The sequence below is a fragment of the Rutidosis leptorrhynchoides genome, chromosome 2 (genome assembly GCF_046630445.1).
Source record: "Rutidosis leptorrhynchoides isolate AG116_Rl617_1_P2 chromosome 2, CSIRO_AGI_Rlap_v1, whole genome shotgun sequence".
NCBI classification, from domain to species: Eukaryota; Viridiplantae; Streptophyta; class Magnoliopsida; order Asterales; family Asteraceae; genus Rutidosis; species Rutidosis leptorrhynchoides.
Window position 1 is genome coordinate 341,502,084 of NC_092334.1, and position 144,179 is coordinate 341,646,262.

Here is a 144,179-nt window from a genome sequence, read left to right on the forward strand (position 1 = left end):
CAATTGTTGGCCCTATGACCAACTCCTTGGCAACGGTGACAAATTAGCTTGTTACATTCGCCGTAATGATGTTTGTGGCACTTGTTGCACAAAGGTAAGTTTCCGACATAACCCTTCTTGCCGTCGTTGTTGAAGGGCTTTTTGGTGAAGGTGTTGTTGTTGTAGTTAGTTGATGGAGTGGCTTCCCATTTTCTTTTGTTGCCACCCGACTTGTCCTCGGCCTTAGGAGCCGGTACTACGATTTCGTCAACCGTTTCAATTAGTTGGCGAGCCATGTTCATAGCGGCTTGATGAGTAGTGGGTTTGGATGACATCACCCCTTGTTTGATGCTTTTTGGAAGACCGAGCATGTAGAGCTCAATCCTTTGAGATTCGGGGTTAACAAGGTTCGGACACATCAAGGATAGTTAAGCGTTGATTATAAGCCTTAAGATCGTTTCCGACCGCTTTCAAAGCTCTTAGTTCTTCCTCGAGCTTTCGGGTTTCTTCGCGCGGAAAGTATTCGACAATCATCTTTTCCTTCAAATCGGCCCAAGAGAGGGCATGAGCTTCATCGGTACCCACCGATTGAACATAGGTGTTCCACCAAGTGAGAGCAACACCGGAGAATGTGTGGGTGGAGTATTTGACCTTGTCTTGATCCCGACAACCGCTTATGCTAAAGACGGCCTCGGTTTGTTCAAACCAACGAGTAAGCACAACCGGTCCACCGGTTCCATCATAAGTGTGAGGTTTGCACCCCATGAAAGCTTTGTAGGAGCATCCCTCGTTTGAGTTACCGGCCCCATTGTTGTTGTTGTTGTTGTTGTTGTGGTTGTTGTTATTGTTATTGTTGTTGGAAGAGTGACCGGCCATGGCCGCATCTACGGCGGTAGCTATCATCCGTTCGAGAGCTTGTTCGGGAGTTTCATTGCGGCGTACACGACGAGGGGCCATTGTTCCTTCAAAACAAAAGAATACCGTTGGTTAGTATTCTAAATGATACTAACCGTGATATGGGATAAAGATAGAGAGAAAATTATCCTTGACCCGCCTTAAATTCTTTATGTCATAATGTCGGTATGTTCATATGAGTCACCGTAATATAATTTCCGGGAATTATATTACCCTAATTCATATGTGCATTCGACATTACATCATATAGTCAAGGTGGCGTGTCAATTAAATTATACAACGCAAGATTTAGATAGGATAAGAGTAGATATGAGTAAGAGAGTTCGAGTATAAATGCACAAATAGTCAAGTAATTCCTACGTCAAGTCTATATGCCGGTTGTAGTCTAGACTCACCAATGTACCCTAAGACTCGGGGTTGACACCAATGAACTCTAAATCCCTACAACCAAAGCTCTGATACCACTTGTAGCGACCCCGACAAATCGTCAAGTGACGGCGTCGTCTACGTATGGTCCCATTACATGGTTATAAGTATATATGACAAAGTTTGACCGAAAATATGTCGCATACATTTCATAAAGGATGTTTCAATGTTTACAAAAGTAATTCCCAAGACAAGTACTTAACAAAAATTATTGTTCATACGAAACACGCGCGACATAGTTTAAAATAGCCAAAAAGACGCTCCACGTATGCAAGTATACTCGACATCCAATGCAAGTATCAAAAGTATGTGCGGAAGCATGTATCACCTAAGTTCAAGGACCTGAGAAAAACATAGAGAATCTGTCAACGAAAACGTTGGTGAAATCATAGGTTTAAATAAGTAAATGAGTAATAGTAAGTTGAACCACAAGATTTGCAACATCGATAAAGCCATAGTACATTCTAAAAGTTAATATTCACGAGCACCCAATTATCAAAGCTTAACGTTCCGTCCGTTGAATACCCCATCAATTAGTGCTAGAACAACACTGTTCCCGAAAATATATTTCATTCGTAAACGGTAGCGAACCGTTTGAATGAGGGTTTGTCAAACCCATATGGCCATATAACATAAGTTCTCGCTTACACCATCTGATGTAACTAATGATAATCGGATTGAGGATTTTCGTTCTAAACTCGTATGTAGAATGTTTGTTTTCCCGTTCTTGTGTTCACTTAGTTCAAAAGTATCGTTTATGTTTTCTCATCCCAAAAGTAAGTTTAAAAGAGTAAAAGTGGGACTATGATCTCACCTTGTATGCACGAACCAAAAAGTACTTCGACAAGTAACGTGTGCAAAGAACAATGCTAGTCTTGACCTAAACAAATAGGTTATATCAATTAACCGGTTACGACACAAGGTCGGGTGAAATGTGTTCAATTAGTCCTATGGCTCGTTACGACTCGAATAGTATAGCATGTGAATCACGTTGTCAAGTTTCATGCGAGAATCAAGTATAAAAGCATGTTAGAACGATTGTAATAAAGTTTGAGTTGACATTTCAAAACCTTACCATTAGAAAGGAAATCTTATTACGTTTCCAACGATATTTGATTCATCGAAAACGGAGTTACGGTCAAAAAGTTATGGCCAAAACAAGTTTGCTGAAGTTCGGATGAAACAGGCAATTGTCACGGCGCGACAAATTGCTCCGCGGCGCGACAAATGCCTATGTTGAAGGTCAGAAAGCTTGAAAAACATGTTCTAAAATCACCCTTTGGGCCACGGCGCGACAAATTGCTCCGCGGCGCGACAATGGCCGTGGCCTGGTCCCTGGCCTGTTTCACTTGTCCAAGGCTTGGTAAAATTTCAAACAAACGCAAAACTCAAACCGTAAACAATTAGGAAGCGTATCTTATACCGTTGGAAAGCTCTTTTGACAAGGAACACAACTAAACATGTTTCATCAAACAAAAACAACATTTTCCATAACCGATTTCTCGTCAAGTGATCGTTTAAAAGTCCATTTTCAAAGTTTCAAGTTCATCAATTGCATTTTAAGTTTCGGGAATCCAATTTACACATACGATATGCCGTTTCGAAGGTAATTAAGCATACATTACAACTAATCACTAACAATTAACATTCCATGGCATTCAAGCATCAAAAGTTCATGTCAAGAACTATCAAACCCTAGTCAAACATCAAAAAATCAATATTCATGTTTTTGAAGTTTTCTTAATCAACCTACGCATCAAAACGAAGCTAGTGATACTAGTAACACAATTAAAACATGCACTTTAACAATCTAACAACATTAACTCATCCAAAATCAAGGATTAAGCAAACCCATTTCAAGTTCATGCTAGTTACTCCAAAAACAACAAATCGAGCAAACCAAACATATATTCATGTTAGACTTGAGCCATAGACACTAACTAACACCATTTCAAATCAAAAACACGAATTTAGAGAAATCTAGAGTTTTAGAAATGTTACCCAAACGAGATGAAGTTGGTATCAAATTGTAGAGGATGAAGAGAGGATTCCAAATATGTAATTTGTTTTGTTGTAAGCCTCCTAAATCGAATTTAGATGATGAATGATTGAATTGGGTGTTGTGTGTGTGTTCTTGCTAGAGAGAAAGAGAGATGAGGGAGATGGATGGAAATGGATGGAGGAGGTGAAGTGGTTGACTAGTTGACCTAGTCACCACTTTGCCCACTTGTCAACTTAAGTCCCTCATGTTTGTAGTCGGGTGCGGGAATTAACCAAACGAATATTTTTAAAACGCTCGAGTAAACGGGTGATGTCAAAATTAAATAGCGGGAATATAATGAACGTTACTCACGGAAACTATTAATTTAAATACGAAAGATTATGTTTTAAAAAAAAAGAAGACGGTGTTAAAATTAAATTTAACGGAAAAACGCGGGATGTTACACACCTGGTAACTGACATTAACAAGATTCATATATAAGAATATCTCCATCATTCCGGGACACCCTTCGGATATGATATAAATGTCGAAGTACTAAAGCATCCGGTACTTTGGATGGGGTTTGTTAGGCCCAATAGATCTATCTTTAGGATTCGCGTCAATTAGGGTGTCTGTTCCCTAATTCTTAGATTACCAGACTTAATAAAAAGGGGCATATTCGATTTCGATAATTCAACCATAGAATGTAGTTTCACGTACTTGTGTCTATTTTGTAAATCATTTATAAAACCTGCATGTATTCTCATCCCAAAAATATTAGATTTTAATAGTGGGACTATAACTCACTTTCACAGATTTTTACTTCGTCGGGAAGTAAGACTTGGCCACTGGTTGATTCACGAACCTATAACAATATATACATATATATCAAAGTATGTTCAAAATATATTTACAACACTTTTAATATATTTTGATGTTTTAAGTTTATTAAGTCAGCTGTCCTCGTTAGTAACCTACAACTAGTTGTCCACAGTTAGATGTACAAAAATAAATCGATAAATATTATCTTGAATCAATCCACGACCCAGTGTATACGTATCTCAGTATTGATCACAACTCAAACTATATATATTTTGGAATCAACCTCAACCCTGTATAGCTAACTCCAACATTTACATATAGAGTGTCTATGGTTGTTCCGAAATATATATAGATGTGTCGACATGATAGGTCGAAACATTGTATACGTGTCTATGGTATCTCAAGATTACATAATATACAATACAAGTTGATTAAGTTATGGTTGGAATAGATTTGTTACCAATTTTCACGTAGCTAAAATGAGAAAAATTATCCAATCTTGTTTTACCCATAACTTCTTCATTTTAAATCCGTTTTGAGTGAAACAAATTGCTATGGTTTCATATTGAACTCTATTTTATGAATATAAACAGAAAAAGTATAGGTTTATAGTCGGAAAAAAAGTTACAAGTCGTTTTTGTAAAGGTAGTCATTTCAGTCGAAAGAACGACGTCTAGATGACCATTTTAGAAAACATACTTCCACTTTGAGTTTAACCATAATTTTTGGATATAGTTTCATGTTCATAATAAAAATCATTTTCTCAGAATAACAAGTTTTAAATCAAAGTTTATCATAGTTTTTAATTAACTAACCCAAAACAGCCCGCGGTGTTACTACGACGGCATAAATCCGGTTTTACGGTGTTTTTCGTGTTTCCAGGTTTTAAATCATTAAGTTAGCATATAATATAGATATAGAACATGTGTTTAGTTGATTTTAAAAGTCAAGTTAGAAGGATTAACTTTTATTTGCGAACAAGTTTAGAATTAACTAAACTATGTTCTAGTGATTACAAGTTTAAACCTTCGAATAAGATAGCTTTATATGTATGAATCGAATGATGTTATGAACATCATTACTACCTTAAGTTCCTTGGATAAACCTACTGGAAAATAGAAAAATGGATCTAGCTTCAACGGATCCTTGGATGGCTCGAAGTTCTTGAAGCAGAATCATGACACGAAAACAAGTTCAAGTAAGATCATCACTTGAAATAAGATTGTTATAGTTATAGAAATTGAACCAAAGTTTGAATATGATTATTAACTTGTATTAGAATGATAACCTACTATAATAAATAAAGATTTCTTGAGGTTGGATGATCACCTTACAAGATTGGAAGTGAGCTAGCAAACTTGAAAGTATTCTTGATTTTATGTAACTAGAACTTGTAGAATTTATGAAGAACACTTAGAACTTGAAGATAGAACTTGAGAGAGATCAATTAGATGAATAAAATTGAAGAATGAAAGTGTTTGTAGGTGTTTTTGGTCATTGGTGTATGGATTAGATATAAAGGATATGTAATTTTGTTTTCATTTAAATAAGTCATGAATGATTACTCATATTTTTGTAATTTTATGAGATATTTCATGCTAGTTGCCAAATGATGGTTCCCACATGTGTTAGGTGACTCACATGGACTACTAAGAGCTGCTCATTGGAGTGTATATACCAATAGTACACACATCTAAAAGCTGTGTATTGTACGAGTACGAATACGGGTGCATACGAGTAGAATTGTTGATGAAACTGAATGAGGATGTAATTGTAAGTATTTTTGTTAAGTAGAAGTATTTTGATAAGTGTATTGAAGTCTTTCAAAAGTGTATAAATACATATTAAAACACTACATGTATATACATTTTAACTGAGTCGTTAAGTCATCGTTAGTCGTTACATGTAAGTGTTGTTTTGAAACCTTTAGATTAACGATCTTGTTAAATGTTGTTAACCCAATGTTTATAATATCAAATGAGATTTTAAATTATTATATTATCATGATATTATCATGTATGAATATCTCTTAATATGATATATATACATTAAATGTCTTTACAACGATAATCGTTACATATATGTCTCGTTTAAAAATCATTAAGTTAGTAGTCTTGTTTTTACATATGTAGTTCATTGTTAATATATTTAATGATATGTTTACTTATCATAGTATCATGTTAACTATATTTATATCCATATATATGTCATCATATAGTTTTTACAAGTTTTAACGTTCGTGAATCACCGGTCAACTTGGGTGGTCAATTGTCTATATGAAACATATTTCAATTAATCAAGTCTTAACAAGTTTGATTGCTTAACATGTTGGAAACATTTAATCATGTAAATATCAATCTCAATTAATATATATAAACATGGAAAAGTTCGGGTCACTACACACTGTAGGATTTACTCTTGGAACAAAGAATGATTAGAGTAATAACCTTGTTTAGGTTAGGATTTTATCTGTCTAAGTGTTGATGATCATTTCTTGAAGGTTTAATGATTTTCAACTCAAGTTGAAAGTGATTGTTAGATCTAAGATTGACGAACGAGTCGAAATCCTAAGATTGTAAAATTTTGAAGTTTTGAAATTGCCTAAGTGGTCACTCGCACGTTTGATGTGTGAATCGTACGATTGACCACACGTTTGAGGTTAACCGTACGGATGACCCTGATCAACTTGTCCTAAGACAATTGGGTCATACGCACGTGTGATCTAGGTGAGACGCGCATTTGATGGTGGATCGTGTGATCAACCGCACGGCTGATCACGAGAGTATAAATAGGGATGATGAGCTCAACAGCTCACACTTGTGCACCCAATACTTTTTCTCTCTCTATTTTCGATCATCACCGATCAAGCATTCTTTTGCAACGAACGTTAAGCATCATTAGATGAACCCAGCGCTACCTATTAGGTACAATTTCATCAAGTTTTAGTTGCTTAATTTGTTGTTTGTGTGATTCGAAACCCTTAGGGTTATAAATCGAATTTTATGTAATTTGAGCTTGTTTTGAACTGAGTTTGCTATTGTTTTGTATTAGTCGGAACCTTATTATGCTATTGTGATGTAAATCGGTCCATAAAACGTTCGATTATGTGATTTTGATGATTTAGAAAGGTATTTAATATCGGGTTTCATCAGACATGCACGAGTGACATCACTCGCACGGGTGAGACATTACTCGCACGAGTCAGTGCAAGGTTGATGATCAACCATGTGGACCATTTGAGCTCACTCATTTGTCTTGATTTTGTTTATCACTCGTCTGCAAGAGCTGACACGTGTGATTAACCGCACGAGTCACCACACGGTTGATTCACTCGCTTAGAATTTTTGCATCAGCCGTGTACCCTGTCTGAAACCATATTACTGCTCAAACATGTCAACAGTGACACGAGTGACTATATCACTCGCACGGTTGATCTCTCAGCCGCACGTGTGACACTGTCACTCGCACGTTTTTATCCTGTTCAACATATTTATGACACTTTGATGTAAATGCTATGATGATGTATGCTGATTGATTTATATGTCTAACTGTTCTGTAAATGTTTCAGTTTCTGTTTAGATATCATCAGATGGCAGAACAACAAGTAAACGTTCCAGTTGATAACGTTGAAGGACAGGGGGAGCAACAAGTTAATCCACAAGCGAATCCTCAAGTGAATTCAGTCATCCCACCTGCTCAGCAAGAGATTCCTCTAGAGATGGGTGAACTGAACAATCAAGTCGCTCTCTATGACACTACTTTAGAGAGAGGTTCTCACTTTAAGGAGATTATCGAATTTCTTAAGAGATCAAGGATACATACTGCTATTTCTACTGAATGCACTGCATACTACAGTCATCAGAGAGAGTTCTGGAGAAATGTTGTGTTGGATGTTGATGAAGATAAGCTTGTTAGTAAGATTCAAGGTCATGATATTACTGTTTCTAAGAATGTGATTAGAAGGATTTTGGGGTTCATTGACGAGAACTGCTCCCATATGACTATCAGTAGAGAACGAATCCATGGCTGTTTCAGAAGATGTGCTTATTTTGGTTACCTTGTTGGCAAATCTGAGCTGGTGAAGACATGTCTGCCACCTCAGTTTAGATATCTTGCTCATGTAATCATGCATTGTTTGAGTGGACGCAAGTCTGGTTTTGACAAGCTGAATGAGAAAGTGCAAAGTATGTTTGTGGCACTTATTCTCAAGGCTCCATATGATTTTTCGGGTTTTGTTTTCTACTATTTCAAGGCAAACCACTTCAGTTCTTCCCAGAAGTATCTGATATACGCCCATTTTCTACAATTAATCATTAATGATGCTGTACCTGATCTACCTAAGCTTGAAGAGGATATTATCCACCTGAAGCCGATGAATCCGATTACTTTTCGCAGAATGGAAGAGACAAGGATTGCTAAGTTAAAGCCTGACTTTAATATAAAGCTCATTTATCATCTTATCAAGGAGAACTATCGATGTCCAGCAGGTAATGCTTGGAGGAATGAGGATTCAGACTCTAACTATGAAGTTATAGATGAGGAAGGTGAGGGTGATAATCAGAAAGCTGCTGGTAATGTCCAAGGAGGAGGTAATGTTGATGATGAGATTATCGAAGGTAATGATGAAGCGACAGAGGAGGATGCCAGTTTGATTCAAAGGAAGAGAAAAGGAAAGGATCCTATGACTGCAGAGCAACTAAAGAAGAAGGAGAAAAGAATGAAGTATTCTTATGAGTCACCTCAGAGATCATCACAAGGAGGTTCAAGGCAACAAGCTCAGAGAAAGCCATCCGGTTTCATGAAGGATGCAAGGGCTGCTGTTACCTCACCAAAACCTACCACAACAACACCTCAGGTCAAATCAGATGAATATAAGACTCAGCAAAATCTGTTGATGTCTTTGGTCACAAAAATAACCAATTTGGAGAATCAAGCTACTGAGGAGAAGAAGATCAGTAACGCTAAGATTGAATTGTTGGTGGAAGAGAACAAGAGGTTATCTGATAGACTGGACCGTCAGAAGGTAAGGATAGATAAGTTGAAGAAGAAGTTTTTGGCGATTAAGAATACGAACAGGGAGAAGATGAAGAAGTTAAATGAAAAGATTGAACAGCTTACCTCTGGTAAAACAAAGTTGATTAAGGAGAGAGAAGAAGCGTATTCTTCTGATTTGGGAGAAGGTGATGAAAAAGATGATGAAGAAGATGCTGGAACTGGAGGACACTCTTTTGATATACCGTTAGTGATACCTATTCGAAGTTTTAATGAATATGGTAAGGTCTTTACTGCTGAATATTATATGAATTATTCAAATGTTTTTAATGATGCAAGAAAGGGGGACGTTCCACCAAGTGAATTTCCAATGGAACAGCTTGCTGCTCTAGCATATGATAGGAAAAATGATACGGAGAATGCAGAGACAGCTGAAGCTGAAAACAAGGCTCCACAAGAAGAGTCATTGTCAAGTATCCCTCCCGAATCAATCCAAAATATCAACTTAAGTAATTTTGATCTGTTCGAAGATGAGAAGAGTGAAGATTCTGTTGGTAAAGAAAGTTTGAAAGAGGATGTGATTATTGAATCCGAAGACGAATTTGTAACAGAATCTGATGCTGAAGAAGAAGAAGAAAAAGAAGAAGTTGAAATTGTTATGCCTTCGCTTGAGCCGTACTCGCATCCGTCACTTAGCACCTTAAGTGACTTCTTCAATCTGAGCTGTGATGAGAAAAGAAAGAACTTAATTGAGTTAGAAAAGGCGAGGAAGGTATACAAACAACAAGTTAAAGAAGTGGATGTTATGATAGAAAGGAACAAGAAGATCCGACATGAGAAACTGCTCGTTGAGAAAGAAAGAAAAGAAACTGAATTGAAGGATAAGAAACTCCGAGCCGAACAAGCTAAAGCCGAGACATGGAATGAGATTAATGAATGGTTCAAACGTGATAGGGTTAAAGTGAATAGAAATGTTAAGGAAGACGAAGATCGTCAAAGTTGGTAGAGACAGAACGTTGTTAACCCTGATCAAGTAGATAAGCCAGTGCTCGAGCAGAAGTTTGTCTGTTTCTATGAGAAGGGTAAAAGAACCAAGAAGTACTCCAAGGGTAAGATTTTAAGTTGGGGCTATTTCAAGGAGATCAATTATTTTGTGATCAAGAGGGAAGGAGGAGTTGATTATATGGCACGTCCAAGTCACTTCAAAACTCTACCGTACTTCGAGATCATGCAGCTTACGAAGCTGAAGATGTTGAACGCTGAAGATTGTGACCTTTCCAGATTATTTCAGAGAAGACTCAGATATGAGTACAAGACAGGGAAATGGGACATCTTTAAGTCAACGGCCGCTAGGTTTTCCATACACCCAACAAAGAAAAATTCTAAGGGAGGACCTATCCGTGTTGTTAAGTTCCGTCCAGCTAAGTATATGAAACAATCTCCCTTGATGCCATTACCCAAGGATATCTGTAAGAATTTCAGATGGTGGTTCTATGATGAGTTGTCGGAAGAAGCAGTGATCTTGACTGCAATTGAGAAGGATGATGGAAGCATACAGTTCGACAATGTGAGGATTCTAGATCCTATGTGGCTAAGGAACTTGTCGAGATTTGATGTGGAGACTCTTCACTGCCATCACATTACATTCAGAGACGATCGAAAGGAGGAAGCTATGAGATATCAACGTGTGATCGATGTCCTCTATGCATACCTCAACAGAGAAAGTGATGCTCAAAGCTCAAACCAAGTTCAAGCCAGCTGATGTGTGTCGGATACTGTGATGCTAGTTAGTAATTTTTTGTTTGTTTGTTTTTGTTTTTGATGATGATGTATTTTAGAGAGAGAGAGAATCTGGAAACGTAATTGATATTAGACTGATGCTACTTTTGGACTTATATGTATTTCATGGACGTTTACTTTATTGTAATCGATGGTCTAGGTCCTAGGGGGAGTTGTTGATGCATTTTATGTAAGTCCCTAGACATCTAACCTACGTCCATTGCAGGTACTTCAGTTTATGGGATACCATGATCGCTCGTTATTATCCTATCTGTGTTTGTATGTGGTTACAGGTACTACAAGAACGCGATACGGATGTTTGACTATGTTAAACTTCGTCAGACGTACGAGTGAAGCATCACTCGTACGGCTGATAGGCTCATACGCACGGTTGATGCTGAGCTAAGTCATAATTATAACCTGAATGAGAAGACACGAGTGAGTGATCACACGTACGGCTGATGAAGCCAACTCGTACGAGTGATGGATGACTCGTACGGGTGAGTCAACAGCAGGGGTATATAAAGTCTTATGTTCTTCATTTTAGGTTAAGCCTCTCTCACACACAATCACTCAGATCTGGTTCACCTGATCCGATTCTCTCTCAACCCAAATCACTCCTGGTAGTGAATAATAGCTCTAGGCATTAATCTAATCACAATCCTTATTGTGGTTTGACTAATTTAATCCCAAAAAGCTACCCATATTCACTTTGATTGGTTTGATTCACTAATTCCGCCTTTGTATGAATTAAACCTGTTGATCTCGAAGTTCCTAGTCATGTTTCATCATCCTAGCCATGAAGGAAACCGACAACATGGAAAAACTTGCACAACTTTACATTAAAGAGATCGTAGCCCGTCACGGTGTGCCTTTATCGATTATATCTGACCGAGATGGCCGTTTTGTTTCTAGATTTTGACGTACCTTACAAGAAGCGTTGGGAACGCGTTTAGACATGAGCACCGTATATCATCCACAAACCGACGGAAAAAGCGAACGCACGATTCAAACCTTGTAAGACATGCTACGGGCTTGTGTTATCGACTTCGGAAAAGCTTGAGACAAGCACTTGCCTCTCGCCGAATTCTCTTACCACAATAGTTACCACGCGAGTATCAACGCCGCACCTTTCGAAGCTTTGTATGGCCAAAAATGTCGTTCTCCTCTTTGTTGGGCCGAAGTAGGCGACACACAAATCATCGGACCCGAACTCATTCATGAAACAACCGAAAAGATCGTTCATATCCGAGATAGGCTTAGGATGGCCCTTAATCGTCAAAAGAGCTATACCGACAAAAGACGCAATGACCTCGAATTCCAAGTCGGTGATCGTGTAATGTTAAAAGTCGCACCTTGGAAAGGTGTAACCCGTTTCGGGAAACGCGGGAAGCTAAATCCGTGGTATATTGGTCCTTTCGAAATTTTGGAGCGTGTTGGAACTGTTGCTTATCGTTTAGATCTTCCACCTCAACTGAGCTCCGTTCATCCTACTTTCCATGTATCAAATTTGAAGAAGTGTTTTGCCGAACCTGAACTCGTCATCCCTCTCGAGGAGCTTACTATTGATGACAAACTCCATTTTGTGGAAGAACCGGTTGAAATTGTGGACCACTCCGTCAAAACGCTAAAACAAAGTCGAATTCTGATTGTCAAAGTTCGTAGGAATGCCAAAAGAGGACCCGAGTTTACTTGGGAAAGACAAGATCAAATGCAAAGGAAATACCCTCATCTATTCACGAATTTAGAAACGCAAGATCTAGAGTAAGAAACAACGACTACTACGCCTACTTAAATTTCGGGATGAAATTTCTTTTAAGGAGTAGGTAATGTAACATCCCGCCTTTTTTCGTTTACCTTCCGTTACTATTTGAAAGTCTGTTATGTAATTTTAACATCTTTCGTTAATACGCGTTTTAAAATATCTCGTTTAGTAATTCACGCACTCGCTTTTAAACTTGAGGTACTAATGTTGTCAAGAGGGCAAAGTGGTGACTAGTGAACTAGTCAAACCCACCTCCCACCATTCATTCACCTCCCATCTCCATCTCAATACTTCTACTTTTCTCTCAAACCCCAACTACAAAGATTCATCATCCATTTTCAATCTAGCAATCAAACATCAAAACAAATTACATATTTGGAATCCTTGCATCTTCCTCTTCAATTCTATACCAATTTCATCAAGTTTGGGTAACTTTCTAAAATCACTAGATTCTTTGTTCTTGATGTTTTTAACTTATAAAAGTGTTAATTAGTGTCTATGGCTCAAGTCTAACATGAATATATGATTTGTATGCTTGTTCTTGTTATTTTGATGTAACTAGCTTAAACTTGAAATGGGTGTGTTTGATCTTGAGATTTGGTTGCTTAAATGTTGTTAGATGTTAAAAGTACATGTATTAAATGTGTTACTAGCATCACTAGCTTCAATTTGATGTGTATGTTGATTAAGAGCACTTCATTAAAATGATTATTGATTTTGTGACTTTGGGTTAGGGTTTGATAGAAGTAAAATGGAAATTTAAATGCATTGAATGCTTTGCAAGGTTAATTGTAAGTGTTTATTAGCATTGTATGCATGATTACCTACAAAACGGCGTATTATATGTGTGCATTTAATTCCCCAATCATCAAAGTGCATTTATGAACTTGAAAGCATTTATGGTGGGCATTTAATGAGCTTTCAACTTGGATTTGATTATTTTAAGTGATGATTTTGGTTGATGATATGTGTTTATTTGTGTTCCTAGTTAAATTTCCTTTCCAATGGTGTATGGCATGCATTTTGAATGTTTTCGATTCATGAGTTATGTTTGTTTGATGTTTGGTTCGAGACTTAACAAAATTTCAGCAAACTGCACCTTTTAGGTATTGCGCGCGCCGCGCAATTTGGAGGATGCAGATGCTTGACCCCTGGAATGATTTCTGAACTGGTTCCACGTTGTAGTGCGCGTCGCGCACCCTTGCGCGCGCCGCGCAGTCCCCATACCACTTCTTTGTGTTTTATTTTTTTTCATAATTTCTTTTCTCGCTTAACCGCAACTCCGATTAACATGAAGTTTGGATAACATGCTCATATATGATTTATCATCATGGAAAAATTGTCGGATACCCGAACCGACCCCGTTGACTTTAACTTTGACCAAGTTTGACTTTTAGTCAAACTTAACCAAATGTTTAGGCAATCGTTCTAACATGCTTTTATACTTGTATCTTGCATGAAACTTGAAAATTTGATTCACATGCTATATATTCGAGTCGTAACGAGCCATAGGACTAATTGAACAACTTTGACCAATCGTGTTCCCGTTATTGATACAACCTACTTGTTTAGGTCAAGACTAGCAATTGTCCTTGCACACGTTTACTTGTGAAGTACTTTATTACTCGTGCACTCAAGGTGAGATCATAGTCCCACCTTTTCAACAACTTTTACTTTTAAACTATGGGATGAGAAACATATACGTATCATACTTTTGTGCTTTTAACACAAGTACGAAAACAAACATTCCACAGCGAGTTAGAACAAAAAGCCTCAATTCAATTATCATTAGTTACACTTGCAGGGTGTAAACGTGAACTTATGTTATGTGATCACATTGGGCTTGACGAGCCCTCATTCGGACGGTTCGCTACCGTTAGCGGATGAAATATATTTTCGAGTATAGTGTATGTTCTAACACTACATAACAGGGTACAAAACAGTTAAGTTTGAAAATTGGGTGCTCGCGAACATACTTTTAGAATACAAACGATTTGGATAATCAACTATATTAAATCTTGTGGTTCAAAAACAACGTTATTATTACACCTATGATTTCACCAACGTTTTTCGTTGACAGTTTTCTATATGTTTTCTCAGGTCCTTGAACGCTAGGTGATACATGCTTCCGCACATTATTTTTGATACTTGTTTGGATGTCAAGTATACATGCATACGTGGAGCGTCTTTTGACTTAACTTAATTTGTGTCGCACAGGTTTCAATTGTACTTTAAATGTTGTAACATGTTTGGTCGTCGAACTACTTTTTAAACTTTGAAACGTCTTTATAATTGAAATGAATGCAACATATTTTGGTCAAATGTTGTTTTAAACACTTATGACCACGTAACGGGACTTAAGTAGACGGCGCCGTCAATGACGATTTTGTCGGGTCGCTACAGATGGTATCAGAGCATTGGTTGTAGGGATTTAGAGTTCATTGGTGTCAACCCCGAGTCGTAGGGTACATTAGTGAGTCTAGGCTACAACCGGCATATAGACTTGAAGTAGGAATTACTTGACTACTTGTGCATTTATACTCGAACTCTTCTATTCATATCTAACTTTTATTCCATCTTAATCTCACGTTGTTTAATTTGATTGACACGCCACCTTGACTTAGTGAAATAATGTCGAATGCACATATGAATTAGGGTAATATAATTTCCGGGATTATATTACGGTGACTCATATGAACGTTCCGACATTATGACATAAAGAATTTAAGGCGAGTCTAGGAAAAATTTTCTCTTTCCATATCACGGTTAGTATTATTGAGAATACTAATCAACGATATTCTTGTGTTTTGAAGGAACAATGCCTCCTCGCCATGTACCATGCTATGAAACACCCGAACAAGCTCTACAACGAATGATAGCCACCGCCGTGGATGCGGCCATGGCTGGTCACTCTTCCAACAACAACAACAATAACAACAACCACAAAAACAACAATAATGAAGCCGGTAATTCAAATGAGGGATGCTCCTATAAAGCTTTCATGGGATGCAAACCTCACACCTTCGATGGAACCGGGGGACCGGTTGTGCTCACCCGATGGTTTGAGCAAACGGAAGCCGTCTTTAGCATAAGCGGTTGTCGGGACCAAGACAAGGTCAAGTAATCCACTCACACTTTCGTCAGTGTCACTCTCACTTGGTGGAACACCTATGTGCAATCGGTGGGTACCGATGAAGCCCACGCCGTCTCTTGGGCCGATTTAAGGGAAAAGATGATCATCGAATATTTCCCTCGTAAAGAAATCCGAAAGCTCGAACAAGAGCTAAGAACTCTAAAAGCAGTCGGAAACAATCTCAAGGCTTATAATCAACGATTTTCTGAATTAGCCTTGATGTGCCCAAAAACAACTATCTTTATGGAACCAAGAGTACTATTTTCACCGATCACAAAAGCCTTCAACACATCTTCGATCAAAAACAACTAAACATGAGACAACGCCGGTGGATTGAAACTTTAAACGATTATGATTGTGAGCTTCGTTACAATCCCAGGAAGGCAAACGTAGTAGCCGATGCCTTAAGTCGAAAGGAAAGAGCGGTGACTCTTCGTGTCCGAGCTTTAAACATCACCATTCACACCAACCTCAATAGTCAAATTCGTGTAGCCCAAGACGAGGCTCTCAAGGATGAAAACATCTCTCTCGAACACTTGAACGTCCTCACCTCTCGATTCGAAGTTAAAGAAACCGGACTCTGATATTTCGCCGGAAGAATTTGGGTACCTAGTTATGGGGACCTACGAAGCCTTATATTAGACGAAGTCCATAAGTCAAGATATTCGATTCACCCCGGTGCCAATAAGATGTACCACGACCTCAAGGAACAATATTGGTGGTCGAACATTAAAAGGAACGTCGCTACTTATGTTGAAAAATGCCTAACTTGCTCCAAAGTCAAATCCGAACATCAAAGACCATCCGGACTACTTCAACAACCCGAAATCCCGCAATGGAAGTGGGAAAGGATAACGATGGATTTTATCACCGCACTACCAAAGGCGGTGGGCGGTTACGATACTATTTGGGTTATTGTTGAACATCTCACCAAATTCGCGCACTTCCTAGCCATGAAGGAAACCGACAGCATGGAAAAACTTGCACAAATTTACATTAAAGAGATCGTAGCCCGTCACGATGTACCTTTATCGATTATTTCCGACCGAGATGGCCGTTTTGTTTCTAGATTTTGGCGTACCTTACAAGAAACGTTGGGAACGCGTTTAGACATGAGCACCGCATATCATCCACAAACCGACGGACAAAGCGAATGCACGATTCAAACCTTGGAAGACTTGCTACGCAGACACCACTAGTATGCATCACTAGTCCCTTGGGTGGTATCGCATACCCGAACTTAAAACCCACCCGTCACGTGAAATGTGGTATCGCATACCCGAACTTTAAAACCCACACTTCACGCCCGCACACACACACGATAATGATGAGGTATCGCATACCCGAACTTTAAACCCTCATCCTATGCCAACACGATGTGGTATCGCATACCCCAACTTAAAACCCACATCGCATTTCACACAAGTAAATACATTACATACACACATGTATAATTATTCCACTCACCTCGAAATTCCCGCACAATTCATGTATGTAAATCGCCTCCAAACGCAACCGAGCAAACCTTTACCTATAATACGCATATAGGTATACAAACAATCAATGTTGTAAAAAACCCGATTAGTCGCCGATTAATCCCCGATTAATCGTTTTTAGGAGCAATCCATTTCGATTTCCAAAAATCCGTTTAATTAAATGGTTAACGTCAATTGATATATCAAAATCGAATTTGTAAAATCAAAGTCAGTCAAAGTAAAAAATGGTTAATATTTTGACATGAATTTAAACTAGAATTTTATATTTTAGAAGCAAAATAAACAATTTTATACAATTATGTTAAAAATTAGTTTTATATTTATAGTTTTTTTCTATAGTTACACATATAATTTTTAAAATTTAATATTTCATGTATACAGTAGAATCCGATTAATCTCTGATTAATCCTCGAATTGTCGATTAATCCTTCCAAACAATCAACATACATTCTCTACGAGAGAATTTAAATCCAATACCCTTAACCAAGGGTTTATACCGACCTCCTCAAACCGCTCATTTAGACACCTAAAGGGGACTTCACCAATTACCACTACGGGTGGTAATTTTGACCCATCAAACAGGTACAATTTAACCTAAATTATACTTGGCACCATTTAAACCAACCTAGGTCTTAACACGAAATTACTACTTAGGTAGTAATCATTTCAAACACCATTAAACACTTAACAAAAGTGCTTATCATCCAATTAATCCCAAATTAGTATCAATACCAAATTTGACCCAATTCAATTCACCCATTTGACATAAGTCCCGAAAACATCCTTAATCACTAACGGCTAGTGTTTAACTTTCCAAAACACCATTTAACGCATGAACCAAGCATTTACATACTTGATTCTTCAAATCTTGACTCAAAACTTAGTTTGACACCAAATCAAGGTTAACACCCATTTTGTCATACAAACATGTTCTTATGAACATCTAAACACTAACACACTTACAAGCTAGTGATTTAACACCCAAACTATGAACAAATTCGTCCTCAAACCCTAAACCCACAATAATCAGGTTTACTTACACAACACATATAGTAAAACCCCCAAATTCATGAGAAATGGGGTTTAGAACCCTAACAAGCTCAAACTCTAAACATGAACAAGAGTCTTAACAATTAAATTCGGAGTTAGAGCTTACCAACACTACCAAAACGTAGCCAAGAATTAGATGAACAACTTTAACACTCGAGCTTTATATCGATTCAAGCTTCTTCTTCTCCAAAATCCCAAATCTCTCTCTAGAACTCTCTCTCTCTCTCTCTAAGAATGGATGAGAGTGTTTAGTGGATGTGAAAATGATCCAAAACTAGATCCAATTATGGTGTTAAGGCTATAGATCCGACCCCAAGTGAAAAGACACAATTGCCCTTCATTTATCTCTAATTAACAGAAAACAGAAAACTGTCGCCAGGTGTAGTGCGCGGCGCGCACCCCTAGCCATGTGCGGCGTGCACGATGGTCCAAACAGTCTGTCAGCTTTTAAATTTCCTCCACGCTTCACACACTTAATGTGCATCATTTTTACTCTATGTACAAGAATTATTTGGGTCTTACAACTCTCCTCCACTTAGATTGGATCACGTCCTCGTGATCCGCACCAAATACTAGAAGTTAAGCACTTCTCCCTCGAACATTTTCGCCTCCAAAAGCGGAGTCACACATGTAGTAATCACGCATCCGACTTCTTGCTTCGTACACTAACGCATCATATGTTAGAATGAGGAAGGGCAATCACCCCTCGAGATAAAACAACCGCAACCGTTTGCTCCTACGCCGAGTATCCAACTCGTATAATACTTTTCACAATCAAACCAAAAGTAGATCAATTCACCGACAATCATCATCACTCCTCACGATCCTACGAAACATAATCAAGCCCGACATCCATAACATCCCCCGTAAATTCTAAGATCTCACTACATGCTAATAATCACTAGCGTGCACTACCGCAATATCGATATCTCATACACTCGAAGTCCAGAATTTCCGCTTAGGAAAATATGAAAAACACCACATATCACTTCAAGTCCTCTCGGCTAAAATTCACAACAAGCTACATCAATAATCGCACCACCCAACGCGATCTACTAAAATCCACTACGTTGTGAACCATGACTTGCATTAATCCAAATTAAGAAGGATTTATGCTTCCTTAAAACTCTGTACTCCATTGGTTAATAAACGTACTACTCAACCGATCATTCCTGAATATTCTCTAGACCAAGAACCAACTTCCTCCGGCTACATACCTGGGTCATTCTTCAACGAAGAAATTTTGATAACCCCAAAATAACACTTTAGAAGCACCACTTTTCCACCGATCGATCCGCACATGACTATCCGTCACTGGATTAATCCAGGACGACAATAATACACTACGAGTAAGGCAAAACATCAACGCATCGTCATAGTACTAGCATAAAGGCTATTCGTATAATAAAATCCCGTCAACGGCAAATCATCATCACAAAATTCCTGCAATTCATCACACGACTCACAAAAAAGTCACCAAATCCAGGTGAACCTTCCTACCTAGACCGTCCGTTAAGGATGGCCTCGACATTTCAATGCAACCTACGGGTCACATCACTATGGTACACATTCTCGTAACCAAAACAACACCTGCGTGTCTCTATGTGAGACAATCAGAACCGACACTCTCGCCTCACAATCGTCCATTAAGTGGAATAATCTACTTGACAATTTTCATGATCACGTTTTCCGACAGGGAAAATACAGTATCCACCACAATATCGACATTGTAGCTATTCGACAATACGATCCAAGTTTCATAGCAACCCAAATTTTACATTCGAGATCACCAGCAACAACAACTTTATTATCTCACCTCCGTGAACTCCAACTTTGCACTTGATCTCGTACCACACTTTGGTGCTACATGACCACCTTATGAAGCGACCCGTCCTAATTCATAAGGATGAATACAATAACATATGATTACATCGCGAGGTAATTGACCTCTATATGATACGTTTTACAAACATTGCATTCGTTTTTAAAAGACAAACTTTCATTTCATCGAAAGTTGACGGCATGCATAACATTTCATAATATATCCAACGATAATTGATTTAATAATAATCTTGATGAACTCAATGACTCGAATGCAACGTCTTTTGAAATATGTCATGAATGACTCCAAGTAATATCTCTAAAATGAGCAAATGCACAGTGGAAGATTTCTTTCATACCTGAGAATAAGCATGCTTTAAAGTGTCAACCAAAAGGTTGGTGAGTTCATTAGTTTATCATAAACAATCATTTTCAATAATATAATAGACCACAAGATACTCATAAATATGCGTCCCATGCATAGAGACAAAAATCATTCATATGGATTGAACACCTGGTAACCGACCTTTACAAGATGCATATAGAATATCCCCTATCATTCCGGGACTCCCTTCGGACATGATAAATTCGAAGTACTAAAGCATCCGGTACTTTGGATGGGGCTCGTTGGGCCCAATAGATCTATCTTTAGGATTCACGTCAATTAGGGTGTCTGTTCCCTAATTCTTAGATTACCAGACTAAAAAGGGGCATATTCGGTTTAATAATTCAACCATAGAATGTAGTTTCGATTACTTGTGTCTATTTCGTAAAACATTTATAAAGCAGCGCATGTATTCTCAGTCCCAAAAATATATATTGCAAAAGCATTTAAAAAGGGAGCAAATGAAACTCACGATACTGTATTTTGTAGTAAAAATACATATGGCATCATTGAACAAAAGTAGGGTTGGCCTCCGATTCACGAACCTATATCATTTGTGTATTCATTAATATATAATCGTAATCGAATAAAAATATATATATTGTTATTAGTGACATAATTTTTAGATTATTAACTTATATATTTTCCATTATTTAATTAAATGTATTCATTTTGTATATAAAAGTATTTATATAGTTAGGTTATGTATGTTAAATATATTTTTATACATATCATTTGTTTGTTGAAACTAGTAATAGTAATAATGCTAAAATAATATATATAATGGTAAAAATGATAATATTGATAATACTTCATATTACTAATAAAAATAATAATGTTAATATTCTTAGTGATAAATATAATTATATAACTATAAAAATATTAATTTTACTGTTAGTGATAGCTTTAATAATAAATCTTATAATAATGATAATAATAATAGTTTTTAATCAAATGAAAAACTTAGTAATGATGGTAATGAAAATAATTATTTTGATAATAATACCTAATACTTGTTAATGATAATAATAGTTTTATTTATTTTCCATAATAATAATCTTAGTAATCCTAACCATAATAATTCTTATATCAATATAAATAATTCTAATAATAATAATAATATTAATAATGATAATACTAATATTAATAATAATAGCTATAATAATAGTTTTAATAAAAATGGTAGATTTAAAGTAATGATACCTTTAGTAATTATAATAATCTCTAATAATAACAGTACTTATAATAATAATAATAATGATAATAATAATATTAACAATTGTAATTATAATGATAATACTAATATTTAATTATAATAATAATAAATTGTAATATGTTAGTAATAATAACAATTAACTTAACAATAATAATACAAATAATAATTTAAAAAATAATAATAATAATAATTAAAACTACCTTAAAAGCTTTGCTAAAATAAATGCCAAAAACAGAAATTGAACCCGCAACCTCACGTTAATCCCACAACCACCCAAACCATCACACTGTCTGAATTTATTTGCTACAATCATGATTTTAATCTGTTTTATCATGTATCAAACTTGTTACTAAACCTCTCGGCCCAACTGCAGAATTATGTGGCCCAACAAGTTAAATTGTTTAGATTCATAGGGTTCGGTTTTAAAAAAAAATATATATAACAGGGAAAAATGTAAGCTGCAGTAATTAGGTGCAACTACAATATGTCGGCCACTTGTTATTAAATTTAATCGATCTTTTTCCTTATTCAATCATTATCGCTGTAACTTCCTCCCATTTCATCGCTATCATCACAGCTCAATCATTAAAATTGTGTATACGTCCCAAGAAAGGAATAGAGCATGGTGGTTTGTGTCAAACTATAAAGTGATGATGGTGATTTAGTGATCAAGTAATAGGGTAGCAAACGATCATCGTGTAGCCGAAGGAAAATAAAAGTAGCTTGTGTGCGTGGTTAGAAGGTAGTTGGTGATCGGAGATGGTGGTTGTGGTGGGTCTGCAGCGGTAGTAGGAACCGTTTAGCAGTAGCATACAACACGAGGAATAGCAGCAGTATGCACCCATTAAACTTTATTCTATAGTTGTTATTGAGCTTGGTGGAATCAGAAAAACAAGAGGATCAATTGGTAGGGTTTACAGCGAAAACAGTAGCAGTTATATGGGAGTGGTGGTTTCAAATGGGTTTTTAGGGTTATTGGTTCAATCGAGACAGGAGCAAAGAAAGGAACACAAGATGTGGTGATTTTCCAACGATGACTCACGGTGGTGTTGTTTGATGGGTCTCACGATGAGAGGTGTGGTGGATTGGTTATGGTCATTGTGGTGTTCAAGTGATGATCTCTGGTGGTTGTGTGATGGTCTGAGATCATACAACAGCAACACAACAAGATCATAATGCGAAATAGATTGACAGATAATTTAACAACCGTACTCAGCTGAAACTGAAAATCGACTAGATGATAATGAAACTTACCTTGTATTCTCGAGTTATAACATATCCGATGGTTTGTGAAAACGTAACCAGGATAGCAGTAATTTAGTCGTGGTTGTGGGTATTTTTGGCGGACAGAAAACAATAGAGATGGTAGCTAGTGGGTTTTGGGTGGTTTATACAATGAATACAAGAAGAAAGCTGGAACGAGTATAATACTTAAAACAGTCTAAGTGGGTATTGCAGGTCAACGAGTATTAATTAGTAGTAATGGATAATGGATAATGGCGTTTGATGGTGATGATCAAGTTGATGGATTAAGTGGGTTTTTGATGGTTTCGTTGAAGCCAGGAAACATTAGCAATAGCTCGAATAGTGATCATGTGATGATATTGGTTTCGGACAAAATTAATTACAGCAGAAGAGTTTGGGTCATGCATAGAAGAAAGAAAGGAGGAAGAGAGAAAAAGAAATGGAGATGAAGTGATGATTGATCAAGTGATGGGTTGAGTCGAGTGATACAAGAGATAAAAATGAAAAGTTATATTGTGAATACCAAAAGTATGGTTAATATAATAGAAGGAAACTAACACAGTAACAATATTAACAATTTATATTTTAAGTGGGTAATAGTTTGGGTTGCGGATCAAGAAGATCAAGAACAAAATTTTGTTGTTGTGGTTTGTAGTGAATGTAAATAGACAGGTGCATTGTATTATTTTTTGACCAAAAGATAAACATAATTAAATCATAGTGTATGTGTTTGTTTTATTATTTACGTGAAAAAGAAATAAAGCAAAGGAAGAGAATTGCTAATTTTGGTTGTGAGTGTACAGTTGGACAAAAGAAAAGAAAAGTTAGTTGTTGATTGATATGCATATGAATGCATGTATGTATTGATTAATAAATTAAAGCAAACAAACTCCGTGAAATACTCAATCATTCAATATTAGAGAAAAGATATTTCAGATGCTGGGATATGTAAAGTTACATAAATTATTTAAACGATTAAAAAAATTGAAGTTGACACCCATGTTCATGCTAGGCGCCCGTGAATTTTTAGTTGCCATGTACTGCCGAAAATTTTAACTTGTTTAGTGTATCTCTCACAAAATAATTAATATTCACAGGGCCAATTTGATTTAAAAGTCCAATAAGATAATAACATCAGAGTTCATACGTTCAAAAATGCATTTACCTCATAGTATTATTATTATAATTAGTTATATATTTATTTTTAGTTTAACACCTTGTAAAACTAATAAGTTTGAAATATAAAATTTTACGTGTAATTATATTCGAATTACATTATATATATAATTACATTTTAATAACAATTTTATTATATCGCATATTATATTACGTAACAATTAAATCATATAATAGTTCATTAACATATTCCAAGTTATAATATACATATATTTATATATACATAACTATTTGCATAATTGTTCGTGAATCGTCGGAACTAGTCGAAGGTCAATTGAATATATGAAACAGTTCAAAATTTCTGAGACTCATCATTACAGACTTTGCTTATCGTGTCGAAATCAAATAAAGATCAAGTTTAAATTTGGTCGAAATTTCCGGGTCGTCACACCTTACATAAGAAGTCTTACACTTCACTAGATCTAACACCACCGGGGCTTCCTCATACGACAGTAAAAACTCCCCCACTTAGGATTCAGCTCCATATTCCCACTGCCAAGATGATAACATCCCGCGGAATTGTCATTCCACGACACACATGACCATCCTCATCGTTGGTCATATACACCAAATCACCGTAAATTCACCTTAGGCTCTCTGAGCCATCATACACAATCACTAGAGATGTCGTACACGCGATGACATCGCACCTTCGTACCACGATTAACAATTAACAGCCCTTCGTCGTTTGCAAAGCGAACTCCACCAAAATCCTATGTACGCCTCTAAGCCTAGGCATACGCCACTCCGCTTAATCAGTCGTTCATCTCAGTCGAGATCACTCGACCTTCCCCACAATGAACCTTTATTAACAATTGCTCACTCTCATGGAGAAGAGTGACCAACCCGACAAAATAATTGCATCGACCGCAATATCAACACTTCATCCTAACCTTCGGCCTAACCGACCATTAAGTCCATCATTGACTCACCGGTCATATTTACCCGCCTATCACTTAAGAGCAACAAGATTCGCTCACCCGTCACTTCATAAGAAGTATTTACCGCCATGCTCTTAAACTTCAACTTGTACAACAGTCGAATTCCTATCACCTGTCGATCCCTATTATAACCTTCGATGCTTCCAAGGGTATCTCACGGGCACCCTAAGCACAAAATGATCACACCATCACCGGAGTTGAACATTACACTAGCAGGTATAAGAAGGCACCTGACGCCGTGTCATGCACACTTCCACCGCAACCTATCGAGATTTTGAAACTCGATCTTTGGGTTCCATACACCCGACGTCACCTACCTCTCCAGAATAATGACCTGAAATCATACCTTCCCGAAAGCCTTACGGTTTATTGTCTTATCGAAAGTTTCTACCGATCACACGCTACCCGCAATTTCCACAAGGCTAAACGATATAGCCTAACGAAAACTTCCGTCTAACGCTAAGAGGTGCTTGGAACACCAAGTCTTACACCCTTCCGAATGTCGACACAACCACTACAACAAGGGATATTCCAACAGGAATGTTACCCTATAGTCCAAATCACACTAACGCGACCATTGTCATTCGGATCTTACTCCCATGAGTTTAAGGACCCGAAGACTCCTCGATTCGCAAATTCCAAGATGACTCATAACTAGAATCCTTACGCGATTCTCTAACCACACACTCTACGGAGTGTAACTTAATTTTACAATCATTAGACTTGCTACGTCCCATCACGGGATTCAAGTCCTCGTCGCACACACATACACACTAATCGGTTATCCTAGTTACGGTGAGTGACTTTAACCAATGACAATCTCAATAGTTCCCCCGCTACCTAGGGTGACTAAGTACGCGTCGAACTCGTGAGTTTGCTCACTCACTTAACTAACTAAAACCACCATAACACTTCCCGACTAACAATGAACCTGATGTGTCTACAAGCACATCATCCGAGATAACTATATCCTAGGAACCAATAAAAGATTCCTAATTCATCCCGAATCTACCCCAACCATGCCACGTTTCCTCCGTTCGGTACTCGTCATGTCATGCTTGATGTCAAGATACACTTTCGTAATAATGGTGATCGGTCACTATTACAAATGCGTACCTTACCATTTTCACATGGTCACGCAAAGTACTTTACTCGGACTGACGCAACATTCACACCAAATAACACGCGATAACTCCTAGTACCCGAATGACCAAAGTCCTTACCGTGAACTTGATCACTCAAAGCCGCCAACCATTCGAATCTTTCCAATAGATTCATCCCTAAGACACCGCACCAAATAGATACCTGTATATATATACACCTATATACAATATAATAATAAATGTACACAAGTACACCGCAACAACAAGTCAACCTACAACCTAGGTGACTATCACTAAAACAATATCCAGGTTCACCTACTTACATTAGGCACTTTCAAATCTCAGTCTGACCCGTATTCCTACAAGTCCCGCATATAATGCATAAACGTCAATAAGTCTAAGACTAGGCACCTATTCCAAGGTCACCTAATTCCCTTAGACTATGCTCTGATACCACTTGTAACGACTCAACCCTTTATCCAACAGAATACGCAGCATTTTTTTTTATATATGAGAGAAGGGTGCGCGGCGCGCTCCACTGCCTGTGCGCGGCGCGCACAAGGCCTGGTCAGCTTCTGTCCGAAATTTCCAATTTTTAATTAAAGATCTCCCACTTCCTGACACTTTTAGACGAAACGCTTTTCACAACATATAATATTAGATAAAACTAATACGTTCCAATAATAAAACGAGTTTTACAACGCCGGGCCCACATCGGCCGTTTTACGACTTTCATACAAAATACAACTTTCAATCCCAATTTACATTTAGACGAGTTAGGACTCTATAACCTAACTCGATACCAAGAGCATAATCCCGGGGACTACCAAATCCCCAATCCGCGTCCGTATATCCAAAAGCTACCCCATCGAGCCCAAGTGCTCCTATGCAACTACTCTAACAACTAGCTAGCCACATGACACAATACCTGAAAAAGGTAAACAACGAGAGGGGTAAGCTAACGCTTAGTGAATGCAATAGTTATACATACACATATATAACCTACTTACTTGTAACCACTTAAACAACTACCTCATACACGCTAGCAATTTAAATTAGCATACCATTTCAACGCACAACGCTAAATCCACGATATCACGAGCTAGCACAAACGATAGCATATAACACGAACAATATAAAATGCTATACAACAACACATAACCATAGTTAACCAATCATACAAAGGGAACGATTCTCGCAAATGAATCGTTAGCCACGCAGACGCCACTAGTATGCATCACTAGTCCCTCAGATGGTATCGCATACCCGAACTTAAAACCCACCCGTCACGTAAAATGTGGTATCGCATACCCGAACTTTAAAACCCACACTTCACGCCCGCACACACACATGATGATGAGGTATCGCATACCCGAACTTTAAACCCTCATCCCATGCCAACACGATGTGGTATCGCATACCCGAACTTAAAACCCATGATGTGCGTATAGGTGTATACGAAATAGTTATATTTTTACTAGGAAATACTATTAAATACGATACAATTTTACACAAGTTATTTATTTATTTATAGAGTGGAAATACCTAAATCTTGCTACAACACTTATAGGTAGTGTACCTAATCATACAATAGTGTAGTTTTTAGTAAGTCCGGTTCGTTCCACAGGGAGCTAGCCAAGTTTAACGCTATATTTTTAAAACTATATTTGTATATAAATAAATATATATATATATATATATATATATATATATATATATATATATATATATATATATATATATATATATATATATATATAAGTAGTTTTATTATTATAAAAGGGGTTTTTACCGTTTAATGACCGGTTTGTCGATTTTAAAACTTTAGTCGCAGTTAAAACCTAATGTAAAATATTAAAAATAAAAATAACTTAATTTAAAGTGTAAAGTAAATGACAATAATTAAAGTGCGATAAATTAAAATGCGATAAATAAAATGACAATAAATAAAATTGCGATAATTAAAAAGTACGATAATTAAAAGTGCAATTAAATAAAATGACAGTAAATAAAAGTGCGATGAAATATGAAATAAAGGAATTATGCTTATTTAAACTTCCGTAATCATGATGTTCGACGTGTTGACTTTAGTTTATTACCATGGGTTAATTGTCCTTTGTCCTGGATTATTCGATATGTCCATCTGGTTTTTGTCCATAACAGTCCATCAGACATAAATATAAAGTGCGAGTATCCTCGTCAAATTATCCTTATATCCGAAGTCAAATATTCCAACTAATTGGGGACTTAAACTATAATTACACCAATTTTCCTTGTATGTGATTCACCCCTATTTTAATAAGTCCATTAACTATTAATCCATTCCCGTGTCCGGTTAAATGAACGATTATTAGTACTTATAAATATCCCTCCCATCGTGTCCGATCGAGTGTATGTGGTTATTTATAATTACGTCCAATTGTAAATCTTTATATTAAATTAAAGAACTATCATTCAATTAAACAAATATAAAGCCCATTAATAGCCCATAGTCTAATTTCCACAAGTGTCGTTCTTTTGTCCAAACCCCAATTATGGTACAAAGCCCAATTACTCCGTCTTTAATATTTAGCCCAACATCATGATTACTTCAATTTAAATAAGCATAATAATAACTTAGCTACGAGACATTAATTTAAAAGGGTTGAACATAACTTACAATGATTAATAATAGCGTAGCGTTACACGGACAAAATTTCAACTTACACACTTACAACATTAGCTAACATACCCTTATTATTATTAAATTAAAATTAAAATTATAATATATATATATATATATATATATATATATATATATATTTATATATATATATATATATCGTAAGAGTTAGAGATAGATTAGAGAAAGATGTGTTTATTTCGTCCGAAAATGCTGAAATTTATAGATGTGGCCAGGTATCTGCTGCCATGCGATCGCATGGATTTTGCACTTCCAGGCCATGCGGTCGCATGGCCTTCTTTTACAGCTCACATGCTTTTGTTTGTTTATTTGCCGACGGTTTATATATATAATATAATATATATATATAATTTTAAGAATTATTTATATATTATATTATATTTATGTGCATAGTTGACTTGTAATTTTTAGTCCGTTGCATCGAGCGTTGAGAGTTGACTCTGGTCCTGGTTCCGGTTTTTCGAACGTCCTTGCGTACTATTTAATATCTTGTACTTTGCGTTTTACGTCTTGTACTCTTGTAATTTTGAAACGTTTCTCATCAATAATTTGAACCACTTTGATTGTACTTTGTACTTTTGAGCTTTTTGGCGGTTTACATCTTCAATTCGTCAAATCTGTCTTTTGTCTTCACCTTTTATTATTTAAACGAATATCACTTGTAAATAGAACAATTGCAACTAAAAGCTTGTCTTTCTTGAGGGATAATGCTATGAAATATATGTTCGTTTTTAGCATTATCAAATATTCTCACACTTGAGCGTTGCTTGTCCTCAAGCAATATAGTCTTGAAATAAAAATACTAGAATCACTTCTTTATTCTTCACACTTTGTATATCAGTGATTTTTATACGGCGGTATGAACAATGGTAGTAACGATGTGGTTTACAGTCACACATGATTATGAAAATTTGGATCCTTTAGGAAATTGGATCTTTATGAAAACATTTGATCTTTTGAAAATTCAATCTAGCTTTTACCCTAGATAAGTTTTCCGGAATAACCCTTCACCGGTGTTTGCAAATTGTTTTTGTGGGTTTGGTGGGTTTCAGATTTGAAAATTTTAGCTCAAAACTTGCGGTTTTGTGTCACTCACTTGCTAACCTTGTATTAGGAAAGCAACACGTCCAGAATACTTGCTCCGTATATTACCTTTCGGTAAACTACCGTCCAGTTGTAAAGGAAAGCGTTGAACAAGCAACTGTTAAGGCAATGTCCCGTGACATGCTTTTAATTATGGTCTATATCGTGTCAGATGCAATTACTATCCTTTGTAGGAGCAATAGTAAAGATCACCCTATAGTTTTTTGATCTGGCACAAGGTCTTGTCTTCGACCATGCTATGCAACCACCGTTCTTACGGTTGATACCCGATTTAGTTCAGGTGACCTAATGAATTCCAGGTGAATTCCTAGGATTTTACGTTCAATGGTAATGAACGCATTAAAAATGGGTTTTCAGAAAACAAATCGGTTTGTAATTTGATCAAAATATTTTCTCGTTCAAGCTCAAGTTTAGATATCATCGAATTCCATGAGTTTGTAATTCTCAATCTTTAAGGTCAATCTCAAGGATTGAGTAATATCAGTCTTAAAAGCTGATTTTTGATCTTTAAGGAGATTATCTTTTCTGGGGATCTGATTCATTAGTCTTATAAGCTAATTTGCACGGTGCCCCCCCATTGTACGAGACAGATCCTCTCATGATTAGGATAAGTCTGACCACTTGGCGACCCTGTTTGATGCTGAGGTCCGTGGATTTCCTGCTAATTTTAGAGATGACTTTTATAGATTTTTCGTCAATCTACAGCTGGTCTGGACGACAACTTCCTGACCTAAATCAAGAAGCGCGTGTCTTTTTTCATGTGAAAGACTTTACTTCCTTTTAAATTACAATAAACTAGGTAAAACTGATTAATATCGTCCAAAACAAAAGTATTTTCAATTATTTGTAAAAAAAATATGTGACATATGTTCTAAATAACTTGGTAAATTTTTCCCACACTCGACTTTTATTTTCCTTTCTATGCCTTTTTATTGTCCTCTATTCCATTTTAAATGAATTCTAACATTTTGGGTTGTTTCTCAATTTATGTCCTTTCCGAGGTAACAATAATTTCGGTGTTAACACCTAGTTTTATCGCTCATAAATATGTATAAACATGATTTTGAGTTCATTTAATTGAAAATTTTGAAAAATTTTACTAGAATTGGGTAGTCAGTATATAAGACTAGGGTTGTTCTTTATTATCAGAGAGCACTAGATTCTAATACAACTACTGCGTTACTAGTATTTTTAATGGTAACCAAGTGTATAAGTCAAAAATTTTAAAAATCCGAAAGAATTTAACCCCTTTCCACACTTAAGATCTTGCAATGCCCTCATTTGCAAGAAATCAGTACAATTTAAATTATTGAGGGTGATTAGCGTAGAAAAATGATTAAATTTTACCAAAGTTTCCAAACATATTGGCGTTTGTTTGTTGAATGATAAATGGTGCACATCATTTGTTCATTCCGTCTTGTTGTTACTTCACATTTATTTTTCGTTTTGTCGTCAAAATTAGTAGCTTTTGCTGAACTTAATGCCAGTCTTTGAAAATGCGCTGTTTTACCATGTTGTGTACATGAAATAAAATACATACAATACAAATATAAACATGCATGGTAATTTGAAATGGGACTTAACATCCCACTTTCAAATCAAATATGAAATATTAGTACAACATAATAAAAATGTTTAAACTTACATAAAAGTATCACAATATAATATGTTTAAACATAAATAAATAAAAATAATAAAAATAAAAATTATAGAAATCACCAACGGAACTATATCAATCTGGATAGGGGTTCCAGTTCATGTCGTCGGAGAAATTTAAGAGTTTAGGGGTGTAATTTTTACCTTCTTGCTAAAAAATCCGAACCTAGGCATGATTAGAGCGGATTGTAGGATGAAATTTGGTTGAATTTGGTGAAAAATGGCGATTTTAGAGTGATATGTGTGTGTTTGCTCGTATATGTGTGTGTGTTATGTTATGAGACAGAACAGACTCGCTGGAGTTTATGTTTCTGGTCAGGAATTTGGCCTCATGCGACCGCATGAGGTTTAAGAGGAAACCCCATGCGATCGCATGGGGTCTGTGATTTTTTTTTTTAAATAAAAACCTTTACTTAATAAAACATAAATTAATAAATTTTAAAAATTTGTTTCTTTTTAGGAGTGAGGGCGTTTCGGATCGTTGTCCTAGTCCGCCTCTCGACAATATTTTAAAATTTGTCACTTTTTAAGCGTCGTTATAAAAGCAAAGATTTTTGGTTTTTTTTATGGCATACTTTAATTTAATAAGATTAAAAATAATGATAATAAAATTTCTCGTCCCTCCCTTGGGTAAAGCAATTTCGGTTCAACGACCCAGTTTTCAACTCACGACGAATTTTTAGAAATCACATTTTTAACTTAATGAAATAAAGTAAATTTTTGATTTTAAATTCACACCAAACTTAAATTTAAAATGCATAAAATTAAAAATTCATATTATTAAAATTAAAAATTCACACCAAATTTATATTATATTTTTGTTTTTACACATACAAACTTATATTAAAAATATTAATTTTTCAAATATTTACAAACTTAAATATATTGATTTTAAAAAGTTTACAATATTAATTTAATATTTATATATTAATTTTAAAAATAATGTAAAAATTAAAAATAGTTTTGGTCTTTTTATCCCACTTTAATCAATAAAATATTATCAAAAATATACGCCCCTCTTTTCGGTAAAGTAATTTTGGTTCAATAACCTAGTTTTACTCCTGACGAATTTTTGAAATATTTTGGATTGATTGATTAAAGATATTTATACCTTAAGAATAAACGGTAAATTTTGCAGTGATGTAATAAATTTTTGTATGATATCAATAATTTCGGTTACACATACCTAATTTTATTGAATACCAATTTAATACTTTATAGCGAACAATTCAGCGTTTATTATCAAAAGGTTAAAAGCAATAAAAATAAAAATAAAAACTGTACATACTTACATGTGAGATAGAATTCTCAGAGACCTGCATTAGCCGACTCATAGGAGAGTCGTGTGATTTGTTTCTCCATAGCTACATAAGCGTAATCTCGATTCTTCAATATCTTTTCTTCTAAACATATGAACGGTCCTTCTCTGCATAGAGTAACAAATTCGGTATTTGAATATGTTTGATTATTTAAACATTTACCTTCGTGTGACCATTTTTCGCATTTATAACATCTTTCAAGGTGTCGTGCTCTTCTTTTTGTTACGGATTTTGATTTTCCTTTACCAAAATGTATCTTATGATGATCTTTTCTGAGTTCTTTTCTTACTCCGTCCATTTTACCTCTTATGAATGATACCAGTTCACTCGGAAGGGTGTCATTATTACGTTTAGTAATCATAGCGTGTAGCATTAGACCATGGTTCAGATCAAAGGAATTCTTCATCTCGTAAAACCTAAAAGAAAATAAAAAATCAGAATGGAGGGAGAAGAGTAGTTCTTTAGGGTCTGCTAGGGAAAGACCATTCGGATTCCATTCTCGAGAACTGCACGAAAACAGAATATCTAACTCTAACATAAATATATATTATCCTAAAAAGATTCGAACCTTCCAACACTTAGTTAGCTGTGGTGTCGAAATTGTGATTAACTTCATCTTCGACTTCCATTAGATTATCTATGTAATGTTTAACTCTGTGACCATTAACCATAAATTCAACTCCATTTGAATTTATTAACTCTATTGTTCCGTACGGAAAAACACTTTTGACTATGAATGGTCCAGACCATCTTGATTTCAATTTTCCAGGAAATAGCTTGAATCGTGAATTGAAAAGAAGAACTCTGTCTCCTTCTTTAAATTCTTTTGAACTTCTGATTCTTTTATCATGCCATTTCTTCGTTCTTTCTTTATATATTAACGAATTTTCATATGCTTCATGTCTTAATTCTTCTAATTCGTTTAGTTGACTTAACAGTAGACGTCCGGCTTCATGTAAATCAAGGTTACATGTCTTCAAAGCCCAAAATGCTTTATGTTCAATTTCTACTGGAAGGTGACATGCTTTTTCGTAAATGAGTTTAAAAGGTGTGGTTCCAATTGGAGTTTTGTAGGCTGTTCTAAAAGCCCAGAGTGCATCCTCCAATTTCATGGACCATTCCTTCAGATTTGATCCTACGGTTTTCTCTAGAATACGTTTTAAAGCTCGGTTGGTATTTTCAACTTGTCCACTTATTTGTGGATGATAAGCGGTTGAGATTTTATGAGTTACTCCATATCTTTTAAGAACTTTCTCAAGTTGATTATTACAAAAATGAGTACCCCGATCACTTATTAAAGCTTTCGGTGTTCCGAACCTAGCAAAAAGACGTTTTAAGAAGTTGACTACAACTCGTGCATCATTAGTTGGGAGAGCTTGTGCTTCCGCCCATTTAGATACATAATCAATGGCAACGAGAATGTAGAGATTATTATGAGATTTTGGAAATGGACCCATAAAGTCAATACCCCAAATGTCAAATACTTCACATACTTGAATGATATTTTGTGGCATTTCATCACGTTGACTTATTTTTTCGGCCCTTTGACATGCATCACAGGATTTACAAAGAATCCAGCGTCTTTGAAAATTGTAGGCCAATAGAATCCAGCGTCGTAAACTTTTCTTGCTGTGAGTTGAGGCCCATAATGCCCTCCTATTGGTCCTGTGTGACAATGGTTTAAGATTTGACTAGCTTCATCCCCGAATACACATCGGCGTATTATTCCATCGGGACAACTTTTAAACAAATGTGGATCATTCCAAAAATAATATTTTATATCACTAAAGAATTTCTTTCGTTTTTGGTACGACAACCCTTTTTCAAGGAATCCACGTACTAAGTAGTTTGCATAGTCTGCAAATCATGGAATTTCACTATAATCTATCTTCAATAGATATTCATCAGGGAAGTTATCTTGTATGGCCGATTCATTTAGAACTTCTAATTCAGGATTTTCAAGACGAGAAAGATGATCAGCGGCGAGATTTTTTGCTCCCTTTTTGTCTCGGATTTCAATATCGAACTCTTGTAAGAGTAAAATCCAACGGATTAATCGTAGTTTGGCATCTTGTTTCGAAAATAGGTATCTAAGAGCAGAATGGTCGGTATAGACCATCGTTTTAGCTAGAACGAGATATGAACGAAATTTGTCAAAAGCAAAGACAATAGCAAGGAGTTCTTTTTCAGTAGTTTTGTAATTCGTTTGTGCTCCTTGTAACGTCTTACTAGCATAATAAATAGGTTGAAATCTTTTTTCAATCCTTTGTCCTAAAACGGCTCCCATTGCAAAATCACTTGCATCGCACATAAGTTCAAACGGTAAATTCCAATTTGGAGTTATCATGATCGGTGCATTAGTGAGTTTTTCTTTAAGAATATTAAAAGATTTGGTGCATTCATCTGAAAAGATGAATGGAGCATCCTTTTCTAGGAGTTTATTCATAGGAGTGGCAATTTTAGAAAAATCTTTTATGAAACGTCGGTAAAAACCAGCATGCCCTAGAAAACTCCTAACTCCTCTAACATTGGTGGGATGTGGAAGTTTAGCAATTACATCTACTTTAGCTCTCTCCACTTCAATTCCTTCCTTTGAAATTTTATGACCAAGAACGATACCTTCTTTAACCATGAAATGGCATTTCTCCCAATTAAGAACTAGATTTGATTGCTCGCATCTAATAAGCATTCGTTCAAGATTAATTAGACATGTTTCAAAAGTATCACCGAAGACTGAAAAGTCATCCATGATAACTTCCATGCATTCTTCTATCATGTCGTGAAAAATCGCCATCATGCACCTTTGAAAGGTTGCAGGGGCGTTGCAAAGTCCAAATGGCATGTGTTTGTAAGCAAAAGTACCATAAGGGCACGTGAATGTGGTTTTCTCTTGATCCTCGGGTGCTATTGGAATTTGAAAGTATCCGAAAAACCCGTCAAGAAAACAATAGTAACTATTTCCGGCTAATCTTTCCAACATTTGATCAATGAAAGGTAAGGGAAAGTGATCTTTTCTGGTGGCGTCATTTAATTTTCTATAATCAACACAAACACGCCATCCTGTTACAGTCCTAGTAGGAATAAGCTCATTTTTCTCATTTGTGATGACAGTCATGCCACCCTTCTTAGGTACACATTGAACTGGGCTTACCCATGGACTATCAGAGATTGGATAAATTAAACCTGCATCTAGTAGTTTAATAATTTCTTTCTTAACAACATTTTGCATATTAGGATTTAGTCTTCGTTGGCGTTGCACATAGGTTTTATGACCTTCTTCCATAAGGATTTTATGTGTGCAATACGAAGGACTTATGCCTTTAATGTCATGAATCTTCCATGCAATAGCTGGTTTATGAGCTTTTAGCACAGAAATGAGTTGAGATTTTTCATTTTTCATAAGAGAAGACGATATTATTACAGGTAATTCAGATTCACCATGTAAATAAGCATATTCCAAATGGGTTGGAAGTGGCTTTAACTCTAATATCGGTGGTTCTTCTATCGATGATTTGTATCGATATCTGTCTTCTTCTTTTAGCATTTGAATTTCTTCTATTGTTGGTTCATATCCATTAACCATGAGTGTGGCTAACATTTTAACTTCATCAATTGGTTCAGTTCCTTCTCCTAACAAACATTCTCCGGTTCCTTGTAATTCTGGAAATTCTTCTAACAATTCTGCATGTGAATCTATAGTTTGAATATAATAACATGTACCATCTGCAGATTGCGATTGTTGCATGGCTCTATCAATAGAAAAGGTAACACTCTCGTCCTCTATACTTAGGGTCAGTTTCTTACCAAACACGTCTATTATTGCTTTAGCCGTGTTTAAGAATGGTCTTCCTAATATGAGAGGAACTTGAGAAGCTTCTTTCGTGTCCAGAATAACAAAATCTACTGGAAATACTAAAGTACCAACTTTAACTAGTATATTCTCCATTATCCCTCTAGGATATTTTACTGATCTATCGGCTAGTTGTATGCTTATTCGTGTTGGTTTCAATTCTCCAAGGTCTAGTTTAGCGTATAGTGAATACGGCATTAAATTTATACTAGCACCTAAGTCTGCCAATGCTTCTATTGAACTAAGACTACCCAGAAAACATGGGATCGTGAAACTTCCTGGATCTGATAATTTTTCTTGTATCTTATTCAACAGCACTGCAGAACAATTAGCATTCATAGTAACAGCCGAGAGTTCTTCCATTTTCTTTCTATTTGTGATTAGATCTTTCAAGAATTTAGCATATCTAGGCATTCCTGAAATTACATCAATGAAAGGAAGATTTACATTTATCTGTTTAAACATATCCAAGAATTTGGATTGCTCGGCTTCAAGTCTCTCTTTTCTCATTTTACTCGGGTAAGGAAGTGGTGGTTGGTATGGTTTAACATAAGGTTTAGCCTTAACTGTATTATCTTCATTAACCTTTTCAAATACCGGTTCTGTTTCCTTATCTTGCTCAGATTGTGGTTCTTGTGGAGTAGGAATAGTGTCATCAGAAATTACAGGTATTTACGGTGGTTTAAGTGTAATACCACTTCTTGTGGTAATGGCTTTAGCTATTTCATTCCGAGGGTTTGTATCGCTAGGTAGACTTTCCGGTTTTCTTTCACCTATCAACCTTGCTAGGTTACTTACTTCTTGTTCCAAATTTTGAATAGAAGCTTGTTGATTTCTAAATGCTTGAGCATTTTGTTCATTGGTTTGTTTCTGAGATGTGAAAAATTGAGTTTGAGATTCAACTAGCTTTGACATCATATCTTCTAAATTTGGCCTTTTATCATCGGTTTGTGGTGGTTTATTTTGAAAAATAGGTCTTTGCTGATTGTAAGGATTGTTGGATACTTGTTGATTGCTAAGACCTTGTTGGTTGTTGTATGGAAGATTTCAGTTATAATTCTGATTTTGATTGTAGATTGGTCTTGGCGGTTGATAATTATTTTCAGGCCTTTGGTTCATGTATGAAACATTCTCTCTTTGTTCCATTGTTTGTTCAATACTGAGACAATCTTTTGTTAAATGTGTTCCTCCACACTGCTCACAACTAATTCTTATTGAGTGAATATCTTTAGTCATCTTTTCCATTCGTCTCTCGGCAGCATCTATCTTTGCAGAAATGGAATCAAAGTCATGGCTAGAATCGGCTTTAGCTGCTTTAGATGATCTAAGATATCTTTTTCTTGATGCCACTCATGTGAGTGGGAAGCAGTGTTATCAATAATTTTGTAATCTTCAGTTGCGGTTTTCTTCATAATGGAACCACCAGCTGCTATATCGATGTCTTTTCTTGTAGTGATGTCGCATCCTTGGTAGAATATTTGTACTATTTGATATGTGTCTAAACCATGTTGCGGACATCCTCTCAACAACTTTTCAAATCTTGTCCACGCCTCATATAGAGTTTCATTTGGCTTTTGTGTGAACGTAACAATTTCTCCTTGAAGTCTTACGACTTTAGATGCCGGAAAGAATTGTTTAAGAAATTTTTCAACTAAAACATCCCATGTATCAATCGCCCCTTCAGGTAACGATTCTAACCAATCTTTGGCTTCTCCCTTTAAAGTTCAGAGAAATAACATGAGATATATCTGTTCATCCTCCACTTCTCTAATTTTAAATAGAGTACAGATCCTATTAAAGGTACGAAGATGTTCGTTTGGATCTTCCTTCGGCGCACCACTAAATTGGCATTGATTAGTTACCATGTGTAGGATTTGTCCTTTGATTTCATAATATGGCGCATTAATGTCTGGTTGAGTAATTGCGTGACCTTGGCCAGTGCGTTTAGCTCTCATTCGGTCTTCCATACTTAGAGGTTCCAGATTTTCCATAATTGAGTTTGTTGAATCTGAATCACTAAGGCATTCTGATTTAATGGTTTGTTCCTCGACAATCTCTGTTTGAATGATTGGTGGTTTCGGAGGAAAGATTAATGGTTCAGGATCTCTGAATTGCCCCTGAATATCCTCCGGATTCTCAATTGTGAGGCCGGGTTCAAAAAATGGATTATCGGAAATTTGAATTGGAGTACTTGGTCGACTAGATGACGATTCTAAAGAAAAATCAACGGCAACAATATTGGCTAGATGTCTTGATAGAGTTACAGGTGGTGAACGTATAAAAGGTGGTGAACGTTTTGCTCGGTGCATTTACTGAATATCCTATTAGTTATAAAAGATAAAAATTATATAAGTTATCAAATTAATAGACTTTTTTGCTTTTGCCCACATTTCGAATAGCTAAAAGATGTAGCAGGGAGCCATAACCCTTTAAATCGGAAGCTCACAACTTAGCCACTAACAAATCCAACTATTACTACGAAGCAGAAAATTTGGATGTCTATCAATTTAACTGCTTAAAATAATTTTTTGTTGAAAACAAAATAAAGAAAATTCTATGTCCTAGAAACTAGAGCGGCGAGAAATAAGGAAGAAAAAGAGCGCGTCGGAAAACGTCGAAAAATAAAAGATCGAAAAATAATAATAAGAACGTAGCGCGTCAAAACTTAAAAGTCTAAAAACTAAGAATTAAAAGTTGCGTCTAAAAGTATTAAAGCTTAAAAGAAATTCTATATCCAAAACGGCAATAACTTAAAAAGTACTAAAATTTATTAAATATTAAGGCGATAAGTGACGTCGTAAAATTCTAAGGCGCCTAAATCTTAGTCTAAAGAAAAAGCACTTAAGGGATTTTACGGCAAAGCCTAAAAATCTAGAAATAAAAATTACTACGGCAAAAACTATAACTTAAAACTAATTACGAACGAAAATTATAAAATTATGCTTTAACGATTAAAAATATACAAAATATAAAAATAGACTTAAAGTTATAAAAATACAATTTTTTTTATAAAAATATTTTTTTATATTATTTATATAAAAGTATTAGTTTTATATATTTAATTAAACTTAATAAAACTTAATATTACAAATTAATTAAAACTAAAATTAATTAATTTAATAACTAACCCTAATTAGGGTTTAATATTAATAATAATTAATAATAATCCGTAATTAATGCAGTACCAGGTTCAGTTGGGCGTGTCAGAACCTCCCATGCGGTCGCATGAGTTTTATTCATACGAGCCATGCGATCGCATGACTCTTGGATCTGGGCCAGAAGTCTGGGCTGCAACAGTGTCAGGCCCGTAAACTTTTTTACTTTTTTTTTTAATTTTCTGTTTTATAATTATATTAAGTATTTATATAAAATAAATAAAAACCTATATTTTTACAAACTAAAATAGAAATAGAAATATTTTATAATTTATATATTTTTAAACAAACTCTTAAAATTATATATTTAGTTTTTCTTTTTTTTATTTATATTTTTGTATTGTTAATATTTAAAACGTATTTTTACAAAAAGAAATTAAAACTTAATAAATTTTTTTTATATAGCGTTTCGCTTCTGGCATTTAAGCAGTCCCCGGCAGCGGCGCCAAAAATACTTGATGTGCGTAGAGGTGTATACGAAATAGTTATATTTTTACTAGGAAATACTATTAAATACGATACAATTTTACACAAGTTATTTATTTATTTATAGAGTGAAAATACCTAAACCTTGCTACCACACTTATAGGCAGTGTACCTAATCGTACAGTAGTATAGTTTTTAGTAAGTCCGGTTCGTTCCACAGGGAGCTAGCCAAGTTTAACGCTATATTTTTAAAACTATATTTGTATATAAATAAATAAATATATATATAAGTAGTATTATTATTATAAAAGGGGGTTTTTACCGTTTAATGACCGGTTTGTCGATTTTAAAACCTAATGTAAAATATTAAAAATAAAAATAACTTAATTTAAAGCGTAAAGTAAATGACAATAATTAAAGTGCGATAAATTAAAATGCAATAAATAAAATGACAATAAATAAAATTGCGATAATTAAAAAGTACGATAATTAAAAGTGAAATTAAATAAAATGACAGTAAATAAAAGTGCGATGAAATATGAAATAAAGGAATTATGCTTATTTAAACTTCCGTAATCATGATGTTCGACGTGTTGATTTTAGTTTATTACTATGGGTTAATTGTCCTTTGTCCTGGATTATTCGATATGTCCATCTGGTTTTTGTCCATAACAGTCCATCATTCATAAATATAAAGTGCGAGTATCCTCGTCAAATTATCCTTATATCCGAAGTCAAATATTCTAACTAATTGGGGACTTAAACTATAATTACACCAATTTTCCTTGTATGTAATTCACCCCTGTTTTAATAAGTCCATTAACTATTAATCCATTCCCGTGTCCGGTTAAATGAACGATTATTAGTACTTATAAATATCCCGCCCATCGTGTCCGATCGAGTGTATGTGGTTATTTATAATTACGTCCAATTGTAAATCTTTATATTAAATTAACGAACTATCATTCAATTAAACAAATATAAAGCCCATTAATAGCCCATAGTCTAATTTCCACAAGTGTCATTCTTTTGTCCAAACCCCAATTATGGTACAAAGCCCAATTACCCCGTATTTAATATTTAACCCAACATCATGATTACTTCAATTTAAATAAGCATAATAATAACTTAGCTACGAGACATTAATTTAAAAAGGTTGAACATAACTTACAATGATTAATAACAACGTAGTGTTACACGGACAGAATTTCGACTTACACACTTACAACATTCGCTAACATACCCTTATTATTATTAAATTAAAATTAAAATTAAAATTAAAATTATAATATATATATATATATATATATATATATATATATATATATATATATATATATATATATATATATATATATATATATATATATATATATATATATATCGTAAGAGTGAGAGATAGATTAGAGAAAGATGTGTTTATTTCGTCCGAAAATGTTGAAATTTATAGATGTGGCCAGGTATCTGCTGCCATGCGATCGCATGGATTTTGCACTTCTAGGCCATGCGATCGCATGGCCTTCTTTTACAGCTCACATGCTTTTGTTTGTTTATTTGCCGACGGTTTATATATATAATATAATATATATATAATTTTAAGAATTATTTATATATTATATTATATTTATGTGCATAGTTGACCTGTAATTTGTAGTCCGTTGCGTCGAGCGTTGAGAGTTGACTCTGGTCCTGGTTCCGGTTTTTCGAACGTCCTTGCGTACTATTAATAACTTGTACTTTGCGTTTTGCGTCTTGTACTCTTGTAATTTTGAGACGTTTCTCATCAATAATTTGAACCACTTTGATCGTACTTTGTACTTTTGAGCTTTTTGGTCGTTTGCGTCTTCAATTCGTCGAATCTGTCTTTCGTCTTCACCTTTTATTATTTAAACGAATATCACTTGTAAATAGAACAATTGCAACTAAAAGCTTGTCTTTCTTGAGGGATAATGCTATGAAATATATGTTCGTTTTTAGCATTATCAACCCACATCGCATTTCACACAAGTAAATACATTACATACACACATGTATAATTATTCCACTCACCTCGAAATGCCCGCACAAGTCATGTATGTAAATCGCCTCCAAACGCAACCGAGCAAACCTTTACCTATAATACGCATATAGGTATACAAACAATCAACATACATTTTCTACGAGAGAATTTGACTCCAACACCCTTAACCGAGGGTTTATACCGACCTCCTCAAACCGCCCATTTATACACCTAAAGGGGACTTCACCAATTACCACTACGGGTGGTAATTTCGACCATCAAACAAGTACAATTTAACCTAAATTATACTTGGAACCATTTAAACCAACCTAGGTCTTAACACGAAATTACTACTTAGGTAGTAATCATTTCAAACGCCATTAAACACTTAACAAAAGTGCTTATCATCCAATTAATCCAAAATTAGTGTCATTATCAAATTTGACCCAATTCAATTCACCCTTTTGACATAAGTCCCGAAAACATCCTTAATCACTAACGGCTAGTGATTAACTTTCCAAAACACCATTTAACGCATGAACCAAGCATTTACATACTTGATTCTTCAAATCTTGACTCAAAACCTAGTTTGACACCAAATCAAGGTTAACACCCATTTTGTCATACAAACATGTTGTTATGAACATCTAAACACTAACACACTTACAAACTAGTGATTTAACACCCAAACCATGAACAAATTTGTCCTCAAACCCTAAACCCACAATAATCGGGTTTACTTACACAACACATATAGCAAAACCCCCCAAATTCATGAGAAATGGGGTTTAGAACCCTAACAAGCTTCAACCCTAAACATGAACAAGAGTCTTAGCAATTAAATTCGGAGTTAGAGCTTACCAACACTTCCAAAATGTAGGTAAGAACGAGATGAACAACTTTAACACTCGAGCTTTTGATCGATTCAAGCTTCTTCTTCTCCAAAACCCCAAATCTCTCTCTAGAACTCTCTCTCTCTCTCTCTCTAAAAATGGATGCGAGTGTTTAGTGGATGTGAAAATGATCCAAAACCAAATCCAATTCTGGTGTTAAGGCTACAGATCCGACCTCAAGTGAAAAGACACAATTGCCCTTCATTTAACTCTAATTAACAGAAAACTGTCGCCAGGTGTAGTGCGCGGCGCGCATGATGGTCCAAACAGTCTGTCAGCTTTTAAATTTCCTCCACGCTTCACACACTTAATGTGCATCATTTTTACTCTATGTACAAGAATTATTTGGGTCTTACATATACCAAGTCATATATAATTTATAATTCAATCGATTTCAATCAATTAGGGGTTTTTGAATTCCTGATTCAGCAATTGATTAATGATTTCAAAAAACTAAACAATTGCAGAAAACAACTTCATATAACATGGTTATTTGTAGCAGAATCACTAATTTTGAAACCCTATTTTAACAAATAGAAATGATGACAGTGATGATGGTAAGGCTAACAAACCTTAATAAAAGAAACACGAGATTTATAATCTAAGTATTATGGTTACAAACCTGCAATCACCAAAATTACGGCTCAATTAAAGACCTGCGCAACGCGAACGACGCGGGCTATCAAATGATGGCCGAAAAATGAAAAAGTAACGGAAAAACGAAATGAGGAAGAGGCCAAGGGGGCGGCAAGAGACCGGAATCGGAGGAGGTGAAGATAAAATTTGATAAGGAGGCGATTAAAAGAGAGAGAGAGAGAGATAAGAGGTTTTGGTTGTGAGAATAATCAGGAGAGATTGAAAACTGATCCGTGAATCATGGAGATAACCATCTGGACACGTGTTAATCTTTGGTAATTAACCTAATTAATTTGGATTTAATATGTGATTTACACGTGGAAAAGGATTAGCAAATTAAATATTGATGTGACAAGTGGACGTATCCCACCTGCTTTGATGGTGGGTCTGACACATTGGATGGAACCTCACGCTTTATGTGAGAAAAGGATATATATATATAAATTAATAAATAAATAATGCAAAATATAGAAACTTAGAAACCACCCCTCCTAATAAAAAGTCTAATCCTTTACAACGACTTTGAGCATTGAGAGTGATTACCCGTCAATTCAATATTGAGTTTAGTGTTCAGAAATTTTGAAGGTAAAAAAGCTATCATGTCTTATTGATGAGCATCGACAGGCTGTTCAAACTTCGCGACATGCTACCATAAGGAACAATCTTGTACCGTTAAAAATTGTTATTTTCATATGGAGGGTACTAAAAAGGCGGATCCCGGTTTGTACCGAAATTGACAAGAGAGGTATTGACCTTGATTCCGTTAGATGCCCTCTGTGTGATGACGACGTCGAATCGATTGACCATGCGTTATTTTTTTGTCGGCATTCAATGGATATTTGGGAGAGAGTTTACAAATGGTGGAACTTAGGATCGGTCACAAACTTAAGCGTTAATGAAGCTTTTCGAGGGAATGCAAACCGTACCTTAACCAATTTGGGCTCGAGAATTTGGCAAGCTTTGGAATGGACTTGTGGGTATCTAATGTGGAAAAACTGGAACAACAAAGTCTTCGGGAATAAATGTTGGTCGGGACCAACGGCTCTAATGGAGATACAATTGAAATCATTCGAATGGATCTCCGCTCATGTCAAAGATAGGAAAATAGATTGGCTAGATTGGATGTCTAATCCTTTAAATTATTGTATCTAGTTTAGCTGTAATTTTGTTGCCATCTTCGCAACTTTAGATTTAGCTGCAATCCCAGATTTGTTTGTAACTGGGTCAGCTTTTTTCTCGTGTACTCCTGGGCTTTGCTCAGTTTCGTGTTAATTTAATTTCTTTTCGAAAAAAAAAAAAAATACTAACTAGCTTAGTGTTTATGTTCAATGTTTAGTGGTATATGTGAACTAATAAAAATAAAAGAATGAAAAGGATAAAACCTAAAGATTTTATGGAACTTTAAAATCCAAAAGTCCATTTTGAGACTTGTGAGGGAACGCCAAGATAAAATGTTGAGAGAATGTCGAACCGAAATGACAAACATCGAATCTCCACGTTTCTAAAGTGGAACTTCAAAGAAACTTTGTGAGAACCTTGCTACTCTTGAAGCTCTTATATATTACATTACATTACAATTATCTCATTAGAACATGCGATTTTACTATTCATTCTATTTTTTTATTACCAAAAGTATTTTCATCATTTGGCTTTATAGATATTTACTAAACCAACTAGTTTCTCTTTTCATAAAAAATAAATATTTATATATAATTAAAATTTATTTCGTTAAGATTATCAGTTGGAAATTATTACATGAAAAATATCAAAAAGATTATAATTTTAGGGTTTGTTTTGTAAAATTATTTAGTAAAAATTAACATACATTTAGATGTTTGGCAGAGTAACTGTAGTTGTTAGCAAAAGAAGTAAAATGACAAAAAAAACTATGAACTTTTTCTCAAACTCTAGTTCTAAGAGCATCTAGCTTTATTAAACTTAAAATAATTTTTTGAACAAAACGAGACTAACTACGTTCGAAACGGACGTTTTTTTCAAAAACGGTACGCGCACCAAATCTAAAACGGGTATTAGGATATATATATATATATATATATATATATATATATATATATATATATATATATATATATATATATATATATATATATATAAGCTGCTATCTTCCATTTTGAGGAGTAATATACACTGATCAATATGTCTCAACCTTCATACAATGACCACCAATCCACATCCAAAATCTCTACCAATATCTTCGTCACTAACTTTCCTCATAATTTTCAATCTAATGATCTGCGAGATCTGTGTTCTAAGTATGGAAGGGTGACCGATGTCTATGTTGCTCGTAAATTGACGAAGAATGGAAGGCGATTTGCATTTGTTAGATTCCTAAACGTATCTTCAATCAAAGAAATTGAAAAATCGATCTCCTCGATCTGGTTAGGTAATTTTCACCTTTTCGCTTCTTTGGCTAGATTTGATAAATCGAATCCTAAAATTAATTCTGATCGTTATGGCAATCATGAACCGGCTGTGAAACCGAAGGTTTATGATTCTGCTACTAAAGTTAAATTGCATGATTTTTCATACGCCTCTGTAGTGGGTGGTTCTAAACCTACTCATCAATTACACCCACTGAAGCGAATTAATATTGAAGATGATGAGTTAATTTCAATGGAAAATTCGAATTTAATCTTGTTTGGGAAGGCTTCCTTTCCTCCTCAAATTCCTTTTCTTAATCGCATTTGGCATGAGGAAGGCTTTGATTCTCTTAATGTGCAGTACATGGGGGGGGGGACTTGGTTATGGATTGAACATCCGAATGTTGAATCTCGTACCAACTTCATGAAGAATCTTCTTGTTCGTAATTCGCTTTCTGAGATATGCCCTTATTCGGACTCTTTCACTATTAAGGAACGATCTATATGGCTTGAAATTTCTGGATCACTAGCTGTAGCGTGGAACTACGATGTGTTCAATAAAGTAGCTTTTCATTTTGGCAAGGTTCTCTTTCAAGATTCTGAGTTGGAAGATAAAAAAAGTATTGGAAAGGTGTGTATCCTTACTACTTCACTTGATCCAATTCATGAACGAGTGATCATAACTGTGAAAAAGAAAGATTATGTTGTTCTTGTCAAAGAAGTAGGGGATTGGAGTCCATCAATTTTGAAGGTTATTAACGAATCGATGTTTGATAAATCTGAAGATAGGTCCCATGTTAATGATCTTCATTCTGATTCTTCAAGCCATGAATCACTGGAAGAAGGAGAATTTGTTAAAGACTCGTATTGTGACCCTAATACGAATCCTCCATTCTTTGAAGAACATAAAGAAGAAGAATTGGTTAACATAGGTAACGTATGTAAACCTGATAAAGTTCCCACTAATGGTGAGTACCCTATTCAGGATTATTCGGTGAACAAAGATGATCACAACGGGGAGACCAATGGCGACTCACCTTGTGCTAAAGATACTGTTGATCCCAATGAACAGGCGCAATGCTCTTCTTCTCTGTCTAAACCTCCGGGTTTTAATGGGGTACATTTTTCATCCCCGAGAGTCTCTAATAATACACAGCATCCACAATCTGTATCGTCTAGTATCGATAATTATCAGAACAAGAACCATTCAGAATCTGATTTGGCTGATCATATAGATAAGATAATCTCGGTTGGTATGACACTTGGTTATGATATGAATGGTAGTCAAGCAGATTTGAAGAGTATGTTGACTAGAATGGGTGTGTACAAACCTGTTTAATGAATATTCTTTCTATCAACATTGGAGGAGGAGCGAGTTATAATAATAAGCAAAAATGGATTCGTAATATTTGCAACAAGTACAAAATTAATGTCCTGGGTGTACAGGAAACTAAATTAACACGTTTGGATTTGTTTATCGTTAAGTCTCTCTGGGGTAATAATTCTTTTGAGGTTGCTACCACATGCTCCAGAGGAAGATCTGGTGGCATTCTTTCTGTTTGGGATCCTTCTTGCTTCATAAAGAAACGTATCATCTCTTATGAAAACGTTTTGATTGTAGAGGGTTGTAGGCATAATTGTTCCACTCGTTGTTTTCTGGTTAATGTTTATGCTCCGCAGGAAAGATCAAAAAAAGCTAGGCTTTGGTCTCTTTTGTCCGAGTTCATCTTTAATAATCAAGGGAAATACGCTATTTTTGGTGATTTTAACGTGGTTCGGGATGCTCATGAACGGCAAGGATCCATTTTTTGTCCTTTATCGGCTAATGAATTTAATCATTTCATTACATCTTCTGGATTGGTGGACATTTCTTTGGGTGGTCGGGCTTTTACTAGATTTAGTAAATCGTGTGATAGCCGAGCAAAGCTTGATCGTTTTCTTTTATCTAATTCATTTTCTGAGGCATATCCGGATATGGTTGGGCGTATTCTTCCAAATTTGTGGTCAGACCATTGCCCGATTGTGCTTTTTAACGAACACTTGGATTATGGGCCTACTCCTTTTAAGCTATTTGCTTCTTGGTTTTCGATTAAAGGATTTGAAGATGTTGTGAAGAGAGCTTGGAATGATCCTATTCTGTTGAACTCTTGTGTTGATAGCAACCCTTTTATAGCTTTTAAAAACAAACTTAAGTTTGTCAAGAAGCAATTAAAGACATTGTACAGCAACTACCACAATTCGTATGGTGCTAGAAAAAAGTACCTGTTAGAATCTCTAGATATGATCGATACTAATTTGGTGAATGGAGGAAACTATATAACTCTTTCTTATGAGAGGGTTAATATCCTTAATGAACTTGCTTTTATCGAAAAAGGAGATTCTCGCAATGCGGCTCAGAAAAATAAAAAGTTATGGAATCGTTACGGGGATGAGAATTCATCCTTTTTTCATACTTCAATCAAACGCCATAGGAAAAACGTTGCTATCTCGGGTGTTCTTGCTAATGGAGAATGGTTAACCTCTCCACCGATTGTGAAAAATACATTCCTTACTTTCTTTAAAGAAAAATTTTGTTATGCTCGAACTGTTAAATTGGATCATCCTAGTACAAATCTGAGTCCTCTCCCTACTCATATAGTTACTGATTTGGAACAGCCTTTTACGGATTTCGAAATTAAGAAAGCAGTGTGGGATTGTGGTGATGATAAAGCCCCTGGTCCCGATGGGTTTTCATTTCGTTTCATCAAGTTTTTCTGGGAGCTTGTCAAAGTCGATGTGTGCGCCTTCATTCATAACTTTCATGCTACAGGTTTCATTCCAAAGGGATGTAACTCCTCTTTTTTCACATTGATCCCTAAGGTTGATAATCCTCTTTTCGTTAAAGACTTTCGTCCTATTAGCCTTATCGGGATTCAATACAAAATCCTTGCTAAATTACTGGCAAACGGCTTAGCAAAGGTTATTGATGGGATTATTAGTCGGGAACAATCGGCCTTTATTAAGGGTCGTCAAATTCTTGATGGCCCTTTGATGATTAATGAAACCATCAATTGGTGTAAGCAAAAAAAGAAAAAAGCAATGCTTCTTAAAGTTGATTTTGAAAAAGCTTTTGACTCGATTAGTTGGGATTTCTTGGTCGACATGCTTTCTCATCTGGGTTTTGGCCATAGGTGGATTATGTGGATCAAAGGATGCCTTAATTCTTCTTTTGCTTCGGTGTTGGTTAATGGATGCCCGACGGAGGAATTCAAAATCGGTCGAGGGCTTCGTCAAGGTGATCCTTTGTCTCCTTTTCTATTTCTAATTTGTATGGAAGGTTTACATGTGGCTATGATGGATGCTATAGAGCATAATATTTACAAGGGTCTTTCCGTGGGTGGTGATGATAATGCAGTCCTCATGTCTCACTGTTTTTTTGCTGACGACGCACTCTTTATCGGTGAATGGAGTGATGATAATTTTCGAAATCTCATCACTATTCTTGAATGCTTTTTCTTGGTCTCTGGTCTTCAAATTAATGTTCATAAATCAAACGTTCTTGGTATCGGTATTCCATTGGATGAAATTAATAGATTGGCGGGTACTTTTGGTTGCAAACCTGCTTTTTTCCCTTTCACATACTTAGGCATCCCCATTGGCGCCAATATGAACCTCATTGACAATTGGAAACCGATCATTTCAAAAGTTTAAAAATGTCTTGCAACGTGGAAAGTGAATCTCCTTACTCATGGCGGTCGTTTAACTCTTATTAAATCGGTCCTAGGCGCTCTTGGGACCTATTTCTTTTCTATCTTTAAAGTGCCTAAAGGAGTGCTCAAGTACCTAGAATCTCTTCGAGCGACTTTCCTATGGGGAGGCTCAAAGGAGGATCGAAAAATACATTGGATTAAATGGGATGATATTCTCAAGGCTAAAGAAAAAGGTGGCCTCGGGGTTGTTAGTTTAGAATCTCTCAATAAAGCTCTTCTATACAAATGGCGTTGGAGATATCTTATGTGTAGAGATTGGCTTTGGGTAAAAGTGATCAAATCTATTCACGGCATTCAACTAGATGGTTATTCCCCTCCTGTTAACAATGTTTATGGTGGAACATGGGCTGTTATTAATCGAGTTATTCTTGACATTCATGATAGTTTTCCCTCTGTTAATAATGTGTTGTCTCTTAAAATAGGTAACGGAGTAGACACATCCTTCTGGTACGACAAATGGATAAACGATATCCCTTTGAGGACCAAATTTCCTCGTTTATTTGCTTTAGAAACGTCTAAATTTTGCAAGGTTGGTGATCGTCATCATAATCAGGAGTGGATATGGGCTTAGCGCAGGAATGTTCGATCAGGTTTAGAAAACCAACAGCTGATCGACCTTTGTGCTGCTACTGATGGTGTTACTTTCTCGAAAAAACCAGACAAATGGGTTTGCAACTTGACTCCTGAAGGTTATTTTTCTGTTAGCAAATTTCGAAGGGTGTTAGATGATTCTGATGCTTGTTCTCGTACTTTTCAATGGTGCAATTTGCTTCCTCCAAAAGTGAATTTTTTTTCTTTGGCGTGCTAGACATAACAAGCTCCCAGATAAATGTAATTTATTGGATAGGGGCGTTGTGGTTCAAAACCTTTTATGCTCGTCTTGCTCGTTACAGGTTGAAGACTTTCCCCACATCTTCTTCGAATGTGAAATTGCTACTTGCGTCTGGGCATACATCGCTTCCTGGACTGGAGTTGATATTCCAAAATGGCAAACTTTTGATGATACGTGGCAATGGTTAACAGTCTCTCTTAAAGATCCGAAAGAATCCTTGGTTATCAAAGTTATCTGCTTTGCAACTATGTGGACCTTGTGGCGATTCAGGAACGGGGTCATTTACAAGCCAAACAAATTTAAGAAGTGTCATATTATAGATACTATTGTTTTATCGTCCTTTGATTGGCTTTCTTCCCGTTATAAGAAAGTTAATCTTAATTGGAATGTTTGGTTATATAATCCTTTAATGTCGGTGTGATTCTCTAGCTTCTTGCTAGTTTTAATAAAATTTCCAAGCTGTTAAAAAAAAAATAAAAAAAAAAAAAATAAGCTGCTATCTTCCACAAGGGAGGTCAGGGGTACGACCTTCGTGTGCTAGAAAATATATTTTTTGAGGTTACCTACCCATTTCATGAGCCTAGGAGATATCGGACGTCTTGCGTTCGAGCCTCACTCGAGGAGTTTTACCACACGCGATGCCCGTATGTATTCATCGTGGGGGGGTTCCTCATGCGGGGAGGTAGGACTGTAATGGTTCGTCCTAGTAAACGATCAGGTGGATGAGTTCTGACATCGCATTCGGGCTCCAGTCAACGACTCCTAACCAAACATGTCATTAGAAGAACACCTTTTAGAAGTATCATTACGAGCAAATAGAACACCTTTAGAATGGGGGAAGGTAGAACTGCATGAATGCGATGCACCAAAAAATTTGTGGTTCCTAATGGAATAGGTAACAAAGCAACCTTGCACATACTACTACTATATCATTTCCGCCCCCAAGTTAAATTAGTGCTTGTTGTTGCACCAGGAGCCGGAGCCCTTTGACATGGGGTGGGAGGGATTCAAGTCGCTTTGCTTTAGAACTTTAGTTCGTAACAAGGCTGGAAGACCTCCACTTGAATTTGAAACTCAATCGGAGTTCCTTTGCCAGCGTTTCGATCCCCTCGTTCATCCTAGCTCTCCAACTATCTCTCTCAATGTATCTTTCATTTTAGTTACTGATCACAACTAATTATAATACTACGTACAATTTTCTGAATAGATGACCCTCAATGCTTCAATCCTTGATTGAGCACCACAATCTAATTCACGACATCAATTAATTATTCGATCCTTGTTTAACAACCTTCCAGATCCAAATTCCAATCACGTTTGCACGTTTATTGAAGATTAAACAATAGATCGAATCTTTTTTCCCTCAAATTCTCACTCAAACAATTGTCTTTGGTAATACGTTTGATCGTATACCCTGATAAATTTCTAGGATAGTGGATGTCGTTTTTTATTTCATCTTTGGTTTCATATAACTTACTTGAAATGAATTTTTTTTCATTGTTTATATTTTACAATATAAAAAAGTATGCTATATGCGATGTAAATTAAGTAGCTTCTCCCTTCAACAGATTAACATATATATTCATTGAACGGATATTTTCTAAGAGTTGATTTACTCCACTTATATATATTAACAAATACAGTAAAAGTTGTTTGAAGACTTATTTTCAAACATGAGAGATGGCCCACCAACAGAAACATGTAATGTGTGTGTTTGTTTGTTTCTAGAGATTCTGTCTTTTTCCTTTTGTTATTGACCGTGCGTCTTCATGTGTTAGTTTTGAGGATGGGCGTGCACCTTGTATTTTATAAGCCTTGTTTCGCTTGATTTCCTTTCTGTTACTGCACCCACGTACAATTTAAAAGCACGAAGTACCAGCCATTAACAAAATCGTCATTATTCACGGTTGTTGCTCTATACGTAATTATGTAATAAAATCTTGTTATAAACACGTACCATAGTGAATGCGCTTAATTAGCCTTTAGTATTAACACACTAACTTAGATTTTTTAATCTCCTAATTACATTGTTCAATAAAGACTAAAATCCACATTGATGACTACTTATTTGACCATTTTCCATCATAATAGAAAAAGATAGACGTTAATGTCCGACTCCAAGAAAGTCGATAAATGGTGGTGGTGTTGACCAAACAACGTTCGCACAACCGTCTTTACTGTTCGATTTAAAACCTTCGAAAGGATTGATTGCGAGATCATTAGTTGAGAAGGCCTTTCCTAGTACTGCAAAACATAACACACGTGTGATAATTATAATTCACATCAACCTACAACAATTACAAGCATCCAAGAATTTTAAATTACCTGAATTGGGCGATTTTATGCATGAGAGATATGTTCGATCGTGCGAGGGACTATCCTTTCTATCGCTTGCCCTGTCGTTAATTAAAGTGGATTTCCTTTTATAAGTGATGGTACTACCACTACTTACATTTGTGCTATCACCTGAAACATGACAAGAAGAAGAAACATTTCTGTATCTCCTTGCGGTTAAAACGTGCCAATGGTTCTTGATGGCGTTATCTGTTCTTCCTGGAATAAATTTTGCAATTTGTGACCATTGGTTGCCTAACACCGAATGGGCCGCCATTAAAACGGCATCTTCTTCTTTACTAAACACTGTCTTCTTTATTCTTGGATCCAATTGATTAACCCATCTTAATCTGCAACTCTTGCCTGAATTTAATACAACAGTTCATGCAAATTAACAACTTACATAGATAATTAAAAGAACTTTTAAACTATATATTTATATATTTATTCTACAAAATATCTGTTTAATTTACTTCATGAAAGTACCACCTTTCTACTGCACTATTTTATTTCATTTTTTTGTTGCAGACAACTGTTTTATATGTTAAAATTTGATCGTATAAGTTTTGGTTTTGTCGACCGTTAATTGATTTGGCTAACCTATATAGTACTATTACTATTACTATTTACTATACTACTATAAAAGAGCATAAGATAAAAATTATTTTATGAACATTAATTCAGTCAATTGCAGACTTCCATAAATATAAATATCCAAAACTATAATGAATGTGTAACTACAAAACGAAATTAAATAGTTTATTAAATCAAATTTTAAATCAAAGGGAATTATTAAGTGCATTTAACGATATATATGAGATTAACTAATGACACTTAACCTGATCTCCCTGGAAATTTTTCCGATATGAGATTCCAGTTTCTCGGTCCATAAATTGCTACAAGGTCTCTTAACTTAAGGTCCTCATATGGCTTCCAATGTCCTTTCGCCATCTTCTTTCGTGCACAATCATCTTCTCCACCTCCATGACTGTAACAAAAAAAAATGCATTAAATTAAAAACGTAATTAATCTTTAATATTCTTACATCAACTCATGACGAAATTAAATCCGGTTCTTTTTGCATACCCTTTTGCCTTTTCTGCAATCTTTATCATTGAAGAAGAGATGGTTTGATTGTTAAGATCATAAAGTAGATCAGTTGATTGATCACTGTAATTAGCAAATTAAAGTAAAAGTGTTATAAGTTGTCTTTAATTGATAACAAACACACAAAAGTTAGATTTTGAGAATATTGATGCAATGCAAAAGCAAATGAAGATTACCTTGGAGGAAATGAAGGTGGTGGCATGGTAGTTGTTCTAGTTCTTGGAACGATCACTGTCTTTCTTCACCTATTTATAGAAAGGAAATGTGCACACATGCACACACAACACACACGAGAAACGAGAAGACACGTAACGACAAGTTGTAAAGACATGATTTTGTCCAAAAGTTTACCAATGTATACATGAATCAAGGATAACAATATTCATAAAGTTGTTTAAAAGTTGCTACTAATAACTAAATTACACATTAATCTTAATTTGTGTGGTTTTGAATAAAAGCCTAAATATAATCGCTATAAATTAAAGAAGATTCAGTTATATATATTTTTTTACAGAAAAAAGCTATACTCCCTAATTACTATATTGATAGTACACAATTTTATTTTGAATTGTTCCAAATTAATATTTATTTTGATAAATAAATAAAATCGACAAGATAAAGTTCACTAATGCCCTTAATTTTTGCATATAAGAGAAAAATACATGTAGAAAGTAAGAGATAAAACTGTAAAATAGAAAAAAAGTACAAGTAGGTAATGAATTTTCAAACTGTGTTTTTTGTCTAAGGACTATTAATATGGGACGTGGGGAGTATAACAATAAAACCATTCATCAAAATGTTGAAAAACCCTAAAACGTACAATATTACAGCGAAAATGTACGAGCTCGACTAAGCAAAAACCTAACGAAAACTCACAACTATAACAATAGGCTACAAGCATTACGAAACATAAAAACGAAACCAAACAAAGCACAAAAGCAAACCACAACAAGAGGGTATCCAATCTGAACGCCTACGAAGAGATTAGAAACCATCTAAAAAGTGACAAAACAAACGAGAGGCAAACAAAAGATCAGAGACTCAAATGTCTTTGATGAAATGGAGAATTGTTCCCTTTTAGCACCCTCTACCAGCTTCTAGCTCCTTTACTTTTTAGGTTTAACCGATGCCTTGAAAGGATCGTTGGAACTAATGAGAGACTCATCAACCGGAGTTTGGGTTATATTTTAATACTCTTTATGTCCCTATTGAATTGTACACTTATGAATTGCACTTAGTTCAAAAAAGCACAATGATTAAATAGGTAGGCAATCAGATTTCATTCTGACCTACTTAAACTATTTCCGGTTGGCTGAAAATAGAAGTAGACAATTGCATTTTACGTTCCAAAATGAAATAATGGATAATAAATTAGGGACGGGGGGAGTACAATTTGTTTAGTTAATAATCTCCATTTAGCTGAGCAGCTACTAGTTACCGCCCTTTTCTAGGTGTTCGAGAGGTCTCAAGTTCGAATCTCAACTTATGATTTTCATAATGGATATTGCTTTGAATTGGTTATGGAGTCATCTGTGGGTTTATTATAAATGGTGGGTTCCGTCCATATCTAGCAAGGTTCCCTAGAATTTTTCCTTGAGTGCAATATCGTAAAGTTTCATCATAACAAGTGTAGGAAGTGAGCATAACGTGTGACTTCCTGAATGTTATCGGGTGGGTGGCTAAGACCCCACCGTAACTTTAATACCGCCGTTAAAAAAAATATTATTTAGCTTTTCCTTTTTTTTTTTACTGAGAAGCATATGACAATGTAACTAACTAGAGGGGGGGATAGTTACTTAGTTGATTTTTACAAAGTTTTTCGATTAGAACTTGAGATGAGTATAGTGAGATTTGATTTATTTGTTCACAAGTAATATAAATATAAAGATAAGGGATAAGAGAACAAACACGGAGATTTATAGTGGTTCGGGAAGATGTTAACTAATCTTCCTTAATCCACTCCTCAATTCTAACGAATTAAGAGTTTGTTTCACTACGATACTCCAAAGTCAGTGGAGTGTCCGGATACAACACTAGCTCCTCGATAAGCCACAACTTATGAACCCTTACGTCCGTTTGAAGAATTCACACTCACCATATGCTCTTACTGATAGTGCTCTAAATGAACATATATTTAGTATCAATATCCTTCCAATATGTAAAGCTTTTAGTTACTATTGTTCTATTTTTATGTAATAATCGTTTAAATAAATAAGTGCGAAGACAAAAGAAGAAAACGACGATTTGACGACGCAAATCACCAAAAAGCTCAAATGTACAAGATACAATCCAAGTGGTTCAATTTATTGATGAGAAACGCCTAAAAATGACAAGAGTACAAGCCGCGTAACGCAAAGTACAAGATATCTAAGCGTACGAAAAGGCAGTCGAAAATTCAGAACTGAGATATAAACCGAGCATCAACGTACAACTCAACGGAGCTAAAATTACAAGTCAACTATGCACAAGAATATAATATAATATATATATAATTATATAAAATTATATATTATATATTATATATTATAATATTCAGCAGCCCACGTTTAACTCAATTTGGTGAGCTGGAATCCGAAGCTCCGCACTCGCGGAGCTGTAAGGCACAAAAGTACCGCACTCGCGGAGCTGTAAAGTTCAAAGTGAGCCTATAAAAGCTCACGCATTCTGCTCGAATTCTGCACACCTTTTTCTTTTTCTTTCTTTCAATCTATCGATATATATATATATATATATATATATATATATATATATATATATATATATATATATATATATATATATACATATAATTTTAAGTTTAATTTAATAATAATAATAAGGTTATTGTAAGAAATGTTTTACGGGTTTTAAAGTCGGAACTCTGTCCGTGTAACGCTACGCGATAAATAATCACTGTAAGCTATGTTCTTCCTTTTTAAATTAATGTCTCGTAACTAAGTTATTATTATGCTTATTTGAGCTGAAGTAATCATGATGTTGGACTAAAATATTAAGACGGGGTTATTGGATTTTGTATAATAATTAAGGTTTAGACAAAAGACCGACACTTGTGAACGTTGGACTATTGACTACTAATAGGTAGGGGGTATTGTCTAATTGAATGACAACTCATTAGAACCTGTCGAACCTATCTTCAAATTAGTTAATCTAATAATTATTAAAATGATTATGTATGTCCTATTTAGTGACGTTTATACGACATCTTTTACGATCATTTAATTAATTATTCGGGTTGGGTAATTGATTATTCATTCTGATCAAGTGGGTAAATTAATATTCATATCTCATTAAAACAGGGGTGGATTATACGCAGTCGATAACCTGGTGTAATTGTTAACAAAGTATTAAAACCTTGTTACAGTTTGAATCCCTAATTAGTTGGAATATTTGACTTCGGGAATAACGTTAATTTGACGAGCATTTTATAATTATGACCGATGGACTATTATGGACAAAAACCAGATAGGTATTAAATAAACCAGGACAAAGGACAATTAACCCGGGTAATAATAAATTAAAATCAAAACGTCAAACATCATGATTACGGAAGTTTAAATAAGCATAATTCTTTTATTGTATTTCTCATCGTACTTTTATTTCCTGTTATTTTATTATTCGCAATTTTATATATCGTCATTTAAATATTGTTATTTATCCTACGCACTTTAATTATTGTCATTTATCTTTACGCTTAATATTTAAAATCGACAAACCGGTCATTAAACAGTAAAACCCCCTTTTATAATATTACTACTTATATATAATTATATATATTTGTATAAATATAGTTGTTAAAAATATAGTACGTTATCACTAGCTCCCTGTGGAACGAACCGGACTTACTAAAAACTACACTACTCTACGATCAGGTACACTATCTATAGTGTTGTAGCAAGGTTTAGGTATATCCCATAAATAAATAAATAAAACTTGTGTAATTTCGTCGAATTTCGTAATAAACAATAATAGTATTTCGTACACCTCCGCTGCATCATCAAGTTTTTGGCGCCGCTGCCGGGGACTCGGTAAAAACACTATATTTTTGTAAACTATATTTTTGTAAAAATATAAAAATTTAATAAGTGTTAAAAAAATTAAAAATAAAAAAAAATATCTGAAAGTGCCGACCCAATTTGAGCCTGCAATCATCTGAGACTGAATATCTCCGCAGTCGCGGAGCTCTTCTGGCATGAGATACCGCAGTTGCGGAGCCTGCCAGACTGAAACGTTGGACTACATTAATTACGAATTAGGGTTAAATTTATTATTATTATTTAATCTTTAGGGTTTAATTAAAATATTAATTAGTTTAATTCAGTTTTATTTTTAGTTTTAATTAGTATTATTAAGTTTAATAATTATTATAAACTATATAAATTAATACTTTTATAAAATAATAATATAAAAATAATATTTTTATAAAAATAAGTAATTTTATCATTTTTTTGTCTCTTTTTATAAATTGAATATTTTAAACATTTGTATATTTATCGTTCGTAATTAGTTTTAAACTTAGTTTTTACCGTAGTTATTTTATATTTCTAGATCTTTAAGCTTTGCCGTAAAATCCCTTAAATGCTTTTTCTTTAGAATTAAAATTTAGGCGCTTTAGAATTTTGCGACGCCGTTTATATATTTTAGTGTCTTTTAAGTTATTGCCGTTTTAGATATAGAATTCCTTTTAAGTTTTAATACCTTTAGGCGTAACTTTTTAGAGTTAGTTTTTAGACTTTTAAGTTTCAACGTTTATCTTTCTTTTTATTATTTTTCAACTTTTTATTTTTCGACGTTTGTTTTTTGACCTCTTATTTTTCGACGCGCTTTTTCTTTCTCATTTCTACGCTCTAGTTTTTAGGACATAGATTTTTATCTTCTTTGAATTTCGACAAAAAATTATTTTAAGCGGTTAAATTGATAGACATCCAAAATTTTCTGGTTCGTAGTAATAGTTGGATTTGTTAGTGGCGAGTTGTGGACTTTCGATTTAAAGGGTCCTGGCTACCTGCTGCATCTATTGGCTATTCGAAACGTGGGCAAAATCAGAAAAGTCTATTAATTTGATAACTTATATAATTTTTATCTTTATAACTAATAGGATATTCAGTGAATGCACCGAGCAAAACGTTCACCACCTTTCATACGTTCACCACCTGTAACTCGATCAAGACATCTAGCCAATATTGTCGCCGTTGATTTTTCTTTAGAATCATCATCTAGTCGAACAAGAACTCCAATTCAAATTTTCGATAATCCGTTTTTTGAAACCGACTTCACAATTGAGAACCCGGAGGATATTCAAGGACAATTCCAAGATCCTGAACCACTAATCATTCCTCCTGAACTACAAACCGTTAAATCAGAATCCTCTAGTAATTCATATTCAACAAATTCAATTATGGAAGTAACGGAACCTCTAAGTATGGAAGACCGAATGAGAGCCACACGCACGGGCCAAGGTCACGCCATTATTAAGCCAGATGTTAATGAACCAGATTATGAAATCAAGGGACAAATCCTACACATGGTAACTAATCAATGCCAATATAGTGGTACGCCAAAAGAAGATCCAAACGAACATCTTCGAACCTTTAATAGGATTTGTACTCTATTCAAAATCAGAGAAGTTGAGGATGAACAGATCTATCTCATGTTGTTTCCTTGGACTTTAAAGGGAGAAGCCAAAGATTGGTTAGAATCGTTACCTGAAGGGGAGATTGACACATGGGATGTTTTAGTTGAGAAATTTCTTAAAAGATTCTTTCCGGCATCTAAAGCCGTGAGACTTCAAGGAGAAATTTTTACGTTCGCGCAAAAGCCAAATGAAACATTATATGAGGCGTGGACAAGATTCGAAAAGTTGTTGAGAGGATGTCCTCAGCATGGTTTAGATACTTATCAAATAGTACAAATATTCTACCAAGGTGTCGACGTTGCTACACGAAAAGACATCGACACAGCAGCTGGTGGTTCCATTATGAAGAAAACCGCAACTGAAGCTCACAAAATTATTGATAACACAACCTCCCACTCTCATGAGTGGCATCAGGAAAAAGATATTTTTCGTTCATCTAAAGCGGCTAGAGCCGATTCTAGCCATGACTTTGATTCCGTTTCCGCAAAAATAGATGCTTTCGAAAGACGAATGGAAAAGATGACTAAAGATATTCACGCAATACGAATCAGTTGTGAGTAATGCGGTGGACCACACTTAATGAAAGATTGTCACATTGAACAAACGATGGAACAACGAGAGAATGTTTCCTACATGAACCAAAGGCCCGGAAATAATTATCAAAATAATTATCAACCGCCAAGGCCAAACTTTAATCGAAATCAAAACATTCTTTACAATCCAAATGGACCCAACAATAACTCGTATAACCAACAAGGTCCGAATAACCAACCAACTCAAAACAACACTTTCAATCAACAAAGACCTGGTTTGTATAAACCACCACAACAAATCGAAGAGAAAAAGCCAAATTCGGAAGAAATGATGGCAAAACTAATTGAATCTCAAACACAATTTATTGCATCTCAAACCCAAACAAATGAGAGGTTTGATCAGTCATTAAGAACTCAACAAGCTTCCATTTTGAATCTTGAAAAACACGTAGGTACTCTTGCTAACATGATGAGTGAGAGGGAACAAGGAAAGCTACCGAGTGATACTGAAGTAAATCCTCGGAATGAGAATGTTAATATGGTATCAACGAATTCTGAAAAACTAGCATCAGAAGATGGGAAGGTTTTCGATGTGAGTAACAATGAAGAAGTTACAACACCACCACCACCACCCGAGTATGTAAAGCCAGTGGTGACACCAAACAGACCACCCATCCCGTTTCCAAGAAAAGGAGTTGAGTATGAGCAAGTGATAATTAATAAAGTTTGTGATACCTTTGGAAAAAAGAAGGAGAATAAGAAGGTACAAGAAACAAAAACCATAAAAATAAACCCGGTGAAGACAGTTCCACCAAAACTTCCACCAAGGTTGGGTGATCCGGGTGAATTTATTGTTCCTTGTCTACTTAGTGATTGTGTCATGTGTGATGCACTAGCAGATTTAGGTGCGAGTGTGAGTGTTATGCCTCTTTCATTATATAAGAGATTAGGATTAGGTGAGTTAAGTCCAATGAAAATGAGTGTTCGACTCTTTGATCAAACCATTAGACACCCAGTTGGAATTGCTGACAACCTACCCGTTCAAGTGGGTAATTTAACCTTTTTAGTCGAATTTATTGTCATTGACATAGAAGAGGACTCAAACGTTCTTCTAATTTTAGGTCGACCATTATTAGCGTCCACCGGGGCATTATTTGATGTAAGAGAGGGTAGAATGACACTTAGTAATGATGAAAAATCGATCACCTTTGTGAGTCGAAAGTCTAAATCTCCACCAACCAAAATCGTTGAACCAACAAAAACTATTGGTAAGAACCATGTTGTTTTACCAACTCCAACGGTAGTGCTTAACAATAATAAAACGCCTAAGTGTGGGAAAGATGAAGTAAAACCTAATGATGACTTGATAACAAAGAACTCCATTGTTGATACGAAATTAAATGACTCCGTTATTAACAGTTCAATGAAGAAACTTATTAAACGGATTCGCGATGCTAGAACCAAGGGGAACTTTAAGTTATGTAACCGGTTAGTATCCAATATGTCGCCTAAAGAAAAGGCGAAACTAGTTGAATTTGTGGATATTACACAGGAATCCAACCAATGGCTTAAAGCAAAAGTCACAGATATGCAAGTTGATTATGGTCCAAGAGAAATTGACAATGAAGTTAATCACAATTTCGACACCACAGCTACCTAAGTGTGGGGAGATTCAAATGTTCTAAAAAGAAAATGCTGTCTAAAGTTAGTTGTTCTGTTCTCGTGTAGTTCCGAGAATGGAATCCGATTGGTCTTTTCCACTAGCAGACACTAAAGAACTAGTTTTCTCCCTCCATTCTGAATTTTTGTTTTGTAGGTTTTGTATGAAATTAATATGCTTTTTAAATTTAAGTTTTGTGTGATTTTAAAAACAAAAAACAAAATTTACTTTATTTCACTAAGTTTAAACAAGTGATTTCTAAAATTCGTCGTGAGTTAAAGACTAGGTCATAGAATCGAAATTGCTTTACCCGAGGGCGGGGCGAAAAATTTTGTTATCATTATTTTTAATTTTATTGATCTAAAGTATACCCAAAAAATAAAAAAACTCGAAAATCTTTGTTTTTAAAACAATCGCTTTAAAACGACAATTTTTAAATTTTGTCGAGGGACGGACTAGGTAAACGTACCGAAACTACCTAAAGTAAAAGGAAACAAAATTTTAAAAAAATTATTCATTTAAATTTTTTTAATAAATAAAGGTTTTATAAAAAAAATAATAAAAATATTATGTATATATATGTTTGTAGTTTATCTTATGTAAAACAGGGTAAAACATCGCACTTTCAAAGACTGGCATTAAGTTCGGCAAAAGCTACTAATTTTGACGATAAGACGCAAAACATATGTGAAATTACAACAAAAGGAATGAACGATGAGGCGCGCCATCTATCATTCGACGAGCTTAGTAATTACAAACTGGGTATTTTTAATCACTTTTCTACACTAATCACCCTCATGAATTTATAATTATAGTCTGATTTCTTACAAATGAGGGCATTGCAAGATCTTAAGTGTGGGAAGGGATTAAATTCTTTCGGGTTTTAAACATTTGACTTATACACTTGGTTTAATAGCCACCGTTAAATTTTACTAGTAAAGCAGTAGTTGTATTAGACACTACTGCTCTCTGATAATAAAGAACAGCCCTAGTCTTATATACTGACTACCCACTTCTAGTAAAAATTTTAAATTTTTTTTTCAAATAAATGAATTCAAAATCTTGTTTATACATATTTATGAACAATAAAACTAGGTATTAACACCGAAATTATTGTTACCTCGGAAAGGACATAAATTGAGAAACAACTCAAAACGCTTGAATTCATTTAAAATAGAATAGAAGAGAATAAAAAGGCAAAGAAAGAAATATAAAAGCCAAGTGTGGGAAAAATTTACCAAGTTATTCAAATTACATATCACATATTTTTGTACAAATAATTGAAGGTACTTTTGTTTTGGACGATTTTAATCAGTTTTACCCGATTTACTGTAATATATTTGAAAGAAAGATGGATCTACACGATGAATCAATTCCATCATTAAAAGGAAGTAAAGTCTTCTGAAAAAGACACGCGCTTCTTGATTTAGGTCAGGAAGTTGTCATCCAGACCAGCTGTAGGTTGACGAAAAATATAGAAAAGTCATCTCTAAAATCAGCAGAAAATCCACGGACCTCAGCATCAAACAGGGTCGCCAAGTGGTCAGACTTATCATAACCATGAGAGGATCTGTCTCATAAAATGGGGAGGACGCCATGCAAATTAGCTTGATAAGACTAATGAATCAGACCCCCAGAAAGAATAATCTCCTTAAAAGATCAAGAATCAGCTTTTAAGCCTGATATTACTCAATCCTTGAGATTGACCTTAAAGATTGAGATTTACAAACTCATGGAATTCGATGATATCTAAACTCGAGCTTGAACGAGAAAATATTTTGATCAAATTAAAACCGATTTGTTTTCTGAAAAACCCATTTTCAATGCGTTCATTACCATTGAACGTAAAATCCTAAGAATTCACCGAAATTCATTAGGTCACCTGAACTAAATCGGGTGTCAACCGTAAGAATGGTGGTTGCATAGCATGGTCGAAGACAGGACCTTGTGCCATACTGAAAAAATTATAGGGTGATCTTTACTATTGCTCCTACAAAGGATAGTAATTGCATCCGACACGTTTTTGACCATGATCATCTGCATGTCATGAGACATTGCCTTAACAGTTGCTTGTTCATCGCTTTCCTTTACAACCGAACGGTAGTCTACCGAAAGGTAATATACGAAGCAAGTATACTGGACGTGTTGCTTTCCTAATACAAGGTTCGCAAGTGGGTGACACAAAACCGCAAGTTTTGAGCTAAAATTTTCAAATCTGAAACCCACAAAACCCACAAAAACATTTTTACAAACACAGGTGAAGGGTTATTCCGGAAAATTTGTCTAGGGTAAAATCTAACTTGAATTTTCAAAAGATCAAATGTTTTCATAAAGATCCAATTTCCTTAAAGGATCTAAATTTTTTTAAGTCATGTGGGACTGTAAACCATATCGTTACTATCATTGTTTATACCGCCGTATTAAAATCACTGTTGTACAAAGTGTGAGAATAAAAAAAAGTGATTCGAGTGAAATGTGATTTAATTTCAAGTTCTGTATTGCTTGAGGACAAACAACGTTCAAGTGTGGGGATATTTGATAGTGCTCTAAATGAACATATATTTAGTATCAATATCCTTCCAATATGTAAAGCTTTTAGTTACTATTGTTCTATTTTTATGTAATAATCGTTTAAATAAATAAGTGCGAAGACAAAAGAAGAAAACGACGATTTGAAGACGCAAATCACCAAAAAGCTCAAATGTACAAGATACAATCCAAGTGGTTCAATTTATTGATGAGAAATGCCTAAAAATGACAAGAGTACAAGCCGCGAAACGTAAAGTACAAAATATCTAAGCGTACGAAAAGGCGGTCGAAAATTCGGAACTGAGATATAAACCGAGCATCAACGTACAACTTAACGGAGCTAAAATTACAAGTCAACTATGCACAAGAATATAATATAATATATATATAATTATATAAAATTATATATTATTATATTATATATTATAATATTCAGCAGCCCACGTTTAACTCAATTTGGTGAGCTGGAATCCGAAGCTCCGCACTCGCGGAGCTGTAAGGCACAAAAGTACCGCACTCGCGGAGCTGTACAGTTCAAAGTGGGCCTATAAAAGCTCACGCATTCTGCTCGAATTCGGGGATGTCTACCGTAAAGGTGCATGAGTGGTGCTTTGGTTTGTTACGGGTGGTTGGCTCTTTGCTTGTGCAACAACTTCCACCCGGCGTACCTTTCGTGTTCTGTTTACAAGGTCCCTTGGCTTTATTTATTGAGGCAACACCAAACGTCGATTAAGTGGCGTCTTGACTGCCGCTTAGAGCCTAAATTGATTTTCAGGCAGGCTTTTAAACCCATGAAAATTTGATTCTACCATTTTCATGGCGTCTCAATTTTTATGTATTTATTTATTTATTTATTATTTTATTTTACTACTTTTTTTTTATTTTTTTTTAAAAAAAAAGGCCAGAGGTCCACTCGGAAGCAATCTCTTTATCTGCCGAATAAAGAGAGGGATGACTTTCTCTACTTTTCTGGGTGGAGAAATGACTTGTTTTTATTCTCGGATAAAGGAAGGATTATCTACATCTCACCTCCCCCATACACCACTCAAGTGGTATTGGGTACTGTTGTTGTTGTTGTTGTTGTTGTTATTGTAAGAAATGTTTTACGGGTTTTAAAGTCAGAACTCTGTCCGTGTAACGCTACGCGATAAATAATCACTGTAAGCTATGTTTTTCCTTTTTAAATTAATGTCTCGTAACTAAGTTATTATTATGCTTATTTGAGCCGAAGTAATCATGATGTTGGACTAAAATATTAAGACGGGGTTATTGGATTTTGTACAATAATTAAGGTTTAGACAAAAGACCGACAGTTGTGAACATTGGACTATTGACTATTAATAGGTAGGGGGTATTGTCTAATTGAATGACAACTCATTGGAACCTGTTGAACCTATCTTCAAATTAGTTAATCTAATAATTATTAAAATGATTATGTATGTCCTATTTAGTGACGTTTATACGACATCTTTTACGATCATTTAATTAATTATTCGGGTTGGGTAATTGATTATTCATTCTGATCAAGTGGGTAAATTAATATTCATATCTCATTAAAATAGGGGTGGATTACACGCAGTCGATAACCTGGTGTAATTATTAACAAAGTATTAAAACCTTGTTACAGTTTGAATCCCTAATTAGTTGGAATATTTGACTTCGGGAATAACGTTAATTTGACGAGCATTTTATAATTATGACCGATGGACTATTACGGACAAAAACCAGATAGGTATCAAATAAACCAGGACAAAGGACAATTAACCCGAGTAATAATAAATTAAAATCAAAACGTCAAACATCATGATTACGGAAGTTTAAATAAGCATAATTCTTTTATTGTATTTCTCATCATACTTTTATTTCCTGTTATTTTATTATTCGCAATTTTATATATCATCATTTAAATATTGTTATTTATCCTACGCACTTTAATTATTGTCATTTATCTTTACGCTTAATATTTAAAATCGACAAACCGGTCATTAAACGGTAAAACCCCTTTTATAATATTAATACTTATATATAATTATATATATTTGTATAAATATAGTTGTTAAAAATATAGTACGTTATCACTAGCTCCCTGTGGAATGAACCGGACTTACTAAAAACTACACTACTCTACGATCAGGTACACTGTCTATAGTGTTGTAGCAAGGTTTAAGTATATCCCATAAATAAATAAATAAAACTTGTGTAATTTCGTCGAATTTCGTAATAAACAATAATAGTATTTCGTACACCTCCGCTGCATCATCAAGTTTTTGGCGCCGCTGCCGGGGACTTGGTAAAAACGCTATATTTTTGTAAACTATATTTTTGTAAAAATATATTATTTCTTAAAAATTTAATAAGTGTTAAAAAATTAAAAAACAAAAAAATAATATCTGAAACTGCCGACCGAATTTGAGCCTGCAATCATCTGAGACTGAATATCTCCGCAGTCGCGGAGCTCTTCTGGCATGAGATACCGCAGTCGCGGAGCCTTTCATACTGAAACGTTGGACTACATTAATCACGAATTAGGGTTAAATTTATTATTATTATTTAATCTTTAGGGTTTAATTAAAATATTAATTAGTTTAATTTAGTTTTAATTAGTATTATTAAGTTTAATAATTATTATAAACTATATAAATTAATACTTTTATAAAATAATAATATAAAAATAATATTTTTATAAAAATAAGTAATTTTATCATTTTTTTTGTCACTTTTTATAAATTGAATATTTTAAACATTTGTATATTTATCGTTCGTAATTAGTTTTAAACTTAGTTTTTCCGTAGTTATTTTATATTTCTAGATCTTTAAGCTTTGTCGTAAAATTCCTTAAGTGCTTTTTCTTTAGAATTAAAATTTAGGCGCTTTAGAATTTTGCGACGCCGTTTATATATTTTAGTGCGTTTTAAGTTATTGCCGTTTTGGATATAGAATTCCTTTTAAGTTTTAATACCTTTAGGCGCAACTTTTTAGAGTTAGTTTTTAGACTTTTAAGTTTCGACGTTTTTCTTTCTTTTTATTATTTTTCGACTTTTTATTTTTCGACGTTTGTTTTTTGACCTCTTATTTTTCGACGCGCTTTTTCTTTCTCATTTCTACGCTCTAGTTTTTAGGACATAGATTTTTATCTTCTTTGAATTTTGACGAAAAATTATTTTAAGCGGTTAAATTGATAGACATCCAAAATTTTCTGGTTCGTAGTAATAGTTGGATTTGTTAGTGGCGAGTTGTGGACTTCCGATTTAAAGGGTCCTGGCTACCTGCTGCATCTATTAGCTATTCGAAACGTGGGCAAAATCAGAAAAGTCTATTAATTTGATAACTTATATAATTTTTATCTTTATAACTAATAGGATATTTAGTGAATGCACCGAGCAAAATGTTCACCACCTTTCATACGTTCACCACCTGTAACTCGATCAAGACATCTAGCCAATATTGTCGCCGTTGATTTTTCTTTAGAATCATCATCTAGTCGAACAAGAACTCCAAATCAAATTTCTGATAATCCATTTTTTGAAACCGACTTCACAATTGAGAACCCGGAGGATATTCAAGTACAATTCCAAGATCCTGAACCACTAATCATTCCTCCTGAACTACAAACCGTTAAATCAGAATCCTCTAGTGATTCGTATTCAACAAATTCAATTATTGAAGTAACGGAACCTCTAAGTATAGAAGACCGAATGAGAGCCACACGCACGGGCCAAGGTCACGCCATTATTAAGCCAGATGTTAATGCGCCAGATTATGAAATCAAGGGACAAATCCTACACATGGTAACTAATCAATGCCAATATAGTGGTACGCCAAAAGAAGATCCAAACGAACATCTTCGAACCTTTAATAGGATTTGTACTCTATTCAAAATCAGAGAAGTTGAGGATGAACAGATCTATCTCATGTTGTTTCCTTGGACTTTAAAAGGAGAAGCCAAAGATTGGTTAGAATCGTTACTTGAAGGAGCGATTGACACATGAGATGTTTTAGTTGAGAAATTTCCTAAAAGATTCTTTCCGGCATCTAATTCCGTGAGACTTCAAGGAGAAATTTTTACGTTCGCGCAAAAGCCAAATGAAACATTATATGAGGCGTGGACAAGATTCGAAAAGTTGTTGAGAGGATGTCCTCAGCATGGTTTAGATACTTATCAAATAGTACAAATATTCTACCAAGGTGTTGAATAGTTCTTGGTTATTGGATTTTCTGAACAGTCGCCAATTATATTGGGACCAAAAGGATCCTGCCTCCCCGTAGTCGGCCTAACCACTTGGTTTGTTGAATAGTTCTTGCGGAGCTCTGTTACCGAAATACTAGGGAATCAATAGCCAGAACCAAATTCCACCGTAGGATAGTTAGTTAAATTACCTTAAATTAGATTACCTTAGATTACCTTAGATTACCATAGATTACCTTAGATTAAATTAGATTACCTTAGAATTAGATTATCCTAGAATTAGATTAGATTAGTTTAGCTTATTATAATTTAGTTTATTTGCGAAAAATTAAAAACAAAAAGGCATACCTAGTGTATGACCCAAACCCGATCTAGACCAGGGCCGTTGTTATCCGTACCTAATCCAGACGCAATAATCTCTAAAGCACGCAAGGAAGCACGAATCAGAAATCAAATGGCATTACGCGTTACTTTAGCCGAAAATACCAAACCCTCGATTGAAGGTCGAGGAGGACCAATCAGATTTCCAGAGATTCAAGGACACTCGTTCGAGTTAAAACATCACATCATCCAGCTCATTCAAAATAGCTGTCAGTTTCATGGATTACCGAATGACGATCCTAATGCTCACCTTGATAAATTCATATCTCTTTCGAACTCCTACAAACTGCCAGGGATAGGACAAGATATAGTCCGGCTATACTTGTTCCCCTATTCTCTCACCCATCATGCTCAAACTTAGTTCGAAGGACTGGAAAAAGATTCCATCACGTCATGGACGGAGATGGCTACTAAATTCCTAACCAAATATTTCCTTCCTTCTAAACAAACCAAACTGAAGAATGACATCATTAACTTCAAACAAAGTTATGATGAATCTATTTACACTGCATGGGAGCGATTCAAAACCCTGCTGAAGAAATGCCCTAATCACCAGCTAGAACGGTCAGCCCAAATCTGTACCTTCTACAATGGTCTTACGGTAAATCATAGGACGACGATCGATGCAGCAGCTCAAGGGAATCTGATGAACCAAACCGCAGACGAAGCATGGGAATTGCTCGAGAACATGACAATGCATCATCATGACTGGAACAGTGGTGAAACAGCTTCATCATCTGCCCCACTCTCTGCACTTAACAATCAAACGGAGGCCATCAAATCCCTCACGGATAAGATGGAATCTCTTGCTAAACAACTCGGAGAACTGAAGACGCAGCCGTAATAGGTTAACCAAGCTCATGCTTGTGTTAATTGTACCAACCCGCAACCTAACGGTTCAGTACGAAAACTCTGACGGTTCAGTCAGTTACGTCCAATACCCAGCTCGTCCACCAAATCCCGGATTCAATCAACCACATAGGGTTAATCAATTTCAGTGAAGCAATCAACCTTTTTGCTATCACTATCCACCTTATCCAGCCCAACAATCTCAATTGACCTACGATCAACCACTTCCACTCACTGGTCCCCCAGTTGAGGAAAATTCCCCTACCACCCAGATTACAAAAGAAACTAACCCCGCTCTCAGAGCTGATGATCAGTTAACTCAGTTCATTCAAGGGCAACAACAGTTAAATCAGAGAACTGCAACCAGACAAGATCAGACGGAGATACTAATGAGAAATCAATTGGCTCTGCTCAAAAGTTTGGAAACGCAACTCGTACAGGTATCACAACGCCTTGAAACCCGACCGCAGGGAAGATTGCCAAGTAATACTATCCAAAATCCCCACATAGAAGAAGCAAAGCAAATGGATTCCGGAATCCCAGAGGAAGAACCGCGGAGAAGGTCAACTAGGCTCAAGAACAAATCTACATATACTCAGAAGCTGACCCCTAAAACTCCAGTTCGCGTACCTTATCCTGGAAGGCTACAAGAAGAACCATCTAAGCTCGATTCCTTCAAACTTGAGGGAAGATTCCTGGACACTATGTCCAAAGTTCCCAACCAGAAGAGATACATCCGAAGGCTTCTTTCTACAAAGGAGAGGATACCAGACTCTAACAAAATTCCACTGAGTGAAGAATGCTCTGCATTACTCAGAAACTCTCTACCACCAAAGCTAGGAGATACGGGCCGATTCGTTTTCCCGTGTTCAATCTACCAATCTGGAACCATTCATGCGCTTGCAGATTTGGGAGCAAGTATCAACCTAATACCCTACTCTCTCTACAAGAGATTAGAGTTAGGAGACTTATCACCAACCAAAATGACAATCCAACTTGCCGATCATACAATTCGATATCCTAAGGGCATAGTTGAGAACGTCTTGGTGAAAGTCAATAAATTCTTGTATCCTACGGATTTCGTAGTGATGGATATTAAGGAAGACCTACACACACCAATAGTGTTAGGAAGACCTTTCATGAATACGGCTAGGACTGTCATTGATGTGCACAATCAAACCTTGATCTTACGATCACATGGGGAGAGCGTTACCTTCAAAATTGACCGACCAACCTATCTTTCTGGACAGGCAGAGATGTTTGCTATTTCCACCAGACGGATCACTTCCGATGATGAGTCTTCACCACCAGCAATGATGTCGAGATGGGTGTCGAATTACAGTCTGTAGACGACCCAGAAATGGAAGAAGAGGATCCCATCGAAGAAATAGAGGAAGAGGAGGAATCTGGAGAGGAAGAGGAAATGGAAGACGTAAAAGAAACTGCGACAATACTCGCTCCAAGCGCTGAGCGTCATGAAGAAATAATGAGGCTTGAGACAGCAGATCACAGTTTAATCATTTGTTTCAAGAAGAAGACCGATAAGGCTGAGGTTAAGGACATAGAAATTGATCCTGCAAGTATCAAAGTGGAGAATCAGAATACCAAAGAAACCCATTCATCAGACGCATCCTCATAGGAACAAGATACCGATGATGACGAGGAAGAGCAACATGAAGACATTCAGAATAACTCACACTCTCCAATCGAACCAGGTCAAGGGGAGGCGGACTCTTCCTCAGATCGAATTCCGGTTATATCCACACACGCAGACATGATCACCTTCATCAATGATACCGATGAATTTGAAGACATTCTCGAAGCCATCTGAAAATCAACCATTGATTTTTCGCTACGCTTAATAGAACGAATTATGGCTATCAGAGAAGAACACCACCTCTATCTCTGAAGAGAAGACAATGATGTTGAAATCCTAGAAGAACGCATTCAAGACTTTATCAATTCTCTTCACGATCATATCTATCATGAAGAAAGGCAACGAGAGCACAATTCAGTGGTTCGCATTATCCTTGAGACAAGATTCTGTCAAGATCAGAAGATCATTTACTCTAGGGTTTATAACGCCTTAGCCGGATCTGCACTTTCGTTCTCACGAAACCAACGAGCACTACTGACTCTCATCCAGAAGCATATGGATCTTTCCACCGGACGCCCGACTTATCACTCTGATTTGCAAATGATCGAGGATATTCACAGCTTTTTCGCTCTTATGGATAGAGATAATTTTGAAAGCACACCAGACAGACTAGTGATTTACGTAACAATTGATCAGCACGATGATCTGATTATCAAAGAGTTACGAGACGCTGTTATGGAAGAAGAAAGGCGAAATAATCCGTTCTCTTATCTTGAACCAGATCGAGTCAACATTGCCACCTATGTTACGAAGCAGCTATCACGTATCTTCCACGAATCCACTGATCCTAGTTTCACATTTAACGCTGGATGTCGGGAGATATACTCAAAGATGGTGAACCTAATACTCGGATCAGGATTGCTGTTCACTTCTTTCCAGCTTCAACTCTTAACTAATATGTGCAAAGCAACAGACTCTTACTGTGGAGATCACCGTTCTGAAGACTTCGAAATTCTAAAGATACAGTTTCTGACATTGTTTGAAGACCTCCGAAATGAGCATCCCATCAGAGAAATCATCAACACCAGCACTGCTTCTATGATTGACATTCATGGGTCAACCAGCACAGCTGTGGATCATATCCTCATTGGACTTCAAGACTTATCAAGAGCCGAAACTGCGCACTACTTATCTTTCAGAAGATCTTCAAGAGAAGTACCGGATCTGTTACCACTATTGGTCCGACACTTTCTCAGGATTTATCCACCAAGACTCACATTCCCTCGAGAAGACCAAGATCACAACCATCAGCGAGGAATGTTTGCTTTTTGAAGCATCACTACGGTCGAGCCAACGACCTTAAACAAAAGCGCTTCTCGGTAGGCAACCCGTGCAATAAATTAGAGTAGAAGAATAAAGGATGACAAATGAGCCGATAAAGATGCAAGGATTGGAAACCAGCCACATCTGCTAGGGGTATTTCTTTCTTTTCGCTACTAGCTCAAGATTCAAACTATACCACATCCTAGCTTATCACTAAGTGTGGGATAACGCCCAATAAAAACACTAGACAAATATTCCCAAATCTTCAACTAAAACTCCTAAGTGTGGGATACACTAGGAACATTGAGGACAATGTTCGTCTAAGTGTGGGATGTTGGTATCTTTTTATGCTGTATTATAATAACTCATTACGAAGATTCCAAGTCCTTAAGCCAAATTTCAAAATTTTTGCATAAGAAACCCTTTTCGAAAGAGTATTTTTGAAAACCTAAAACGTTTGTCAATAAAAATAAGGCTTAAGTAAGGTGGAAATCTTGTTAGATTGAAATCTCTAATAGAGCATTGCATGACTAAGGCATTATCGATCTAAATTGATTATGGTGAGGCACCCCAAATAAGACCAGCATTCATCTTTAATGCTTCACTATTTTCCATTGCGAGTACCGATGTCTGTGCTCAGAATCAGAACTCGCTTTAGATCTACATCTCCAAGCAGCGAAACGTGATTCGGTTGTAATCAAAATAGCTAGCCATTTGTCAAACATAAACCTTCCGCACCTCCACTACTTGTACTGCACCACCACATCCACATCAATATTTCTCGAAAAATCCAGAAAATGAGATTCCTTCTGAAAACTCGATGTTATAAACCTCCCAAGTATCATGGCAAAGGTCTTGAAAAACTTTACCGGCAAAAAGTTTCTCGAGATGAAGTCTCAAAAAAAAAAAAAAAAAATTGAATGATTTTCAAGTTCTGAAAAAAGGAGCAGAACTATATAAGAGAAACGCCGAAGACAACTCGACCGAAAATGATTATTAAATGAAGAAAAGTTTCAAAGTGATTCTCAAAATACTTTAGCACTCCTATCTATCCGAATAAAAGTCTGTATAAAGACTGCATTACCCTTTTATCTCACCTCTCAAAAACAACTTCACTACCACTCCAAAATTCCTTTCCCATCATTGACAAATGACCTATAAAGCTGAGATTACTACCACTCTCGCATTAGCAGCAAGGATTTGAGTCTTTAACAAGCCTATGACGATGGGTGCAGCATGACTGGCTATGAGTGTATTCATTTCTTAGATCTATAGGGAACCCCAAACACTTGAGTGACCCGTGAAAGCTAGCCTATGTCATGTAACCTCCTCGCATGCTTGCAGAGATAACTTCAATCCTAACATAGATGACTCACCTTATCTTTTTACTCTTATAATAAAAGCAAACCGCTTAGGCTATTAGAAAAGAAACACCGAAAAGATTCCTAAAAAATGAGAGTTTGCTTGAGGACAAGCAAAGTGTAAGTGTGGGATATTTGATATCGGCTAAAAAGTCACGTTTTCACCCCGGTATTAAGGCCCAAAAACAAGAAAGATTCTAACTTTGTCAGAAAAATACCCACTTCGTCAGTTAGAATTGAAGAACAAGTAATTACGAAGGCGGTGCAAAAAGAATCAAGAGAATCGGAGCTAAAACGAAGATTCTAGAGCAAAAACGGTGAAAGACGAGAAATCAAGTTACAATCCAGGAAATCAAGGCTGACCAGCACCAAAAACGGCCTGCCATACGGCCTGCCAGTGTGAAGTACGGCCTGCCAAACGGCCCAGCAAATGCCCCCAAGAAACGGGCTGCCAGTCAAACTGGCTGCCAAATACGGGCCACCATACGGCCTGCCATACGGCCTGCCAGCCGTATTTTGGCAAAATTCTAGTCTATTTAAAGGGTCTTTGTCATTCATTCCAACATACACTTCAATTCACTTCTTTCTCTCTCTAGTACAATATTAGTCATACTCTCAAGGCCTTCGACTCCGTGCGGGAAACCTAGTACCCGGAGAAGAACGTTGAAGATTGTATTAGGAGCGGTCTGGAGTCTTGAAGTTGTCACTTTTGTATTCGAAACTTGTTTAATCTACTTTTACTTCTATCCTTTATCTTATATAATGTTTTATGATATTGTTGCCATGATTAGCGAGTAGTTATCTTTAGTGTTTGCTATGATGTAAGCAGTTATAATGCCGAAATAATATTATGGTCTGTGTATGCTGTTGAAATGCTTTCCGATTATGCTTTAAACTCAATTGCTTTTCCAACTAATAGAACGTAGTTATAGGCTCTGTTATTGGGAAGTCGCGAACCCCGATTCAGAGTACACTATCTGTGTCACCCCTTGGTAAGAGAAGTCTATCGGATATAACGTAAGATCGACCGAGGCACACCGGTTGTAGTAAGTCTATCAAGCTTTGGATTTCGACTGAGGACTATTTCGTAGTGAAACATCTGACTAGACCCTTAGTACATTGTCGGTCCTAGACCATGCTAGTGTAGTCACCAAGCATATAAACTTCGAACGTGCACGCTGAAGCACAGCGGTTGTTGTAAGCTGTACCTCTGCTAAGTAAGGCCATGGAACCCGGTTAGTGTTGACCAGTACACTGCACCATAACGCGGTCTCAAGCATTGCACCCCGCTTGAGGGATTCTTAGTTAATTAAGGAACTATTTGTTTAGACACATGAAGGATTGGACCGTTAGGATAATCGAACGTGTTCATGGAAGTCAGCTTGACTTGGCCATGGTGTTCTTTATGGTTGAACTCTTTTTAAGGGCTTAACTATCTTTTACCAATCATTAACGAAAGCATTGAAACGCATTACGTCTCTCGGATATGGTAAAACATGTATTCTATTATGCTTAAGAAAGTTTAGACCATTTTGGAATGTTAATACGTCACCCAACCGAGTCGCTTAATTGGATGAGCCGTCTGAATGTGTATGCCTGTAGTCAGACTGCACGGGCGTCGGGGGTAAGGGACGTTGCTGTCTATTCAGAATCTTCAAGCCTAACGCAGTATCCAGTGACATGTCTTAGGATATGGGGATTTAGGACCAGTGTAATGAATACAGGGCCTCTGCCTATTCATGAGCCAACATTCCATAATCTCGGCAGAATAACTGATGAAGTCATAGTATGCACTCACTTTAACCTTGTCTGAATTACGAATTTTATCGCATTTACTTTATCTGTCTTATAAATTAGAAAATCCAAAAATAAATATTCACTACTCCCTAACTATCTTAGGCTTAAATATAGGTTCGATTCTACTGATATCTCAAAAGTACGACTCTAGATCATACTTCCCTTACTTATAAGGAGTAGTAAAATTTAGGCCCCGCTAAATATAAATTTAAAATAGTACCTTCCTCCCACGAGTGGCTGATCCTGGCGAGCCGCGGCCTGACGACACCGCGCGAATAAAAAACCGTCCGTTTCGGCCATATCAAACAACACTTATGTGTTTAACCCTAATCACTAGCTAAAGTGTCATTAAGACGTCATTAGGTGAGATTAAGCGAGATTAACATCTTAGAGGCCAAAATTCTTTTGGATATGAAGAGGGAAACTATTCTAACCATGTTGAAATATGTTTCGTGAATTATAGATGCCCCAAAGTGGTCAAACTTTATTTGGTCAAAATTTTGGACAGAGCAAACTTCTGTTGATCCACGGTTAGCCGTGGAGTCGACCGTGTACCTTGTTCTTTAAAAGTCAAGGAACAGGACACCCACGGTCTGACCTTTGGTTGACCGTGGACCCAGTCGTGTAATTCCCGAGTTTTTCAAAAGACTCTTTTGACTTGTTTATTATGTGCATTGGTCGTTTGCTAGAGATCATCTAGGCTCGTAAACTTGTGTTGTTCTATACGATTCTAAGCACTTAAAACTTGGTGTCATCATCAAAACAAAGTGGCTAACATTTAAATATTGTCATTGGATCACTAACCAACATTTTCCCCATTTTGTTGACGACAAACCTATGTAAGTGTGCTTCAATGTATAATACAACACAGGTGTTAACGTCACTTATCGTATATTTCTCCCCCTTTTGTCGAAGCAAAAAGGTTAGCTCCCCCTGGAACTAAGCGCACCCTAGAGTAATGCTCCCCCTTGAATCTTACCTCGCACTAGATGTTATAGTTCCCGCTTGAAATGTAAACCATATGACTTATAAAAATGGATTTTCATGCATAAAGTTCATAATTAGAGTACATAATGCATACTAAATCACATGCATAAGTCAAAATCATAGGTAAGATAACATAACTACCCTCCCTTATATTTCCTAACCAACATTTTTAAAGATAATGAGCATTGGTGCTGACGGCGTCATAAATGGTAGAATCCTCAGTGTCGGATGATATAATTATGATTGAAGTCTCAATCCAGAAAGTAAGTGGGATGGTTGACACGGGATGAGGAACCCTTAGAGGAGTTATCACATCTATGTGTCGAAATAGGTGATTAAGATGAATAGAGTAGGGAACTGAACGATTGGGTAGTTCACGAAGGTTGCTCATTCATTGAGTCATGATGTATGCAATATACATGGCATCGTTGGAGAGAAAGGACCATAGAAGGGCCACTTTAGTTCCTGGGAGATGATCTACAGGAGTCTCCCTACAAAAGATGTTGTGTCGAATGATGGTTAAGAGGAGTTATAGATCATGACAAATCTCAGAGTCTTGAACAAGGATTCGATGGTTGAGGTTATGAGGTACTTCCTATTCAATGATGATTGAGAGTACCTCTTGTGTCGGGTAGGTAGGATGCAATGATCTAAGATCGGATCGAGGAGTGTAGAAATGACGACCGTGTGAGGGAATCTCCATAACCAAGGCAAAGTACGAGAGAGGCTAAGAGTGAATCTTATTACAAAGTTGAAATTTAATTCGTTTTGGGTGGACAAGTTCAAAGTTGGCATAGAACTACCGAATGAGAGATGGATAGATGACTTCATCTTGGTCCAAGAAAGAGAGGCATCCTTTTTGAGTAAATGTCGTGTGAAGGTTTGAAAACTCGTTGTAGTGAATGATTCTTTCTTCAAGGAGGGTTCTAGTTTCCATTTGTTGATGGTGATATGCCACACACTATCATCGTGTGTTGGTCATTTCCTAGGAACGTGAACACTTTAGCAAAGGAATCATGTTTACAACATGCTTTTGAAAACCTATATGCTAAACATATGTCGATTAATTCTTGTCTAGACACATTATGAAAGCAAGTGTGTTGTGACATTTTTTGGAAAGATAGACAAGTTTCATCTTTTCGATTTATGTTTTCCAAAATTTGAGAAGTGTCATGAGATTGACATTTATCAAGAGGATTTAGTCAAACATTTGTATGTGTATGAGTGGTTTTCAAAAATAACTTTCATGAATTATGCAAGAAAAAGTTCTTACATGGCACCCTATTAGTAATGATTTTTCAAAAGAACTTTCACACAATGGATGAGTTGCATCAAAACAAGTATTTCTATTAGTATGAAAGACACTGAATATATTCTCATGGAGTATTATTTAAGAGGTATAAGAGCACATGAGAAATCATTTAAAAGTAAGCAAAGTTAAAGATTTTGGATGCTTACTTGAAGGACCACTAGAGATGTTTGTGAGAAAGGAGACAATGAGATTTGAGATGTAGTGGTTAGGGTTTAAAGAAGGAGTGAGATTGGTGAAAAGGTTATTTAAATAATAAAGATAGTGAGAAAAAGACAAAATATTCATCAGCTGGTGTGCGGTCGACGCTACGGTCGACCGTGCTTCGACCGCACGGGTTCTGTTTTTATTAGGGCACAAGTTCCATCATTCCCAACCCATTCCTAAGTAAAGTGAAGGTTTCCTTTTTCAGAGTCTTAGTAAAAAATATCAGCTATATTTTCTATGGAATCTACCTTATCAATCACAATATTTCCTTTTTGGACATGACCACGCAAAAAGTGGTGCCTAATGTCTATGTGTTTAGTCCTGGAGTGTAATATTTGATTCTTAGATAAGTCTATAGTACTTTTTTATCACAACATATAGGTATTTCAAAAGAGATGATACTGTAGTCGATGAAGGTTTGTTTCATCCATAGCACTTGTGCACATGCTCTTCCCACGGCAACATATTCCGCTTTGGTAGTGGATAGTACAACCAATGTTTGTTTCTTGGAGAACCATGATGTTAAGCAAAGACCAACAAATTAACACACACTGCTTGGTGCCTTTCAAGTATCTAAAGATTCTTTTAACTGCTTCAACGTTTGACATTTTGGGATTCTCTTAGAATCTTGCACACAAGCACACGCTATACATGATGTCGGGTCGACTTGTCGTTAAGTATAATAGAGATCATATCATCCCTCTATAATTGGTGCTATCGAATGAATCTCCTTCTCCTTTGAGAGTAAACTTTGCATTAGTGGTCATGGGAGTGGTCACTAGCTTTGAGTTTTCCATGCCAAACTTTTTGAGCATATCATGGATATAGTTTTGTTGATTAATGAATGTTCCATCTTCTAGTTGCTTAATTTGGAGTCCGAGAAAGAACATGAGTTTACCCATCATGCTCATATCAAACTCATCATACATTAACTTTGAAAACTCATTGCTAAGAGATACGTTAGTAGAACCAAATACAATATCATCAACATATATTTGAACAATAACTAAATCATTTTCATGCTTCTTGATAAATAATATATTATTTTCCCATTTCATATTCATACTTAATGAGGAAGGTTCTAAGTCTCTCATACCCAGCTCTAGGAGCTTGCTTGAGTCGATATAGGGCTTTCTTAAGATTAAACACATTATATGGTTTTTCAAAATCTTCAAAACTCGGAGGTTGTGACACATATACTTCTTTATTTATAAAACCATTTAGAAAAGCACTTTTGACATCAATTTGATAAAGTTTTAGATCTTTGGCACATGCGTATGCAAGAAGTATTCTAATGGACTTTAACCTAGCCACGAGAGCAAATGTTTCATCATAATCAATTCCTTCTTGTTGGCTATATCCTTGAGCGACCAACCTTCCTTTGTTTCTAACAACCTTCCCATCTTTGTCTAATTTATTCCTATACACCCATTTGGTTCCTATGATATTATGCTCACTTGGTAAGGTAACCAAATCCCATATATCACTCTTTTGGAATTGATTTAATTCCTCTTGCATGGCTTCCACCCAACTTTCATCTAATAAGGCTTCTTTAACATTTTTGGATTCTATTTGAGAAATAAATGCATAGTTTGCAACTAGGTTGAAGATTTGTGATCGTGTGGTTCTAGTGTTGATATCTCCTATGACTTGTTCTATTGGGTGATCCTTATTATGTTTAAGGTCGGTTGAGGATTCTAGGTTATCTTTACTAAGGTCGTTTTCCAAATAAGATTCTTTATCACTTATTTCTTCAACTTCTTTGGATTCATTTTGGGCTGTGCTTATCACTATGGCTTCTTGTTCAACTACATCGTCATCCACTAGTGGTTTGGTCTTAAGAGGAGAAGTTCATCGAATGTGACATACAATGACTCTTCTATGATATTCATGTAATTATTTAGAACTTTATAGGCCTTACTTTCTAACGAATATCCTAGGAATACTCCTTTCATATGCTTTAGGTTCAAATTTTGTGAGATATTCCTTTTTGTTTAAGATTAAGCATTTGCACCAAAATACCCTAAGGTGACTCATGGTTGGTTTCCTACCGTTTAGAATTTCATAGGGTGTCTTATCCATTAAAGGCCTAATTAGAACTCTATTTTGAATATAAGTCAAAGTTGCTACGGTTTCACACCAAAACTTTTGTGGTACGGATTGTTCATTTAACATCGTTCTACTCATTTCTTGAAGAGTTCGGATTCTCCTTTCAACAAACCCATTTGATTGAGGAGTGTGAGGAGCCGAGATATTATGAGAAATTCCATGTAAATCACAAAAGACTCCAAATTGGGCATCATTATCAAATTCTCTTCCATGGTCCGTTCGTATGGTGACTATTATACCACAAAGTAAATTTTGTATTTTTGTAGAAAAAATTATAAATCTATCAAATGCCTCATTTTTTGTGTTTTAAAGACAATGTCAATGTATATCTAGAAAAATCATCCACGATTACCAAAGTGTAAAAATTCCCCCCATAATTTTGAATGGATGATGGCCCAAATAAATCCATATGTAGAAGTTCAAGGTATCTTTTAGTTGAAATGAAATTCTTAGGCTTATGACTAGTATGGACTTGTTTTCCTATTTTACAAGCATCACAAAAATGGCTCTCATATTTTAGTTTAGGGAAGTCTCTAACCATTTCTTTAGAAGATATATTTTGAATTAATTTTATATTTACATGCCCAAGTCTCCTATGCCACAAAGTGGTAATGTCATGAATGGAAGTGAGACAAATATCTAAGTGTTGGAAATCATTTAGTTTGCATGTGTAAAGCCCATTTTTCCTAATTCCATTTATGACATTTTTACCGTATTTAGTTATGTGTGAAGAGGATTCAGTGAATGTCATGTTGTTGCCCTTGTCACATATTTTACCAACACTTAGCAAATTAAAACTTAGGTTATTAATATGCAAGACAACTTCAAGATTTATTTTATAGTTAGTGGTGTTAGCTTTACCGACGATTTTTCCTCGTACATCACCGCCAAAGATTACGTCACCACCGTTATGTTCTTTGTACTTGGTGAAGAAGTCTTTGTTCCTCGTCATGTGCGTTGTACATCCACTATCTGTTATCCAATCTTCTTCTTATACAACGCCATGTAGGCAAACCTAATTTTTGTTAATTTATCTTTGGTACCCAATTTTTATTGGGTCCGGGATGATTAACATCAAAATTCGTATTCTAACCCATCTTTTCACAATTTTAGTATTGTGATCCATTTTTTGTTGTGACCTAGTTTCAAAGACTTTCTTTCTATGGTTTCTCGAATGATTAGTTTTTATTTCTAAGGAATACTTCTTTTATGGCTTGAATTGTTTAAATTCTTCTTTTTGTGAAACCTTCATTTTTAAAGATTGGCCTGCGGTCGACCCTACGACTTTATCTTACTTCAAGCGAAAGTCATCTGTGATTTTGGTTTTATCTTGAGACTTAACAAACACTATAGGTTGTTGTTTTGACGGTTTCATTTTGGAAAGACTTTCTTTAGAACCCAACCCTTGTTTGTTAGTGCTTGACCTTTGAGCACCCAAAATGTCTTCTAATACCTTACCACTTTTATCATATATTGAAAACTTAATTTTATTTTCAAGTGATTTGACCATTTTGTTAAGTGCTTAATTTTCATGTTTTAGGTCATCACAAGTGAAACATTTGATATCGGCTAAAAAGTCATGTTTTTACCCCCGATATTGAGTCCCAAAAGCATAAAGTTCAAAAATTTGTCGGCAAAATAAATGATTTTTGGGTTAAATTTGTAGATAAAGTAATTACGAAGACGATTCAAGAAGAATCAAGAGAAACGGAGCTAAAACGAAGATTCTAGAGCGAAAACGGTGAAAGACAAGAAATCAAGTTACGATCCAGGAAAATCAGCTGACCAGGCAAGCCAAACGGCCTGCCAAACGGCTTTCCTGGCTCACAGACGGCCTGCCAAACGGCCAGAGAAAATGGCCCCTACAAACGGGCTAGTCTGGCAAACGGCCCCTGCAAACGGCCTGCCAAACGGCCTGTCAAAAGGCCTGCCAGCCGTTTGCAGGCAAAATCCAAGTCTATTTAAAGGCTTTTTGTCATCCAATTTCAACACACCTCTCCTCACTCTCTCACTACAATACACTTTCTCTCAGTAGAGCTTTCAAGGCCTTCTCACCTCCAAGCGGGAAATTAAGTACCCGGAGGCGAACGCCGAAGATTGTAATAGGAGCGGTCTAGAGGATGTCAGAACTTGTAATGGTCCAGATCTCGTCTGTAAACTGTGAACACTTTCCTTAATTTAATGAAGTTATCTTGTTATCTTAAGTTGCTTTCATCTTACATGCCTATCTATCTGCTATAAATGTTTATTATATGTTGAATAATTTATCTGAAAGTTATCCTATTGTTATGCTAAAACCCTGACGGTTTAGAAGTTTAATTTACGGATCACCCTTTCCGCTTATTCACGTGGCTATAACCTAGTATTAGGACCTGATCAACCCTAGGTTACAAGGTAAGTAGTTATGTGTGCTTAACGTCACAATAGGGATATAGTACCTACGTACGAATAACCATTTATTCGTTAAAGAAGAGATGCCCATTTAGGTTGTGATTAGAGTAGGCAGCATAGAGTTCAGTGAACAATGGCTTACTCAAAAGCATGATTTGCGTCAGAAGCAACGTTCTTGAGATGTTGTAAGATGATCCATGGTTGAATAAGTGATCGCAAAGGAGAGACCTCTAATCCAATTAGCAGTACCTTAGAATATCTAAGATTGCACATCTGTTAATGTTAAGGCATAGCGTAGTGTTAAGCGGTAGAATATTACTTTAGTTAGACCAACTAGGATTAAGAAAAGCTCAGACTTTCCTTTATGGGTATACCACTTTGTTCATGTACCTAGGATTCTATCCATAAGGTCGTTTAAAACCTTTTAGGTTAACGTTGGGAGTAGGGATATCCTTCTTAGCCAGAATCTTCAAAGCCTAAACTCTTAGTAACAAATCAGTTAGGTTCATAGCCCAGTTGATTGAGGTTTAGTGTTTATTCTAGGAAGTTGAACTCTTGTGATAATTCACCATCAGAATTCTATTCTCCATACCTATCTATCTTTATCTTTCCAGTTAAATTACAGTATTATTAGTTAATCTTAATCTAGCACCTCGTGTCACTAGGGTTAACTATATAGGCACTATTGTCCCACGTTACTGAGCAAACATACAAAAATACGAACCTGAGTTATATTTACCACTTACTCGTTAAAAGGAAGAGAAGTAGGTGAGTTATAGCTAGAAAACCCCAACTAAATATAAATGATAAAACCCTTACTCTCTTTTGGTAGCTGATTCTGACGTGTTGTGACCTAACAACACCGCATAAATTAAACCATCCATTTAGGCCATATCAACATTCTTGTGAGTTAGTGATTCTTTCTTTGAGTCTAGAGATTTCTAACTTAAGTGAGTTGTTTTCCCTTTTTAGGTTGGTGTTACTAGTACTAACTCTACCACTCAAATCACATAATTTGATGAAATTATCAATATTAAATTCAAAAGAGTTTGGAAGATCATCCCATGCACCTCCAAGAAATGATTTCTCATTCTTAGTTTTGGGACATTCACTTATCAAGTGATTTGGATCACCACATCTGAAACATTTTCTTACAAACTTCTTATTTGAATTAAAACGTGCCTTCTTTGAATCCATTAGAGGTCAGACATGATTCTCGGGCCTTCGGTTGAACATTTTGAATGATCAAACAATGAAAGAAAGTTGTTCGTCATCATTTAGGATATCAACTTCATCCTCTTCGTATTCACCTTCTTCAATTGCTTTGGATTTTAAAGCAATTGACTTGTTCTTTCTTTCTTGACTTTTTCTGCTTCCTCATCTTTATCTAAGATGATCTCATGAACTTTGAGGTTTCCAATTAGCTCATCAAGATACAATTTTAAATCCTTTGACTCATCTATTGCTGTCACTTTAGGTCTCCATTTTGAGGGCAACGCTCTTAAGAACTTTCGAACATATTGCTTGTTCGTGTAGATAGTACCTAAAGCTTTTAAACTTGAAAAAATATTGTTAAATGTAGAATAGGAAACATCAATTTTCTCATTATCCAAGATAACAAATTGTTCATATTGAGCTACAAGTAGTTCAATTTTATTTTCAATAACTTGCACATTCCTTTGATGAGTAATGATTAAACTATCTCATATTTCTTTTGCACTTTTAAACATAAAAACTCTTTCATATTCTTTATAAGGGCATTAAATAGGACTAATTTAGCTTGGCAGTTTTTCCCTACATCCGCGTTATTTTCTTTGGACCAACTAGCTTCAGGTATGATTATTTTAGTTTTCCTATATTCATTAAGTTGGAATGGAACATAATCACCATTAGCAATGATGTTCCAAACGTCTATGTCCTTTACACGAACATAGGTTTCAAAACGTTGCTTCCAATAGCAAAATCCTTCACTCTCAAGTAGTGTAGGTCTTTGCATGGAGGAACCTTCGCTATAGCTCAAGTTCTTAAATTTTGTTCCATGATCCTTAACTCAAAAGTTTGCAAAAATTATTTCTTAGCTTTAAAATGATAATTTTAGCAAAACGTTTAGAGCAACTGCTCTGATATCAATTGTAAGTAACTAGAGGAGGTGGATAGTTACTTAATTGATTTTTACAAATTCGAACTTGAGATGACTATAGGGAGAATTGATTTATTTGTTCACAAGTAATGTAAATATAAAGATAAGGGATAAGAGAACAAACATGGAGATTTATAGTAGTTCGGGAAGATGTTAACTAATCTTCCTCAATCTACTCCTCAATTCTAATAATTTGAGAGTTTGTTTCACTACGATACTCCAAACTCGGTGGAGTGTCCGGATACAACACTATCTCCTCGATAAGCCGCAACTTATAAACCCTTACATCCCTTTGAAGAATTCACAATCACCAAATGCTCTTACCACAAGATCTTAATGCTCCAACTTAGTGAAACCTTAACTATCTTCTAGATCCCTTTAAAAAGATAGTTTAGAAGTAAACTCACAGCTAAGTTTACAATCACTCTTGCTAGAATCACTCTAAATAGTTTACAATAATATTTGAATAATATCAATAAATATATGAAAATGTAAGTTCAATAGGTGAGTCTTCAAATGCTCCAAGGATTGGGTTTTATAGGCAAGAGAAATTCCACCCAGGCCCTGTACGGCTCACCTCACAGTCGACCGTGGTTTGACCGTGCAAGTTCTGACCTCTGAAATTGTAGCCGTTTGAGACCTTCAATTTTGTCAGTTTTCCTTATTGGATGACTGCAATTAGAAGCCAAAAATATCTGTAATGACCCGCGTAACCCCTTTTGTCTTGGATGCATTCGTGGAGGTTGACATTGGCTTAATAGAGGAAAGCGTCATTGTACTTTTAGTGTGTCATTGATTTCTTTTTATGGCAAATGCAGAATTTTATCTCTTGATAAATTACAAGCTTCCAAAGTTCACATGTCTTCAAGACTTTTGTCAACATTTGATTGCAAGTATATGCATTCATTAGTTATTTGCAACCCTCCAAATAAGACCCATTTGTTTTATATGAAGACTTCTAGGAAGTTATACTAATCATATATTTAAGCATGCAATTAATGCTTAATGGTTAATCAAGTGGAGAGCATCTCTTTAGTTGGGACTTAATGAACATCCTAATCATGTCTACATATATTTTAATTTAAAAGGATGACTTGCAAAAGGACATTTAGCAACACTTATGTGTTTAACCTTAATCACTAGCTAAAGTGTCATTAAGATGTCATTAGGTGAGATTAAGCGATATTAACGTCTTAGTGACCAAAATTCTTTTGGATATGAAGAGGGCAACTATTCTAACCATGTTAAAACAGGTTTCGTGAATTATAGATGCCCCGAAGTGGTCAAACTTTATTTGTCAAAATTTTTGGACAGAGCAAATTGCGGTTGATCCACGGTCAGCCGCGGAGTCGACCGTGTACCTTGTTCTTTAGAAGCCAAGGTACAGGACACCCACGGTCTGACCTGCAGTGGACCGTGGACCCAACCGTGTTTTTCTTGAGTTTTTAAAAATTCTCTTTTGACTTGTTTATTATGTGTATTGGTTGTTTGCTAGAGATCATGTAAGCTTGTGAACTTGTGTTATTTTATACGCTTTTAAGCACTTAAGACTTGGTGTCATCAGCAAAACAAAGTGGTTAACATTTAAATATTATCATTGGATCACTAACCAACAGACAATATTAATATTATGTAGATATATTCTTTAAATGGAAAGCATATAATATCTTCGAAAGTTATAGATGATTACATAAATACAACAATGTAGCATATCTTAAGTTATTATTAATATTATTTAATTGACCAATATAAAATCAATACCTAATACTTTTCTAAATCAATTGATTTTCTATTATATAAAATATATTTCAATATTTAATATTTAATACTATCAATAAAATACAAATTTAAATGTAAAATATTATACATCATAATTATTTCAATTATATAAAGTCAATCTTTGTAGAAACAATGAAAAATTAAAATATATAATTTATAATTGATATCAAAATATTATAAATATATTTACCATATTTAAATTTCAACCAATATAACAGAATTTCTCAATTATGTAATATCAAAACATTATAATATAATATATTATATCACATGTAAGGATTACATTGTATTTATGACATAAGAAGTTCGTGTGTCACATGGAATTTTTAAGTATCATTTACATGTAAAACATAAATACTTACTTGTGTTTGTTTTCCGTCTGCATATCTTCTTATATCTTATGTTTGTGCTTGCGGACATTTTTACTGTAAACTATTTATTTTTTTAAAACATAAGATAAAATAGCGTGTTATTATGTCTGAAAACTCGCAGACTTAGAAATATGCTGCTAAGTACTTTAAACATAATTAAGTTATTTTGGAGACATAAATACAAACAAACTTCATTGTTCGGTATACGGACCTTTAAACAACATCTTCTTTACAAAACGATTTTTGCAGATCTTCATACAAAAATATCGTAAAAAAAAAAACAGCACTTTAGTTTCGATGATACTATCTCCTAAAAATATACAACTGGTTTCTCAATTTTATTTCAAGATATGCAAATAGTAATAGTATATATGTGTATTTGTATTATTTTATCTTTCAGTACTATTTTTTTTTTTGTCATATTTTGAGACTCTCTAATATATTTGTTTCAAATAAGTAATCGGTAATAAAATCAACAAATTCAAATTAAATTTATTCTATTAAATACTAGTGTAGGTATTGTCTCTTTCTAAAATGGAGTGAATTTTTAAAATATATCTATAGTTATTAATAAAATCCTACAATGATAATGTCATAATTAGGCTAATTCTTTTGTTAAGAAAAATTAAAAAAAAAAAGAAAAAATTCTAAACCCTTAAGCTGATGTCATTAATCTAATTAAATTAAATCTACTTAGTTATTTATTTCATGTTTTTCGGGACAAAAAATCCACTCTCATTAATTATTAATTATTACTAATCTTTTACAAAACACTCTATTAACACAAAACTTTGAAGCATATTGTACAACCTTCATATAGTAATTGAATTTTAATTTTGATAAAATTTCAAGAGATATTTGATATTAATAATTATTATTAAAAATATAATTACTCAATTTTTAAGCAAACTTTAATATTATTATTATTATTATTATTATTATTATTTATAATTATAATTTTATTATTATTATTCAAATTCAAATATGAGTTCTCTTTACGAGATTAATTACGTTAGATATGTATGCGAAATGCACGTCTCAATAAAAGGTTGTAATGTACTTTTATGACAAGGAAAATAGTAATTGTGATGAAAATTGGAAGATGATAGGGAGAGAATAAATATAGTTCATTTATTCCAACCAACTTAAGTACATCAATATGTTTGGAAAACAATGAGAAGTTTCTTAGTCGGAATTCGCCGGGTCATTAAACTAAATGACTTTAACGTTAAATTCACTTAATACCTAAAATATATCATTAAAGTATTTCGTTTAAACAAACTCATGGTTCCACGGACATTTCACTAGTTTCATTATTAATAGGTTAAAACTTAACTTGATGTGCATTTAATAAGTAAAATGATTAATTGTGAACTACAACATGCTTATTGTAGTGAGCGCTCGTTAGGGTTTTGTTTAGTCGGGCTCGTATGTCTATATTGTACTATTGTATATTTGGGGGTTTTTCATCTTTTTGATTATCACTATCACTATCACTATTAGTTATAAAAGTTATTGTTTTTTTCTTCAAAAAAAACTACAGCGTGCTTTTCTCTCTGATGGAGTCATCCCCCAACGTTTCAAAATTTTGAAATTTCTCATATCCCGAGTCATCTCAACCCACCTCTACCACTCATAACCACCCTTTCCTACGTTCACCTTTACCGACACCCCTAATCTCTTAATCTCACATTTAACCACCCATGCTATTCCTCCAGTTACCTTTTTCTTCTCTAATTCTAGGACAGGTCATTTAGGGGACTAATGGCGAAGCTGGAATTGGGTCCGGTGGTGTGTCAAAAACTCCTTCATCTTCGGTGAATCGGGGCAATACCATTTCAATAAATATTCTAATCCAAACAATAATTTCAATAAGATAAGGCCATTATTTAACCGTTCACTGATTTCATAATATTCATCCTAAATTTACCATTCTTGATCGTTTTGATCATGGGTGGTAATCGATTTACTCATCTTTCCAACGATGGTTGGTATCGTGTTGTTAGAAAACCTTCAAATCTTGCTAAAAAAGACACAACACATACTTATCATTTGCAAGATGATTCTGTTACTACTTTTTATGTGCATAAAATAACGACTCACATGGATACGAATGGATTATGGAAGGCTTGTGAATCATATGGTAATATCGTTGATGCGTTCATCCCTCATAAGAAGGCAAAGTGTTCATCCCTCATAAGAAGGCAAAGAATGGTAATCGATTTGGATTCGTTCGCTTCAGGGGAGTCGATGACAAAGAAAGATTCGCAAGGCTCCTATCTACTATATGGATCGATAAGTTTCGTTTGATCTGTTGTGTTTCTAAATTCCATAAGAAAGTTTATAAACCGATTACTCTACCCAAAGAAACTGTTTTTGTGAATGTTTCTCCTATGATTTCTAACAAACAGACCAACAACAATCCTGAGATGTCTTATGCATCAGCAGTGAAAGGTGATGTTCCTTCTAATGATAACTGTCTCTCTAAGTCTAATGATCATCTGATCCTTGAGGAGGACGATCTTAGACAAATGGAAAATACTTTGGATATGGCATTGGTAAAAATTAAAGATGTTGCATCATTATGCACCATTTATCGTATTTTCTCTGATGAAGGTTTTAACAACTTGAACATTAATCACATTGGTGGTCCATGGTTGTGGTTACGTTTTCAAAATGAAGATTCATGCAAATTGTTCAAAGAAAATAAGGCTTTAACTTCTTTGTTTTCGGTTATTAAACCATATATGGACGATTTCATTTTTGATGAACGAATGGCTTGGATTGAAATATCCGGGTTACCCCTTGTTGCATAGAAATCGAAAGCATACATAAAGGTTGCAAATTTGGTGGGCAAATTTGTTTATTAATTTTGAAAATGATTCTTCAAAGGGTCTAAGCATTGGTAGGGTTTGTATTTCTACAAAAATCAAGAACCAAATATCTGTTAGCAAATCCATTACGATTCGGGGTATTAATAATATCGTACAAATACAAGAGGTTGGATCATGGAGTATCAGAATGGATGATCATTCTTGTAATGAAAAAGATGATCAAATCAATGATGATATTAATGAAGAATAGGGGGCAGACAATGGTGATGACTTTGGTGATGATATTCCAGATTCACATTTTCAATATAGCATGAATCAAAATCAAAATATTCATTTATCAACAGTTGAAAATGTATCGGTTGGGAATCAATCATTGGGTCCAAGTAAACCGCCTGGATTTGAGCCTGAATTAGATTATCATGTTGGAGTTTCATTTGATTGCAAATTACAGAAAATGATTGAAATAGGTGTCAAAATTGGGTATAACAAGCAAGATTGTGAACGTGCGTTTACGAAATTGCTCAAATCCGGTGCTAAATTACATCGGTATTAATGAATGTCATCTCAGTGAATATTTGTGGTATAAAGCGTAAGAAACACACTTGGATAAAAGACTTGTGCAACGCTAACAAGGTGATGTTTCTCGGTATCCAAGAAACTAAGATGACACGTATTGATTATTTTCGAATAAGAGCAATGTGGGAAATTACAACTTTCATTTTGCTTGTTCTTTATCACGAGGTCATTCAGGAGGCATACTTTCAATATGGGATCCACTTTTTTCACGAAGTATAATATGTGGAGTGAATACTCATAATAGTACTTTTATGATGAATATATATGCACCACAATAGTACTTTTATGATGAATATATATGCACCACAAGATTCTAATGCTAAACTTAATCTATGGAATAAAATTTTGGAATTCATTAATACTCATAATGGTGAATATGTTTTGTTTGGCAATTTCAACGAAGTTCGATTTGAAGAAGAACGCTTTGGTTCAGAATTTAATTTACAAGATACCACTATATTTAACAACTTTATACAAAATAGTGGTTTGTTGGATCTTCCTTTGGGTGGTCGTAAATTCACTTGGATGAACAAACAAGGCAATAAAATGAGTTTGATTGATCGTATTCTCATTTCTCAAAGTGTCATCGATCGTCTTCCTAATGTACAAACTGTTGCACTTAATTGGGGTCATTCGAATCATTGTCCTTAATTATTTTTCGATGGTAAATTGGATTATGGTCACACTCCTTTCAAGTTCTTTCAATCTTGGCTTTAGTATAATGATTTGGAAGAAATTATTCAATCAGTTTTTAATAGTCAAGATGATTCTTTAGCACATCTCAACTTCCAAGCTAAACTTAAGTGTCTTAAATTGAAACTTAAGACTTGGATTAAATTAAAAACAAATGCTGAAGGGATTCGAAAGAAGCAGATTAGTGAACGTTTGAACATCATAGATGGTGCTCTTGATAATGATAATGATTCAGTCACTGATTTAGAAAGGGAAGAATGACTTAATATCATGCATGAAATAAATAAGGTTGAAGAGCAAGATTTGGTCCAAAAATCAAGATGCAAATGGACAATTGATGGAGATGAAAACTCAAAATTTTTTCATTCTGTAATCAACAGTCAAAGATCACAACTGTGACGCCCCGTACAAAATCAACGTGCACGGATCATCAACAACAGGATCTTTACAAGGTCAAACACTATATGCTGTTTAAAAACGAGTTTTGCATTCATGAAAAAGATAACTTCAAATGTTTTACAAAAGATAACGTGACTCAAAAGTCATTACAAAACCAGTAATCCAAAATAACATAAGTTACGAATCCAAAAATATAAGTTCCATGATTGAGACATCTCTAAGTAATGCAGCGGAAATCTAGCACAGCAGGTCCGTAACAGCAAGTCTATAACAGCAAGTTTATAACACCAAGGAAGCAAGTCTAATAGCGGAAGTAACAACGTCTAAGCACCTGAGAAATACATGCTTAAAAAGTCAACACGAATGTTGGTGAGCTATAGTTTGTCTGTAATCAGTAATGTAATGTAGGCCACGAGATATCAGTGCTTCAACCAGCGTTTTAAATCAGTATTTCAAATCAGTATAATAAAGTATATGCTTATCCGTGGGCACCCGGTAACTAACTTAACGTAATATTACCCCCTAAAAGTACACTTGGCGAGTGCGTATGTTTACGAAGTATTAAACACCCATTAAATGCTAGCGCGACTAGCCCGAGTGGGGATGTCAAACTCTATGGATCCATATCTAAGATTCGCGTTCACCGGTTCAAAAACCAATGACTAAACGTTACCGAGCTAAGGGGAAAGTTTATGCCGTTGTATAACCCACACATATATATAGTTTAAGTACTCGTGCCTAGTATGTAAAACATAAAAAGCGCATGTATTCTCAGTCCCAAAATAATTAAAGTAAAAAGGGATGCTATAACTCACAGTGATAAGAGCGGTAAAGTCGATAATGAAAGTATGCAAGTAGTAAGTCGGTTCGAAAGGTCGTCAACCTAAGTCAAAGGTTACTAGGTCAGTATGTTATCCTCATAAGTTCTAATAGTGCATAAAATAAGTTTAAGTGTCATCATCATGATCATTCATCATCATAAAAGCTAAGTAAGTTTGACAATAATAGAGATCGAAACAATAGGCTGACTTCGGTCAGCTGCTACGATCTCTATACAAAATGAAAAGATGCGTAATCAGTGGCTATGGCTCCATATGGGAGTCCTCTAGTTTCTGACCAATTTCCAGAACCAAACTCGTCTTCGTTTGACCATGGTGACGGTTTAAGTGCGAGTAGGTTAGAAATTTCAGCACAATGTTAATAGGGTGTAGTGACTTTCAGAAGGCCATAAATCCTAAACCGTAACTCGGATTAAGACAAGGTCTAAATGAAAAATCATCTACTCGAACTGAAATAACTGAAAATCAACTTTCCAGTAGCCTAGATGGTTTGATCAGATCCCGAAAACAGTAAGCAATGTGCTCTGGTGGGGTTCTTAGTACTTGATGCTCATCACGGTTCTCATCCTTGATGCTTGTAGCTTCAAGTGTACAACTCGTTGATGGGTTAGCATCACCTTGAACAAGATTCTACCATCAACACACAATATGTTAAGACCAAGTAAGAACACAACTCATTTAAGAGTCTTAGATGGATGATGAACCAAGGTTACATCATATCCTTAGTCTTAACACAATTACAAGTTACATTTAAAACTAAAGCTACAAACTTTACTTCAATCAAGCAAGTATGAACATAATCTAAGTCAAATAAAGTGATAAAACCCTAAGCTAGAGAGCTTGGATCCCTTTCACACAAGTTATAAGGTCACAAAGCTAGAAAGCTTGAACCTTTAGTGTTCTTGAAGAACTTGAAGCATAAAGCTTAGATCTTTAAGTTACATGAAGACCATAAACACAAGTTTTGATCTTTATAACAAAGTAATGAGATTATAAGTTGGAAAAGTTAGATCCATCAAAAGATATGAAGATTCAAGCTAGAAAGCTTGCATCTTGGTTGTTCTTGAAGATCCTGAAGCATAAAGCTTGGATCTTTAAGTTACATGAAGATTACAAACACAAGTTTAAATCTTTATAACAAAATAACAAGATTTAAGTTGAAAGATATAGATCTACAAAGTAGGTGAAGATTCAAAGCTAGAAAGCTTGAATCTTCCATGTTCATGAAGGATTCTAATCCAAGTTTGAATCTACAAGATGTAATCAAGATCAAAGCTAAAAAGCTAGACCCATGATGATGATGATGATGAATTCGTGAGAGAGAGGAAGAAGAAGAAGAAGAAAAATCAATACTTACACTTTTTAGAGAGAGAAAGAACTAGAGAAAGAATTAGAGAGTGAGTGTGTGTGAATTACAAATGAAAGCAAGTGTAAAATGGATGGAATAAAGCTTGTATTTATAGGTGAATGAGGTGAGGGGAGGGGGTGGTGGCCGTGATTTTCATGGGGGGACAAGGGAGACCAACCTTTGCTTTTTGGTTAATGGTTGTCTAAAGTTGGTGCTTATGTTAGGATCCCATGCAACATTAAGGATAATACTTGACATAAATGCTAGCATGTTCCCTCTAATAAATGGGCATTTGTCTTACATATTAATGGGTCACTAGCTATTAATAATTTGGCTAATTAAATAGTCCACTAACTAGTGTAGGGTGGGCTAAAGTCCAACAAGGTAGAAAGTCCAATAAGACTAACTAGTAAGCATAAGTAAATTACTACGCGTAATTAAGCATCCAAAAACCCAAGTAATTATTATTTTAAAATAATAATAATTAAGATTTCGTAGTCATAATATTTCGATTACGACAAAAGTTAAACGTGTACGCGGTACGCAGTTTGTTCGAAACGTCAAGTGACACTAATGGTCATAAAGGCATCCGGTGATCAAGTTAAGTATCCTACGTACTTAAAGGCACGTTTTAACATATAAATGAAAGTAATCCACGTGTAGTAAGATTCCAGAGTATAAAATAGCACAGTACGCACAAATATGCAGTTTCGCAAACGCACAAAGCACAAAAGCAAGTCGAAAAAACCGGGTCGTTACATTACCCACTTGTTAAAGAAAATTTCGTCCCGAAATTTGGAGGAGTGACCAACAATGGTACCGTTTTTGAATAAGAAGGAGCGTATCAAAGATCCGTGAGACACGTGGGCTCAGAAGTGAATTATCTACCTTGAAAGTTACTTGGGCGTAAGAATAGGTATATGTCATTAATTAAGTCTCTTGTCCTAAGAGATCAACAAATTTATTTCGTTTCTGGTTAACATGTGTATGTCATCTGAATATATACCCACAAAAGAAAAAATGATGTTTTTAACCTTACAGGCATCTTCAGTAAGCTGGATGCATGAAATGCATCATGAACGTTACCAAACTCATCTAAAACATTAAGCGCTTATGTCACAGTACAAAGCAGACAGGTAAGATGGAAAACATGGTGATCATAACCATGCGATTTGATGTCTGCATAGTGTTAGCCACGGATTTTACTAACCCCTTGATTTCGGAAGGAGACCATAGGAATAAAGAACTCGATATTTAAGAACGTTTCATTTGACTATATGAATTGAAACTTTTGCTAAAAGTGACTAATCGGACTTATATGCAATGCAAGTCATAATTATTTATAGTGTCTTCAGGACGGTCTGTACGAACAATGAAGGATATCACCCAGTTTACCATACTGCAGGTGAAGTTATCCTTAGATGGAATGAAAGCACAGTTCCATAATGTAACTTTATCCTTTCAGTTACATGTTGAAGTTAGGGTTAACATTAACTAGAACAACATATAGTTGCAACCAACGAAGGAAGGAATGTGTAGAGTAACCATATCCGTGTTACAGACGTTTTAAGCAGTCCCTTCCAAGAGGATAACAAGATTCATAGATTCCTAAAGTATGTTACTTTAAATTTCCGAAAGAGAATCGCACGAAAGGTGTGATCTTTGAACCAGAGTGAACTCTTCGAGCGGTTTGTTCTGAATTTATCCTTATACTTAAGGGGATGCGCGGATGAGAAGATACGTGAACCTTTGGTCCTAAAGAATGGTTTAATCCAAGTGAAAAGAATTTCCAAAAATGATTTCTTGTACCTCAACCTATTGTTTCATAGAGATGATGTTTACGAGGGTGTTGCGATTGGCCGTGAAATATTGAGAGTAGAAACCCGCCTAGTGCCTTTCCTACGATAGGGTAACCACTAAGTGTACCTCAAAAAAACTGATTTATCGGCCCACGTTTTTGCCATGTTTAACCTTCAAAGGAATATTCTACGAGTGCAAAGGCTTCCCACTAAATTTTATAAAATGGCCATCCAAAGTGGCTCAAGAGTTTTTAACAAAGATCTTCATAGTAAGTTTCATCCCTAACGGAGGGCGAGAAAAAGTGTGGTCCATACATGGTGTAGTCTAATACGAAAACCTTTAATAAAATCAACCAAAGAAGTTTGAAAAATCTTTAAATGTTTGAGGTGATAACCTAAACGGAACGAAGTTCTTAGTAAATTCAGAAGTATGTACAACGTCTACCATTTTGCACAAACTATTTAACTTAAGTTAAACAACTCAATAAAGGAGCGACTTTTAAATATCTTGAAGGTATAACTTAGTATGTACTAACCCAAAATAAGTAAGGGTAAATTTATTCATATATGATTTTATAAATCGCATAAGTGATAGAAAAGTTTTTAGTACTTTCATTTATCCATAAATCTCGTGAGGACCACACAAATAAGCAACGTGTAAAATCAACGTGTAAAATTTTTGATAAACATAGTTTTTCGTATTTCAGAGGTTACGAGTTAAAAAAAGGTCGAGTAAAAAATCTTTGAATCATCGGTTGACATGTTACTAGGTAATGAAAACTAATGAATTAAATGTAGTTTTGATGATTATCAGGGACTTAAGTCTTTGGCCCAAAATATTCACGTGTGAAGCCGTTGCTAAAAGGTGAGGTACGAAGGATAGAGCATGAGGACGAGAAGTTAATCGCTTCTTGACTTTGCAAGATGCCAAACAGGTTATGGCTAATATTAAAGTCGGAATACTAATGATGTTAATATCGCTAGATGAGAATCCCTTGGATTAGGTCAGGACTTAGAGTTATGTAAGAAAGAGCATCGTTCCAACAGACGTGGCAAATAAGATCTTGGGGTAACGTAATAATTTTGAATGGTTTAAGTGTTAGTGGATGTCTGAAGGCTCTGCATGACGTGGTAGTAAGTGCCTTCATCACATACACACACACACATGAATCTCTTAATTTCAACAGTTGTCAATCTTCATGATGACTTGGATACGAATGAGCAACAAAAATTTTATAAATATCGTTTAAGGTGACAATGTAAGAAAAGAAACGAAGTTCTTAGCAAACTAGGGTTATGTACAACACGTACCATTCAAGGTAAAATATCTTTTAAATAAAAAGATTTGATTTGTAAAAGTGAAAGTAAAATTTTATAAATAAGTAATCATTTACTTTATTTTATATATACGATTTCAATAATTTGCACGAATGACAAATAAAATAAATTTACTTTTATAAAACTTTGAGAGGATCGCTCAGTAAAATAGTGTGTGTAAAATTTTGGTAATTAAAATTTTCATATTTCGGAGGTTACAAGTTGGAAAAAGATTGTTGAGAATCGAGTAAAAGGTTTTTGAAAATTTTGGGTGATATTCGAGGTAATAAAAACTGTTGAATTTGAATCGCTGAAGTGACGGGATACAATTTCCTTTATGTATCGTTGTGCAGGTTGGTCCATTGCATCGATTCCGTTCATGGCTAGAAAGTAAGCAGATTTAGTGAGGCGGTCAACGATGATCCAGATAGTGCCATAACTGCCTATTATTTTCGGTAGCTTCGGGATGAAATCCATCGTCATCCCTTCCCATTTTCATTGTGGAATCTCGGGTTGTCGAAGTAACCCAGATGGCTTTTGGCTCACCATTCTCGCGAGGTATACAAATAATCTTCTTACTATAAATATCTTTCGCTTTCATCCTTGAAAGCTAGTTCGTTCTAACTATTCCATCAAAGCTTCATAACTTGATGAGTATTAGATTAATCCTAAAGTCCATTCCAATCATTACATCAAGCTTCCTAACTTGATGGGTGTTATGTAAATCTTAAGGTTCATTTCAACCAAATCTTATTATACTACTGTGAAAAATTCTATCAATCTTTTCAAATAACATCTGCTTGTGCATAGGTAACTAATCCTTTTCAACTACTACATTAAAACTTTCAAGTTTAGTTGACATGAGATCATCTCCAAATGACCCACCTGTAAATTTTAAGGTACTACCTTAAATTATTCCTCTATCTCTGCTAGCTTACCATTAGCTTGTCCTATAGAATACTTAACTCTCATGGTTTTTATTGGCTTATTAGTCATAACACTAAGGTTCTTAGATATAAAGTTTCTATCGCTTTGGTATTAAACAACTCCGAGATAATAAAATGTCGTGACGAAACGTACCCTAACTAAAAATCAGGATCCATACGAATCTCCATAGCTGAGATAACGATTGCTCTACAGTAAGTAAGTCCAAAGTTTTTTCTATTTAAGAACTTTGTCCTTAAGTGTCCAGAGTGTCTATATCCATAACAAATTTTTGAGTTATCATTTCTGCAATCAAGGCCCTTCTTGTACAGTATCTGGGCTACGTGGTTATTCTTTCCCTACCTCTAATAGACCATAATGCATATACTCAAGTGGTTCCTACCAAGATTTTCTCTGAATCACTTCATATTCCTTATATAGTAACATTGGGACTTCTGCATGATTCACTTCAATATAATTACGCTGGCCTGGCATCATTATATTGTACTAAATCGTACGTTCATTCCAATATCACTCCATATGGTCAATGTAACGTGATCACTTCCAGTTCTACTCAATTTCATCCAACGGTGCTTTATCTATGCTATCTCAAAACAAAATCTTCATAAATAAATCTCACGGTTTCTCGGTGTGGGTGTGTAGGTTCCGTAGGTCATGCATCAATGCCTAAATGTCCCGAAATTTCTTCAAAATGTTCGGGTTCAAGTAACGTCGTTAGGTTCCTTTCTAGAAATTCAATATGAGTCTCGTGTTGAGTTATACGTGTAGCAAGTAGTAATACGATATGTCTCGAGGCGACTCCCGAGTCTCCGGGTATGGCTGAGCATCAGTAGAAGGCACTCCGACCTTGTGAAAGGAGATGTCCTCCCGACTTCTCCAATGCCTAAGAGTGTTAGGGACCTAAGTCCAGAAGTGTCGTTAGATCGTCGAGTAGTGGTGAAGGATGAAAGAGATAAGTGACGGTCATGGAAGCGTACGGGATACGGGTCACCTTGCAGAAACTGAACAACCTTCTAATGTTCATACGTTGTACGTGGCTAATAGAGTGAGCTCGGGGGTGCGGTTACTCCGACAAGTCCTCACATATCTCCTCCTCTGAGGATCAACTTTAGTGGGCGTGTAATCCAAGGGGTACTCTTCCTAGATTGCGTGAAGTAACGTTTTGATCTTTGAAACGGTGGAACGGTAGTAACAGGTGGATTACGATACTAGTTCTTAGGGCTAGATGAGTGGGAAAAGGTTTCAGAAAAACATCTGAACTAGGTAGGATAAATTCTCCAAGTCGGTACAACGAATAGTAGGATGTAGCAAGAACATAATCAGGCATAGTAACTACAACAGCCTAGATCGTCTATAGTAGTACGTAGCATGGTAGTAATAACAGTATTAAGCAGAAGTAGCATGCGATCGAAAGTAGATAGTAGCATGCAGTAGCGAGGATAAGCAAAAGCATACATCGAGTTTACATAGCAGTAAAAGGAAACGGTAGCATGCAGCAAGTCCATACAGCAGTAGAAGTAAGCAGTGGCATGCAGTAGTAGTAAAAGTGACATGTAGAAATACAACATAGTAACATGCAGTAGTAAGCAGTAACAGGTAAACGAGGAAGTTGTAGATTAGTCCTATTAGTGAATCCTACTCGGCCTGGTCTAGACTCACTAATGCAACATAATTCCCTACAACCAATGCTATGATACTAAATTGTGACGCCCCGTACAAAATCAATGTGTACGGATCATCAACAACAGGATCTTTACAAGGTCAAACACTATATGCTGTTTAAAAATGAGTTTTGCATTCACGAAAAAGATAACTTCAAATGTTTTACAAAAGATAACGTGACACAAAAGTTATTACAAAACCAGTAATCCAAAATAACATAAGTTACGAATGCAAAAATATAAGTTCCATGATTGAGACATCTCTAAGTAATGCAGCGAAAATCTAGCACAGCAGGTCCGTAACAGCAAGTCTATAACAGCAAGTTTATAACACCAAGGCAGCAAGTCTAATAGCGGAAGCAACAACGTCTAAGCACCTGAGAAATACATGCTTAAAAAGTCAACACGAATGTTGGTGAGCTATAGTTTGTCTGTAATCAGTAATGTAATGTAGGCCACGAGATTTCAGTGCTTCAACCAGCGTTTCAAATCAGTATTTCAAATCAGTATGATAAAGTATATGCTTATCCGTGGGCACCCGGTAACTACCTTAACGTAATATTACCCACTAAAAGTACACTTGGAGAGTGCGTATGTTTACCAAGTATTAAACACCCGTTAAATGTTAGTGCGACTAGCCTGAGTGGGGATGTCAAACCCTATGGATCCATATCTAAGATTCGCGTTCACCGGTTCAAAAACCAATGACTAAACGTTACTGAGCTAAGGGGAAAGTTTATGCCGTTGTATAACCCACACATATATATAGTTTAAGTACTCGTGCCTAGTATGTAAAAAGTAAAAAGCGCATATATTCTCAGTCCCAAAATAATTAAAGTAAAAAAGGGATGATATAACTCACAGTGATAAGAGCGGTAAAGTCGATAATGAAAGTATGCAAGTTGTAAGTCGGTCCGAAAGGTCGTCAACCTAAGTCAAAGGTTACTAGGTCAGTATGTTATCCTCATAAGTTCTAATAGTGCATAAAATAAGTTTAAGTGTCATCATCATCATCATTCATCATCATCATCATTCATCATCATAAAAGCTAAGTAAGTTTGACAATAATAGAGTTCAAAACAATAGTCTGACTTCGGTCAGCTGCTACGACCTCTATACAAAACGAAAAGACGCGTAATCAGTGGCAATGGCTCCGTATGGGAGTCCTCTAGTTGCTGAAGAATTTCCAGAACCAAACTCGTCATTGTTTGACCGTGGTGACGGTTTAAGTGCGACTAGGTCAGAAATTTCAGCACAACGTTAATAGGGTGTAGTGACTTTCGGAAGGCCATAAATCCTAAACCGTAACTCGGATTAAGACGGGGTCTAAATAGAAAATCATATACTCGAACCGAACTAACTGAAAATAAAATTTACAGTAGCCCAGGTGGTTTGGTCAGATCCCAAAAACAGTAAGCAAGGTGCTCCAGTGGGGTTCTTAGTGCTTGATGCTCATCACGGTTCTCATCCTTGATGTTTGTAGCTTCAAGAGTACAACTCGTTGATGGGTTAACATCACCTTGACCAAGATTCTACCATAAACACACAATATGTTAAGACCAAGTAAGAACATAACTCATTTAAGAGTCTTAGATGGATGATGAACCAAGGTTACATCATATCCTTAGTCTTAACACAATTACAAGTTATATTTACAACTAAAGCTACAAACTTTACTTCAATCAAGAAAGTATGAACATAATCTAAGTCAAATAAAGTGATGAAACCTTAAGCTAGAGAGCTTGGATCCCTTTCACACAAGTTATAAGGTCACAAAGCTAGAAAGCTTGAACCTTTAGTGTTCTTGAAGATCTTGAAGCATAAAGCTTAGATCTTTAAGTTACATGAAGACCATAAACACAAGTTTTGATCTTTATAACAAAGTAATGAGATCATAAGTTAGAAAACTTAGATCCATCAAAAGATATGAAGATTCAAGCTAGAAAGCTTGCATCTTGGTTGTTCTTGAAGATCTTGAAGCATAAAGCTTGGATCTTTAAGTTACATGAAGATTACAAACACAAGTTTGAATCTTTATAACAAAATAACAAGATTAAAGTTAAAAGATATAGATCTACAATGTAGGTGAAGATTCAAAGCTAGAAAGCTTGAATCTTCCATGTTCTTGAAGGATTCAAATTCAAGTTTGAATCTACAAGATGTAATCAAGATCAAAGCTAAAAAGCTAGACCCATGATGATGATGATGATGATGATGATGATGAATTCGTGAGAGAGAGAGGAAGAAGAAGAAGAAAAATCAATACTTACACTTTTTAGAGAGAGAAAGAACTAGAGAAAGAATTAGAGAGTGAGTGTGTGAATTACAAATGAAAGCAAGTGTAAAATGGATGGAATAAGGCTTGTATTTATAGGTGAATGAGGTGAGGGGAGGGGGTGGTGGCCGTGATTTTCATGGGGAGACCAACTTTTGCTTTTTGGTTAATGGTTGTCTAAAGTTGGTGCTTATGTTAGGATCTCATGCAACATTAAGGATAATACTTGACATAAATTCTAGCATGTTCCCTCTAATAAATGGGCATTTGTCTTACATATTAATGGGTCACTAGCTATTAATAATTGGGCTAATTAAATAGTCCACTAACTAGTGTAGGGTAGGCTAAAGTCCAACAAGGTAGAAAGTCCAACAAGACTAACTAGTAAGCATAAGTAAATTACTACGCGTAATTAAGCATCCAAAAATCCAAGTAATTATTATTATAAAATAATAATTAAGATTTCGTAGTCATAATATTCCGATTACGACAAAAGTTAAACGTGTACGCGGTACGCAGTTTGTTCGAAATGTCAAGTGACACTAACGGTCATAAAGGCATCCGGTGATCAAGTTAAGTATCCTACGTACTTAAAGGCACGTTTTAACATATAAATGAAAGTAATCCACGTGTAGTAAGATTCCAGAGTATAAAATAGCACAGTACGCACAAATACGCAGTTTCGCGAAAGCACAAAGCACAAAAGCAAGTCAAAAAAGCCGGGTCGTTACAACAACAGAATGTACGTGGGGTGATGGTGAACGGTATATGGATTACAAATCCTCTAGAGGTGAAAGGAGCATTTTTTGAATATTACAAACAAAAATTTCAGAATGTCTCTCAATATACGTTGTTCAATGATGTACCAGCACAAAAGCAACTAGATGTTCTGGATAGAAATTTTTAAGAAAATGAAGTTTCCGGAAGTGAAATTAGACAGGCTATTTGGGATTGTGGAGGTACTAAGGCACCCGGGCACGATGGTTTCACATTTTTATTCCTAAAAAGAATTTGGGGTGTTGTAAAAGATGACTTAATACGCTCAATTCAACATACTTTCACCAACTTATATATGCCAAATGGTGTTGGTTCAACTTTCAACACTCTTTTACCAAAGGTCAATAATCCTACTTTGGTTAAAGATTATAGACCTATCTCACTAATCGGGGTTTACTATAAAATCATTGCGAAAATCCTTGTTTCTAGACTAGCTACGGTCATTGATAAAGTGATTAGCATTGAACAATTTGCTTTTATTGCTAATCGTCAAATTTTAGATGGGCCGTTGATCCTTAGTGAGGTTATTAATTGGTATAAAGAAAACTCTATGAAGTTGATGATCCTTAAGGTTGACTTTGAAAAGGCTTATGACACGGTAAGTTAGAAATACCTTGATCACATGTTGAACAAATTGGGTTTTGGCATTAAATGGAGAAATTGGATTTCTATGTGTCTTGCATGTTCAAGAACATTATTGTTACTTAATGGAAGTCCGACAAATGAATTTGATATTAAATGTGGTCTTCGCTAAGGAGATCCCTTAAATCCTTTTTTATTCTTATTCATTATGTAGGGACTTCATTTGGATCGTCAAAATGCTGTTGACATGAATGTCATAAAGGGTGTCAATGTTGGTTCTGATCAGACTAACATTTCACACCTTTTTTATGCGGACGATGCTTTGATTGTTTCAGAATGGAATCATGAGGAGATGGATAATATTATACAAATTTTTGACATTTTCTTCCTTGCTTCTGGCTTGAGAATAAATGTATCCAAATCGAATGTTTATGGTATCAATGTTTCCGAAACTGAAATGGCAGAAATGGTCAATCATTCAGGATGTTCTTCGGGTACTTTTCCTTTCACTTATCTTGGTCTTCCTTTAGGTTCTTACATGAACTTGATATCTAGTTGGTCACCTCTAGTGGAAAAGTTAAAAAAAAAAAAAAAAATCTGTATGGAAGGCACGGATGTTGTCTTTTGGAGGTCGTTTAACTTTAATAAAGTCCGTACTTGGAAGTATTGGCATTTACTATCTTTCGATATTTAAATGCCCAAAATAGGTTATTCGAACTCTCGAATGTATTAGAAGTGCATTCTTTTGGGGCAGTGATGATGAGGCAAAGAAGATGTCTTGGATTAAATGGGATTCAATTTTATCATCTTTGGATAAAGGAGGGCTTGGTGTTGGGAGTTTAGAGGCTTTTAACTTGGCTTTGAACTTTAAATGGATATGGAGATTTTATACTCAAACAAATCAATTATGGAGAAAAGTGATTCAATCTATATATGGACAGAGAGCTGCTATTGATAATGTCACTGGGTTTCGAAACAACATTTGGACAAACTTAATTAAATCTTATCTTAAATCTCAGCATGTCAACCTATTACCAAGCAATCCAATTGTTTCCCAGGTCAACAATGGTAATTCTACCTTATTTTGGATTGACAATTGGTTGAATGGAAAACCTCTAAAAGACCAATTTAATAGATTGTTCCATATTGGTGGAGATCAATTTTCTACTATTCATGATAAAGTTGCTAGTGGCGAATGGAATTGGTATTGGAATAGAGAAAACATTGGTGGAAGAAACGAAGAAAGCTTAAATACTCTAAGAAATCTAGTGCAAAATATTCATCTTACTAATGATATTGATCATTTCAAGTGGTCAATCGTTGATACAATTCAGTACAATGTTAGTAGAACAAGACAATTCATTGATAATTGATTACTTCCTACTCATAGTCCAAAAATCAGATGGATAAAGGTATTACCGGTAAAAATAAACATTCCTCTGTGGAGAATTAGGCGTGACCGTCTCCCTACTCGCAACAATTTGATTCTTCGCGGTATCGACATTCAATCTGCTATGTGTCCTATTTGTAACAATGTCGTTGAAATGGTTGATCACTTGTTCTTCGACTGTAATTTGGCTCAAGAACTATGGCGTAAAATTAGGGTATGGTGTAATGGGGGATTTACTTCTTTCACGAACTTGAATGATTGGGCCTGTTGGACTGATACTTGGGCTGGGTCAAACCAACAAAATTTGCGGGCTTATTCTATTGCTGCTGCTTTCTTTTGAATTGTTTGGCGTTTTCGTAATGGAGTTGTTTTTTCAGACGAGGTGCTTCAAAAAGGAGTCTTATTCGATTTGGTACGTTCTACTTCATATAATTGGTTATTTTATAGGAGTAGAGATAAGGTTGTTTGGAACAATTGGCTATCACAGCCGTTGTAATTTACTACTTGTACGTTTATTTCTGTTTCCCTCTAGAGTTTTTCTAGATGAGTAATAAAATTTGTATTTGTCGTTAAAAAAATAATAATAAAATAAATCGTCTTTTATAAGGCTAGGATTAAAAATACTTAATGGGTAAGGATGTTAGTTAACAAAATAATTAGCTTGTTATTGTCATTACAGTATTATTTATTTCTACCGATCGAGTTAAGTAAATAATTTCTATCATATTCGCAAGTAATGTGTGAGAATGGTTTGAAATAAAAATTATTTTTTATAACTATAAATCATTTTTTTTTATAACTAAATTTATATTTATTTATTTATATTTATATTTATATAATCTATTAAAAATGGGATTTTAATGGTGTCGTGCAAAAATATCCACTTGTTTGAAATGTAGTCTTTGGAATATGATTTTGTCATTAATTTAGTTATTATTATTTTTTATTTTTTTAACAGCGAATTTGCATTAGCGAATCATTTATTTCAATGGCCCTCATCATTTGCACACACACACGCTAGAAGAAAACTCCTACCTGGGTTGCTTGGCAACTAATCGCGGGACCTGGATTGATTGGCAACTAATCGCAGAAAATTGGAGAGAAAACCTTCCGCCCCTAGGAATTGAACCCGGGTTGCTTGGCAACTAATCGCGGGCCCTTCCACACTGAGGCTTGATACCGTTGAAGCAAACGTTCGTTGGTTTAATTTGGTTATTTTAACAATAATCTATCTATCTATCTATAGTTCCTATTAAAATTCTATAATGATGATGTCATTATTAGGCAAATTCTTTTGTTAAAAAAATCAAAAAACAAAAGAAAAAAAATCTAAGCATGGTGAGTGATGTCATTAATCTAAATAATTTTGAATTAAAATTAAATCTTATTAATTAATTATTATTATTAAATCTTATTAATAATTATTTTAATTATTAAAACTAAATAATTTTGAATTATTTTGATTAATTATTTTGAATTAAGTACGAGAAGGTATAAAAGTTAGGGAGAATAAAACTAATTCAAGATTTATATTTTAATTTACAATTTACAATTTTAAAATAAAATAACAATCAATATTATCTTTTTCGAGTTTTCGACTTCGTGTTTTCTTTGTTGTATGTATTGATATATGAACTTTGGACTCTCGAGATTTTTTAATGAAACTCACTTGCTTTTTTTAAAAAAAAATTTAGTTGTTTGATGAAATGTTCAGCTAACGAGTTTTTTAGTCTGACTTTGTGGTTCCACGCGTCATTAAACTAAATGACTTTAGCATTTACGTTCACTTAATACCTAAAACATATCATTAAACTGTTTCGTTTAAACCCGTGGTTCAACGGGTCATTTCACTAGTTATATGTTAAATTGTTACACTCATTAATAAATATCTCCATATATTCGACTTTAGTATTCTAAACTAACCTTCATCGATATACGTTTGCCTTATCTAGAAGAATACGATATTATATTGCACCTTTGACTAACTATTTAAAAGTTACCTCCAATTATTTACAAAGAACTTATGATTACCAAAGAACCGTGAACAAAGTTACAAGACTTGATATTGTTCATGGTAACAAAGTTTGTATTTTGCATTATGCTATCGTGTTACTTTAAAATTTTAAATGAAAGTTTACGTTTTTTACACCTATTTTTCAGTTAGTTTTTTTTTTTCTTTCAAATTTTCATAAATAAACCCGTGTATAAACTATGTATAAAAACTACGGTTTCTTGCCTCGACCTTCTCCCCGGCTTCTCTTCCGGTTTCATGCGGCGAATCTTTGTGTTTTTGTAAGGATTTCGGGATCTGAATGGTTTTTGGGGTGGATTTAGTGACGTTTCTGGCTAGCTCATGTGGTTTTAGGTTTGGCTCGTCGATTTCGTTTCTCCGCCCTTTGCCGCCGTTGTCTCCTCCGGTGACGGTTGTAGGCACCGAATTCCGAAGGAACTCTACTTCCTTATTGGCGGGGCTTCGGATCTAGGCGGGGTGGGATCGTTTTTGGCTAGGGTTTAGGTTGGGGCGTGTTTGGTGTTGAAATCTAACTGTGCTGGGTGGTTAACCGCTGCCGGCAGTTACTGGGGTGGGTGACAGCTACTGGCGGCCTTGGGTGGTTGCTAGTAGTTTCTGCAGACCTCCTGGTAGTTTCGGGTGGCGGGAAACAGAGGATGGTTGTTGTCGATGGCGATCGTCGGCGGTTGCTGGTGGCTGTTGGCGGGAACTGGCGCTGTTTACTGACTGCTTGAGTCCAGGGGTGTGTAAATGTCGTTTGAAAATTGGCGGAGGTAACTGATTCCTTTATGGTTCGAATCGGCATTTGGTTATGTTCGGTAGCTGCTAGTTTGGTTCATTCATTCCATTTCTTCCCGTCGTCATGTCTTTAGTGTGCTTAAAGTTGTTGCTGACGTTGTTGACTTAGTTGACTTCAGAAAATAGTCCACGGCAGTGTTGTAAATCTCCTTATTTCTCCCCGAGATCTCCCCGAGATCTCGTTTTTGGAATGCCGCCGAGACGAGATGTCCATCTCCCGAGATTTCTCGTTCAGCGAGGTCAAACTTGGTCAATGCCACGATTTCTCGAATTTTCTCGCTCATTTCTTGAATTTTTATTAAGATCACGTGATTTTTCGGATTTTCTCTCTCATTTCTTCGATTTACTTGTAAAATCTCATAAAAATGTATATAAATGTACATATATTTATTTATTTATATATATATATTTATATTAAAAAAACTAAAAAGTCCACGTAAGTCAACGCCCGAGATCTCCCCGAAATTTTTCCGAGATGCCGAGATCTCCCCAAAAATGTCCAAACGAGATCTCCCCGAGATCCGAGATCTCCTGTAGTGACCCGGAAATTTTCGACTAATTTTAAACCGAACTCTCGATACGATTTAATATTTTTGACACGATAAGCAAAGTCTGTTAGGTTGAGTCTCAAAAATTTTGAACTATTTCTTATATTCATTTGACCTTTGACTATTTCCGACGATTCACAAACAAATGTGTGTAAATAAATATGTAAATATATATAGATATATTTATAAATAAAAGTGTATATATATTAATGTGTGATATTTATATATTAAATTAATTACAAGTTACAATATAGTTGTTATGTTATTATTATCATTATTATTAATAATAAAATTATTATTATTACTATTATATTAGCATAATTATTATTATTATTATTATTATTATTATTATTATTATTATTATTATTATTATTATTATTATTATTATTATTATTATTTATAATATTATGAGTATTATTATTAATATAACTATGTTTATTAATTAATAAGATTAAATACAATATGTAAATCTAGATATATACATGCAGATATGTGACGACCCGGAAATTTCCGACTAAATTTAAACTTTATCTTTATATTATTCTGACACGATAAGCAATGTTTGTTAAGTTAAACCTCAAGGATTTTAAACTATGTTTATACATTCATTTAAACCTCGACCAAATTCCAATGATTCACGAACCATTAAATGAACATATATGAATATGTATGTATATGTGTATATGTTATAAATTGAAAATATCAACAAAGTATTTAAACGTATAATGCTTTATATGAACGTATTTGTTTCAATATGATTATCGACGAAATTAAAAAATATATATTAAATGATTGAATTATCAGAAACATTGAATTATGATTACAAGTCTCTGTTGAGAGGTCCACTATGATTTGAGAAAATCTATTCCTCTTAACGATATTCGGAATAATTTGTAAAGCTATTTATAAATAAAAATAAAAAGTGTCATTTACGAAAGTTAGACAAAAGCTAGTGAAAAATTAGTTTCCATAATATTCTATTAATCTATTTTCAAACGTACAAAAACATTTTCAGTTTAAAAAGAACTTTATTATTAAAACGTATATAACTTTTATAAATATCTAGAATCACTTTTGACAACTCATTACTTAACCAGTATAATAAATATAACGATATTTATATTTTATTTCATTAAATATATATAACGATTTAAATTAATATTATATATATTTATACGCGTATTATACATACATAGTTTTTATACTTTTAATATACTTTAACTTTACCTTTACTTTACTTTTACTTTACTTTAACTTTAATAATTCACTTTAATAATTCATACTTTAATAATTCACTTTAATAATTCATACTTTAATAATTCACTTTAATAATTCATACTTTAATAATTCATACTTTAATAATTCACTTTAATAATTCATACTTTAATAATTCACTTTAATAATTCATACTTTAATAATTCATACTTTAATAATTCACTTTAATAATTCAAAAATCTATTATAAATAGAATTCAATAGGTTTCATTATTTCATAGAAACTTGAAAATATATTTCTCTAAACTCTCTCAATCGATTTACATATATATATATATATATATATATATATATATATATATATATATATATATATATATATATATATATATATATATATATATATATATATATTTGCTCTGTATTATTTCAAGATATTATTAGTATACATAAAATATTACGACGGAGTGATGTCCGAGTGATTTCAAAATAGTTTTTTTTAAATGAGTCGAAGCTAAGGAAATTATGGGTTATAGCTATGGAGGTGATGGGTATGGTTCATGGGTATGCTCGTGAGGTCAATCTAGTGTTTATCATCTCCGTTGCGTCTACGTACTTTCCTGCAATATTGAATCTCAATATTGATACGTGAGCACTCATAACTTAACTTTTATATATCAATAGTGTATCCCTGACTAGTGCTCGAGTATATAGGATTATGCATGCTTATACATTCGATATTGTCCTTAGATAGGTTTGTTGAATCCTGAATTAGATACATATGCTACTGAGATAGGGTATATGATATGCATGTCATTGGAAAGCTAGCGAAAAATTAAGAACTTTTCATTTAGATATCGAATGGTTTCGATGAACGGATTAGAAGTTATAGTCAACTGAATTTTAGTATTATTGTTAAAATGATTATTATTACTATCGTCGTTATTATTTTAATAGAAATATCATTGTTATTATAAAATATCATTATTACTATTATGTTAGTATTATCATTTTATCATAATACCATTTTTAGTAAATATAAATATTGTTATAGAATAATAATAATTATTGTTACAAAATAATACAACTTTTACTTATTATTATTATGATCAATATTATTTTATCAAATAAATAGGGGATACAAAGATATTTTTCACCACGCGTAATATAATTACATTAATAATACTTACCACTATAGTTTTACGATCTTAAGTGAACTTTATAAATTTTACTACTTAAGATATATGAAAGTATATTTTATTATATATAAACGTTAATATAAATTTTTATTAATAAATGACTTTTATTATTATAAAATCTAATAAATATATTTAAATATATAAAACGACTATAGTTAAGTTATATAATAAACACGTATAAATTTTAGAAGTCATTTTGGGTCAAGTTGACTTTTGTTAACTTTTGCATATTAGTCTCGAGCATTAGGATTGTGGTACACTATGACTTGACCAAAAATTGTTAGACAAATATTGACCAACATATAAATATATATAATTAATATAGGTTCGTGAATCCGAGGCCAACCTTGCACTTGTTAAATGACGTTATATGTATTTTTACTACGAAATACAGTATGGTGAGTTTTCATAGCTCCCTTTTTAAATGCTTTTGCATTATATATTTTTGGGCTGAGAATACATGCATATTTTATAACTGTTTTACGAAATAGGCACAAGTACTAAAACTAATTCTACGTGGGTTTAAACCAGAAATATCCCATTAGCTTGGTAACTATAACTACTGGTGTATGACTGGAAGGCGCGAATCCTAAAGATAGATCTATTGGGCCTGACAAACCCCATCCTGACTATGGGATGCTTTAGTACTTCGAGGTTTATATAACACACCTGATTCGGTGTACTTTCAGAGGGTAAAACATGAACGTTAAGGCTTGTTACCGAGTGCCTACAACTTATAGAATACTTTTATACACTTGCAAGTGTACATATATTTATAAACGAAAATCTTGTGGTCTATTAATATATTGAAATGATTGTTATGATAAACCTATGAACTCACCAACCTTTTGGTTGACACTTTAAAGCATGTTTATTCTCAGGTATTAAAAAAATCTTCCGCTGTGCATTAGCTCATTTTAAGGATATTACTTGGAGTCATTCATGGCATATTTTGAAAGACGTTGCATTCGAGTCATTGAGTTCATCAAGATTATTATTATGTCAATTATAGTTGGATGTATTATCAAATGGTGTGCATGCCGTCAACTTTCGTTGTAAAGAAAGTTTGTCTTTTAAAAATGAATGCAATGTTTGTAAAATGTATCATATAGAGGTCAAATACCTCGCGATGTAATCAACTATTGTGAATCGTTTATAATATATATGAACGGGTCCTTTCAGTTGGTATCAGAGCGGTGGTCTTAGCGAACCAGGTCTGCATTAGTGTGTCTAACTGATAGTCGTTAGGATGCATTAGTGAGCCTGGACTTCGACCGTGTCTGCATGTCAAAAGTTTTGCTTATCATTTTTGTCGGAATTGCCTGCTTATCATTCTTAGTCTAGACACGTCTTACTGCATTGATTGCATAAATAGTGTATAGACAAAATTCATATCTTAGCGTATCTGCTAATCCATATCTTAGCGTATCTGTTACTGTAAACTTTACCTGACATATCACGTAAATTCCTCCGTAATCTACGAAATCTTTTGCTCTATATATATAGATATTCTATGTAATTAGAATACCACCCGATAGCCGAAAAATCATTTCATATCGAAAAATCCTTTATTCAATCGAACGAAATAGAATTCGTCATTAGTTCAAGTCCCTCGAATTCCGATATGGAATCCCACTCAAGCTCCGAAAGCAGTGTGACCGGAATGGATTAACCAATTAGCCATCATCTATTCTAGATGAATTGGGGATAGGTTCGTAGCCTCCTCAATAATTGGAGACAAGAAGAAGGTGATCCCTTCCATCCACCACATTGCCCTCTTGGCGATGAACCTGAAGCACTTACCGGTGAACCGGTCCGAAACACCATTTTCTCCCTCATTTCCAGAGTATCTCGTCACGATTATATACTACATTAAATTCTAGATTTTATTTATCCGCTCGTCCGAACCGACAATCACCCAGATGTAATAGAAGAAGTCAACGAGCTTCGCGCTCGAGTAGTGGCTTTAGAGAATATGGTGCAAGGGTTACAAACACCAACAAATAACGAAGTATTAATTCATAATTTCGATTTTATTGAATAAATACTCCGTAAAAGTTATGTAATTTCTAAAGTCTTTAGGGATTATTCAGTTCTAGTTTCAACCGTAAATCAAATGAGTTTAATTTAATATTAACTCATTAAATCTATGTTACATCTGAAGAAAATATGCACATATATATTTTCATAAAGACTGTAATAATATTCTGTTGTACAAAATATTAATTGTGAAATTTTTTTTTAACGGGTAGGTAATACCCGAGAGATATATAAATTCAAAATTAATATGTTACATTTTTCGAATCTGATTAAGCAAATCATCAACTATACTCTCAAAATCTCACAACAATATACATTCTTGTATAGTAATCAAAACAACCATTCTCACCCAAATTTGATTACGCATTCTGATTTTGACAAATCAAAATCGAAGTCATGATTTAACAGAAGACATCACTCTTAGATTCCTACATCTTTCAAAGCTATACTTTGGCTTCAAAACTGTGTTAGAACATCATATGTATATTAACGATTACAAACTGTGTTCAAACTCTCCGAAGTTTTCGAAGACACTTCAAACAATGAACAATCGAGATGATGATCCAACCACATATTACCCACATTTATGTACCTAAAAAGCTCTCGAAACCAAAGTTATAGTTCGACGCGTATCCGTGTTAGACCCTTTGGCATTTATTAGCTAAAATGACTTTTCAATTCCTTTTCAAAGTAGACAGTTTTGTCACAGCTCCAGCAAGTCAACTTCGACTTTTCAGTTGGACTAGTCTTATTATAACCTCGATAGATACGTTGCCCTTTCGTCATCGTTACTGGGGACCTTTCATATCTCGCCACCTTAGCAATAAACTTACCAACAACTTCAATTATCTTTGACTTTTCGAAAAATCATTATATTTATTGAAATCACATTATTTACTCATTCGCATCTTGTAACGAGAATTGTCATACGAATCATCGGAAAACAGTAACCAGTATTTTGAAATCTCGCAGCATGTCTACGCCAACAGTTATATGTGTACGTAAAACGTCTATCTCCTGGACTTACATACTTTGAATGTGAAGTTCTGAAAAATATTTTGAACTGCAAACTAGTTCTTGAAATGCTGACGAAGCATCAAAAACTGTAAACGATCTTAACAGTAAAAAAGTTTGATGACAAAGAATAGTAAGGTGGTAAAGCTGAGAAAAAGAGAAGGTTTGGAACTGGAAAACGGATTGAACAGACTATGAAGGAGGCTGTGGACAAATTACAAAGACTAAATCTGCCTTCAAAGAATCCAAATGATTCAGTGCCTGCTAAAGTCATTAACGAATACCTTACTCTTTATTCTAAACCTTTACAGAAAAATCTTCATCATCATCCATCAATATTAAAAATTCTAAGATATTATCATATCTTTCATTATAAATATCCACGATATTTCTGAAGATATTTTCACAACTAATCTTATCTGAAGTCATTTATCTCTTTGCGCTATCAGTGTTACATCATATAAGAAACTATTAGTTTCTATATTCTATAAACTTTCGAGTTTAAATTATGAATGTTTTGAAGTAGTGTTGGGAACTGAAGCATGAGTTAGTATAATATAATGACACTTGATCAACGTGATTATATTACAGTAAGTCATGCTGAGTTTCTAATGGGACATGACGATTCACAGACTATGCCATCATCATGTTCCATGTTACACGACTCTTGTATTCTATTTAATCTCTAAAAATATCAAAAATATATTTTCTTGATGATTCGGTCTTTTCAGGGTATTCTGGTAAATTAATAATCAAGATCGTGCCATTACCATTTCCTTCTTAGAACATTAACTATGTTCATTCTGAAATTCATATCTGCGAATACTGGACCATTACAAACGTTGCTTAATCACAAGAAGAAGAAACGAAAGGACAAAACTCCAAAATAGAAATTGGAGTATAAATCGTAGCAAATAGAAGGGAGCATTAACTGTGGATGTCAATGATTATAGAAGACAAAAGCAGGGGCTTTGAAATATAAGGGAAGATATAAAACCCAACAACCACCCAAAAATTATAAACCGTATATATCGATGCATATAACAATATAAAGACACGGAAGAACTAAAAACACTATAAAACCGAGAGTATAGTAGAAGTAAATAGATTCTTCCGGAGGCAGATGAAAAAGAAGAACGACAGATATGAAAGTGAGGAGTATATCGAGAATCAGTACTGGATGAAGCATATTGACAAATACTTTAAAATATGAGTTGAGGGAGAGAGAATAGAAGGTGTGAGTTGTAAAAAAACGAAGGATGTGGATTTATAATGAAATACCCGACAGAGAAATCAAGATGGATTATCGTATTAATTCGAAGAGAATCATAATCTCCTTAATCACCGAAGCATCAAATCTAACATAGATTACAAAGATTTTCTTTAAATTCGGAGATCAATTGTGATGATGTCAAAAGATATGACGAATCACTATAATCTTATTTCCTTCATTTACGATAACTTCCCTCATACGCTTCGAGTAATCGAATTATTTTATCCATACTTCTTAGACATGATAAAACTTCATAATCGTTACGTCATAATTACATTCTCATTGTTAGCCATAACGACCTCTATCAAATTTCGGGGACGAAATTTCTTTAACGGGTAGGTACTGTGACGACCCGGAAATTTCCGACTAAATTTAAACTTTATCTTTATATTATTCTGACACGATAAGCAATGTTTGTTAAGTTAAACCTCAAGGATTTTAAACTATTTTTATACATTCATTTAAACCTCGACCAAATTCCAATGATTCACGAACCATTAAATGAACATATATGAATATGTATGTATATGTGTATATGTTATAAATTGAAAATGTCAACAAAGTATTTAAACGTATAATGCTTTATATGAACGTATTTGTTTCAATATGATTATCGACGAAATTAAAAAATATATATTAAATGATTGAATTATCAGAAACATTGAATTATGATTACAAGTCTCTGTTGAGAGGTCCACTATGATTTGAGAAAATCTATTCCTCTTAACGATATTCGGAATAATTTGTAAAGCTATTTATAAATAAAAATAAAAAGTGTCATTTACGAAAGTTAGACAAAAGCTAGTGAAAAATTAGTTTCCATAATATTCTATTAATCTATTTTCAAATGTACAAAAACATTTTCAGTTTAAAAAGAACTTTATTATTAAAACGTATATAACTTTTATAAATATCTAGAATCACTTTTGACAACTCATTACTTAACCAGTATAATAAATATAACGATATTTATATTTTATTTCATTAAATATATATAACGATTTAAATTAATATTATATATATTTATACGCGTATTATACATACATAGTTTTTATACTTTTACTATACTTTAACTTTACCTTTACTTTACTTTTACTTTACTTTAACTTTAATAATTCACTTTAATAATTCATACTTTAATAATTCACTTTAATAATTCATACTTTAATAATTCACTTTAATAATTCATACTTTAATAATTCACTTTAATAATTCATACAATAATAATTCACTTTAATAATTCATACTTTAATAATTCATACTTTAATAATTCACTTTAATAATTCAAAAATCTATTATAAATAGAATTCAATAGATTTCATTATTTCATAGAAACTTGAAAATATATTTCTCTAAACTCTCTCAATCAATTTACATATATATATATATATATATATATATATATATATATATATATATATATATATATATATATATATATATATATATATATATATATATATATATATATATATATATATATATATATTTGCTCTGTATTATTTCAAGATATTATTAGTATACATAAAATATTACGACGGAGTGATGTCCGAGTGATTTCAAAATAGTTTTTTTTAAATGAGTCGAAGCTAAGGAAATTATGGGTTATAGCTATGGAGGTGATGGGTATGGTTCATGGGTATGCTCGTGAGGTCAATCTAGTGTTTATCATCTCCGTTGCGTCTACGTACTTTCCTGCAATATTGAATCTCAATATTGATACGTGAGCACTCATAACTTAACTTTTATATATCAATAGTGTATCCCTGACTAGTGCTCGAGTATATAGGATTATGCATGCTTGTACATTTGATATTGTCCTTAGATAGGTTTGTTGAATCCTGAATTAGATACATATGCTACTGAGATAGGGTATATGATATGCATGTCATTGGAAAGCTAGCGAAAAATTAAGAACTTTTCATTTAGATATCGAATGGTTTCGATGAACGGATTAGAAGTTATAGTCAACTGAATTTTAGTATTATTGTTAAAATGATTATTATTACTATCGTCGTTATTATTTTAATAGAAATATCATTGTTATTATAAAATATCATTATTACTATTATGTTAGTATTATCATTTTATCATAATACCATTTTTAGTAAATATAAATAGTGTTATAGAATAATAATAATTATTATTACAAAATAATACAACTTTTACTTATTATTATTATGATCAATATTATTTTATCAAATAAATAGGGGATACAAAGATATTTTTCACCACGCGTAATATAATTACATTAATAATACTTACCACTATAGTTTTACGATATTAAGTGAACTTTATAAATTTTACTACTTAAGATATATGAAAGTATATTTTATTATATATAAACGTTAATATAAATTTTTATTAATAAATGACTTTTATTATTATAAAATCTAATAAATATATTTAAATATATAAAACGACTATAGTTAAGTTATATAATAAACACGTATAAATTTTAGAAGTCATTTTGGGTCAAGTTGACTTTTGTTGACTTTTGCATATTAGTCTCGAGCATTAGGATTGTGGTACACTATGACTTGACCAAAAATTGTTAGACAAATATTGACCAACATATAAATATATATAATTAATATAGGTTCGTGAATCCGAGGCCAACCTTGCACTTGTTAAATGACGTTATATGTATTTTTACTACGAAATACAGTATGGTGAGTTTTCATAGCTCCCTTTTTAAATGCTTTTGCATTATATATTTTTGGGCTGAGAATACATGCATATTTTATAATTGTTTTACGAAATAGGCACAAGTACTAAAACTAATTCTACGTGAGTTTAAACCAGAAATATCCCCTTAGCTTGGTAACTATAACTACTGGTGTATGACTGGTAGGCGCGAATCCTAAAGATAGATCTATTGGGCCTGACAAACCCCATCCTGACTATGGAATGCTTTAGTACTTCGAGGTTTATATAACACACCTAATTCGGTGTACTTTCAGAGGGTAAAACATGAACGTTAAGTCTTGTTACCGAGTGCCTACAACTTATAGAATACTTTTATACACTTGCAAGTGTACATATATTTATAAACGAAAATCTTGTGGTCTATTAATATATTGAAATGATTGTTATGATAAACCTATGAACTCACCAACCTTTTAGTTGACACTTTAAAGCATGTTTATTCTCAGGTATTAAAGAAATCTTCCACTGTGCATTAGCTCATTTTAAGGATATTACTTGGAGTCATTCATGGCATATTTTGAAAGACGTTGCATTCGAGTCATTGAGTTCATCAAGATTATTATTATGTCAATTATAGTTGGATGTATTATCAAATGGTGTGCATGCCGTCAACTTTCGTTGTAAAGAAAGTTTGTCTTTTAAAAATGAATGCAATGTTTGTAAAATGTATCATATAGAGGTCAAATACCTCGCGATGTAATCAACTATTGTGAATCGTTTATAATATATATGAACGGGTCCTTTCAAGATATATAAAAACGAAAACACACACATATATATACTGATAAATACAGATATATTATATGAATCAGATATTATACAGACTCCGTTAACCATCACTATCTGATAAATTTATTTTTGTTTCCTTCTTCCTGATTGAAGATTCATGTATGCTAATTGGTACGAATAAGTTAAATATCACAATCTATTTATTTCTTTTCTTTTTCTGAATAATATTCCTGTCTAACTCCTTGCTACATATCCATATCACTCGTACGAATCTGTTAGCAATCCATCTCAACTGTTATAATTCCCTATTTGCTTTCTGATTGAAACTGCTGTCAACACCCAATTCTTCCATATAACAACGAAATCAGTTGAACGTAGATATCAGCTTTTGGATTTTATTTCTTCTCTTTGTTCTTGTCGACTTAAATGATTCTTCTGTCAATATCAATAAGCTACAAAACAAACTACAATCGAATCTTGTGCTGTAGTAATAGTACACTTTAACTAATACAAACTGCAATTTAGAATTAAAAGAAGATATATAAAAACAAAATAAAATACGAATTTGTTACCTATATCTATCACACTGAAAGTGATTTTTGTTTTTAGTCGGAGTTTGTTACGAATCACTTTCAATCATGAATCAAAACAAGAGAACGTTCATTAGATATATCCTCATTTATAATTGAGAATGAGGGAATATAAATATATATATATATATATATATATATATATATATATATATATATATATATATATATATATATATATATATATATATATATATATATATATATATAAATATATAATAAAAACCATGAAACTCACCTGCAAATTCTTACAACTTATATATTCATTTCTGTTTTGTTGTTCTACACCAAAAGCCAACCCAAAAACTATCTCCACTTCGATCACCATTTATTTTCTATATTTTAGTCATCATCCATCATCTTGTCTTCTTACTTCAACTTCACCACAAACCCATTTCGCCATTCCATCACATCGTTTCATAAATATATATACGTACACTTACATTTTTATTTCTGTTCAAACCACCACAAAAACACCAGCTTCATATTATTATTGTTTTTCTACTACTACGAATTAATATGATATTCCAATTCCAATCTCTTATGCTATCGAACAAATCATCACAGCTGCACAACTTTAATCATGGATTAATGAGCTGTAAAGTTTTCATTACAACTTTCCTTCTCATAATTTGACTCGTGTAAAGGTCAAGTGGGTGGATTCAATTTAATAAAACTAGTACACAATTAAGATGGGATCCTCAAATTTCTAGACAAATGCTAGTGCATGTGGGGACATGATGATAGAAATGAATCCTTAAACAAGCTGCAGTTTAATATATATTTATGGGCAGAATATTTAATCGAGCCAAAATAATCCCATTGCTTGTTGGGCCGTGAATTGATCAAGCATTTCTGTTGGGCTTCGGCTCTCCTACTAGGCCAAGTACTTACTTATCTTGTTGGGCCGGAATTATGAAGACCACGAGTCACCAGACCTGCAAAACGCCATTCCATGTTACTGCAACTCTCTTCCTTTATTACTGTTGTTGTTTTCTGAATTTTCAAATACCATCACAACCAATTAGGACGTATTAATTTAAGTGATAGATACATAAAGCGTTAAATATGAGTGGATGATGAAACTTAATAATAATACAATAAAGATAATACTTTAACTTTAATTATGATATGGGAACCGGAGGACCCTCCATCATTTTTTGTCGATCTTGCAAAACTGGACACAAGGGCGTATGGAGCTGAGCAAAATGTTTGGGCTGATATTTTCAAGTAAGGCTGAAACTGTTTTGCTACTTACTTTCTGTTTAAAGTTTAAAACGCAAACGGAGAACATGTGATGAATGATCACGGTGTTACGATGCATGATAATATTAAACGAATACGGTGATGATGGCACAACTTTAATTATGATATCGATGATACGTGATAAACGATGAGTTGTTGATATTAAAATAATGAGAAAGAGATGAGATTGAGATTGATATCAATATTGATATTGATATTGATCGAGACAATAAAACAACAATGATGATAATGATATGATGATATAGAAAAGATGATGATGATGTGTGTAATACGATCGTGATAATGATGGTAATTCATGATGAGGTGATAAGGAGAAGAGGTGATGGAAATGGGAGAAAAATTATAACAGATTAATATATGTTAAATAAATAAACGAGCGAGGTATTATTCGAAGACAACATGTGGAGCAACGGTTGAGCGTGTTTACGAGTTAGCTAGAGGTCGCGGGTTCGAGTCCCGTCGCGGGCAGTTTAACTTTTTTAAGCCTATTATGAGGTAGTTACTTATCATTATTATTATTATTATTATTATTATTATTATTATTATTATTATTATTATTATTATTATTATTATTATTATTATTATTATTATTATTATTATTATTATTATTATTATTATGATCATCTAACTAGTATAATTAATATCATTAGTATTGAAAGTATCAATTTTTATTAATGACATTATTATTATTATTATTATTATTATTATTATTATTATTATTATTATTATTATTATTATTATTATTATTATTAACAGTATCTTTATTGTTAAAAATGTCATTATTAGTAAAATTATCATTCTTACTAAAATTATCATTTTTATTTTCACTAACACTATCATTATTATTATTATTAATATCACTATTAATATTATTATTATTATTATAACAGATATTATATATATAAATATATTTATTACATACCTATACCAATATTACATAGTTTTATATTTTTAAACAAGATATTATTTTTATTAAGTGATACATAATATATAAATATATTATATAATATATATAGTAATATGATTATATATGTGAAAATTAATCTTAATACATTATAAACTTAGTTGATTAATATTATACGTGTTAATATATATACTTGATATAGGTTCATGAATCCGAGGCCAACCCTAAATTTTGTCAAGTGTCGTCATATGTATTTTTACTACAAAATACAGTATGGTGAGTTTCATTTGATCCTCTTTTACTCTTTACATTTTTGGGGCTGAGAATACATGCAAATGCTTTATTAACTATTTTACAATATTTATATGCGTGAGTTTCATTTGATTCCCTTTTACTCTTTACATTTTTGGGACTGAGAATACATGCGCTGTTTTTACAACTGCTTTATTAAATGCGTTTGAAATATATTTTGAATTGCGAATACATGATATGCTTTTATAAATGTTTGACGAGATAGACAAAAGCAAAACATTCCTCGAATGAATTATTATGCAGACAGAAGTTCTGCGGATTATTATTGAATTATGTGGACATGATAATTGCCACCATTGAATTATGTGGACATGATAATTGCCACCATTGAATTATGTGGACATGATAATTGCCACCATTGAATTATGTGGACATGATAATTGCCACCAATTGATGTGAATGTTATATATCGAGAGAATGATTTTATACACAGGTTATGTGTATGTTATTTTTGTGCACAAGATATGTGTACGGTTACTATGATTTATGAAAATGGTTTCGTACACGAGAAAGATCTACTGTATTTAAAAGATATAGTATGTACATTACAGGTGGGTATAGGATTTGGGCCCATTTGTACCATGCAGGATTTAAATATTGTGGTCTATCAAAAAGATGAATTTTATTGTTTTAAGATAAACCTATGAACTCACCAACCTTTTGGTTGACACTTTAAAGCATGTTTATTCTCAGGTACGAAAGAAATCTTCCGCTGTGCATTAGCTCATTTTAGAGACATTTCATGGAGTCGTTCAAGGCATATAGAGGTCCGTTCATCGCGATGGTACCATATGTTATTGTATTCGCTCGGAAAATTTTGGACGGGGTATGACATCTCCAACCTTGGGCCACGGGTTAGGTGTTCTTGGGTTGCCCTGTGAATGGTTTTGATTTGCGGTTTCTGAGGAGTGCTGTTGCGGGGTTAAATATGGGATCGGGTTTATGTGTATGTTTTAAGTTTAGGATTGGTGGTATTGTTTGTTTGTAATTTCATGTGTTATTCTTCCAATTGTGCTCGCTTGTTTCAATGTAGTCGTTCACAGTACTTAGCACGAACATAGCGAGAGCCAGTGTGATTTGGTTGCCTGTGACCAAGTACTTCATCAACAGATCGATATGATCTGCCCAATGTTGTACCACCGGATCCTCGGATTTTTTATATATAAACATATTACTCCATTCGTCCCATATCAATAGTCTAAGATAAAAAACAAACAGTTTAAGAAAATGTTATAAAAATTTCTATTTACTTTCCAGTTTTACTCTTACTTTTTCTTTCTCCTTTAATCATATTCACATACATTAAGCGCATATTAGAACTTAACTTTCTTATTTTTTTCTATTTATGAAAGTGAACAATTAATTTAAATAATCATAAAATAAAATACTGAACAATTAATATGAGATACGAGAAAGAGGGAGTAATATTTTGCCAAATTTTTTTTTATAAAAGTGAAAAAGGGTCCTGCTATATGTAAGAGCGTGGCAACACAAACATAATCGTACCGATAAAATCAGTTACAAAGTGGGACCAGCTAAACGATGGATCCATTTAAAAAACATTAAATATGAGTGGGCTTTGTTTTTCAGGCCACACGTGCGGATCGGTAATCCCGTGACCTTACGCATCTCAATTAAACTACAGTCAACATGAAATCAAATTTATCATAATCAAAATCAAACTTATAATAAGAGTTTTTTTTTTTTTTTTTTTTTTTTTTTTTTTTAACGGCGATGTTTTTGGAATCAGTAGATCGTTTCTTTCAACGACCCTCATCATTGCACGTAACACACACGTCCGGGCGGAAATCCAAATCCGATAGACGGTACCTGGGAACACATCCATTCGGCCAGTGGTTCCGGGTAGGGGTCCGTGAACGAATCCTGTAAAACCTCCCTATAGGGTCAATATATACCACCATTATTGGTGTTCAATTGGTTTAAAGAAAATCATGTCATCCCTAAGGATCGAACTCATGACCTCTCCCCATCCCATGACACAAAGTACATGGGAAGAACCGTTGGGCTATGCCCGCAAGTTCAACTTATGATAAGAGTTACTTTTTTTTCGAAAAGCATCAATCAATTTATTTATTATATATATAAACAACTCACTGAGTACAGTACATGTGCAAATTAGCATTCTCACAAATTACATCGCAAACAGGATAAGCAACAAATGAATGCAGCTAGGGTGCTAAGGTAGCAACATAGCAACACTTAAACAAAATGCAGCCTATACAAGATAGCAACTCGGATTGTGAAACCAATTATGCCGTTCGATGAATTTCTCCTTGCACCGCCTCGCGTTCTACTCGAAGCTTTTGTTTGAATCTCAATTAGCGCGACCGGCACATTCCAACAATTATTATTAAAAACTTTATGATTTCGATTCTTCTAAATTAGGTACCCGCACACCCACACAACCGCTTGCCATATGAGTTTGCCCGATCCCGAGATTATTTGCCCCGAATTCCCTTGAAACAAGTCAAGACACGCAATATTTGAATAGCTACAACGTCCCCACCAATCAAACACCTTTTGCCACACATGACTCGACTCGCTACAATGGATAATGGAGTGTTCAACCGTCTAAACATCGTCATCGCAAATTGCGCAACGAACTGAGTTGAGATCAACACCCCGTTTATCCAATTCAGTAAGTGCCGGGAGGCGATTTTTTAATAGCCGCCAAACAAAAACACCCACCTTTTTAGGGACCACACCATTATATAAAGTCTCACGATTAGAACTGTATGAGTTAAGTACCTTAGCCGCAACCAGATCATAAAGAAACTTAGTAGTGAATTTACCATTGTTACACAAGTCCCACCGCCATGAGTCTGCAACACTAGAATTAATTCTTACTGATTTTAAGAGTTCGGATAATTCAGCAAGCTCATTTTCAGCCCTCCTAGATAGAGCACGAACCCAATCCCAGATTCCAATATATTCTGACCTGTTCCAGGATAACCTTTCCTTGACCGAGACCGAGATGTCCGAATCAAGGTAAGCTAACCTGCTGAACCTGTTTTTAAGAGGTACATTCCCGAGCCATATATGTTCCCAGAACTTAGTAGATGCTCCATCACCAATGACCCGAAAAAAAGAGACCCGAAAAGGAAGGCCCAACTCGTCAATAGTGCAACCTGTTTTAATAATATTGGACCAAACAAAGCTGTATGAACCAAGAGAAACATTAGATTGAACCAACCCCCCCGAAGACCCGAAAATACTCAAAATAACCTTAACCCATAAGGAGTTGGTTTCGGTTTTAAACCTCCACCACCACTTACCGATTAAGGCCAAATTTTCACAATTAAGAGAGCCCAAATTTAACCCCACCTTCCCGAAAGGCAGAACAGTTTCGTCCCAGTTAACCCATGCAATTTTAGAGTTATTACCCGACCCGTCCCAGAAAAAAAAGAATGCCTTACACTCTCCAATTTTTTTAGCACACATGGCGGGGGAATTAAGAACGAGAAGTAGTAAAACAGTAAACTATTTAACACCGATTTCACAAGGGTCAAGCGTCCACCAAATGACATCGAACTAGCCTTCCAATCCGAAAGACGTTTCTCAAACTTATTCTCACCGGTTTCCAACTATCCAATTTTTTCATTTTACCACCAACCGGAAGCCCCAAGTAAATAAAAGGAAGTGACCCGCCACAGCATCCGAACATATTAGACATTTCATCCACTTCTACACAGTCAACACCTACACCATATAAGTTGCTTTTATTGTAGTTCACCTTGAGCCTGGGAGTTAACTCAAAACATTTAATGAGATTCATAAGGTTCCTAATGTTGGATTCACTCCAAAACCCGAAGAAGATCGTATCATCCGCATATTGAAGATGCGAAATAGGAATTTTATCATGGCCTATTTCCACTCCAATAAACCTGCCATTATTTAGCACCTCTTTAGATTAAAGCATTTAACCTTTTAGTCGCAAGAATGAAAAGGAAAGGAGAAAGCGGATCTCCTTGTCTTACACCCCGCTCCAACGAGAACTCATGAGTTGATGAACCATTAACAAGTATAGAGATTGAGGCTGATTTAAGACACGAAATAATCCAATTCCTGCATTTCAAACCAAACCCCATTATCTCCATGATTTCAAGAAGAAAATCCCAATTCAAGCAATCGAAAGCTTTTTCAAAATCGACTTTGAAAATGAGACTTTTAGAGCGCATATGTTTTAAAAACTCAACCATTTCATTAGCGATTAAAGCACATTCTAGGATATTGGCCCCTTTATAAACGCACTGTGCTCGAATCCCACAAGGTTAGGAATTACTTTCCTAAGTCGGTTAGAAAGCAACTTAGCAATTATTTTATAATAATTACCGATTAGACTAATAGGCCGGTAGTCATTTAAGTTAATCGAATCTACTTTTTTCGGTACGAGAGTAATAAATGATGCATTACAACCACGCGAGATGGTACCCGTAACCCAGAAAGAATTAATGGCAGCCATATGATCATCTTTAATCATACCCCAATATTTTTTGTAAAAACCCAAATTAAAACCATCCGGGCCCGGGGCCTTCGAACTCGCAACCTTTAACTGCCTCCCAGACTTCCGATTCGCTGAACATATATTCTAATTCAGCTGTTGCACACCCATCAATCTGATTTAATTCCAGCCCACTGAAATCAGCACGGCCCAATAATCGAGGCCTTCTGTTCCTTGCAGCCGCAAACCTAGCCTGAAAGTGAGCAACGGCAGTAGATTTCACAATAGCAGGTTCTTCAAACAAGAGCCATTAATTGTTAGCCCGCGGATGTTGTACTTACTGTATCTTCAACGCATAGTCGAGTGGAAAAATATAGTGTTCTCATCACCCTCGAGGGCCCATCGAATACGAGCCTTTTGTTTTAACATGTTCGCTTTAATTTTCTCCTTTTCTAGCCATCTTTTCCTAGTCTCCAACCAACAGATTCTATCTTGATCACTTAAATTCCCGAGCTCAGATTTTTGCTCCCAACAAGAAGCTAACGCTTTCAGGTTTTTAATTTCAGTGTCAAGATTCCCAAACAAATTTTTACTCCACTCTTTCAAATTGACTTTCACGTTTGTGAGCCGCTCCCTAAACACACAATCCTTTTTCACACCATGAACAACTTTATTCCAACCATCAATAACCACATTATCAACACCATACTTATTAAACCATTCATCAAATATCTTGAATGGTTTCGGACCAAAGTCAATTACTTTATCCCTAAGGATTAAAGGACAATGGTCCGAATCTAATCTATCCAATGCTACAATTTAAAGATCTTCTCATTGACTCATGAAATCATCATTAACAAGAAACCGGTCTAACTGACTAAATTTGTTCACATCATCGCTAATGCGAGTGAACCGCTTACCGTTAATAGGAATATCAATCAAACCATTTCTTGTAATGAACTCATTAAATCTAGTTGCACGAGTTTGACGAAATACACTATTTAACCGATCCGAATGAAATCTAACCTCATTAAAATCACCACATAACAACCAAGACGAATCAATCTTATCAAGAAGACCATCAAGTGAGTGCCACATCTCCTTCTTACCCGCATCATTATGAGGCCCGTATATATTAACAATAATTGACTCCTTACCCGATCCGACCCAATTACCTCTAACCGCCAAGAAGAATTCACTTGTGACAGCTTTAATAATCGAGAACATAGTCGTATCCCAAACAAGTAATAAACCCCCAGAACTACCAATGCCTCCTTTTGAACAAAACTGACATCACTATGTCCCCATAGTGCTTGAACCCAACTATCATCGTGAAATCGACACTTAGTTTCTTGAAACACCGCAATATCAAGTTTTTCTGACATAACTATACCCCTAACCCAGCTGTAACAACCTGACTTTTTCCATTAACTTTTCATTAAATACTTAACGACCGTTAGTTAAATTCTAATGAATTTATATGCTAGAACGTTTTCTTTTAAGTATACTATTTTGATATGTGCTACGTATTAAATGATTTCATACTTTGGTTTAGAAGTATGCGAGAAACTTAGAAAACGCAAGAAAAACGTACGGTTAGTGAAAACCGGAAAAACGTCTTTAAGACAACGAAACGATTGATAATCTACTTTTAATAATTATTTTATATAATTATTATGCTTTAAAGATAGTTTTAACTTCTTAGAAGTTTTATAAATTTAAAACGCGTAGAATTTGCTAAAACGCTCGGTTAACGTTCCAGCTTTCGGTTTTGGTTAATGACACTTAGCAACGAAATAAATAATTATTAAGTATAATAATTATTCCATGTATTTTATAAATTTAGAATTCTTTTATTATTAATAGAATTTAATTTAATTCAAAAATCCGAAGGATTTAACGTTTAGCGATTCGGTTCGCGTTTTTTGGTTTTGGGACACTGATGAGATCCGAAAGCATCACCCTTAACCACAAAAGAGACCCTTGGGGAGCAATGTTTCATATTGAACCAATTTAGTACACGTTCAATATATGCCTTTTGAGACAACCCTAATGTCTCATTGGCTCGATCTCAATTCCTATAACATAAGAGGCTTCGCAAAGATCTTTCATGTCAAAGTTTCTAGATAGAATTGGTTTTGACTCATGCAATAAATCCACATTATAACTTATTAAATGATATCATCAACCTAAAGCACAATTAAAATAAAATTGCTCCCACTCATCTTAAGGTACATTGAGTTATCTTCTGATTTCTAATGAAGTTGTGTTTCTTCATTACTTCATCAGTTTTGAATACCATTGATGAGATGCTTTCTTAAGCCCATAAATACATTTCTTGAGTTTACAAACTAAATGTTCATAGATTTGATATAGAAAACCTTAAGGTTGAGCCATGAACACATCTTCATGTATATCTCCATTAAGAAATGTCATTTTTGGCGTCCATTTGATGTAACTCAAAGTAAAAAATGAGTTACTAAGACCATTATGATCCTTAGGGAGTCTTTTCTCGACACTAGAGAAAAGGTTTCTTTATAATCAATAATCTCATTTTATGTATACCCTTTTGCAATTAAAGGAGCTTTGTATCATTAAAGAATTCCATTTAGTAATTGACAAGTTCCTAAATGATACTTTTGCTCATTGAGTTCAACTCATCTTTCATTGCTTCCCTCTAATGAGTTGATTACTCATACTAATGGCATCCTCAAATGATTCGGGGCCATTGCATTTCCCCAAGTCAAAATCAGTCTCATTCAAATGGATATAGTAATCGCCATAATTCGTGGGTTGCCTTGTCATTGTGATCTATGCAATGAATATCGAGTTTCTTGTGGTGCAATATTAATCTTGAGGTTAGGCTCATTTTCCTATACTTTATTGGATGATCTTGAGTAGTTAAGTGATCATTCGAGGTGTCAAAGTGGACTGTTAATCGGGATGGGCACATGAAAATTATGGTGTCTCATCTCGAGCCACTTGCAGTTCAGTTCTTTTAAATGAACCTATCCCACTGTTATTAGCATTTCCAAGAAACTCAGCATGGCGTGTTGATGTGTACGGGGTGTACTAGGAAATAGTATTATTTTTATAACGAAATACTATTAAATATGATACAATTTTACACAAGATATTTATTTATTTATAGAATGGATATACCTAAACCTTGCTACAACACTTATAGGCAGTGTACCTAATCGTACAGTAGTGTAGTTTTTAGTAAGTCCGGTTCGTCCACAGGGAACTCTTAAACAAGCTTAACGCTATATTAGTTTTAAATTTATAAAAATACAAATATATATATATATAAGTGATATTATTATTATAAAAGGGGGTTTTTACCGTTTAATGACCGGTTTGTCGATTTTTAAAACTTTAGTCACAGTTAAAACCTAATGTAAAATATTAAAAATAAATATAACTTAATTTAAAGCGTAAAGTAAATAACGATAATGAAATTGTGATGAATAAAAATGCGATAAATAAAAATTGCGATAAGTAAAGAGTACGATAATTAAAAGTGCAACTAAATACAATGACAATATATAAAAGTGCGATAATTAAAAGTGCATTTAAATATGAAATAAAAGAATTATGCTTATTTAAACTTCCATAATCATGATGTTTGACGTGTTGATTTTTAGTTTATTCACATGGGTTAATTGTTCTTTGTCCTGGATTATTCAATATGTCCATACGGATTTGTCCATAATAGTCCATCAGTAATAATCATAAAACGCGGAAGTCTTCGCCAAATTATTCTTATTCCCTAAGTTAAATATTCCAACTAATTGGGGATTCGAATTGTAACAAGGTTTTAATACTTTGTTTAATGAATACACCAGGTTATCGACTGCGTATAAACGAAGGTTTTACTACTTTGTTAACAATTACACCAATTACCCTTGAATGTAATCCACCCCTGTTTCAACAAGTCTACTAACTATGAATCCAGTTCCGTGTCCGGTAAAATGAACAATTATTGGTATTTATAGATATCCCGCCCACCGTGCCTGTGACGACCCGGGAATTTCCGACTAAATTTAAACTTAATCTTTATATGATTTTGATACGATAAGCAAAGTCTGTAATGTTGAGTCACAAAAATTTTGAACTATTTTATATATTCGTTTGACCTTCGACCATTCCCGAAGATTCACGAACAACTATTTATAAATAGACACATGTATTTAAATGTACATATATATATATATATATATATATATATATATATATATATATATATATATATATATATATATATATATATATATATATGATAATTTGAAATATTATTTGAAATATTATATGATTTAATTGTTGGAAATAAATATGTAAAATAATAAGCGATGTAATGGAAACTATATTTATAAATATATAGATATATATATAATTATGTATATAAAAATTACTTGTAAATATATAACGTTTTATTAAATCTTGTTGTTTAAAAATATATAATATATTTGTTTTAGTAATTAAACTTGCTATTTTTAAAACTATTTATATCTAGAATGAGAATATATTAAAAATAAATGATTTCGAGCTTAATTAGTAAATGTATGTAACACTCGGTTGACGTTTTATTAGTTTTAACATAGATATAATACATGTTCATGAAGGATTGAATTAAAAGTTGAACTGTAAATCGATTGCGAAGATTTTAGATTTGTTAAAAGTATTTTTACCCTTTTAAGTTTAAATATTAGTACTCCGTACATATAAATTGGAACAGAAAATAAATAATTTTCGAACCTTTTTGATCAGGTTTCAAACAGGAAATGAGTGAAATAATTAAATATTATTAATCTAAAAATTTGAGATTTTTAGGAACACTTTTTTTACGTTAACTGTTTAGCAATGAACACGTTATACCTATCCTAGATCATTTGTCGGAAGAAGAAAAGTGTTGTACATTCAGTATAGTACTTCAATCATTCACTTTTATGTTTTTTATTATTATTATTATTATTATTATTATTATTATTATTATTATTAATATTAATATTAATATTAAATATCATATTATATAATACATAATATATATCTTCTATATATCTATATATATGTAATATATGTATCTGTATATCGTAAGAGAGGGAGAGAGACCCTCGCCACCACCAGAACACCACCTCGCCGGACCACCACCTCGCCGAACCACCACCGATCACCCTCTCCCACCTACAAGCACCAATTCAATCACCGAGAACCAATTTACATCTCTTCTCTCTCTTCCTTACTCTCCTTCTTCCTTCGTGATTTTTTTCGTGAACCCATTAAACCCACCACCACTTACCAAACACAACCAATTGTTTCATGTTAATGTTGATCGTGTACAAACTGCAGCCACTACAGTAGTTATACATATTTTTTTGTTGGTTATCTACGTGAACCTGCAACAAACGTGAAGGTGAGGCACGAGGAAGATGATGTATAGTGATCTTGTTATGATGATGACGACAGTGCATATTGAAGATGATGAAGTAATATAAAGATAAATATGATGATGGTCTCCGTGATGAATCACGATGTTGATTAAAGATGATGAGGAATCGGAATATAGAAAACGATAAGGATGATGATGATGTTACTATGACGTACAAGATGATGATAGAATGGGTGATGATGAAGATGATGATACGGGATGATGAACGATGATAATGTTGAAGGTGATGAATAGTAATGGGTCACCATGAAATCGTGATTTTATGTCGATGATGATGCCGAGAGATGATGATGATGATGCCAAGAGATGATGATGATTATGCCGAGATATGATGATGATGATGATGATGCCGAGAGATGATGATGATGATGCCGAGACATGATGATGAAGATGATGCCGTGGTGTATGTGTTAATGATGATAATAAAACATGGAAATGATAATGATAATGGTATACCTTTTATCATTATCATTATTATTATTATTATTATTATTATTATTATTATTATTATTATTATTATTATTATTATTATTATTATTATTATTATTATTATTATTATTATTATTATTTTATCATAACTATTATTAATATTTTTTTATTTTATGATTATGAATTGAGTATGATGATGATGATAATGAAGATCATGATGATCATGGACGATGGTGATGATGAATGACGATTATGATCGATGACGTTTAGGAGGGTATAACTCTCATTATTAATTTTTATTATTGTTTATTGTTATTATTATTATTCCTATTAATTTTATTATTGTTATTATTAAGATTATTATGAATTGTGTTATTATTGGTGTTATAAGTATTATTATTGTTAGTATTATGATAAGAGTTATCGTAAGGATTATAATTATATATACATATAAATTATGAATACAAATATGAAAATGAGTAAAACTATAATTAAGTCATGATCCAAATTAGATATTATCACTATTATTATTATTAGAAGTATTATTATTAGTAAAATCATTATTAACATCATTATTAGTAAGAGTATTGTTATTATAGACATTATAGTTTTATTATTACTAATATTGTATGTCATTATTATTTTTATTACTAAAAATATTAAAAATTATCATTTCAGTAAAGTTATCATTGTTATTATTATTATTATTATTATTATTAATATTATTCAAGGTATTATTTAAATTATCATTTTTCTATCATTATTATTAAAAGTATCATTTTTATCATTATTATTATCATAACTATTATCATTATTATTATCATTATCATTATTATTATTATTATTATTATTATTATTATTATTATTATTATTATTATTATTATTATTATTATTATTATTATTATTATTATTATTATTATTATTATGAAACACCTTTTATCTACTATTATCAATATTATTTTATCGAATAACTATTAGTTATATAAAATCATATTTACTACATATAATGTAACTATATTAATACTTTTTACAATAAATATTAATAAATGTAACTAATTAGGTTATTAATGAAAAACATAATTAAAGTAACAATTGAATCCGAGGCCAACCCTGCATTGTTCAATATAGTCATATGTATTTTTACTACAAAATACATTAGGTGAGTTTCATTACTCCCTTTTTATATATATTTTTGGGACTGAGAATACATGCGCTGCTTTTATAAATGTTTTACGATATAGACACAAGTAATTGAAACTACATTCTATGGTTGAATTATCGAAGTCAAATATGCCCCTTTTTATTAAGTCTGGTAATCTAAGAATTAGGGAACAGACACCCTAATTGACGCAAACTCTAAAGATAGATCTATCAGGCCCAACAAGCCCCATCCAAAGTACCGGATGATTTAGTACTTCGAAATTTATATCATGTCCGAAGGAGGATCCCGGAATGATGGGAATATTCTTATATGCATATTGTGAATGTCGGTTACCAGGTGTTCAATCCATATGAATGATATTTTTGTCTCTATGCATGGGACGTATGTTTATGAGAAATGGAAATATGAAATCTTGTGGTCTATTAAATTTATGAAATGATTATTTATGTTAAATTAATGAACTCACCAACCTTTTGGTTGACACTTGAAAGCATGTTTATTCTCAGGTATGAAAGAAATCTTCCGCTGTGCATTTGCTCATTGTAAAGACATTATTTGGAGTCGATCATCGCAATGGAACCAGATGTTGGTGACTTCGTCCGTACGGATTAGGACGGGGTATGACATGTGGCATCAGAGCTGGTATAACACCGTCCATGTGTGGCGGGTTAGTCGTAAAGGAGGTTCTCACAGTGTTACCTGTGACGAAGCATTGGCTCTTACTCCTTGCGATCCCTTACGAGGGTTGGCAGTAGCCGAGAGGCAGGCCCTAAAATCAGTATCTGAGGTACACTTAGTGGTCACCAGGCAGTTAGTTGGGAAGGCACTGGGTGGGACGGTGGTTGTCCCTACATGATCTACATGTGGTATCAGAGTGGTGGTCTTAGCGAACCAGGTCTTGCATTAGTGTGTCTAACTGATAGTTGTTTAGATACATTTGTGAGTCTGGACTTCGACCGTGTCTGCATGTCAAAAGTTTTGCTTATCATTTCGTGTCTAAAAATTTCCTGCTTATCATTCTTAGGGAATCACTTGCTTATTATCTTAAGTCTAGACACGTCTTACTGCATTTAGTGCATCGATAGTGTATAGACAAAATTCATATCTTAGCGTATCTGTTATTGTTACCTTTGCCTGACAGCTTCCGTAGATTCCTCCGTAACTTATGGGATTTTAGTATAATATATGCATATGTAAATTATGTATTGCAGGGTACTAATCTAAATCCTATAATCTACTTCTTATCGAAAATCCTTCATCTGATCGTACGAGATGAATCCCTCAACCAGTACGAGTCCCTTAGATTCCGATAAATATTCCGGTAGTTATTCCGACAGCTATTCCGACATAGAGTTTCACTCGAGCTCCGAAAGCAGTGTCACCAGAATGAATCAACCAATCAGCCATTCCCAATTCATCTGATGATTTCGTAATTGACTAAATCAATGGAGACGAGAAGAAGGCGATCCTTTCCACTCACCAATCTGTACTCTTGGTGAAGAATCTGAAGCACTTACCGGCGAACCTGTTCATAACACAATTTTCTCTCTCATTTCCAGAGTATCTCGCCACGACTATATCACAAGTCAGATTCAATACCTTATTCATTCACTCGTTCATACCGACAATCATCCCGGAGTAATAAAGTAAATGAGTTTCGCGCTCGAGTGGTAGCTTTGGAAAATATGGTGCAAAATGTACCAGCTTTAACAACATCAATGACATCAATTGTACCACCAGCAATAACACAAACCACAACAACGCACACATCAACATCACAATCGGTACCCCGAGCATAATCATCGTTCTACATAACGTTCTGCATAAGTTATCTTCTTTCAACATGATGAATGTGTAATCTCTAATGTTTTAGAGATTATATATTCTTGTTCTAACGTAAATCAAATGAGTTTAATATCATATTAACCCATTAAATCCATGATTGCATCTGAAGAAAATATATACACAAGTATATTTTCATAAAGATTGTAATTAAAAATTCTTTCGTACAAACTGTTAATGGTGAAAATATTTTAACGGGTAGGTAATACCTGAGGGATATTTAAATTTCACTTTAATAAGTTACACTGTATATTCGACGAAGCTGATTCAACAATCATTTACTATCCTATTTACATTCACCGATATACGAACCTGTTCACCACAAAATAACCATTTTCATTCAATTTCATAATTGGATTTTGATTTATCATAATCCAACAAGTGGCATAATGAAGCAAACATTTGATGAAATAAAAATTTGATAGAAACAAACAAATTAACTACGAATAATTTTGTTAAGAATCCACGCTAACTGTTCCAGCTACCTGTTCCTAGCTAACTGATTACATTTTATTTATCGCAATTTAATTATCGCAATTTACATTCTCGCACTTTATTTATCGTCATTTAATTTCTGTTATTTACTTTACACACTTTATTTATCGTCATTTAATTTCTGTTATTTATTTTTACGCACTTTAAATATCGGGACACGTATACAAGGTTTTGACATATCATATCGACGCATATATATATATATATATATATATATATATATATATATATATATATATATATATATATATATATATTTGGAATAACCATAGACACTCTATATGCAGTAATGATCGAGTTCTCTATACAGGGTTGAGGTTGATTCTACAATAATATATATACTTTGAGTTGTGATCGAGTCTGAGACGTATACGGGTCACGACACGTATTAATTACTTCGAATATTATATATTAAACTATATATGAATTATTGGACTGTCAACTGTGGACTATCGACTGTGGACTAATAATATTGGACAATTAAAATGAATTAAAATATTGATTATAACATATGAAACTAAACAATTCTTTAAGTTTGCCACTTGATTTCATCTTAAACCACATTTGTATATTGACGATTACAATCTGCGTTCAAACCTTTCATGATTCTTGAAAACACCTCAATCGAGAGGATGAACCAACCGCACTTCATCTACGGAAGGAAAGATTTATGCATATAGTTATGTATCTGAATACACTCGGAACCTAAGTAAACGTTTAACACATATCAGTGCTAGCTCCTTTGGCCTTGTTATTACCGAAAATAACATTTCAATTCTTTTCAAATTAGTCAATTTTGTCACAGCTCCAACAAGTCAACTTTGACTTTTCGTTATAAACAACCTTATTATAACCTTGATATATATGTGTACTCTTTTATTGTTACCGGGAAATCTTTTATATTCCACCATATTACTAGCAGATGTACCAGCAACTTCGTCGCTCCTTGGTTTAAATCTCTCCGACAAATCACTATATTTATCTATTGAAGTCTCATCATGTACTCATCCCATCTTGTAACTAGAACTGTCATACCAATTATCGGGAGTCAGCAATCAGTACTTTGAAAACGCACAGCATATCTACATCAACAGTTATATGTATAACTGTTATCTTCTAGAATTATGGTCTTTTATTCTGAAATTCAGAACAGCACTCAGTCTACAAATCAATACTTTGAATGTTGAAAAAGCTGAATGAAGCAGCAGAAACTGTAGACAACCGTAAACGACCTTGATCGTCGAAAGTTTAATGATAAAGAATAGTATGTTGGAAAAACTCAGAAAAGTTGGAACTGGAAAACGGATTGAGCTAACCACGAAGGAGACCAAGGACAAATACAAGGACCAAACTTTGTATTTAAAGAATCTGATGATTCTGTTTCTGATGAAACATTTAGCGAATACATTGCTTCCGAATCTAAACCCTTACGGATAAATTTTCTTCGTCATCCATCGATATTAGAAATTCCAAGATATCATCGTATCTTTCATTATAAATATCCTCGATATTTCTGAAGATATTTTTATAACTATTCTTATCTGAAATCATTAATCTCTTCGTGATATCAATGTTACATCATATAGAAACTGTTAGTTTCTATATTCTGTAAACTTTCGAGCTTAAAATATGAATGTTATTGAAGTAATGATGGGAATTGATGCATGAGTTAGTATAATATAATGACACTTGATCAACGTGATTATATTACAGTAAGTCATGCTGAGTTTCTAATGGAATATGATGATTCACAGACTATAACATCATCATGTGTCATGTTACATAACTCTTTCATTCTACTTAACTACTGAACATATCAAGAAAGTATATTCTTGATAGTTCTATTCTCAGTGATTCTGGTAATTTGACAAATCGAATCGTGCTATTACCTTTCCTTTCTACCTTGTATATTATAATAATTCAAAACTCCATACTTACGAATTTTAGACCATTACTCGCTTTACTAGAGATCGAGAGGATAATAAAAAGGCAAAGAGCTTCAAAATATAAGAGAAAATATAAAGCCCAATAACAACACGAAGGTTACAAACTACGGATATTAATACGAATAGCAATATAAAGAAACAGTATAATTAAGAATAGTATCATCCCAAGGTAATAGTATAAGTAAAAAGATTTTTCTGGTGGAAGATTGAAAAGAAGGATGACAGAAAAGATAATTAGAAAATATTAAGGATTAGAACTGGATTAAACATTTTCACACTCTTTTGGATGTATGAACTAAGAAGAAAAGTATAGGAATGATGAGGATAATGGAACAAAAGAGTTCAATTTATAATAAAAATATCAGACAGAGTAATCGAGGCAGATCACCGTATTAAATAATAGAGATCTTAATTTCCTTACTCGCCGAAGAATCAAATCTTTAGATTTCGAAGATTTTCTTTAAATCCCTTGAATTCCGGAATTCAAACGTGATCACGTCAAAGGTTAAGACGCACCTTATTTTCTAAATTCAACCCTGACCCTGTCAAAAGTTAAGACGAATCTTTACATTTTCTATTTCAATCTTTTGTGATAGCTTCATTCGTACTTTTCAAATAACCGAATTGTTTTATCCACATTACTCAATGATGATAAAACTCTATTTATCAACTCATATTCGTCATGAAAACATTTTTATTGTTAGCAATGACGACCTCATTCAAATTTCGGGACGAAATTTCTTTAACGGGTAGGTACTGTGACGACCCGGAAATTTCTGACTAAATTTAAACTTAATCATTATATGATTTCGATACGATAAGCAAAGTCTGTAATGTTGAGTCACAAAAATTTTGAACTATTTTATATATTCGTTTGACCTTCGACCATTCCCGAAGATTCACGAACAACTATTTATAAATAGACACATGTATTTAAATGTGTGTGTGTGTATATATATATATATATATATATATATATATATATTTATGATAATTTGAAATATTATTTAAAATATTATATGATTTAATTGTTGGAAATAAATATGTAAAATAATAAGTGATGTAATGGAAACTATATATATAAATATATATATATATATATATATATATATATATATATATATATATATAATTATGTATATAAAAATTACTTGTAAATATATAACGTTTTATTAAATCTTGTTGTTTAAAAATATATAATATATTTGTTTTAGTAATTAAACTTGCTATTTTTAAAACTATTTATATCTAGAAAGAGAATATATTAAAAATAAATGATTTCGAGCTTAATTAGTAAATGTCTGTAACACTCGGTTGACGTTTTATTAGTTTTAACATAGATATAATACATGTTCATGAAGGATTGAATTAAAAGTTGAACTGTAAATCGATTGCGAAGATTTTAGATTTGTTAAAAGTATTTTTACCCTTTTAAGTTTAAATATTAGTACTCCGTACATATAAATCGGAACAGAAAATAAATAATTTTCGAACCTTTTTGATCAGGTTTCAAACAGGTAATGAGTGAAATAATTAAATATATTTAATCTAAAATTTTGAGATTTTTAGGAACACTTTTTTTACGTTAACTATTTAGCAATGAACACGTTATACCTATCCTAGATCATTTGTCGGCAGAAGAAAAGTGTTGTACATTCAGTATAGTACTTCAATCATTCACTTTTATGTTTATTATTATTATTATTATTATTATTATTATTAATATTAATATTAAATATCATATTATATAATACATAATATATATCTTCTATATATCTATATATATGTAATATATGTATATGTATATCGTAAGAGAGGGAGAGAGACCCTCGCCGCCACCAGGACACCACCTCGCCGGACCACCACTGATCACCCTCTCCCACCTACAACCACCAATCCAATCACCGAGAACCAATTTACATCTCTTCTCTCTCTTCCTTACGCTCCTTCTTCCTTCGTGATTTTTTTCGTGAACCCGTTAAACCCACCACCACTTACCAAACACAACCAATTTTTTCATGTTAATGTTGATCGTGTACAAACTGCAGCCACTACAGTAGTTATACAAATTTTTTTTGTTGGTTGTCTACGTGAACCTGCAACAAACGTGAAGGTGAGGCACGAGGAAGATGATGTATAGTGATCTTGTTATGATGATGACGACAGTGCATATTGAAGATGATGAAGTAATATAACGATAAATATGATGATGGTCTCCGTGATGAGTCACGATGTTGATTAAAGATGATGTGGAATCGAAATATAGAAAACGATAAGGATGATGATGATGTTACTATGACGTACAAGATGATGATAGAATGGGTGATGATGAAGATGATGATACGGGATGATGAACGATAATAATGTTGAAGGTGATGAAAAGTAATGGGTCACCATGAAATCGTGATTTTATGTCGATGATGATGATGCCAAGAGATGATGATGATGATGCCGAGAGATGATGATGATTATGCCGAGATATGATGATGATGATGATGATGATGCTGAGAGATGATGATGATGATACCGAGACATGATGATGAAGATGATGCCGTGGTGTATGTGTTAATGATGATAATAAAACATGGAAATGATAATGATAATGGTATACCTTTTATCATTATTATTATTATGATTATTATTATTATTATTATTTTATCATAACTATTATTAATATTTTTTTATTTTATGATTATGAATTGAGTATGATGATGACGATAATGAAGATCATGATGATCATGGACGATGGTGATGATTAATGACGATTATGATCGATGGCGTTTAGGAGGGTATAACTCTCATTATTAATTTTTATTATTGTTTATTGTTATTATTATTATTCTTATTAATTTTATTATTGTTATTATTAAGATTATTATTATTATAAATTGTGTTATTATTGGTGTTATAAGTATTATTATTGTTAGTATTATGATAAGAGTTATTGTAAGGATTATAATTATATATACATATAAATTATGAATACAAATATGAAAATTAGTAAAACTATAGTTAAGTCATGATCCAAATTAGATATTATCACTATTATTATTATTAGAAGTATTATTATTAGTAAAATCATTATTAACATCATTATTAGTAAGAGTATTGTTATTATAGACATTATAGTTTTATTATTACTAATATTGTATGTTATTATTATTTTTATTACTAAAAATATTAAAAATTATCATTTCAGTAAAGTTATCATTGTTATTATTATTATTATTATTAATATTATTCAAGGTATTATTTAAATTATCATTTTTCTATCATTATTATTAAAAGTATCATTTTTATCGTTATTATTATCATAACTATTATTATTATTATTATTATTATTATTATTATTATTATTATTATTATTATTATTATTATTATTATTATTATTATTATTATGAAACACCTTTTATCTACTATTATCAATATTATTTTATCGAATAACTATTAGTTATATAAAATCATATTTAGTACATATAATGTGACTATATTAATACTTTTTACAATAAATATTAATAAATGTAACTAATTAGGTTATTAATGAAAAACATAATTAAAGTAACAATTAATACACTTATAATACATAAATTGTTCGATTACCATTATATGTGTTAATATATATATATATATATATATATATATATATATATATATATATATATATATATATATATATATATATATATATATATATATAATGATATAGGTTCGTGAATCCGAGGCCAACCCTGCATTGTTCAATATAGTCATATGTATTTTTACTACAAAATACATTAGGTGAGTTTCATTACTCCCTTTTTATATATATTTTTGGGACTGAGAATACATGCGCTGCTTTTATAAATGTTTTACGATATAGACACAAGTAATTGAAACTACATTCTATGGTTGAATTATCGAAGTCAAATATGCCCCTTTTTATTAAGTCTGGTAATCTAAGAATTAGGGAACAGACACCCTAATTGACGCGAACTCTAAAGATAGATCTATCGGGCCCAACAAGCCCCATCCAAAGTACCGGATGCTTTAGTACTTCGAAATTTATATCATGTCTGAAGGAGGATCCCGGAATGATGGGGATATTCTTATATGCATATTGTGAATGTCGGTTACCAGGTGTTCAATCCATATGAATGATATTTTTGTCTCTATGCATGGGACGTATGTTTATGAGAAATGGAAATATGAAATCTTGTGGTCTATTAAAATTATGAAATGATTATTTATGTTAAACTAATGAACTCACCAACCTTTTGGTTGACACTTGAATGCATGTTTATTCTCAGGTATGAAAGAAATCTTTCGCTGTGCATTTGCTCATTGTAAAGACATTATTTGGAGTCGATCATCGCAATGGAACCAGATGTTGGTGACTTTGTCTGGACGGATTAGGACGGGGTATGACAGTGCCTAGTCAAGCGTATGTGGTTATATATAAATACATCAAATTATAAGTCTATATATTAAATTAACGAGGTATCATTTAGTTAATATAAAGCCCATTAATAGCCCATAGTCTAATTTCCACAAGTGTCGTTCTTTTGTCCAAACCCCAATTATGGTACAAAGCCCAATTACCCAATCTTAATATTTATAGCCCAACATCATGATTACTTTATCTTAAATAAGCATAATAATAACTTAGCTACGAGACATTAAATGAAAAATAATATTAACCATAACTTACAGTGATTAAAAATAGCGTAGCGTTACACGGACAGAATTTCGACTTACACCCTTACAACATTCGCTAACATACCCTTATTATCAGAATTTAAAATTAAAATTTAAATTAAAATATAAATATATATATATATATATATATATATATATATATATATATATATATATATATATATATATATATATATATATATATATATATATATATATATATATATATATATATCTTACGTATGAGAGAAAGAAGAAAAAGATGTAAAATTTCGTCCAAAACTCGCGAAATTTATAAGACCAGGCCTGGATTTCAGGGCCATTCGATCGCATGGCTTTTGTGCCTCCAGGCCATGCGATCGCATGGCCAGCTGGGAGAGCTCAAAAGTCTTTAAAAATGTGGGCTTCTTATGTATTTATTATATAATATAATATAATTATATATATATATATATTATATTATATTCTTGTACTCCGTTGACTTGTAATTTTAGCTCCGTTGCGTCGCGCGTTGAGAGTTGACTTTGGTCCCGGTTTCGGATTTTCGAACGTCCTTGCGTATAATTTAATATATTGTACTTTGCATTTCGCGTCTCGTACTCTTGTAATTTTGAGACGTTTCTCATCAATAATTGGAACCACTTTGATTGTATTTTGTACTTTTGAGCTTTTTGGTCGTTTACGTCTTCAATTCGTCAAATCTGTCTTTTGTCTTCACCTTTTATTATTTAAACGAATATCACTTGTAAATAGAACAATTGCAACTAAAAACTTGTCTTTCTTGAGGGATAATGCTATGAAATATATGTTTGTTTTCAGCATTATCAAATATTCCCACACTTGAGCGTTGCTTGTCCTCAAGCAATATAGTCTTGAAATAAAAATACTAGAATCACTTCTTTATTCTTCACACTTTGTACATCAGTGATTTCTATACAGAGGTATAAACAATGGTAGTAACGATGTGGTTTACAGTCATACATGACTATGAAAATTTGGATCCATTAAGGAAATTGGATCTTTATGAAAATATTTGATCTTTTGAAAATTGAATCTAGCTTTTACCCTAGATAGGTTTTCCGGAATAACCCTTCACCGGTGTTTGCAAAATATTTTTGTGGGTTTGGTCGCTTTCAGATTTGAAAATTTTAGCTCAAAACTTGTGGTTTTGTGTCACCCACTTGCTAACCTTGTATTGGGAAAGCAACACGTCCAGTATACTTGCTCCGTATATTACCTTTCGATAAACTACCGTCCGGTTGTAAAGGAAAGCGTTGAACAAGCAACTGTTAAAGCAATGTCCCCTGACATGTTTTTAATTATGGTCTATAACGTGTCGGATGCAATTACTATCCTTGGTAGGTGTGATGACCCGGAAAATTCTGACCAAATTTAAACTTAATCTTGTATGATTAACATTTTCAACACGATAAACAAAGTCTATGAAGTTAAATCTCAAAATTTTAAACTGTTCAATTAACCTTCGATTGTTCTCAACAAAACGCGAACAATTATATATAGATAAATATACTATAACTTGAAAACGTAACAAAGTGTTGAGGATATGATACTGTGCATTAAACTTATTGGTTTGATTATCTGATTGATATATTTAACTACATAGTTAAAAGATTATGCCAAACGATTCAAGTAAAATATATTTACTGAGTCTCTTAAGAATTATGATATTATTACGTGTCTCTGTTGAGAGGTCCACATTGATTTGAGAAATTATTCATTTTTAACGGTATTCAGAATAAATGGTGAATTATTTGTTTAAATAACGTAATTTGGACACATACAATAATAAGGAATATTAACTGTTAAGAATTAATTATATGAATAACTTGCGATACATATTTTAAAATGTGTTTATAAATATTGAGAATAGATATTAACTTGGTTATGAAACATTTGATAAATACTATTATATTAATAAATAACGAGACAATGATTTATAGAAGTAAATGACCAAAATACTCGAAAGTTTAAGATATACTTTGAGTGGTATAATTTAGGGATAATTTAAGGCTATATTTTGACAAAGGTACGTGTCCCAGAATGAAAATTACAAGTTTTCTCAGCGTACGAAGGGACACTCGAAAAACCGGAACCGGGACATAAGTCGCGTAACAACGTACGACTTATCGGAACAAAAATTACAAGTTAACTATGCATGTGAATTTAA

General features: G+C 34.1%; 4 protein-coding genes and 3 non-coding genes across 7 annotated transcripts; 2 read left to right on the top strand and 5 right to left on the bottom strand.

Moving 5' to 3' along the window:
• Nucleotides 1–23,256: 23,256 nt before the first annotated feature.
• LOC139888867 (uncharacterized) lies at nt 23,257–45,098 on the top strand. Its single transcript, XM_071871850.1, has 2 exons — nt 23,257–23,355; nt 44,571–45,098. Exons 1-2 carry the CDS (start codon nt 23,257–23,259, stop codon nt 45,096–45,098), a joined length of 627 nt encoding a protein of 208 aa, XP_071727951.1.
• Nucleotides 45,099–53,012: 7,914 nt separating this feature from the next.
• Nucleotides 53,013–54,551, bottom strand: LOC139888868 (transcription factor MYB56-like). Its single transcript, XM_071871851.1, has 5 exons — nt 54,526–54,551; nt 54,329–54,412; nt 54,082–54,230; nt 53,234–53,605; nt 53,013–53,152 (listed from the first exon to the last, which is right to left on the bottom strand). The coding sequence occupies exons 1-5, from the start codon at nt 54,549–54,551 to the stop codon at nt 53,013–53,015; spliced, it is 771 nt and encodes a 256-aa protein (XP_071727952.1).
• Nucleotides 54,552–60,128: 5,577 nt separating this feature from the next.
• On the bottom strand, nt 60,129–60,235 carry LOC139894746 (small nucleolar RNA R71). Its single transcript, XR_011775231.1, has one exon. It is a non-coding gene; the product is annotated as a small nucleolar RNA R71 (small nucleolar RNA).
• Nucleotides 60,236–68,746: 8,511 nt separating this feature from the next.
• Nucleotides 68,747–68,853, bottom strand: LOC139894747 (small nucleolar RNA R71). Its single transcript, XR_011775232.1, has one exon. It is a non-coding gene; the product is annotated as a small nucleolar RNA R71 (small nucleolar RNA).
• An 868-nt stretch (nt 68,854–69,721) lies between these two features.
• On the bottom strand, nt 69,722–69,828 carry LOC139895268 (small nucleolar RNA R71). The gene has a single exon (XR_011775727.1). It is a non-coding gene; the product is annotated as a small nucleolar RNA R71 (small nucleolar RNA).
• Nucleotides 69,829–103,248: 33,420 nt separating this feature from the next.
• Nucleotides 103,249–107,670, top strand: LOC139888869 (uncharacterized). Its single transcript, XM_071871852.1, has 5 exons — nt 103,249–103,551; nt 103,750–104,004; nt 104,243–104,875; nt 107,291–107,413; nt 107,500–107,670. The coding sequence occupies exons 1-5, from the start codon at nt 103,249–103,251 to the stop codon at nt 107,668–107,670; spliced, it is 1,485 nt and encodes a 494-aa protein (XP_071727953.1).
• Nucleotides 107,671–124,124: 16,454 nt separating this feature from the next.
• On the bottom strand, nt 124,125–127,221 carry LOC139888870 (uncharacterized). Its single transcript, XM_071871853.1, has 7 exons — nt 126,915–127,221; nt 126,384–126,806; nt 126,069–126,288; nt 125,478–125,618; nt 125,128–125,293; nt 124,829–125,033; nt 124,125–124,681 (listed from the first exon to the last, which is right to left on the bottom strand). The coding sequence occupies exons 1-7, from the start codon at nt 127,219–127,221 to the stop codon at nt 124,125–124,127; spliced, it is 2,019 nt and encodes a 672-aa protein (XP_071727954.1).
• Between the last annotated feature and the right edge of the window lie 16,958 nt (nt 127,222–144,179).

Bases quoted from the DNA above. Each gene is read 5' to 3' on its own strand.
- LOC139888867 (XM_071871850.1), top strand. From the start codon at position 23,257: ATGGCGTTTGATGGTGATGATCAAGTTGATGGATTAAGTGGGTTTTTG. The intron at 23,356-44,570 runs GTGATGATATTG...GAGCATCGACAG, and splicing joins ATAGCTCGAATAGTGATCAT to GCTGTTCAAACTTCGCGACA.
- LOC139888870 (XM_071871853.1), bottom strand. From the start codon at position 127,221: ATGTTCTCGATTATTAAAGCTGTCACAAGTGAATTCTTCTTGGCGGTT. The intron at 125,619-126,068 runs GTTTTAATTTGG...TTTGAAATGCAG, and splicing joins GAAGGCCCCGGGCCCGGATG to GAATTGGATTATTTCGTGTC. The intron at 125,034-125,127 runs GTGAGAATAAGT...GGTGTTAAATAG, and splicing joins AATTGGATAGTTGGAAACCG to TTTACTGTTTTACTACTTCT.
- LOC139888869 (XM_071871852.1), top strand. From the start codon at position 103,249: ATGCCAAATGGTGTTGGTTCAACTTTCAACACTCTTTTACCAAAGGTC. The intron at 103,552-103,749 runs GTAAGTTAGAAA...TTCATTATGTAG, and splicing joins TTGAAAAGGCTTATGACACG to GGACTTCATTTGGATCGTCA. The intron at 107,414-107,499 runs GTGGGATCGTTT...CGCTGCCGGCAG, and splicing joins GGGCTTCGGATCTAGGCGGG to TTACTGGGGTGGGTGACAGC.
- LOC139888868 (XM_071871851.1), bottom strand. From the start codon at position 54,551: ATGCCACCACCTTCATTTCCTCCAAG. The intron at 53,606-54,081 runs GTTAAGTGTCAT...TATTAAATTCAG, and splicing joins AAAATTTCCAGGGAGATCAG to GCAAGAGTTGCAGATTAAGA. The intron at 53,153-53,233 runs GTAATTTAAAAT...TATGTTTTGCAG, and splicing joins CATAAAATCGCCCAATTCAG to TACTAGGAAAGGCCTTCTCA.